At 36.9% G+C, this 144,179-nt stretch overlaps 1 protein-coding gene across 3 annotated transcripts; it reads right to left on the minus strand.

The window, feature by feature from the left end:
- Window positions 1-30,943: 30,943 nt before the first annotated feature.
- On the minus strand, window positions 30,944-108,559 carry GABRG2 (gamma-aminobutyric acid type A receptor subunit gamma2). 3 transcript variants are annotated; one of them, XM_054568085.1, is made up of 10 exons: window positions 108,039-108,557; window positions 86,376-86,527; window positions 85,015-85,082; window positions 82,538-82,758; window positions 79,330-79,412; window positions 76,450-76,587; window positions 39,902-40,054; window positions 37,548-37,753; window positions 35,089-35,112; window positions 30,944-33,561 (listed from the first exon to the last, which is right to left on the minus strand). In XM_054568085.1, exons 1-10 carry the CDS (start codon window positions 108,143-108,145, stop codon window positions 33,286-33,288), a joined length of 1,428 nt encoding a protein of 475 aa, XP_054424060.1. In that variant the 5' UTR covers window positions 108,146-108,557; the 3' UTR covers window positions 30,944-33,285. The 3 variants fall into 3 exon arrangements, with proteins under 3 accessions (XP_054424060.1, XP_054424061.1, XP_054424062.1); XM_054568086.1 differs by lacking the exons at window positions 30,944-33,561; window positions 35,089-35,112 and adding an exon at window positions 42,908-42,974 and having other exon boundaries at window positions 37,615-37,753; window positions 108,039-108,559; XM_054568087.1 differs by lacking the exons at window positions 30,944-33,561; window positions 35,089-35,112; window positions 37,548-37,753; window positions 39,902-40,054 and adding an exon at window positions 45,126-45,221 and having other exon boundaries at window positions 108,039-108,559.
- Window positions 108,560-144,179: the final 35,620 nt, after the last annotated feature.

Here is a 144,179-nt window from a genome sequence, read left to right on the forward strand (position 1 = left end):
CCATTTACTAGCTGTGAAATAAAGATAAGTTTATAACTACTTTAAGCATCAGATTTTTCATCTGTAAAATCAAGATAACAATATTAAATTCATGAAGTTTTATGAGGCTGAATTTAAGGCAAGAAAATGCTTAACATAGCGTTGACATATACTAAATGTATAATAAATACTAGCTATTTTTATTTGATGTATTAATTTAAAATTCAGATCTTAAAGTCTCTGATTAGGTATCTCCATTGATTTCCAATGCCTAATGCAATTCCTGTACAAAGTAGACAATCAATAGCATTTCTCAGTTGAATGAATGATTTACTCCCTTCCTGAATATAATAATACATTTTATTCCTGAGTATAAGAGGTCAAACAATGATGGTAAATGATACTGAAAGACGAGAGAAAATGAGACAAAGTACAGTAAGTCCTAAATGTTCTGACATTTTAAACAAAGTTATATATAATGAAGCCAATTTTACCATAGGCTAATTGATATAAATAAGAGTTAATTTCCTATGGTGTCTCATTAAGTGTATGGCAAAACAACTTGAATGAAACTTTATTCAAGGACTTGTGCAAATGTGAAAAGCAATCCAATAGGTTCCTACTGGGGCTGGGGGCTGAATTTCCCAAATTATCATCTCAGCATAATTGCATGCGTCAGAAAGAATCCCTCTAGAGAAAAGCTATAAATGTGAGTAAGAAGTGGGTGAAAGAGAGGAAGGAATGAAAATACAAAGCATTTCTACTTTTGACAGTGAAACACTAAAATAGACAGAAGATGACTAATTAGATAAATTATTATATACTATTATTGGAGCAAACTTCATGATTTATAAATAAATCCATTGGATAACTGAGTCCTACGAATTAGAACTGACAGAATTGACAACTACCTGAAAATCTTTCTCCTGCTTTTTTGATTTGTTCAGTGATGGTCTTGGTCTCATTTGTCATACTCATCAAAACACACAGGTAGGACTTTAAATAGAATGTTAACAAAGTAAAAAAGGAGGAAGTAAAGGACTTAGATGTAAAGGAATCAGAACTTTGTATCATGGAAAAAATTTGATAAAAGATATTTAACTTGAAAAACAAAAGACCCAGGATAAAATAAGTATATCTAAATACTTGAAGTTCTTAATGAGTAAAAATTGATTATGCATGTTCACTGAGATTCTTGAAAGGTAATTGAGAACCATGGCTGTGGTTGATGAGCTGATGACTTTCTGTGAATGAATGCTGTTCAGCTCTGTAATAAACCTACCTACTCAGGGCGTAATGGATTTCCCCCCATCAGAGAGATTCAAGCAGAAGCTGGACCATCATATCTTACATATATTACAGGGTTGGAACAGATAACTTTTGAAGGTCCTTTCAGCTCCAAGATTCTGTGCTTTGTGATTGCTTATTCCAGCTAAGGTTACCAAATTTTCAGACTCCAAGCTGGCTCTGCATACATTACTCCAGATTTTCTTCTACTCATTCAATAAAACAACAGAGTAGGTGGTCCCAACATACCTTTTTCTCATTTATTTCATGTTTCATGACTAAAACGGAGTTTGGAGAAAGTATTTGGCTGTTAACACTGTCTGAATCCTCCTTGAGAAATTCCCATCCCGCTGAGACCCTTCCTGACTTGGAAAAGCCTTACCCTACCGTGAAGAACCGAATCTCTTCTCTGTCCACCCAGATCACAACGATTTTATTCCTATAATTATTATTTGTTCTCCTAGAGAGACTCACTCAGCACATTCTCATGCAGCCCTTTCCTTTTTCCCCATGTGTGATACTACTGAATGTTTATGTTTAGACACCTTCCACACTACATTGTAGAAGTTTCTGAGCTCTTGTGACAGGAGGAGGTATAGGCATTCTCTGCTGATGAGAAATAAGGCAAATTGAGGGTAATTGATCAAATACGGACTGGTAGATGTCAGAGAGAGCCCTGAGCCTCGCTATTTGGAAAAACTTAGTATCAGACACTTCCATTTTTCTAAACTTCAGCTGCTTTCTCTGTAACATGAGATTATTAATTGTCTCTGCCCTGTTTTTCTTAATGAGTAGTTTTGATTATTAAATATTGGAAAACTTCCTGTAAAATATAAGTTATTGATAAAACATGAAGGATGACAAAGATAGTGATAATTCAGAATATTTAAAAAGTTCATGAATGCATTCTGTATAATATACATACAATATGCCTCAAAGTTATATATGCTTAATATTCTTGTTGCTTCTTTGAGTTGGGCCTTGTTAAGAGGTTTACATTAGACCTGCACTCAAATTCTATGTCTGATTCTCTATGATGTGGGGAAAATTTCGTACCTTTATCGGAGTCTTAGTTTTCTTAACTATAGTAAGAAGAGATTTGGTGTTATCTTGTACAATTTTTGTAACCATTAAGAAAGTCAGTAATGTAAAAGCATTTTGCACAGTGCCTGGCATATAATGAGCACTCAGAAAACAATTGTTAAACTTGAACTTGGAATTTTAACAGCAGTAGATATAATTTGTAGTAATAATTGGCTTAAGTCCTTTAAAAACACATTTTTTTTTTCACTCTGGTAGGGGTGAGATAAAACTATTCTTCCCTGAGATCACTAATATCCTAATGTTTTTTCCTGCTGGTATTTTGTTCAGCTGATAAATGATAAGATGACTTCCCTAGAAGCACAATTAGCTTGGTAGCTTGTGTTAGCAGTTTCCAGAAGACAGGGAAGCTTTCTTTTTCACCTGGCCCTGGAAGACACAATACTGTAATTTGTAATGTAGATAAGTCTCCTTTAACTTGTCCTCATTTGTACCTTTCTTTTCAAAGATTATTTATTTATTTTCAGGAAGAGGGGAAGGGAGGGAGAGACACAGGGAGAGAAACATCAGTGTGAGAAAGAAGCGTCAATGGGTTGCCTCTTTGAGGCACCCTGACTGGTGAGCGAACCTGCAACCCAGGCCTGTGCCTGGACCAGGTAAAGAACTGGCGACCTTTCACTTTGCAGGGAAACACCCAACCAACCGAACCATACCGGCCAGGGCCCTAAATTGTACCTTTTAATATGCTTTGATTTCAGGGAAGATCCTGGCAAGAATCAGGCTCTAGGCTACCATAGCAATAAAAATATTGGCAGAAGTAGAACTACACGCCCCTCTGTGGATGCAAAGGGTGCTGACTCTCCTCTCCTCCACTTTGCCCTTTAAAGACTATCATAGCCAGCATGGCAGAAAAAGAACTTTCAGTGCTATTAGTGGTGGCATTATCACTTCCTAGGGATGCATCGGTACTTTGGATTTCTTCTCTCGCTAGTGCGCGCTCTCTCTCTCTCTCTCTCTCTCTCTCTCTCTCTCTCATGGGGCAGATAGCCAAACAAAACAGCCTACTTGGTTCTCTATTATATTTCCATTGCCCATGCCTGGGCCCTAGTAGAAATGCAATTTTTATTGAATGAATGAATTGAATGAATAAAATGGCAGTGCTTTGTCTCAAAGCAGATGCTGCAACAAGCAGAAAACCTGTTCCCAATGGGCTTCAATAGCTACTGTTTGCTCACAACAACCGCAATGTGTCCTGAGTGGAACTTCCTGTCAGATTCTTACTACAGAAGAAAAGCACAGGCCTAGGAGAAAATTTATCACAGCCCACAAAAAGAGAAAAATCCTGAAGAAGCAGAGAAAACCTTTTTTTGAAAATGAGCTTTGTTAAAAAACAAAAAGGGATTATAAGTGACACCTAAACTTTAAAATTAAAGCAAGCAGATGTGAAGTAGGGGTGAATCTAATATCAGAAAAATACATTTGATGAACAGCATAAATACTAAATTACAAATAAAGATAAAGTCAAGCAAGTATAGAAGACAAAATTGAGATATTTACTGATCCACCAGGTTAAAAAAATAGTATAATAGTTGAAAGACCTTAGTAAATACAGGAAACCCAGTTTCTACATATGAGAATTACTTTATTTGGGGTGGGAAACAGTGTTGGAAAGTATGCACAGAGGAGATATACTTAGTAAAATAATAATTAGTAATATTAATAATAATTAAATTTATTCCCAAAAGATTTGAATACAGATTTAAAAAGTCCACAAAGTTAAAAAATTCAGACCTAAATATTAAGTTCAAGAATAAAAAGAGTGACCTTTATATATCAACGAAAAGGAAAATAAACTACATATAGGAAAAAATAGTTCTCTTAGAGTTTTCCTCTATCGTATGAAATATCAGAAGGCAACGCAATAATGTTGACAGTTTTGAAGAAAAAAACAACTGTAACTCAAGAAGTCTATATTGATTTAAGTTGTCATCTATATGAAAATATATGTATGTGTACATATGTATGTAATATGTAAAGCATGTGTATGTGTCTTTTGGGAGAAATCTTAAAAATAAACAAAAAATACAACTAAAACCCTCTATCTGCTATAAATCCTTTATAATGGAAATACACACACATGCATATGCAGCTGTCTGAAAAATGAATTAAAAAATTCTGGGTTAGGTAGATGACCCTAGTATAAAATAATTGATCATTTTTATTGAAGTCAGTCATTCAAAGTATAATGCGGTAAACCTGAATTTTCTGTGGCTACAACTGTTTTAAATTCAAGAGAGGAATGGAGGAGGAAGCCTCATTTCAACTTCAAGCTTAAGCTGTCTCCTCCAGCATTCAGAACCCCTTTGTTTAGTGAGTCAGAAAGCACTGTTCTAAATTAATAAGCTAAAATTCCATTTCCAATTTGAACATTCATTCTTGATTGTGTTCCCTCCTAACTGAACAATTCCAGAGAACAGAAGGACTGAGTCTTGACCCGCTTAACCACGAGCATAAAATTGATACGGGACTGTTCTCGTGGAAATATAAGTACACTGTCACTATTGAATCAAACCTCTCTCCACTTCACTTTCAATGTTGAGAGTAAACCAACTTCTGTTTTTTGAATAGATTTTTTATTTAAGTGGGGAAGGATTGAGGGAGGGAGGTGGGGGAGGAAGGCAGGGGAAAGTGGTGGCGGGAAGGTGGAGACAAATGTATTTGAACAAAAAATAAAAATTAAAAGAAAAAATGATGTATTTTGGTAAACTTATCATTTTAATTGAGCTTCAGGGTTTTTTTATTTTTTTATTTTTTGCACATGTCCTGTTTGTTTTATTTGGACACGAGGTTCTTTTTTTTTTTGCCCTTAATTGTAGAGTCCCTTGTGATTTCCATCACATTTTGTTATTCTTGGCAACAGTACAATGTGTTTATTCTCTTTAAAAGAAATCTACATTTATAAAGCATATTTATATAGCATTTTTTCAAAGGAGCCTTCTTGGTTTCCCTGTAATTCTAGGGGTCTTGCGGTGACAAAGGACTCCTGTGCTGGGCAGGAGACATTGAAAATACTGCAGTTGCCCCTGCTCTTTTCTGGGAAAAGAGAAATGGCCACAGGAGTGCTGCATAGAAAGGGCTTTATGCATTGACTTAAAGTAAGAGATGGCTACGGAAGAGCTTGTGTACTCTCTACTTCTGAACAGGGACATTGGGTACAAAACTTAACCCAACAGCTTTCTAAATGTTTTGCATCATGGCGACACCATACTAGGTTACCAAATGTGAGATTTCAGTCGTCTTTGGCTGAACAGGGGTTTTCTGGTTCTTTTCAAAGAGCTAAGTAAATAAAGAGAGGTACACTAATTTCTGAATCCCAAGAAGGCAATTACTGCAAGACTTTTGGCTTTTAAGAGAATTGCTTTTTGAAAATGATGCTGAGAGAAAGGGGGAGAAAACAGGAAAAGGAGGAGAAAGGTGTTGGGAAGATAATGTTGAGTCCTGTTGATAAAGGTATATATAGCTTTAATATATTACCAGACTGCACTTGGTTAAAGTCCAAAGGAGATACTTGAAACCTGGGTTTTATTGAACACTATGAAAATCAAAATTTACTATAACAGAATATGCTAAAAAATATGAAGGGAGGATAATTACACTTCATTTCATTTAATTAATCTTGTTAGTTTTAAAGGCAATTCTGAGAATCTTATTCATAAGTCTTCTCATAAACAAGAAGGTATCTTTCCAATGTTTCTTAGCATCTGCTAGATTTAATTATAGTTGGACAACACTAAACTCATTGGCTAATGTTCTTGGCATATCACATGATGTATCGAATGATGATGTTGACCTTCAAGCTTTGAGAAGTTTTTCAGGTATGTTCATGAGGTGACTTTTGCAAAACACTTAAAGATGGGAGCTGATGTCCAGGAGAACCAACAATGTCATTAGAGGGTTGAAACTTTCAGTCCCTACCCCACCCCCAACTCTGGGGAGGGGAGAAGATCTAGAGATTGAGTTCAATTGCCAATGGCCAATGATTTAATCAGTTGTGCCTGTGCAATGAAGCTCCATAAAAACCCCAAGAGGACAGGGTTCAAAGTGCTTCTGGGTTGGTGACCGTGAGGAAATTTGGGGAGAGTGGTGCACCTGGAAAGGTAACAGGAGCTCACCCCTCTTCCACCATATGTTTCCCTGGGTGTCTCTCCTGCCCGGCTATTCCTGAGTTATATCCTTTTATAATAAATTGGAAATCTAGCAAGTAAACTATTTCTCTGAGTTCTGTGAGCCACTCAAGCAAATGAATCAAATCCAAGAAGAGAGTAGTAAGGACCTCTGGTTTATAGCTGATTGGTCAAAATCACAAGTAACAGCTGGGCTTGCAGCAGGCGTCTGAACTGGGAACATGAGAAGGGGTACAGTTTTGTAGGACTGAACACTTAACCTGTGGAATCTAATGCTGTATCTGGGTAGATGGTGTCCAAGAATTGCTTGGTGGTTTGGGGGAAAACCCCTTCCCACATCGGAATTTAGAGATAAACAAACTGAAAGACTCTCCAACAAGATAAAGAGAACACTTTGCCCCTAGGTTATGCTTTACTTATTTTATCATGGTGGAAAGAAGACGAAATATGGTGAAGATATAAGAATAGAAGATGAGCACGATATGTATAAGGAGGGCAAGTTTAAAACCTGCTGCACAATAACAATGAATAATGCTTATTTTATATTTATTGTATGTCAGGGATAATACACTGAACTCAGCGTGTGGTCTGGACAGGAAATAACCCCCCAGTGTGGACAATGGGAAATGCTGGCCACCTTCTATTACAATAATCAGAATGCCCCTTCAAAGTCAGTTCCTGTGGTTAGTATTTCCTGAAACCAAAGGGAGAGCAGCTGACCTGTTTGTTGAAAACTATCAATGGCTCTCTGTTGTGGGACTGGCACTATGTACCTTGAAATTGAACTAGGAATCAATAGATGACAATCAGATTTAGAACCTCAGAGTTATCCAACAAAAAATTGTTGCTGGCTCTAGTACTAGTATTTTTCTTGGCATTTATTATTCTTCAACCATGGGATGTCTCCATTTAAAACTACCTGGCTTTAGGCCATAGATTGTGAATATGTAATACCTAGCAATAATACTAGCTGTGCTAGATCAGTTTTATAGAGCTATAAAACATTTCCTGGTGGTTAATTTTATTGTTTGGTGGGGTTTACAGCATTTTTGCTAAACCATGATAATCCTACAGAAGAGGAGGTTAAAATGGACTCAGCTCACCCAGTGATGTCCCTGGTGGTAATGAACAGATCGGCTAAGAGGCCCTTAATATGGACTCAGAAATAGAAAGGCATAAACAAACCCCTTGCCACTCACAGAATTCTTTAATAATTGCAGTTCCTTCATAACACTTTTTTTGTAAAGAATTTCATAAACAGTGCAGTGGGAAAGGTTCAAAGATAATTAAGTGGATGCAACTAAATTGGCCCCCTTTCTGATTCATGAATTACACTGTGCCGTGTAGCTTTCCTATGCCCTTCAGAGCATCTGTCCCCACTGCCCTGCTCTCTGCCTCTCAAAGGCTGCCCTTTAAGGACCCCTTGCTCTTTTCCATTGGGTGGGCAGCTGGAAAGAGAGAGCGGTCACTCAGGGTGTTTGTTCTCCCAGCTCTATGGTTTCTCCTTGGCCAGGCTTCATGCTTTGACCACAGCTCGAATCTCCTCTCCAGGCGGTCATAGCCACATGACTCTCTTTTAAGAGTATCTATAAAGGCTCTGCATACCCCTGTGGGGGTACAAGTGGCCCTGGTGTGGACCAGACCATATCTTCATAAACAGTCCCTTTAGTAAACTCCCTTGAGTTATCCTCATTTGAATGTGCCATCTGTTCCTTGCTGGCACCCTGACTGAAATGCACAGCCTCAGACAGCAACTACACTGTGGTGATTTCCAGAAGGAAAGGGGGTTGCAGGGAGGAAGAAGAGGGTAAAGAAGCAATAAATTGGGATAGAAGAAGACTTGACTTTGGGTAACACACAACACCATATAGAGATGATGCATTATAGAATTGAATACCTGAAACCTATTTAGTTTTATTAACCAACGTCACCCCAATACATTCAATAAAAATTTTTAGAAAGAAAATTCTATAATAAAAAGTTAAAATATAAAGCTGTATTTAATGAAATTATGTGTTGAGGGATGAAAAGTAAAGTCTAAGTTAATATGCATTTTTTTTCTGAGTGAGAAAAGTACCTTGGAAGCCAATATCTGTGTTCATCTCAAAAAAAAAAAAAAAGATTAAATAGCTTTTTTGGAATACTTCATAAACTACCTGCAAAAGGTTCCTTCTATTCCATAGGTCACAGCTAGTACAGCAAGGATCTGCTAGAACTACTGAATTGCTTTTCTAGTTACATCCTAACATCATGGTCCCTTTTACAAGCTTTCTAAAAGTACTCCTTTTGAAATGAAAAAGAATTAAATAGACTATTTCATGCCTTCTTGTACCGTCCAAAGGCCGCAAACACCAACCTTCAAAATTTAACTTCTTTCTCTTCTAATTTAAAATTGGTTTCAATGTCTCCACCCTTGAAAAATCATGTCAGATAGCACAATATTGGGATCGGTGCAACTTTTCTGTGTTCCTTTAATACTTTATATTTACTTTAATACAGAATGTATTTAAAAATATTGAAATTACCAAATTAATTGCTACTTATTTCCATATATTTACATGAGATCCTTGAAGAAAAGAACCTTATTTATTTGTGTATTGTGTAACCTTTATATTTAACCTCGTGCCTGCACATAGCAGACACGCAATACTGTGGGATGCAACCATGAATATAATAAATTTGGATTGGGTTCCCCTAGCCTGATACATAGAATCCAAACTACTTCCCTCAGTTTGAGAAGGTACAGTAGGGATTGTAGAACACCCCAGCTCTTATTAAGTGCTCTCTCAGACTTCTCGTGCCCCGTATTATCGTGAAATGTTAAACAGTGTGATACCTATGTGTTCAGGGTTCAAGGCAAATATCATGAACAGAGTTCATTGAGGTATTGTTGAAGTAACAGGGAAAGTATTATGTAAAGATTGAATGACTTCTTTTTATAAGATGATAATTCTGCTACTGTTCCAAAATGTGAGTCAGGCTCCTATATTTTTCATACACCAGTATTTCATAGGGGGTGTATTTTATTTCCAACCTCTACATAAATATTAGAATAGAGGGGTAGGCAAAAGTAGGTTTACAGTTGTACCTATGGAAATAATACAGTAGTTAATACATAATAATACAAGAATAAACTTTGTGTTTTGCATACTTACAACTGTAAACCTACTTTTGTGCCAACTCAGGTCTATTTAATCCTTAATGGAAGCTCTTCCTTCAGTATCTTGACAGTTCATTCTGGCAAGCACTTGTAAAATCTCCTTTATTTGATTCACTTCAGGAGAAAGCAAAAAAGCGTGTATTCTAAGATCAATACATTTTGCATTTAGTTAATCCATTCTAAGAAATAGCTTATAATTTTGACCTTGAATTTATCTCACAAGTAAGTCCTTATGTACCTAAGGAATGCTTTAAAAATACATAAACACATGAATGTAATGAAAGAAAACATATAAATGTAATAAATGAATGTATAAATTAAGTTTACAGATGAAAAATTTGAAGCCACAGAATCACAGCAAGTTGGCATCATGTAATTTGCCAGATCATATAGAAAATGAGTGAGACAATGAAATTTTCTTTCATGAATGTTTAGATACCTCTTCTACCAGCAACACTATAAATTTTGATAATCCCATACCTCATGTATATTGCCAGCTAAAAAAAAAACCTAGAAAAAGCTTGCAATTTATAGTGTTTTGTAAGACAATAGAAATTATAATAGTGCTATGCTCACATTTACAAACATTTAGTAAAGACAAAGGAGGTAGCAGGTATTGTGTGATACAAAGATAAAAAGACCCTCCTACTCTTAAGTGGAATAATTATACATGACAAATAACAGCATTTTAATAAATAATTTTTGAGTGAATGAATAAAAATGCAAAGAATTATCATTAATAACTAAAATATATGAATCACTCCTATGGGTCTAGAGTGTATTTGCTGCATTTTTATTCTTAGAACTGTAAGTAGGTATTATTATTTTAGTTTCACCAATTAGGAAGATAGAATTAAGGAGTTCAGTAATTCTACTCAAGGCCTAAAGATTGGGAGCCGTAGTACCATGGTCTGAACATGGAGCATTTGAGCTCAAATCCTGTGTATTTTCCATGATCTGAACTGCCTCTAGAGTGCTAGAAAGAGACATCTGAGAGGTCCTAATACCTAACTGAACAATAGATGCACGTAATTGTTAACCTAAGGACGGATTTCCTGCTATTTAACAGTTTAGTGTAGTGAGAGGTCAAGACTTAGAGATTTAAAAACAAGAATAATGATGAGAACCAGCTAATTGCCTCCCACTCTCTTACTATCTCCAGGATATTAGGTTCGCTGAGGAGAATGCAGCTTGATCACAGTTATAAAAATAGAACTAATGACAAAGATCAATGCTACCCATACCCTTCCAGCAGAGTACAGCATAGGAGATTGATTTTCAAGGAATAAAGTTAACATTAATATTAATGTCTTCACTTGTCTTAGCAGAAACGTATCTTCCTTTCATAATAAAGAGTAATGCATGAAGCCACTGAGGTGGGTAACGCCCCAGTGCTGTCAGGGTGCAATAGGGTAGGATTTCACTGGTGTATTTGAATGTTACTAGGTCATGGTCAAGGGAGGGCAGGAAGAGAACTTATGACAAGGGTCAACTTTATCACACTGGTGCATCTGACCACCGGAGTAGAGTGCTTATGCCTGCTTATGAGTATGTGGAGGCAGTATGAAACAAAATAAAATAATAATTTAAAAAATTTACAACATAAAATTTATAATTCTACCACTTTGTTTTACTAACCCCTCTCATATATTTTTCCCAGTTCTTGCCACTATTTCTGAGAAGAAACAAGAATCCATATAAAATTATATCTGCCTCTAAAATAGCAGATAGAACATCCAAACAGAAGATGCATAAGGAAATAGAGGACTTAACACAACAGACAAAATGAACCTAATAGACATGATCAGAACACTCTACCCAACACTAGCAGAATAAACCCTTTTTTTAAGTGAACATAGTACATTCTGTAGGATATACCACATGTTAGGCCATAAAACAAATCTTAACAAATTTTAAAAGGTTGAAATTATATTAACTATTTTTCTGATTTTAATAGAATGAAGATTAAAATCAATTGCAAAAGAAAAACTGGAAAATACACAAAATGTGAAAATTAATGTATTGTTAGACAACCATTGGGTCAATCAAAGAATAAATTACAAGGTAAATTTAAAAATATCTTGAGACAAATGAAAATGAAAACAGCACATACTGAAATTTATGGGGTGCAGCAAAAGCAGTGGCAAGGGGGAGATTTGTAGCCCTAAATACCTGCATTAAAAGAGATCTCTTAGCAACAGCCCAACTTTACACCTTAAAAGGAATTCGAAAAGAATAACGAACTCAAACCGAGCAGAAAGAAGAAAATAAAGATTAGAGCAGAGGTGAACAAAATAGAGAATAGAAAAACAATAAAGAAAATCAACAAACCCAGAGTTAGCTTTTTGAAAATATCAACAAAATTGGCAAACTTTCAGCTAAAGTAACTAAGGGGGGAAAAACGGATAAAATTAACATAACTGAAATCAGAAATAAAAAAGAGGAGATTACTGTTGGTTTTACAGATATAAAAAAATGATTATAAGAAGGTACCATCATTGGAACACAGCCTCCCCATGTGGGCAGGCTTTAATTATACTTCAAGAAAAAGCATTTATCACTATCAAGTGTACAGATAGTATATAAACTCTGTGAAGTCTAGTTACTTAGTTATAGAATTATAGTAGTAACTTCAATCGTTGTCATAGATCGATTAGTAGTATGATATGTAACAATTAGGAGCCACTGTCATAGACAAATAATTGGAAAAAATAGGACTTGTGGTGGTTTTGATGAGAATGATGGTGGTAGTAGTAACAAGCGTAACTTATACTCATTCAATGCGCATTATGTGTGCTACATTTTGGGTTCTAGGAAGCCACTCTAAGACAGAGATCAACATGCCAAACATCAACTGGTCTCATTACTCATGGAAGGGAAGACAGCAGTTGTGGGTCGGTGAAGAGGATGAGATATGACAGAGTCTCAGCACATACCTCAGCCAGCGCTGGATGCCTCCCTACAGCTGGGATGGCTCTCTGGAGTCACCCTTATATTGGGACAAGGGATTCAGCCTATGTGCCCTGTGTGGGTCGGTCACTGGTACAGACTGCCCTGGAGTAAGACATGACTTCGGGTGAGGCGTCCACGGAGGCAATCAATCTCCTAAGAGGCCTGAAAGCACTGTTAGCTGTCTTCAGTTGGCACGTAATGGAGTAAATTCTTTCCTCTCAAAAATGCTCTTCAGAGAATCACTGCAACATACCAGGTTCTGGGGCTTCTCACCTAATGAGCATTTTCTTGTTTAAATTTTCACAGTAGAGCAAGAGGTAGGTGTTATTTTCCCAACTCTACAAATGATGTAATTAAGGCCTAGAGAGGTTTCATAAATTGCCCAAGAAAAACTTAACATGATCCATTTTTATACACAAATACATATATTAAAAATAAATATACATATGTTAAATATATATAGCAGCAATATTAGGGCTGGAAACATATACCACTGCTTTGGCTCAGTTCTCTACATAATTTTCTGCTTGTTTACCCGATAACTACTACTAGTTATTACTAGTGCCAACTTCACTCTGAAAAGTGTCCCAGTTTACAGGATAAAATAAGAGGTCACCCCAGGTAGGGCCACCATGGAAGGCATCAGAAGGCAAGGCATAGAGACTGGATAGGTTCTCAAATCAGATCCCCAGATCAGCAACCTGAGCATCTCCTGAGAACTTGTTAAAAGTTCAAATTACTGGCTCTTCCCCACACCTCTCCAATCATACAGCCTGGTGCTGGGGTACCTCCCCACCACCATTTTGTGTTTTAAAAAACCCTATGCATGATTCTGATGCTTTCTGTTTGAAGTGTGAGAATTACTAGGATAACTTCATAGACTGCTTTGGTCAAAGTGTTTCTAACTAATTTGTTTTTGTTTTGTAATGCTGTGACTATAGTCAAAAAGGACTAGTTTCCCAGAAAATAGAGAAGTTTCAGGAAGAAATGCAAGTTTTAAGGCTCAAAATTTTCCACAGTGCTGGGACTCACCAAGCCTAAAAAACTTCAGTTTCTTCCTCATTTCAAGTAGGAGCTTTGTGTTCACTTTGAGGGTCAGTTGTGTGGCTTCAGGAGCCTGTACCTCCCTACGGGCTCCATCAGCTCATCAGCTACCTGCTGTGACAGGATAGTTGTTTTTAATCGTGTTTTCTCTCTTTCTCTGTCTCTCTCTCTCTCTCCTTCCCCTGCCCTGCCCCCACCGCCGAACTTCCTTCCTCCCTCCCTTCTTTGCTCCTCTGTATCTCTCTCTCAACGCTAATCTATTCCAAAATATCTTTCAGTTGTCAGTTAAATAACCTGAGTTCTCATGAAATAATCGCTCGTCCCCATTTATATATACAGTGGAAGGATTAATGCCATCTTGCCTCTCCCATGGTGTTTCATGAAGCTGAAATAAAATCACATATACAAAGGTATTTACAAACTGAAGTATTATGCAATGGTAAGATAGGGAGAGTTGTAGTGTGATTCTTAGCTAGACTTTTCTTTAGCTCCTTGAAAGCACAATTTTGCTGGACTAATCCATGTGTCGCATTTGTAAGGAGACCTCATTGAAATAATATTTTCTCCTTTGGATGTCTTCACATATTAAGAGAAAAAGAGAGAGGATAAGATATGGCAAAAAAAGAGGAGGCATTCTTTTCTTATTTAATAAATTTAGATTCCTCTCTCGCTGTGAAAATGGAAGCTAAAGCTACAATGAGGATTTAATTGGGAAAAAAACATCTATGGTGTCTATTTCTTTCTTGGCACAATATCAATTTCCTTTGGGGTCTTCAACAACATCAGTTGAGAAAGGCCAGGATGAACAAACAAAGAACTAGAAAACAATCTAATCATATCTTTATATTGCATGATTGTCAGTGAAACCATCCAAGAAAATGAAAACTGGTCTCTGTGGACTCTTAAATCTATCTCCATACTCACAGGACATTCAAAGAGGCTTGCTTACCTGTTGGGTATTGGGACCTATACTTCAACAACATGAACTGAGTCACAATGTAAGCTACCCTGGCCCTAGCAAGGAGGGATGTGAGCCAGGACTATGGCCCTGAAGCCCACCCTCCCAGAATTTGGCCCATCTGTAGTAGTTCATGTGACCTAAATCATCTAGCTAGCCCGTGCAATTCTGGAAACCACAGATGCGTTTTACCAACACCTGATCCAAGACCAGGTCTTGCTGAAAGTGACAAAGGGAGAAAGACCACACCATTGGAATCAGTGAAATGTGTGGCTCCCGAGAAAATAGGCTATTTCATTTCCAAAGTGTTGTTTGCAGATGGTTCAGAGCAGAAACACTTTGGCTTTTTAATGTTTCTTTGACAAGCTATTTCAGAAATCATCTCAATGCTGCTTCCTCAATCATTCACACCAGGCAGGAATTCTGTCAGAACATGTCACTTTTATTTAAACAAGACCCTGACATAGAGCAAGTTTATTCTAATCATGTTCACATTCAATTTGACAGTTTCAGAATATCTTGAATGTCCATTGTACACACTCAGATAATTTACCACCAAACATTCTTCTTTTGGCAACTCCGATAGATTCTCACCTTCTTTTAGCTCAGTTTCGGGGGAGCAAAAAAGCCTATATTAAAAATATCACTGTTTTTCATGTCTCTGTGGGTAGTGTGAGAAGACATATTATAGAGACAAGCACAATTTATTTCTCAGAAGTGGGAAAAAGCCAACGGGATGTAGCATAAAAAGATGTACTGCTCACAGGGAATTGAGTCCCGAACTTTTTGATTTTCAGTTTGAATCTGATTTATTCAAAGGAACAGAGTACATTCAATTACATTCACCGGGTTGGTTATTCGGCGTATACAAAACACCTTAAAATACAATTTTAAATGTTATATTAATATTGAATAATTACATGTAAACTGAATCTTCTAACCATATCTAGCACACTAAAGACTAGAGGTCAGCGAAGGACATTGCTGAATAATTTGCTTAATTAATGTTCCATTATTTCAATAATGCTATTAGCACTTCTCATTTCTTGAATGTGTATTACAGCTCAAGCATTCAATCTGTTTTAGATACATTATTTAATATGTACCTTACATCCACCCTACGAGGCATAATCTCTCTTTGCAGAAGAGGAGAATGTGCCTCAGAAAAGTCAAGCATCTCAATGGGATAGCATTTAAAGATGAAACACTGGGCTGATGACTAGGCCGTGAGGATGGGGCCCTCATGAATGGGATTAATGCCCTTACAATGGAGGCGCCAGAGAACTCCCTTGCCCATTCTGCCTTATGAGGGCACAGTGAAAAGATGGCCAGCTGTGACTCAGTAGAGGGCTCTCACCAGACAACAAATCTGTGGGCACCATTTCCCAGCCTCTAACACTGTGAGAAATAAATTTCTTTTGTTTATAAACCACCTAGTCTGTGGTATTTTGTTATAGCAGCCCAAACAGTCTAAGACACTAATAGGTAATTTTGACAGTCTTGATATTGATTTCGGTTGGTAACTGAAAGGCATTTACAACATCAAGCATATCAGGTGTCATTCCCCCATCTCCAATCACCTTTTTCATGGACATGAATTCTTACTCAACAGTTTTTTCAAGGAATCATTTTTAACCTGCTGGAAATGGCACAGGAAGTGTGTAGTGCATTGAACGGACTCCCATGAACCTCCAATATAAGTCTATAGTCTGGAATCTGTGAATGTGATCATTTTTGAAGTAATATGTATGCAAAATTTTTTAAAAATCAAAGACCTCAAGATTATTTTCAAGTATCTAGGAGGGACCAGAATCTGATGTGAAGTGTCCCTATAAGAGACAAGTAAAGGAGACACACATGGGAAAAGAGAAAGCTATGTGAAGGCAGAATCAGAGACTGGAGTCATGCAGCCCAAAGTCAAGGATTCCTCAGAACCACCAAAAGCTGTGAGAGAATTCTCCCCTGGATCTGTGGAGGGAACATGGACTTGTTGACAGCTTGATTTTTGGACACGTTCCCTTGTGAACTGTGAGATAATTAACTACTGTTGTTTTAAGACATCAAATTGGTGGCAATTTGCAGTGACAGCCCTAGGAAACACTAACACAAGGTGGAAACAGCTCCACTTCCTGTGGCCAGGATCTCCTCTGCTTAGCGTAAGTGTCTGGACAGAAAGACTGTGCCTTAGATGAAGCAAAGTTCCATAGTAACTTCATTACTATGCTTCATTCCATAGTAACCAATCCCACGCATCTGCAGGCAACTAACCCCAACAAACTTGACTGCAGTGCAAGTTATCATGTACAGCCAGAGAAGATTCTAGAAACTCCATATAAATCAGTGAGGTATTTGGGCAAGCACACGTGAAAGTTGTATTTTAAGCATAATTTATCAATGACTAACTTTGCAACTTAAATCAGGTTACTTAAATCTGTGGGTCTCTATTTCTTCATCTCTAACATATAGAGGTGATACAAGGAAGAACAAATGACAGCAGAAAGCAAGTGAACTAGAACTGTTATGTAGAAAAACCTCTTTGTTTCTGTGGTTCTGTTTATTCTCCTGTACCAACAAATTTGCTTAGTGAAGTCAGAATTACCTTAAACCTCAAAATCATTCTAGCCAATTACTCCTTGCTAAACTACATAAAAACAGAAAATAAAAACATTCATTTGAAAAGCATGGCTTTGAATTGTGTCACTACTGGCCTCTTCTCACTGGTGACATTTACAGATCTTATTGCTCCCTGTCGCTTACTGGTGAATTAAACATCTGACTTATGTCTTGCTCTGCACCTGAAGTCCTAAAGAGAATTCTGTTTCTTCAACATATGTATAGATCACACAAAGCCTCAGTCCTTGAACATAGTAATTCTAATGAGCTTTGACTTTCACTCAATGCCAATAATCTGCACCTAGTGATCATCTGGATCTATCTCCTCTAATCTTTCAAGTCTATGATTTCATTTCTTTCTCAGCCCTATTCTTTACTGCCAACGAGCTGACTGCCTTTCAAATGCTTCTTCATGAATTGGATCTAGTACTTTTATTTCATAAAAATTACTTGGAAGTTTGTTTCAAGGTCAATCTTGGGTCCAGTATTCAGAGGATCTGATTCTGTAGATCTGGATTGGTGTCTGAGAATCTGTATAATTTAGATTTATTCTGTGACTTCTCACCATAACCATCTCCATCAGTGGTTACTGCCTTCACTCCCCCTCCTCGATCCGTCAGTTATGCTATTGTCTTCTTAACAAACTAACTTCACATCTCACTACATCTGCGCCAGTTTTTTTCCTCCTTCCTGTGTTATGATATTAAAGGTGTTTTTCCTTCACCTCGCACAGGAACCTATTGCTGTCAGCGCCCTTAACAGTCTGGATCATTAGTGATACAACTTATTTTCTTTATCTTCAACCTTTTTCTCCTCTGACTCCTTCCCAGAAGCACTTAAACCTTTGAAATTCTTTCCTATCTTTGAAGGTATTTTGCATCACCTCCTTTACAACCCCCTGAGCTATTTTCTTATCTCTCATCTTCTTCTTCAATGCCAAGTGTCTTAAAGGAGTTGCCTACAATTGTTGTCTCCACTTTTTCACCTTCCATTTGTGCTTCAGACAAATGCAGTCTTATTTATGCCACCTCCACTCAACTGAAATTGTCCTAGATAAAATCACCATTGACTTCCTTGCTACTAGATTCCATGGAAACTTCTCGGTCCTAGTTTTAGTGAACCTTTGTGCAGAACTTGACCTGTTTCTGGACCTCTCCTTTCGTCGCACTCTATTTTAGGGAAGGTGGGGGTGCTGTGCCCCACACCCTCTGCCTTCTTTGTCTTTCTGAACCTCTGTGTTGAAATATCCTCATAGTTAAATTCTTTCTCTCTTTCATTCTCAACACTTTCTTTCTCTCAGTAATCCTGTCCATTTTCTGATGTTCGGGTACACTTTATATCCTAATCATTGTGGGTGAAAAATAGGTTCTACAGAAAGTAACCTCACAGAGGGATCTGATCATAAATGTCCACCTGGACAAGTCGTGGTGGGCAGGTCCTGGTGGGTGGTCTTGCCCCAGGGATGTAATTTCTTTAGTAAAAGGTTTATCTTTGCCTTAAGCAAGTCCTGTCCATTGTTTTTGTGCATCTGGGCTAACACATCTTTGAAATAAGATAACCATCCTCAAAAGAACACATAATCTTGTTAACTATACTGTAATCCAGTCCTCACCTTACTTCCTCCCACCTTCCTGTAATCTTTCTTAATTTCAAATGCATAAAAGAAACTACAAAACTGTTATTCTCGGGGCTTTTGAAATCTAGCTTCCTGGCAGCTATTGCCAGTTTTAGCTCAAATAAAATCTTACAAAAATTCTTTGCAGGTTTGGATGTTTTTTTAATCAACATAATTTAGATGTTATTTTCAGTCTATATTTCTGTCTTTGGCCCCAATCTAAGTAGCCAAGGACAGTATCTACTGAATCTCACAACCCGGATAGTAGTACTGTTGTTAAATATAGGATCATGATAATTGAGAGATACCTGTGGACCAGCCTCTCTGCTAAACACATTTTATGAATTATCTCAACCTTAAAAAAATAGGTTCAAATAATGTCCTCATTTTAAGATGAATACTCTGAGGCTTAGAGATCTTTAATGAATTACTTGACGAATCTAGGTGTACTTGATTTCTAATCCCATGCTGTTAACCACTTTTTATACTTCTTCTAACAATATCTATGTAAGGGGTTCTCCATGAAAACTCAAACCCAACAGGCCCTAAACCGAAATCTTTCATTTGACTTACTATCGCAATGATTTTCAAATTCTAAATCAATTTACACAACTAAAAAACTGGACTTTTAGAAAAAGTCAGGACAACTGTAATAGCATAATCATAAAGTATAATTTTAAAAAAGACTGGACTTTTTTCTTATAGATCATATGTTAATAAATCACAAATTTGTGTACTATATTATAAAGTAACTACTACTTCCTTAATAACTTAAAAAATTCACCGCGTTCTGCCTATCCCGCCTGTTCAAAACACCATGAAGCCTCCCTGCACCAATGCGGCGCCTGCCTAACCTGTGCCCCGGCAACCTGTGCTCCACAATGCGGTCCGGAAGTCAGACCTGATCGTGTCCTTTCCTGGCTTACTCAATGCCATTCTGCTGCCCTCAGGATAAAGCCCAAACTCCTTACCAAGGCAGCAACCTCACCGGTGACTGAGCCTCTCCAAATCTCTGGCTTCTTCTGTCCAAGCTACTCACATCATTCTGAGCTGTAGCTATTGGACAGACATTTGTAGATCTCCAAGCAGCCTGCTTTTATTTTAGTTCTAAGATTTTTAAAAATATTTTTTGTCCTGCTGAAAAATTGTATCTTCCTGTCCCATTTAATGAGTTAACCGCACCTCCTCTTTCATGCTTCTGCTTAGATGGAACTTCCTCTTGTCAGCCTTTGCGCTCCCACCGAAACCCCCCCGGGGTCTCCCAGGGCTCAGCGGCACAGTCACTTCCGATCAGGAACTTCCTCAAGTTGCATCATGATTACCCGTTTGCTTGTCTGACTCTTGTCACTACCCATTTGCTTGCCTGACTCTGTCACTGCACTTTCTGTCCCTTCAAGGGCAGGCATCATGACATTGTTTTAGCTTTGTTTTCTCCAGAAGTGGAGCCTGAGGGAAGGATTCAAGTGCAAATACTTTTGGAGGTCATCTAAGCTCCGTAAACTTTGGAGGCAGAATAAAGATATAAGACACGGAAGGGGAGGTAATGAATGAAGAACTCAAGTGCATTGCCACTCTAGGGTAGCTAAACCTAATATGATGAGATGTGCTGGGTCCCAGCATTAATAAAATCTGTGCCTCAGAGTTACCCCACATAGGAGAGAGTTGCATAGTCACACACTACCCTGGTCCCCTCTAAAGTTACAGTTTTAGCCCTGGGTAGCCCCTCCGTCCCAGACAAACCAGGGTAGTTAATCACCCTACCACCAGGTTATCAGTTAATGGTTGAAGGCCGCAAAGGGGAGAGTGGGGAAATGGAAGGGAGGCATTATTCTCTGACACTTCTCGCCTGCCGTGTAGACAGCACAATTAACTCCAATGACACAAAAGCCCCCAAGTAAAGAAATTTAAGAGCTGGCAGCTGGAGGCTGGGCTAGGGTGCACTGGACATGAAGTAGAGGTCGATCTCAGCATTTGCTACAACCTAGTTTACTGTTCTCTACTTATTGCCTCCCAGTGTCTGATCCATAGTAGGTATTCAAAAATATTGACTAAATAAGTGAATTTTTTTTCTAATGGAGAAGGAAGCAAGTTTCTGTAACTTATTTATGGTTTAATCCTCAGTGTGTAGCATCATTTGTTGCACTTAGTAAGCTTAATAAATATGTTGAATAAATGAGTAATTGAATAAAGTTCTCACTTGAATGAAGTAAATGATCTTTAAGGTTCTTGTAAGTGGTGAGATTTTCTAATATTAAAAAAAGTCAACATGCACCTTGCATGGTATCCTATTGTGTCACTTTATAACCTTGGTGTAGGCACAGTGGAGAGTGAAGCACACTATTTAATCATCCTTAACTAGTCCACCTCAGGGAAGAAGAACGCTGCAAAGTTCTGTCATCAGGCTCACGGCAGAGCGGCTGTGACTAAATTGGAGAAGGGCCACCCTGACCCAGTTTAAGGGCCCTGTCTCTTGAGAAACATTTAAAAGCTCACTGTGGGATGGTAAAATATAGATTGACTATTGCCACCTGAGCTCCACTAATGACAGAAATGTAAAGAGAACTTCAGCCTCCACATCTATTATTCTGACACTACCCATGAACATCTTCTGTATTAAAAAAGTGGAGTTGAAAGTGGAGATGTGGGTGTGGGAGAGGCTGAGCCCTCAAAGAGCTTCGTGAGGCGCCACCTGAGACAGGAAGCGCTCATAGCAGACAGTGGGATGGCCCTTAATCAACCGCAGAAAGTCAATACACTCAATTTATGGTTTTTAGAACATTTAACAATAAAACAATTTTTTTTGGTGAATTGTGTGTGTGTGTGTGTGTGCGCTGCTGAGGTCTGCTTTGCTGGTAGTAATTTTTCAGGTAGAATTTCTTATTCTCTAAGCCCTTTCACATGCTGAGCACATATGATGGACTTAAAAATCCAAATTTTTATCATAGCAATTTTCTAATTTAATACCACTTCCCTTTTCTGTTTACTAAATTAATTCACGTACACAGCGAAGGATTTTAGAAAATAATAGAGGATTGTTGAAGGAGAAGCACCAATAATCTCTAATACCCCAAACAGTATAAATATTATTAGTATTTTTCTCATATTTATCTGTCACCTATCTATCTTTTCATCTAATTTATCTATTATCTATGCACAAATTTTGGAAGTCATATTTATGGTTCTCTGATTTAAAATACACTAGCTGGTATAATGAAAATTAACTTTGGAAAGTCCAGGGTAAGGAACCCAGACAGGTTGCAGGCCATGATTTGTTTCGAACATGAGTGACTTTTGTAGCTTGTTCTCAAAGGCAAAAGACTTCATGATTCTCGCTGGAGGTTTCTCTTTGAGAACTGGCTTTCGAAGTGGCTGAGATCCTGGCGCAGCTAGAGGGACACAGGACTCAGGCCAGGGGAGACAAGCCCAGAGGAACCGAGACTGCAAATAAAGGAAACAGTGATTTCAGGTTATACCTCGCACAGGCAATTGATTCTTACATGCCCAGTTCTCATTTGGCAAATGTATATAACACTGGTTAGGATAGACAGTATTAGGAATTTGCTCATTTGATGAGTGTTCATGATTCTCTCAAACTAAGAAATGAAGCCCATTGTATGGGTATGAATACATATATGAATGAATATATACACACACATACATATATTTTTCACAATTGGATTATTTATACTCCTTACAGAATACCTTCCAACTACTAAAATATTATTTTAATTTCTTTTACTTGCAATTGCATCATTAAAACTTGTGATCAACCTACAAAATGCACTTTGTAAAGTGAATTAGTATAAACCTAAATAAACATAACAATGGGTCTACTGATACTCAACAAACTATATACATTCTCTTTACTTTTTTTCAAAGGCTTGGATGTTCATGTGAAATTTTATACAGAGCTTATATAAGATAATAAAAAAGATAAATCTGTAGTTAAAGGGGTCCAAATCCCTCTTGAAAAAATTCTGAACCTGCTATTTTTTTCCCCTGAGTTCACAACGCTGGTTAGTTGCAAAAACAGAACTAGACTAAAATGGATTTGATTTTCTATCAACATCCTTTTTATTGTGCCCATGGCTTCACAGCCAAAGGGTGTATTTTGTTTTCATGGCAGATTGATAGTGTTTGCAGACAGACATAAATGAATATAGAAAATGTGTGCGTGAGTATATGTATATATCCCTTAAAGTTATTTTGAAAAATAAAATATGTGTGTGTGTGTGTGTGTGTGCATGTGCGTGTGTATACTGAAGAGCTCACTCACAAAATAATTTTTACACAGTGACCTACCCATGTTCCCAGCATCCTGACCATGAGACCACATCGTCAGTGTCCCAGAAGCCTCTCAGGGCCCAGGAATCCTCTCCTCCCACCCCCCCCAACCCCCGCCCCAACACACACTCAGAAGGACTCTCCCTGCTTCTGTACCATAGATTAGTTTTGATTCTTTTTGAATTTTATATAAATTGAATCTCACTGATACTCTCTTTTGGGTTTGTCATTTTGCTCTATATCATGGATTATTGCTTGTAGTTTATCTGATTGCTGTGAATTCTACAGGGTAGAATATGCTATTGTGAGAATATACTACAATTTTTTTTTATCCATTCTGTAGCTGATAGATACTTGAGTGGTTTTCAGATACAAGTTATTAAAAACTGGTTCTCTGATGAATATTCTTGTAACCATTTTGTTTTGGTGAACATGTTAATGATTTTAAGAGCAGAATTGCTGGGTCACTTGGTTATGTACAGTCTATCTTTAGTAGATTCTTTAAACAGTTTTACAAAGTATTTTGCAATTTACACGTCCACAAACAGAGTGTGGGAGTTTGCGTTGATCCATACTGGGCAACACTTGAATCTTTTTTTTTTTTTGTCTTTTTTTTTAACCTGTTTCAGCAGATGTATAGTTATGTGGTATTATAGTTTTCATTTACAATCCAGTAAGAACTGTATAATATTATTTGGATATCCTCATTTGTGAAGAGCCTGTTCACTTTTTGCCCATTTTTTACTGGGTTGTGTTCTCTTATTGATTTTTTTGACCTCTGTTTAGAATTCAAACAAGTCCTTGGTCATACATATATATTGTAAATAACTACTAGCTTCTCTGTAGATTGCTTCCTTAATTGTGTCTTTTGAAAAAAAAGTTTTTGATATAATCCAGTTTATCACTTGCTTACTTTATAGTTAGCACCTTTTTTATCTTGACTAAGATATCTTTTCTTCTTTGGAGAACTTCTTAAATTTTTTATAAATTATATAACACAAAGCTTCACAAGGGATAATTTGTTAGGGGAAAAATGAAATAGTCTGGGAATGTGCAAAGATCTAAACTATCAAAGTCTATGAAGTAAACTGTATAACAACAATGTATATCAAAATATATAAGGACACTTTTGTCTTGGTATGTAAAGTTTTGTCATTATTATTGTCACTAAAGCAGGCATTCATTGAGTACCATCTATGAGCAGCATACTGTGATTAAGCTTCATGTCATAAACAACAGAACATTTTGAAAAACTGTGGGGTATTTTCTATAAATATACAAATACAAGTGGTGATACAAAGGCTCATGTAAATTTTAATTTAAAAAAATCAAATCACAATATGACAGAATTATTACATTTAGAATTCTAGTTAGATTATTCCTCACATTAATATATCTATAGTCAGGAAATTATTAATTATCTGCATCCTTTTCCCCACGTGCTATTTACTTTAACTTGCTATTCATCTTGTTCTTCCTGTCATTCATTCAGAAGACATAAAGATGAGCTATTTCTTATATTTTATATAAAGTGTGTGATGTAGTCAAAATAACCCCTTGAATGATATGGAAGTTACACAAAATAACCACAACAATAGTCATCTCTTTATTTTCCTACTTCTGATTAGATATTAGAATATTATGTATGAAAAACAAGAGGCACACAAAATTGGTTAGATGATCACTTAATAAAGTTAATTGAGACAATTATAAGGAATAGTTAACTTATCAGAAAGGAAAGCATTTCCAGTCATACCCTTTGTTGGACAGATTCTTCCTGGAAAAATTTAATTTAAGGACATTTTTTAAAAAACTATCCCCCAAACTTATTTAGTCTACTGGTTGTCATTGATACATAACCAATAAATAACAAACCTCATTATGTTTCCTGAAATTTTATTGTGTCTGTTGGTAGATGGTGACTTTGATTTTGGTCTGAGATTAAAATCTGAAGATTGCTTTTGATTTCATTCAAGTTAGTGTACTCTTCTGAGAAAAGGGTTATAGGAGGTGTGTCTTGGAAGATTGTGGAGATATGTAAATAAAAAATATATATTTATATATATACTTATATACCTATCTCCACTATATATATACTCATATAAATATGAGTATATATATATTCATTCTGAATGACCTGTTTCAAAAATCAAAAATATCACGAGTACTTTAAGTGATCATTTCACAAAGAATAGTAAGTAGCATTTGTTTCACAGATTTTATTTTGAAAACTCTTCACCTCTCAAGTGCCTATTATGGAAAAGTACTTTGCTAGGCAACAAATATTCAGAGGTGAAAATCATAGCGCCCACTTTTAAGAATCTTATGGCTTTACATGAAAACCATAAGGAGCTTTATAAGAAAGCTTAGAATGGAGAAACTTTATAGGAAATTATGTGTATATGTGATACATATCATGTATCCATTTTGCAAATTTGGGGAAGGGTAAGGATTTTGTGATCAAATCTTTGCTTCTTAATTTAATAATTCTAACTCCCTACTGAATTTTAGATAGCATAGTTTTTTGCCATTATATAATGTGGGGTTCATTTGTATGCGTTAGTTTGTAATGTAAAATGATTTCCTGCCCTAAGTCAACCCAAACCTGAAAGCCCCAGCTGTCGGGGGAGCTGCGGGACTTCATTTACCCGAGTCATGGTGACCAGTTCCCCAGGGCCCAGCCAGGGAGGTCAACAACTTGATATAAAACACTTTCCAGAGCACTTCAGGGCTCTCTATGGCTTATTTCCTAAGTGAAAGTCACCATGCCTGAAAACCAAAAGACATGCCCATTGGCTGTATAACTTCATATATACTCCAGAGAAGACATTTTTGAAAGAAAAAGGAGTTCAATACTGTATTAGATATTGACAAAATTCTCTTCTTGACCAAACTTTCATCAGACCCTTCCGGGCCTTTCGCTCAGCTGGGACCAACCTGTAGACATCTGTGCTCATCTCTGCCTTTTCCAGTCTCAGCAACAATCCTGTTGAGTCAGTCTGGCAAAAATCCCGCTGGCCTTGACGTTTCCCCTTGTACTTTTGCATCCACTGACCCCCACCAGGCTCTTTGCTGTAAATCCCCATTTGTCCTCTATTTGTAATTGAGCCTAATCTCCCTTCCCTACTCAAAACCCCATTGTAGGAATCCCTCTTGAGTAACATACTTCTTCATGTCTTTAAGAAATGTCATAAATCATTATATTAGAGTGATTTTTAAAAATAAAACAATGTATCATTCTAGGGAAACCCAATAACCTACTACTTTCTAAGCTCCTTTTTCATTTATAAGATACAAATATATTAAAACTAATGAAGGAATACCAGTTTAAGGCAACTTCCCCATATACTTAGGATTGGGGGGTTAACTATTTTGTGATCACATCTTTACTTACGCAGCAATGATTCTCACCACCTACTGAATTTCCAACCTGGTGCTTTTCAGCATTATGTTGTAAACTCTCTAAGGACAAGGCCTGTACCAATAGTTTTTACCATAATATTTCTAAGGCTTAGTGCAGTGCTTAGCATATGGGAGGTATTCAATATACCTAATTGGGTGGAATCACATAGTCATTACCTTATAAAAGCATAAGATTTTTTGGGGAGTGGGGAAAAGAAAGTGAACAGGGAGAGATAGAGTCACTAGAGTCTGAGAAGAGGAAAGGAACTAAATTTAAGTACCAAGTAGAATTGCCCTACTCGTCTGTTCAACAGAGTTTAAATCTTAATGAGGACTAGTTCCTCCTTGGAATTGTAAGCAACAGGGGCTATTCAATAAAGAAGTCATGGTCTTGTATCCTATTGGACACTGTATTCAGAGTGTCTACTGAGCTGCTCTGTTCTCCAAATGGTCCAGCCATAGTCATTTCAAGTTAAGTTGTAGCAGTTAAGTTTTAATTGTCCCCATATTCATTTTGCTTACAAAAACAGCACTCTTGACTTTGCTATTTTTAGTCTTAAACCCAGTACAGAATTGTACCCTTGGGCTTTGACTGACTCAGAAGCCTTGTTTCTTTTTAAACCTAACCGATGAGAAATATTGGCTCAGAAAGTCCACCCTTTGTTAAAACTGCTCCAGGCTGCCTTTGACGGCAGATCATTGACTGACTTGGCACCTTGCATGGGGCTCACCAGAAGGTCATGGCTATTAACCCGCATTAACTTTCAGAAAGAAGTTTTCAGGAGGCATTTGCCGGACTGTTATAAAGGCCACCTGGAAAGTTATTCATGTTGAACAGACTGCATGGTATAAAATATATAGATCTCTAGTATTCCGAATAGATTTCTATCTATACCTATACCTCTATCTATGTATCTATATATTGTAAATATATAGAGAAAAAAAGAAAAAAGGAGAAAAAGATAATGATGCTTTTATTTGTTCAGTCCCACTAGTGGATAAAGGATGATATCTTTTCTTCATGCTTTTTTATGTTTCTAAATTTTTCTGCGAAGTTTTCATTAACAATCAGAAAGAAAATCTTAAAGCAAGAATGATAATTCTTCTTATGTGGCAGAATGCTTTGTATGCCAGAAAAAAATACTTTTTGGTTGCAGCCACAGTGAGAAGAATGATTTCTTCCACCTACAATTATTTTTATGCAGCTCTATTGTAGTTACTTGTATTCTTAGCTGACTCCTCCATTGGAGCAGAAAATGCCCTAAAATGCGTTTTGTCCTGCACTTATAATGACCAATGTGAGGGTTGCAATATGTGTTTACAGAAAGCTTCATACTGAATTGAATTTATAGATGCTTAACCAAAACTTCTTTGATTAGGGGCTTATCTCCAGGCCCATAAAAAAATATACGTAGCAGAAAGAGTTATGAGGCAAATTTATAAAGTCAGGAGATACACAGAAGATTCTTATGATGCAAATAGATAGTGAATTATTTATATCATATTCTTGTCATGGAATTGTTCATTTAAAATATGTTTACTAAGATGATTGGATGAATGTAAGTATTTGGCTGAGGTAAACATTAGGATTAGGCTATTCAAAAATCACATCAAGTAGTAGAAGAGGTAAAGAAAATAGCCTGTTGGACTCCAGTGAAACTGGGAAGTCTTCATGGACCAGGTAGAATCTTTAATGAGTGAGTGACTCTTTAGCATGTTGAGCAGAGAAAGGCATCCTAGGAATATGGCGCTCTTTTGGAGAGGATTCAAGGAGAAAATAGGAGAACTGAGTGAAGATGGCTGTGTGAGGATATGAAAGAGTAAGGCGGGTCTGAATGTTAGATAGTGATCAATAATAAAACACAATAATACCATACTAAATTAACAGAGGAGTGATAGAATTAAGATATGTCAGAAGGAGAAGTGACCAAATACCTTCATTTGCATATGAGAGTCTACAGCCATACCACCCTGAACGCGCCCGATCTCCTCTGCTTGTGAGAGACTGAGTCTCCCAAGACAGGGATATTTAGGAAAATCCCCAGAAGTGACTTGAATTATCTATCTCTAGTCTAGTGACATTATTTCTTTTTTTTATGGGAAGAGGCTTCAATAATAATTAAGCATCCTAGTGTTCATTTCATTAATGATTTTGTAAACTTAGCTACAAAATAATTTATTGGCTTAGTTACATTACAAAAATGCTATATTAAAATAGAACTCCACATTTATTCATAATGTTATTTACATTTATTTAGTTAGTAATTCAATGAGACATTTCTATATTTTTAAGGGAAATCATAGTTTTTACTTTTTAAAAATATCAACCTTTGTATCTTCATATATATCACATACAGTGATTTAAATGGTACACTGTTCCACTTGGAAATAGATACTTAGCTCTATAATTTTCTTTATGTACATGAATTTCCCAAGTAGAAAATGTTGTCAATAAAGATGTTTATTGAAATGCATTCATACAAAGTGGAAAAATGTAACAATTAACTTCATGAATAATTATTATTAAACAAGGTATACTATGATTTCTGTGCCCTTTCCTTTCTGGCACTTCATATCTTTATGAAAAAAAATGATTGCCATCCAATTCTCCCTTAGTATTAACACAATTATTCCTTTCAGTAAAACTATGAGTTATGAACCATCATTATCCCCATTTTTCAGATGAAGAAACTGAGGGAGAATAAAGTTGGGTACTAAGTCTTAACAGCGTTGGGATTTGAACGTTGACAATAGAGGGCAAAAGCCCTCTTCTCTTTCATTTTGTTACACAAACAATAACAGGGGAAAACTTTTCTTCACTCTCCCAAATATGGCAAACGGAAATTACAACTGAGCCTACAGACTGGCCAAAGGAAACTGTGTGATTGCCTAATGCCCCAGTCCCTGGAGGACAAAGGCTAACTCGGGTTCTGCAGGTTTGCAGATAATTAGAGATTCCTTCTTTCAAATAGAGTTTTGAAAGCAGTAGATACTATTAAATGTTGATGGGTTATTATATTAGAGAGTAAACAAAATGCAAAATCTATTAATTTATCTATATCGCTAGATATCCTAAAATTCCCTCATTTAAATTAAAATAATTAAAATGAGATCCAGATCAAAGAAAGAAGCCATCCTCAAGTTCGGCAAATCCTAAAACATTATCAGGAAGATAAAGTGTTTCAGAATTTTACTTCCAAGTCCTGAAACACTGAGGTTCACTAGAAAGAACGATGTTCAGGTGGCTTTTCTAGGTTTGCCATTAACTGGCTGTGTGACCTTTGGAAACTCAATGAGCATTAAAATAATATAGCAGAGCTGTTGGTCTACACATCTGACAAAAATCCATAGTGACAAAGCACAGAGATAGCAATTTTTGACATAATCCCCAAAGACCGCTTCATTTGGTTTATTTAATTTGACCTTCAGCGCAGACAAAATAATGTTTCTGCTTGTCAGAATAATACTGTGACTTAGCAAAAAGAGGGAGAAGGTGAAGGCCATACAATGAGAACCCACCCAGCTAAAGATAAGGGCATTAGTCAGAGTGCGGTCCCCAACCTTTCTGGCACCAGGGACCAGCTTTGTGGAAGGCAGTTGTTCCACAGACCAGGATGGTGGGGGTGGTTTCAAGATGAGTCAAGCGCACTGTGTTCAAGCGCACCTCCTGCTGTGCCGCGCGGTTCCTGCCAGCCTCAGCCCAGCAGTCTGCGGCCCAGAGGTTGGGGAACCCTGAGTTAGAGAACCAAAAAAACCTAGTTGAAAACTGTTTTTATACACGTCTGGAAGGTGAGAAATAGATGTTTAAATTGGATGCAGGAAGCCGTGAGGGGCCACAAGAATGACACGCAGAGGAAGGTTAGGGCGGCCGTGCTTGTACAGGACTAAGCTACATTTTTCTTTTGAAAATTTCAAAGGACTTCGAGAAAACATGACACGGATTCTGGAGCACGGCTCCCTATGTTTTTAAGTTTCAAGGGTAACTAATCTAATGTGTGAGAATTTTTTCAACAGTGGACTTGGATTTTCAACCTAGATTTTAAAGGTTTGCTGTGCAAATAGTCTTTAAAAATGAAACATTGTGACACAGTCACATTAAGGCTGGATTCCTTCAAGAAAGCTGATTGATGGAAACTCGTGGTCAGCAGGGCACTGTCGGCACTGGAAGTGAAGGAGGGGGCCTTCGTCCCTTTGCTGAGTGTCACTACATGAGGTGGCATTGTCATACCTAATTTATAGCTGGTAAAATGGAGGCTAATTAAGGCTGAAGTGACAATTGTCAAACAACTGGTAAATGCAGTGTAGAGACCCCGATTATGTCTGACATTTCATCCATAGTCTTAACCACACCACAAGTTTTGAGGTACAGAAGGCATGAGCTTTATTACTTCATGACATTTCTACCTGCCATCGCCGCCCCACATCCCAAATGCCCCTCTTCATTCTTTTGAAGTGAGGAGCATCGTGATGCACAATATGATCACAAATGCTCACACATAAAATTCGCACAGAGGGAAGGCCGTGTGAGGGAATGGGTCAGGAAAGAGAGGTCACAATCTTTAAGACAAGTCCAACCAGACCAACCAGACCACTGGGATGTCACCTTGGATTAGGATGCAGCATTTTTATTGTAAAAGTCCACATAGTAGGCAATTCCCTTTGTGAAAAGGTTTTCAAATACATAGACAGGGAACAGCTGAAAATTGAGAATTAGATCATATATAATAGATATTCATATCACCCATACTATGCACACATTGGAAAGCTAGCTTGTTTGAATATCCCCATTATGGAATACATTTCAAGTCAACAATAATAGCATGTTTCTCACCGTTGAAAATTTGCCAACACCTCTCCCAAAGAGTCAACATTTAATAAGTTAACAATTCAAAACAAGAAAATAATTGATTCTATTTACATGTGTTTGAGGTTGTACACTAGAGCACTGATATATTAAAAGTTTGTAAAATTGGCAGCTAAATGTGTTTCAAGATTCACCCAGATGATTTGATGATGACTTAACATGGATTTTTATTAAGTCCCCATCTCTTCTTTTCTACTCTGTCCAGGTTACCTACAAAGGTTGCTAGCTGTGATTGAATTCTGACTCATAGCACTGAGTGCCATAAAGAAGAACTGACAAAAGGTTCTAATTTGGAAAAATAAGGGTTGAGGATGAGCACGCAGAGATGAAGCTCCACTCATGATGGTTTGAAGGCAGGGACAACTGCCTCGTGTGATTACAACCTTGTTGAATGAAACCACAGGCATAGACTCAACCTCCTTGTAAGTCACTCATTTGTTATTTCATTGTTTAAATTCAATCTTCAGTACATTTTTTAAAAAATTTCACAGAGTTTAGAATACTATATTCTGAACACTAGTCAGGTATGAAACTTGCTTATGGCTGTAATGGATCCTCAAGCCTATGGATCATGGCTGACTCACCCCTGAACATGGAAAAATAATACACAAACTTTATTCCCTAGTAGACTCATTTTTTGTATACAAATATAGGACATATTTATATAGGACATGAATATTTACTAAAATAAATTTTTGAGAATGAATATGAATAGTCAGATTTCTCTGGATCCTTCCATTTATCTCTACAAGATCAAATATCACTTGACAATGCCGATGTGAAAAGATGAGTCACTGGTTCCATGGCCAGCACAGAGCTATCAACTGGAAGCACATGGGACCGGTTCACTTCAAATGATACTTGTTAAGCACCAACTGTGTGCCAGGCACTATGCAAGATGCTGAGGACCCAACAAGGAAATGACAAGGATACTGGCCACAAGGCACTCACAATCACTAGAAGCAGGTCTTGAGATGGAAACTAAGTTCTGTTAATGTCTATAGTCCTAAAAGGAAGAAAAAAACAGCGGCAAGCACATAAAATCACTTCATACTCTATGAAATTGGGTGTATTTAGAAGCAGCAGATGTTGAATATTCAGTCTATATTTTACTTAGAGTGTTTTAATATGTTATACAAGGGAAAAAAATAAGCTGTTTCAATCTTCATGCATGAGGGAAAAAATGGTGAAAAATTTCCCAGTTCCAATCCCAAATCCTTATAATTACACTCATGATTCTTTTATTGCCCAAAGACACAAAAAAATAAGACAGTACTTTATGATGATAAGTTTAATCCATTTATTTTGGCTCTAAAGAGATGCATGCATTAAACTTGAAGCATTCTATGTTATTGAAATATTTACATCATTGTACATGTGATGTGGAGGAAATTTTCTATCTTGAGATAGAGGTAAATTGATTTCTTGCCTAGGTTCTTATGTTTAAAATGAGTTGTGATTTGTCTCAAATGAGGGAGCTATTCTATTAGGATCAAATTTACCACAACTTGACCCCAAGTGAACTTACAGTACAGTTTGGGATGTTTTTTATCTAATTATATTTTGAATTGAATAAGGACACCACCACCATAAATAGTCATTGCTTTTACTATTTCAGTTCTGTAGCTGGAAATATGTTGCTTGGTTTCAATGTTCTTTCTCTAACTTCACTTTGCCCTGCAGGTTTGCAACACAGAACATTATAGTTTAAGTGACACTTACCGAAAGAGAGTTGGGCACAAACAACATGACATTAATACAGTTTACCAGGTTAGAACATAGAAACAAATTCAGATCCTTATAAACCACACAAAGGATTATTGAAGTGGACTTAGAAAGGACAACTTCTTTCCATGACATTTAGTGAAGAATAAGACCCATATCAATAAAACCAATACTTCTTCACAGGTAAAGGTAGGAGACCCAATAAACCAGGTTGAACAAGCAGAAGGCGGTGGGGAAGAAGATCCGCGCATAGGAGTCCATTTTGGCGATGCGGATGTGTATCCTCCCGTGCCTCCAGGCTCCCGTTCGGCAGTCTTCGAAGCAGCAGAAAAAGCTGGCGCAGTCCTTGCCATCCAGACACTCATACCCATATTCTTCATCTCTCTCCTGAAGGTGAGTGGCATTGTTCATTTGAATGGTTGCTGATCTTGGGCGAATATCAATAGTAGGGGCCTGAGACAAGGGTGAGGACAAAGAGGGATCAGAGTCCATCACACTGGATAAATCCTAGACTATTTCTCCACAATGTTACCAATGTGAATGATGAATCTGAAAATGAGTACTCAGGAAATTGCTATGACAGTGTGATCTACAATGGTGAAATTGAAATTAGGAAGAGAGGACATTGGCAGATCTCAAATTTTGCGCTTAATAAGCAGTGCGGCTGAAAATAATACCACCAAGCTAATAGCTAGAGCAGGAAGATTAAACACCAAAAGAACTCAAAGTTTAAAGATTGAAATCAAACAGCTACATGGAATCTTATTCTAGTAAATATTAGATGGGAGGTTGGTTACATGAAGGCATTTAATGGTTTTGCATGTGAGTAGAACAGAGAAATAAAAATGCATCAATTTTGAAATCAAATTTTGTGTCATGCTTACCTATAGACAAATAGTCAACCCCATTATACTGAGCAAGGGTCTTAAGTGAGTTTAGTATAAAATGTTAAAATATATATAAATATAGAAGTTTCCTGAGTTTATACCACAATAGTATGGCTTATGTTTTAAAGGAATATGCTACTTTGGGTAACAGTCACCATCTAGAAGCTTCAGCATGTCAGCAATGTTTACCTGCCTGTGAGTGAAAATTCAGAAAAAAATGTTACTGCCTGTCCATCATTACTTAGTATTGAAGAAGAAACCAGTACCAATTAACTGAATGCTAATCAAAGTTTCTCTCTTGCTCTCTCTCTCTCTTTTTTTTTTTTTTGATACCTCATTGTGGTTTTAATTTGCATCTCTCTGATGGTTAGTGACATTGAGCCTTTTTCATGTGAGTTTTTCTTCAGGGAAAATTATATAAAATTCCTATAAGACTCAGTGGTCCTTTTCATGTTAATTTGGATAAGTTAGTTTTAGGATACTATAAATACAAATCCCAGTGTCTCTGACTCAGCTGTCAGAATTCAGCTGGGTATAGAAATCTTGTAACATTGCGCGACAGAGCCAAAGGCTCCTGGCTCATCCTGGAAAGAGGGGATGGGTGTTTTAACTAAAGCATTTTAAAGATAGTATTATTTTTACAGAACTGACAGGTGAAATTTGGACAGATAGAGATTATTAAATTTATTTATCGAAAAGCAATCTTGTTTTGCATTAGGACTTCCAGAGTTAAATTTTAAGGGCATATAGGTTATATGCGGTGTACGGTAAATGCAGGTAGTGAAATAGGATTTAATTTTCATTTGAGAAGAGAGGGTAAGATTTGGCTTTGATGTTTAAGGAAGCCTTTTGACTAATGACATCTCATAGTGCTTACAGCTTTTTAGCTTCATGAAAGGTCAAAACCTCTGTGAATTAATGTAGGGTTGCTGAATCAACTCTACAAATTTATAAAACTTTCTCATCTTAAATGTGTCATTTTTAGTAGAATGCTTAAATGTCTACTCATAAAAAAATAAAAACCACCATGTAAGCGTTAATACTTAAATTCAGCAGTTGCATGCAGTGAATTTCCATTCCAAAAACATTATACCTTGAAGGAAAACATCCGAAGAAGCTTTGGGTTTGTAGACAGAAAAGAGAATTGCATTTTTTTATTAAAAGAAGGAAAAAAAGAAAAAAGAGACAAAATAAGATAAATTAAAAATGCATTTTGAAAACATAGTAAGTAAAATGAACTGAAATTATAAACACAGAATGACCATTCTGAACATGGAACAAAGTATATGCCTAAAGTTGGAAAAGAGAATTTGGTGGTTGCTAGTAAAATCTTCAGTAAATTAGTCTATAGTTATCTAACTGCAAAGGCCAGTATTGTTCATTTGTGAGGAATCTTTCTATTATTTTATTTTCTAATTATCATTAAGAAGGCCTTAATAGGTGAATCCTGATATAATGAACCAAAAAACAAATTAAAAGGAAAAGTGAAAATTTAGTATCTCATTCACACCTCAGGCTCTTGCGTGTTCTGATAAATCACATAATTGACTGAAAAAAGGAAATGCATGAAATTCTCAAATAACTTTGGTTTCTCAGTTTCTTTAATTGCTTTTCTTTTCTGCTTTCTTTTCTTCTTCTGTCATCTTCATAACCTTGGAAGAAGGAACCATGTGTCTCTATTTCTGCAACAAAATGCACTCTGCAATGACCTAGCCATTAGAGAGGGCCAAGGTACTTTTTCCAAAGGAGAAAGATGGGGGTAGGAGAGAGAGAGAAAAGAAGAAAAATAAGAAGAAGAAGAAGAGAAAGAAGGAAAAGAAAAGAAAGAGGTAAAAAAGAACTCTTCAGACTTGTGTTTGTAAACACCTCGTCCTTGTTACTGTTAGCAGGTAACAATGCTGAGTACCAATAGAACCATCTTCTTGGGGGGAAATGAAACGGAAAGTGAAGGAGAGGAAGAAACAAAAACACCAACACAAAAAGGAAACTAAAAGAGAGAGAAAATATGAAGACAAAGAGAGGCTAAAACAGACAGGGAAGGAAAGGACTGCATAAAGCATAATGAACTTTTGGGAAGTTAAAGAGAAGCATTTATTTTTTTTAATCCATCATCAAGAATAATTGTGCTTCTTTCACCTGCTATTAATTCTTATATTCAAACAAGGATATGCCATTTAGAGAACTTCACTGCCATTCCCAGAGATGCATCAAGATACAACCTAGAATCAGCTAGATTTCCTCATTGGAAATTTCCTCAGCCCCCCAAAAGCCGACGGGTCAGATAGCTGGCCACTATCATTGTCCGTAGGGCCCTTAGAGCAGAAGACCAGGAAAGGTTATAAATTCAGTGAATTCCTTTGCCTCTGACTTGGGAGGAAATGGACCTTATATTTCACAGGGCCTCCTTCGAGCCAGACATTGTATTTAGGTGGGTAAATGGGTAGCTGCATGCTCTCTTCAAAATTAATAATAAAAGACAATGGCTTTAGGCATTCAAAAATTTGTGCTTCATCATCTCTATTTAAAGTTTGATAACAAGGAGAAGTTATTCTCCCTGTTTCCAAATCACTGAAATCAATCCAGGTTGATTTGATTTCATAAATCATCAGCATCAACCGTCATCGTCAACTTGTGATGATGAGAACGTTCATGTGCAAGGTGCTATGTAATGCTTTTTACCTCTATTAACACACCTATTTCTCACAGCAGCCCCACAAGATACGTGTTTTTTTATAATATCCGTTTTATATACTAGAAAACAATGACATAAGGAAGCTAAATAACTTGCCCGACAATGGATGAGATATTTCTTTTAAAACAAAAAAAGGTAAATTGAATATAAAACCAGTAGAAATCCCCTGGTGTGCAGTACACACACACACACATGTGCATACACACATTAAACTATTTGCAAAAGTGTGGTGATCCTTGAACTTTCAAGAATCTTGTGGCTTCTTAGTAGGAAGCTTTGGATAAAAATTTTAATTTAGCCCTGGCTGGTGTGACTCATTGGATTGGGCGCTGGTCTGTGAACCCAAAGGTCACTGGTTCAATTGTCAATCACAGCACATGCCTGGACTGCCAGCTAGGTCCCCAGTTGGGGGCGTGCAAGAGGCAACCAATCAATGTATCTCTCACACATTGATATTTCTCTCTCTCTGTTTCTCCCTCCCTTCCCTTCTCTCTACAAGTAAATAAATAAAACCTTTAAAAAATTAACTTAAAATATCAATAATTTAAAAATATTATAGCAAAGAGGTGAGAGATGAAAATCAATGAAACCTAGCATAACAGCAGCTAGCAAAGAGGTGCATTTCTTAGCAATGGTTATACTCCCTGTGAAATGAAGAGAGCAAGAGTCTGCCTTAGTGAATTTGGTCTTTTTCAATGAAACCTTATATCCTGGTCAAACTCACACATTCACTTTTCATTTTGGAGTCCAGAGTGTTAGGGCTTAACCTGCAGATAGGCTAAGCAAAACCAAACCAAAACAAAGTCAGTTGGTCTTTCTGCATGAAAATTTCAGTGGTCCCAGTGGGAAATGATACATACAGGGTTTTTCTTCTTTTTGTCTTTGTCCTTGCTTGGTTTCCGGTTACTGACAAAATAATGCAGGGTACCATACTCCACCAAAGCAGAGAAGACAAATATGAAGCAGACCGATACAAAGAGATCCATTGCTGTGACATAGGAGACCTTGGGGAGTGACTTCCGGGCAATGGTGCTGAGAGTCGTCATTGTCAGGACAGTTGTGATACCTGAAGGGGGACACAGTAAAACAATCATGTGACCACATCAACAGATTGAGTAACAGTCACTACTGAGGCTAAACTTGTTTTGTGACTTTTGGTAAGCAACATCAGTAATGGGAAAGGAAGTACAATTGAAATCCTTCACTATGGCCACCAATATTTATTGCCTCTTAAATGTCACTTAATCTTGCAGTACCTCTGCTTCTTTAACTCTAAAAAATGTGATAATTTTCTAAATCATCACAACTTCTGTATGCTATCGTTGCGGAGAGTAGAAAAGGCATGGGGTCCTATTCAACATGCCTGACTTAAAGTCACCTTCTCGTCCATGATCAACAAACAGGAGCACATACCTGCTATTTGCTCAGGGGTCTCTCCCTCATTCCTCACTCCTCAGCTCACTCACCTCGATCCCTTCTCCCACCATTGTCTCTGCCAGAGAGTACTCATTAATGAGTAGTTAAAATGAGCTATGAGAATGGCCGTAAGAGTGATTCTAACCAGCAGGAATCTGGACTTCAAGAGAAGAAATTGACATTAAACCTTTTCCTTGAAATATTTGTGGGATGGATAAATTGGAATGTATCAATCCATTTGTTCCATTTATTCATAAGTACACATACGTTACTCAAAAAATCATTGAGCTACCAGCTACGTGCTAAGCACTATACTGGGAATAAAAGTGATATTTACATGTTGATGTGAGAGACAGACATAGCATGTCATGCAACACACTCTACTCATGGTAACAATTAATTGTCCTAAAGTAATAAGCTCAACATATTTTGGGCTTGTTTCAGCATGTAGCATTAGACATTATAATTGTTGAATAGGACTTGTAACATAAAGTACCACATAGAACATAAAAAATAAAAATAACTTTATTTTGAAACAGATGGGAGACTAAATTAGGTTTGGAAGAGGATCAATATGCAAATAATATCTTTAAAATATTTTTATCCCAGTAATTGCTTTTGCCCTCAGTTTTAGTAGCTTGATACAGATCATTTTGTCAGAAAATGACTACAGTTGCTAACATTTCTGAGGTCTTACTATGGTTTGTGCACTTTGCACAGAGTACTTTATTTAACCTTATAAAACCCCATAAGCTAGGAAGGAAATGATCCATGTTTTACATGTGAGGATACTGTGATTTAGAGATTACAGGGTATTTCTGAGGCCATACTGTCATTTTGGGTTAGAATTCAAACTTGTTGGACTTCCCAGTGCCAGCTCGTAACTATGGCACAACACTGCCTCTCTAGAAAGGGCTGAGCAGGAGATGCAGCTCTAATTTGCACATAGCAGATAAAGAGGTTATGGTTTAATAATTCATTTTTCAGTAGCTTTATTCTTAGTTAAGCCTTTAGGGAATTTTATGTGGTATGAAAAGTATTCCTGGACCTAGACTCCAATGTCCCTGTGAGCGTGTGGTTTGTTATAACCTCTGTGTGCCTTTGTCCTCGTGTGAGAGAAAAGATGTGAAAATCTGAGACAAATATCACCCATGATACAATAGATTAAGCAAACTATAAATAATCTTAGAAGTGGGGAGAGGGTCCTCAAAATTTCACAGGTAATTGTGTTTTTCCAAAAATAATCTTTTTTAGTGGGTCTGGGGTAAGTAGTCAAGTAATATGTATGTATCTTCAAATGTCATGATTATATATGTTAGAATTAATCAACAGCTAGTGGTGTGCTAGCGGTAAAGGTATAACAAATGACTCTAGAAAATAGGAAGGCTGTGATTTTTAGTGTTTATCTATTTCTGTGGTGTTAATACTGTCCCCTTGCCTGATGTCAAGCTGCCGGTGTGACATCACTGGACACATCATTGGGAAAGGACAAATAAATGGTCAGCTCTCACAAGCTGGTGTGAGCTGCTCCAGCATATAAAACTGCCCAGAGACCAAAATAAAAAAATCTAATGGAATTAGGAGGGTTCCCACCACCCCTGGTTACCTTAAATTTATTAATAATGTCCTAGAAATAAATTTTATGAAGGTTATTAGAACAGAATTAGGAAACTTTAAATATCATTTTTCATTTTTAGTACGCTAATTTTCTTTCAAATAAAAAAATTGCATTTCTGTGTAATTTCTGACTGAATTAAAAGCAAATCAACTTAGAAAAAGGAATAAGGATGTGTCTCACCTAAAGAGGTCCTGGCTGGAACAGCATCCTTATTGATCCAGAAGGACACCCAGGATAGAACAACGATGAGTGTGCAGGGGATGTAGGTCTGGATGGTGAAGTACCCCATTCTCCTGCTCAGCTCGAAGTAGACGCACATGACCACGTAATCCCCTGGAACAGAACAAAGATGGCCCCATGCGGCCCCTTACCAAACACTGGAAAGCATGCAAAAAGAAGCATATAGCCGACTTGCACACATTTCAACAGAGTGTTCTGTACAGGGGTATGCAAAACAAAAAGCAGAAAGCAAAATCCAGATGAAACTGAAGTCTGGTCCTTTTAGAGCAAAGTGACTACTAGATAGAAGAAAACATTTCTGACCATATTGTCCCCTAAAACTCATTCTTTCAGGTGAGTTTTGATCGTGTCTTTTTCCCTGTTTAGTACACGCAATATACGTTTTTGTTGTTGTTTTCTGGGGCAGGAAGGAACAGTGTTTTTACACTATGCCTCTCTTGCCTAAAATGAATCCTAAGATTTGTTAGCAATTTCCTCTTGTTCTCAGAACCTGTCTCCATACAAACCAGAGAGTAATATGCTGGTGCTGGTGCTTAACACTAGTAAATAACTTGTTTACTCACTTTATAATGAAATTCCTATAGTGAGACATTTTTTCTCAAGGTTTCATTGAATCATATGATTTTCCTTTGTAATAGTTTTTTAAATTCATAATTTCTCATTTATATGTGTGGTTATGTCTGTAATGCCTGTCTCCCCGACTTAGACTTTTATCTGCATGAGTCCACAAACTGCCTATTTTAGCTCATCATTGCACTACTACTAATTAGCATCCTACTTGATTCTAAGTAGACGTTTCATAACATTTGTTGAATAAATGATCAAATGAATGAATACACATAAATTTAAACATAAAGAAAAAGAAACAATAAATCAAGAGGCTGTATTTTGGAACATTTGGGTTAAAAAAAAGAGCTTATGTAATAAAGGAATCAAGACATAACCATGAGAATAATTTAATGTGACACAATTTGAGGTCTCTGATTTTTTACAATCAGATTCATGCATTGTTTTTAAAATTCCATGTCCTTCATTTTGTATGGTTCCAAGTGAAATTTTAGGGAATTTTAATTTTTGAATTTAGAAAATATACTTTGGAGATATATCCCAGTTATTATATATTTATGTTTTCTTTCTACTCTTACAGAACATCAATTTCAAAAACTCTGTTCTTGCAATGGGAGGTGAACAAATGAGAGAATATGGTTTTCAAATACTGCTTCTTTTCCTTTACTAAATGATAATGTGTCCTAAAATGCACGGAGAATGATATCCAATTCATGTGTTCCATTTTAATTACTTGGCTTCAAGCCCATGTTTCTCTACTTACTTGGCTGATTTAGATCTGATTTGAAAATAAGGTGCTTTAGAAGCCTTGTGCAGAGAAGGTTAACTTAGCGAGATGCGATATTACTACTCAGCCCAGTTCTTCCTTCCACTCTGAAGCTTTACTCCAAACCCTTCCAAGCTGCGGAGACCGAACGCCCTCCCCAGCTCCTCTTCCCAAAGTCAGGGCTCTCCCTGGCAGTGTTTCCTAAGCGGGGCTCTGAGCAGCTCCTCACATTGCTCTTCAATGAATTAATGTACTGTTGCTTCTTCGAGTGATGCCTGGTGAGCGCAGCGACAATGACATGGGCACTGGGGGATCTGGCCCCCATTGGAACATCTATTCCTTCTCAGAGATCAATAAGTAGCAGTTATTTAGTGACTCTCTCAAAACGTGAAGGTACACATTTCTTATTGATGTTAACTGGATTTTGATTAGTTCCCTCAGGTTGCCCGTCTCTGTGTTGATTAATCTGGACTGAAACTATTTAATGTCAAAACATCTTATAAATTAGTTTGGTGCTTGCTTTTGTTTTAATTTAGAATATAGCATACACAGGCTATGAGTAAGGAGTAAAGTAATTTGAGATGATCCCTATTAATGGCTGCCTTTTTCTTTTTTTCTTTTTCTCCTCTTTCTCTGATCTTAATACCAGAGGCATATGCAAGCTAAGGAAAACAAGGACAGAGGTTTTGTTTTAAGATCATATTCAGGAGGTACTTTTTCTCCCTATTTTCCAAGTCCTTGAGAGTTTTCTGCAAATTTTAAACGTGTTAAATGACACGACAAATTATAATATTTTCATTAAATCTGGACAATTTTAGTAACTTTTTATTACTTATCATATAAATGAATGAGAATCTACACTTTGGCATTAATGATCTTACTCTCTTAAAGGTGAACTTTAATTTTGCCTCAAGTTAACAAGATAATTATCTCAATTCAATTCTCCTCTTCCCTTTAGGTCAGATTCTAAACTTCCAAAGCCTTTAAATCTATCAACTTCTATTTTAAGATAATAGCTTCATAGCATCTTTCATCTTTACCAGCAAACCCAAAGCTTTTCTACCACCGGAATGGAGATTCAAATTTGGGGATGGACCATGGAAAAGCAAAGCAGCTTCTCAGTGACAGCCTGATGTCTGTGTTGTCTCTAAGGCCTTATCGCTTTTTTGTATTTAAAAAAGCTCTTGGAATGAGGCACCTATGAAACCACATTCCCTAAAGGTGCCACATCAGTGATTCCCCAAGCACGTAGAGTTCAATGTCAACCCAGTGAAAAGTGGTTGTTTCAGCCACTTCAAATTCATTTTTCTACTGACTAATTCTAAAATAAATATTTAAAGTCATAGCATTTTATAAATAGTTTGTTCCTTGCTTCCCCCGACCCCTGCCAGTTTAGATGGAAGGCTATGATTGAAAAGAGAAGACATAGAATTTTAATAACACCCATTAATGTTTATTTTTTGTATTTAGTATGCATCTCATGCCTAATTTCAGGAGGAGACTATCAACAACAGTGAACAATGAACTCCAATTATTATTTCTTTAGTGTGATGTAAACCATATGAAAGCTTTAAAATTCAAATTTATTAGAACATTTAAGCTCTATTTCATACATGAAATGATTTCCTCTTAAAAACTTGAAGGTTCCATGACAACGAAGTCTGTCCCTCCAATCAACATCTAAAATCAGAAAAAATAATTACATTCTAGTTACCAGTAATGTGCCCCTACTATGTGCAGACACTGGACTAAATGGTTTGCATATATTATCTCTAAACTTCCTAATCATCTTGTCAGAATGGTTAAAAAAAAAAAAAAGGGCCTACTTCATTTTGTTCCTGTCTCATGATTCTTCCTCCATTTAAATGTAGTGAAAAGGCAGATCAGTTTAAGAAGCAGAAGCAAAAAAGACGTCTCACAAATAATGGGAAGAAAAGGAAACACCCCTAATCAAAAGGAAAGGAGGAATCCCCACAGAGAGAACTAAGTGAAATAGAGGCAAGTAAACTATCAGATATTGAATTCAAAACAATGGTTCCAAGGAAGCTCAATGAGCACAGTGAGCTCAAAGAGAATTATGAAAAACTACAGGGAAACTATGAGGAACTTACTGCAAACTATATCAGCATGAAAAAGGACATAGAAACTATCAATAAGAGACAAGAGGAAATGAAGAATACAATTTCTGAATTGAAGAACACAGTAGAAGGAATCAAAAGCAGGCTAGATGAAGCAGAGGATCGAATCAGTGAGCTGAAGGACAAAGTAGAAAAAAGCTCCCAGAAAGAGCAAGAAATGGAAAAAAGACTCAAAAAGAATGAAGAGGAATTTAGAGAAATGCAGGAAAACCTGAAACGTAATAATATCCATCTAATAGGGATACCAGAAGGAGAAGAAGAGGAACAAGGGAAAGAAAACCTTTGAAAAAGTAATGATGGAAAACTTCCCTAATTGGAGGAGAGGAAAAGTCTCACAAGTCCAGAAAGCACAGAGGGCTGCATTCAAGAGGAACCCAAGGAGGCCCGCTCCAAGACACATCATAATTAAAATGGCAAATAGCAAAGACAAAGAGAGAATCCTAAAGGCAGCAAGGGAGAAAGAGGTAGTAACATACAAGGGAGCCCTGATACGGCTAGCAGCTGACTTCTGAACAGAAACACTGCAAGCCAGAAGGGAGTGGCAAGAAATATTCCAAGTCATGAAAAGTAAAGCCCTGCAACCAAGACTGCTCTACCCAGCAAGGCTCTCAATTAAAATGGAAGGTGAAATAAGGAGTTTCCCAGACAAAAGAAGGCTAAAAGAATACATCTCCACAAAACTAGCACTGCAAGATATGCAAAAGGGGCTGGTTTAAGAAGATAAAGAAAAAGAGTGAGAAAGAGAAGAACACAGGTACAAAAGGAAAAAAATGAATAAGTACCCATCAATAATAACTTTAAACATAAATGGACCAAATGCCCCAATCAAATGACACAAGATAGCTGAATGGATAAGAAAACATGACCCACACATATGCTGCCTACAAGAGACCCATCTCGGAACAAAGGACCTACACAGACTGAAAGTAAAGGGATAGAAAAAAAACATTCCAAACAAATGGACAGGAAAAAAAAAATCAAGGGTAGCAATACTTATATCAGACAAACTAGATTTTAAAACAAAGGCCATAAAAAGAGACTCAAAAGGAGACTTTATAATACCCAAAGGAAGAATCCATCAAGAAGACATAAACATTGTAAAGATATATGCATCCACATAGGATCACCCAAATATATAAGGAATATCTTGGATGACTTCAAGATAGATATAGACAGCAACACACTGATAGTAGGGATTTTAACACCCCGCTGTCAAAAATGGATAGATTTTCCAAACAAAACATCAACAAGAATATTGTGGAACTGAATGATGCATTAGATCAAATGGACTTAACTGACATATAGAACCTTTCATCCCAAAGAAGCAAAATACACATCTTTTAAAAAAATAAATATAAATAAATAAATAAATAATTATAGTGAATAGAGTATATATTATTCTACCAGGTTAACTTTGAAGACATTATTATTGTTATACTCTTTACATTCCTTTCCTGAGTCTCATCTTTAAGTCAACAAATATTTTTAATCTCTGCTATGCACAAAGCAGTATATGAGGCAATGTGGAGATTAAAACGTAGGGAATCTCACAACTAATTCTAAATTAAATGGATTAAATGGGAACAAAATTATATCCTCTCTGACTACAACTCAGACAGGGAGATATGCTAAGATAAAGTATTATATCTACCTTTAGGATTTCTTCCTAAACTCTTGAATCCAAGGCATGAATCCTTGAGGTTCATTTTTTCCACAGGCAAACAGGATAGTTGATAGATTGTATTTTTATTTGGAGAAATTGTTTTCTGAAATTAGTTCTGTACCTCACCTAATGCCCAAAATTATGGACCAAAGACCCAAATTTAAGTATTACTACAAATACTACAAATGGGGAAAATATAGGACAATATTTGTATAATCTCAGTATGGAAAAGGCTTTGTCAAGCATACAAAATATAAAAGGGACAAAAGAAAAAAATTATAGGTTTACCATGTAAAACTTAGAACTTATTTATTATAAATAATTTGCTTTAAGAAAGTATTTCCAAAATAAATAAGAAATCAAAGGCTATATCACTAATACATAAGGAGTTCTCATTAATTATTGAGAAAAGAAACCCACATTTTCAAGTAGGCTAAACTCTCTGGACAATTCATGGGTGCTAAATATATGAAAATAGTCTGAACTTCAGTAGTGATCAGTAAAGTAAAATATCAATATTTCATGTGTAGCCTGTCAGCCTGGGGAAAAAATAAACTGTATTTTTCAGCACTCACCAGATGCGGACCAAGAGCAGAACTACACTGCCTTGATAGTGGTATGCACTGATGTAAACTTTTCAGACAGTCCTCTGCAAGTATATTTTTTTAAAAAAACAAGCAATAAAAAAACCCATTTTACTCCTAGATATCTGGAATAAGCACTACAGAAAAAAAGACATTTTCTAAAATACTGCCTTTCAGTTGACACCAACTGTTTTTCAAGGTTCGCTGTGCACCCAAAAAAAGGCATAGAACACCAAGTCCCTGGGCAGAATCCAGGTTCCTGAGCGAAGGAGTCTAGAGCATTGTTGAGGGGGGAAGACTTTCATCTTCAATCAGCTTCTACCTTCTGGGCATGCCACCCCACATGTTTCATTGCCTGCCCACCGTTCCTAGTGGTGGCTCAGGCTCTTAAAAACTATCTGGGAATTACATTCAACATCCTTCCAACAACTAGACCCTGTGAGACCAAGAGAGGGAGAAACATATATGTGAACTGTATCTTTGCTGTCAGGGAACCCTCAGGCTAGGAAAGACAGATAAATATAGTATCGCTACTCAGCAATACAAAGCCTCTAACAAAACATGTACAGGCTACGTTATCTTACAAGTTAGGATGAGACGAAGTTTCTGGCAAGCACATTTCTGACAGCTCTCATTAAATAATGGCAGTGTTCACAAAACTTAGAGAGCCCCATGCTCCTCTGTAAAGAAAGTCCAAACTCCTTAGCCTGGCAGGAGTTTGGGCTTCCTATAATTTGGATTTAACCTAGACCTTTTGTTCTTTTTACTCCATGTCCTTGAATCCCTAGACAAAGTAGATTAAATATTTTTATTTCATGCTTCAGTAATTGTTTGCATCTATCCATTTTGGCATCCGGTCTCTCCCAGATCCCAAACGCATCTTCCGGCCCCATTCCTCATTCCAGCCACCTCCCCCTGATCACCAGACATACAGACTCTTTACTGTGACTAGACTTGTGTTCTAAATTGTGCTTTAAATTGCATTTAAGTAAAATTAAATACAATTTAAAAATTTATTTTCTCAGTTGGTCAAGCTGCATTGCATAGGAACTACTGTATTTTGATAGTGCAGATTATAGAGGAGTTACTTCATTGTGGACACCTCCGTTGGATAACGCTGGTCTAAATTAACCTTTCTGCAATGCCTTTCCGTGCATTCCTTTCGGGTTCCTCGGGATAAAATTCATACTGCGTAAGATGTGACTCTAATCCATTTTGCCCTGATCCATTCAGAACCATCCAGCTGTGGCTCACATCATTTATAATCGCCATTTTATGACGACCCAGCTGGATTTACTTTCTCCTCCCCCAAGCGGTCTTGCTCATTCTTTTGTCTTTATTTGCTTGTTACCTTGAAGTTTGGACTACTCCCTGCCCCTTTGTTCATGTCACACACATAGGCACGCCTCTAAACCCTTCCGGAATTGTCCACCAATGTCAGGACACATTAAAACCCTTTAACGTGCCCTGTAACAATCTGTGTGGTCTTTTCCCTGACTTCATTTCCAGCCTCATCTTAAATATTTCATCACACTCCACCTGGGGTTCCTGTAGTTCCTTCAGTGCCCCCTCTGGCCTTAGTTTCTTTTCACATGACGATTCCCTTGGCTCAAAATCTAATGCCACCATTTTTATTCTTTCTCAGATGTCACTTAATTTAGCTCAACATTAGAGAATCCCTTATTAGATGAGATGTCCTCAGTAAGATCTTACAGCACCATACAACCTTCATAGGACTGACCATAAGTGACAGTATATGACTGGTGTGAATATTGAATTCACTCTAGTTTGTAATTAGTCCATGGGCTCCATGGGCAAAGTAGCTGTACCTACTTTGCTCACTGATTTTATTCTCAGCATTTGGTACAGTGCCTGATACATAGAAGGAATTCAACAATTACTTGATAAATGAGTAAATTTAGCTATGGAGGCCATGAAGAAAATTCTAGGTGAACTAATACACTAAAACCATTTATGACCAAGGCAGAGATCAACATGGGCTTTTAAAATAGTACGCTTTTACTTTAGAAATTATTGCTTCTGGAAATAATTTTACTGGATTCTTGCTGAACCCTGGAGATGTGGATGTAAGGTCACAGAGAGCTGTTAGCAATCTTAACTGCTTGCCAAGAAAGGGAAAGGAATAAAGCTACATCAGAGTGGCTGCATTATGCTTATTAAAGAATCGATTGGTGATTTCAGCTTCTCAGCCAGATCCAATTAGTGCGAGACAGAACAAAGGGCGTCACTGCTGAAACAGAACCATCACCGGCTGCCACATCAAGTCTAATAGGTGCGCTTTCATCTCAGAACTGCACCGTTTTTGTTTCATCTGTTGATTGTTTAAGCCCATCGGTAGAAAAAGAACAAAATTGCAATTGGGAAAAGTATAATAAAAAACAAAAAGTATAATTTATAATTTCTAGACTAAATCTATCCTCAGTGAGGAAAAATAGCCTAGAATTATGGTGAAATACAGGAGCTGTTTCAGGTTCGATTACCTAGAAACAGAGCTTCTAGGTGTCCAGAAGTCTTGCAAGAGTGACTTATAGGGTTGATCTGTCAGAGAAAGAGGATGATGGAGGGAGGAAATGTGTGTGTGGCGGGGGGGTGGGAGGGAAGCTAAGCATGATTTACGTCAGCCTAGGGAGGAGGGCTTCCAGGAGGTTCTGGAGCAAACTGCCCCACTGAGGTAGTCCCACCTGGGGGGGCAGGAGAAGCAGCCGATTGTTCTCTGTAGGCTGAGGTTCAGGGAGGGGGTTGTGGATCTTAATTTCCCCATGGAGATGGTTCTCTGGTGGCCAAAGACAATTCTCCAGAAAAGGGGTCCGTGGCAGGCTGTTAGCAGCCAACCCTTGAAGCGCCTGGGGAAAAGGTGCACTGGCTCAGAGAGGATCATGGGAAGGAGGGGGCATTAATAATATCTGCTTCTAGGACTGTGGTGTCAAACTGACTGGGTTCAAAAATCCTAGTCCTTCACTAACTAGCGGTGTGATGTAAGGCAAGTTGCTTAACTCTCTGAGTCCCAACTCCCTTACCAGAACTCACCTCACAGGGTTATTGTGAACATAAAAAGAGTTAATATTCAACACATATGATGTGCTTGGTGTAATTCCTGACTCAGAGTAAAAGGTCCATTAATGTCAGGTTTTACAACCTAGTGTAGTCTATGTAATACAATTAACACCATTCTGGTGCATATAAGCATAGAAGAAATGTCACCAAACATTCAAAAGAAAATTAAAGTTAAAAAGGGTTCTAGAATTTACCAAAATCAACCAATTCTATCCTCTGAAGAGTAAGCCATTGAGATTCATAACAAAGATGGGCATTTTATCTTAGGGGGCAAAGCTGTCCAGAGGCGGACCCAAGAGTCCCGCCTCCCAAACCAGTCCTCCTTGGGGAGTAAACAGCCTGTTCATTTTGATCCAGTGGTTGGGATCATGGGTATAAAGCAAAAACAGTGAAAGAAGAGGAATTATTGAATGTGGCTAACACAGAACTCTGGCTTGGACAACTGGGAATTCCAACCACAAAGAGAAAAATTCCTTTCATTTCTCATTGGAACTTCTGCAATATGACAGACATTTTAGGAGGGTGAAAACTCATTTGTCTGGAATACCAGCTGTCTGACTCAACAAACCATACTGGAGTTTTTCTCTAGGAGAATAGCTTTAGACAAAAGGTAGCTCAGTATTAACAGCCTCCAGAGAATAGTGGTTTTCTCTAGGTTCACACAGTGAACATACACATTGGCTAATATCTCAGTTCTCTACATTTTTACTAGAAAAGTATATTAGGGTAATAGCTTCTCTTCCGTGCCCTCTGAAAAAAGCCATCATAGATTCTTAGCTCAACATGGTCTTCTGTAATACAATTCATTACTTTATGACCATCATCAAATTCCAACAATGCGGTGAATAAACTCACTTTGGGATTTATATAAATAAAACAACTTCAGCTCAGACATCTAAAGTTGAAGATACAAATAAATAAATGCATTTGCCACTTGGATCCATCCAAAGGGAATGTAGTTTCCCAGCATAATTAAATCTAACTCTTACAAACATCTAAGTAGATAATAAAGCCTGTTTTTATATAAAGTGCAGAGTGGTTCTTGGTTGCAGAAGATAAACAAGATTCAGACCTAGGATTCAAGTACTAGTGACATTAACAAAGTGCAAAGACTTGTGTAAGTTATTTAAATTCTTCCAGTAAACAGGGATATCCTACCTATTGCTAAGGCTGTTATGGAAACCACATTTGCTGATGGTAGGGAAAGTGTCTTGTAATCTTTCAGAGACAATGTACAGATGAGGTGGTATTTGCAGATTCCTAAGGACAGTTGTTCGCAAAAGAGTTTCCATGACATTGGTAGGTACATTTCCTGTGAAGTGATCTTTTTTTAGCTTTTGTTAAAAGGCTACCTGCAGCTGTCAAGAATATCTTCCAGACCAATACTACTAGGAATGAAGATGGTATTTAAACTCTATCTGTTGAATTTATGAATGTATCTCACAAACAGTTTCAAAATCAGAAGGCAAAGGGGAGAAATGTTGATAATGATTATAATTCCAAATCCAGAAACTGTTATGGAGAAATAAGCATATTAGTAGAAAAACTTTATTTTCTTCTTTTTTTTTTCACTATTTTGATGGGTTTAGCATAACTTTGTGTTTGAAAGGAGACGTGGTTAATCTAACCCAGGCATTGACATTTTCTTCAAGAAAAGACTCCACAGAGCTTGAGAAACCTAATGTTATCAGAATACCACGCTTTCTAAAATGGCTTTGAAAGCAGCTGGAAAAAGAACGTTTAAGTTCAGTCAACTGCAGGCAATGGCTGCAAAAGGTCAAATTACAAAATGTTCCCCTAGATGTGAAATCACTCCTGGGGATACTGTGCAAAATTATAGGCTTAAAAACTTGACCTCACTTGCTCTTTGCTCTATGGCCAAGCACTCAATTTTAAAGCTTTTTTGTTGTTGTTGTTGTCGTCGTCATATTTCCCTGCTGGAATTCTCTTACCCATAAATTTTTGCATTTTGTGATATTTAAGGTAATTTTTAAGATGTTGTAAAAAATATTTGTAAATTACATCAGGCTACGTAGAGCTGGTTCTCAAAAAGCTCAACTTTTCCGAATAGAGAAACTCTCCCTGTTGATGAGGAAAGCACTAGGCGCAAGTCAGCGGACCTGGGCCCTGGCTCCTGCCTGGCTATGACCTTGACTGGTCTTGGTTACGTCCCTTCTCCCTCTGGTTCACTTCATTTCTTTTTTAATAAAATGTAAGTAATTCAATTGGATAATGGATCTTCAGGAAAAGCAGGTGAGCGCATCCATTGTTCTGGTTACACTGGGGATTCCAACCTCCAGGCCCTGTTGCTTCTTCATTTTTACGTCACAGAATGAATCCTGGCATCAGCCTGTTTGCCTCCTGGAGTCTTGTGTTTCTCTCACTGTATAATGGGCAGTCTAGATCAGGGAGCTGATGCCCAGCACTCTCTGTCCACAGAGAAGATGAAGATAGTATTCTTTGAGTAAAATGGGCCTCTGGGAGCAACTACTTCGAGAGAAGAATCGTGTGAACCAGTGCATGTGGCGTCTGCCTCGTATCTGGTTTCCACTCCTCAGAATCAATATAGGGGATTAGCAGAGGCCCTTCAGACCCTTTTCTTTTCTTTCTTTCTTTTTTTTTTTTTGAGTTGGCTTTATTTTTGCGGATGGTATTGCCTGTCCAATCAGCATCGAGAGCAGTGGTGCAACGCTCAGATCGCCTTTGGACTCCTTAGACAGGGAGTTTCCAGAGCTTTCGGCGCTGCATTAGAATAGGGATTTTTGAGTCTAGGTGTCGGGCCTGAAAGGGAATTTAGAGATCAGGACAGGTTCTTTGTTTTACGGATGAGAAATTGGAGCTCTGAGGAGCACAGGCGCTGGCCAGAGGTCACCATTCACAGCGTAGATCCTGCGCCAGAAGCTAAGCCTCTCCGTTTACCATGGAGCGCTTTATTATCTTCATGAACACTGTCACTTAAATAACTACACTCTGACTCATAAAGCTGAACTATGGTTTTATGCGTTAAAGATTTAGTTAGATTTTTTTCTCTCCTTTCTCATGTCAGAGTTCCTGAATAAACTTCAAAGTTAACCAAGCCTTACTAGGGCATAAACTAGTCTTACGACTTGCATAGAATAAAATGGAAAAAAAAAATGATAATCCTTGATTGTAAAGAGGGATATTATTAGTGGAAGTATGAGGGTACTTTTGTTCCCTCAGCACTGGGAAAACCTCTCGGTCCGCCGATGAGGAGAGATTTCTCAAGGAGGACTTGACGTGCGCAATACTAAAACTGCAGCCTACTTGGAGTCTGTGGTGTTTAAACAGTGAAAAAATCGAAGTCTTTTTCTTCCCCTCTATAGCCTTCCTTGAAGGGAAAAAGAAAACCTCACTCTCTTTTCAAGCTGTTTTTGTAGGATGTGCACGTTGTAGAATTTATTAACACTAATATATAGCTCCTTTACCCCAACCAATTTCTTGACAACCTATTAGATTTGGAGGCATGGAAGAGCTGATGGGAAATATTTGGAAAAACTGGCTTGCAAGCGATAGGACATTATAGAACTGAATAATGCTATCTTAAGTTAAATATTAGTATCTTTGATTTTTTTCAACGAAAAGGAAGATACTCTTGGTGATGTTTTCAGATTTGTATTCTGAAAAAGGAGAAGATCCTTCTTCTCTTGTCTGCCATGTGTCTGCTTTGGTGGAAAATCTGTAATATAACTGACAACAAATTCACCAGGCTTGTGTGCAGCTCATCTTTTGTAAAGCACCAAAGAAAATTCTTGTGGTGTAAACATTTCCTACAAACTCTCATTGCTCTCCTATGTAGTATGGCTCTACTTTCTCAGTAAAAAAAAAAAAAAGAGAGAGACTGGTAAATAGAGAATAAACTATAAACAGACTCCTTTTGTTTTTCATTCTAAAATCGTTCCTTTAACCACTATCGCTTTAGAGTAAATAAAATATATTAATAGGAAAAGAGAAACCATATAGTTTAAAATATTTAGAACCAGAAGGGATCTCAAGAGTCACCTAACCTAGCTGTAACTGAAACTCAGTTAAAATTATATAACCAGGGCCACACCATTAGTTAATATTAGATGTAAAATTACCATAGCTTGATTCTTTTAAAATTTGAAATGGAAATTTTCTTATAGTGACTTTCCATTAAAAGCACAGACAGGTTTGTTTGGTTCACACCACTGAAATAATAACACAATAACATAGTCATAGAGATACGCAGTTTTAGTTATTAACTTGCCCAATTCTTTCATCTTAGAACTGAGGAAACTGAGCCCTAAGGGGGCCTTTTCCCTCCCAACCTTCCTCCTCGAGAAGTGGAAGCTGTCTATGTCCTTGTCATAGGTTGCCATGTGTAATGTGGCAGAAGAGGGAGAGCAGAAAAGAGAGAAGAGCTTGGCTTTGGAGAAAATTGATTATCTGCCTGCTGAGAACTGAGCTTGGAGCGACAGCATTTCCACAGCGCTGATGTGTCCTTCCTACGTGGCAGGAGAAAGGAAGCCAGGGCAGTTTCCAGCGTTGTTCCTTGAAGACCTGTGCCACGCTGTTATGTAAAACAAAGCGAGACGAGGAGAGGGATGCCAACAGTCTCGCCACGCTTAGTCAACTGGCCTCCAGGGAGAGACTGACAGTGTCTCTGCCTCGCGCAGTGAAAGGACGCCACTTGCTGAATGGGGGTTGAATGACCCAGACGAAAATCTGAGCTGAAATCAATATACCTCCCCACTGTATCTCAGCCAAGGAAGAGAACTTGGGATAGCAGAGCAGAAAAGCATCTTTGCTTGGCATGTAGCCACGTTCTTTAATCACCAGGAAAGGAAGGGCATTCAGGAACCTGGACCAGCAGTTATAAGACGATGATGTTTCCCCCGTTGTTTTTGGTTTTGGTTTGTTTTTTTGTTTGTTTGTTTGTTTTTTTGTTTTTGGTTAATTCTGAGTATCTAAGCAAAAACATGCTAAAAGCTGGATTTATATCTCATGTTTCCCATTTCTCTGCTCTCTTGCTTCTTGATGCTCTCAGTCCTATGGGACCAAGTTATCTCCTTTCCACCCCCTGCCTAACTTCACACTGGGCCTCTGCCCAACTTGGTTGCTCCCCAAACGGTGCTCTGTGCTTGACCCCTGTTTACACAATGAAGACAGTGTAGGCTTCGCGATCAAATCTGCATGGGCACCTCCACTCTAGTCTTACTAGGTATTTAGGTAAGATACTTAGCCCCTAAGCACATCAGTTTTTCCATACCTACACTCACCTCTCCTGTGTGTCATGTTCTCGCCCTCCGGTTTGGCCTCCTTGCTTAATCCCAGACTTCCAGGCCAAGCAGACCTTCTTGCTATTCCTTAGTCCCAGCATCCTCTCACCTTTAGGTAACTGTAGGTAATCAGCAGGTAGTATCTAGAAATCTGGGAATCCTAACTCCCCAGAATGGTGTCTAGGTTCCCAACAGACCTTATATGTCAGGACTTAAAGTGCGGCCGCTGAGAATGTGTACACTGAGGCACATTCAGTGCCTGTGTCCCCCCACAATCTTGGTGGGAAGTGGCTTGGTCACTAGAGTCCAGGCGCCCACTGATTATCTTATGCCTTTGTAAGAAAATCTAAAATGACTTGTAAAAACCGGCACTAATGACAGAAAAAATACATGAGGAGACAGCAAGATAACGCTGAATATCCAACGGGTTAAGTAGGACTCCAGCGCCAAATATAGCGGCCCAAAGACTCAGCTGGAAGCAAATAGATGTAAATTCTAGGAATAGAAAGAAAAAAAATATACAGGTGATAGATGCCTCTAGTTTCTCTACCAAAAAAATGGCACGTCTCTGGCATCTCAGGTTACAGCATGTAAATGCCAAGGTCTCATCTTGTCAGATGTATTTATTCAAACTTTTGAACACAGATGAGTTGATCCAAGCTGAGAATCCTCGTCTTGCATGCTGTTTTAATATTTTTTGGTTAAAATACATACTCACACCCCCGCTTTGCAAAAGAAACAGAGGAGTGTACCTTATCTATTTCAAGACTGCTCTTTTGTTTAAGAAATGCCCTTTCTAGGTGACTTAGGAGCTGTGTTGAGCCAGTTGGCAAAGGGGTATTATTTCAGCTCCATATCAATGCTATTGGGAATTTTTAAGAGGAGGTAGGACTGGATCTCAAGTGGCAAGTGAAGATTAGGACTTGAGTGACAGCAATGCCCAGTACAGGCACAGGGATGTGTGATAAACCAGAGGAGGACACACCGAGCTAATTCAAGCAATTGTGAGTATCGAGCCCAACGGAGTTTACAAATAACCAGTTGGATAAACAGGTCTATACTGCTAAGTTCAGACCCATTTCCACTTTATCATTCACATCCTCACTGAAGCCCACAGAGATTATTCATGAATAGTTCAACGGTTTTGTTATCTTGAGGCTAGTAACTTCCACTTGTGTTGTGTCTGAGGATGCTCATAAGTGCATTTGGATTTTCGTATCTGATGCTTGCCTGGGAAAATAATCCAATTATAGAATGGGTTGAAGATACAAAATGTCAAGCACTGTAATTTGCCCTCTACTTACTTAATCCAAGTAAACTTCAAGGTGCATATTTTCTCAATTGTATAGATGAAGACATTCCCATTAAAAACAGATAATGCGAATGACTCACTAAACTGGTCCACTGTGGGTTTGTGGTTTAAACCTCAATTTTTCCAACTACTGAGCCATGTTTTTACCATGTGTGTTTGAAGAACCACAGCCTGCTGGAAGTTAATGACTCTAAAGTAACAAATTAATGTTGATTTAGATGCTTCCCTTTAAAACACTTGAAGCTTTATTGTATTATTAGACTTCAGATGCCTCTACATCACCACTTGCCTCTTAATAACTTTAGCCAGATGTTGTAGTAAGAAAGCATGCACACCTTTTGTTACCTTCCTGCCATTTCTAAAAAGAGAACAAGAGTTTCCTTAGTATCCCTTGGTCTCTCTGGATCAATTTTCTGAAGAAGGTTAATGCCCTCCCCTTTTCTGAGGTGCTATTTGAAGACCTCTACTTAGAAACTAAGCCCTGGTAGCAGCGATTGGCAATAACAAAGGTTCAGCTAAGTATCCAGGGAACTAAAAAGCATATCAAATTCAATAGACTTCAAATGATACCCCTGGATATAGGAATGCAGAGTGCATTACACATACGGGCAGAAATCTGTTGTGGAGAGACTGAATCACTTATGCAAGAAGAAATAAAAAGGCCAGCTTGTCTCTAACATCTGATCAGCACTTCTCAGACTTTATTACGCCTAAAAATCACTTGGGATCCTGTTTCAAATCCGGATGCTAAGACAACACTTCTAAAACCACAGAAAGGGGTGGGGTCTGGAAATCGGCCCTGTGAATAAGGAACAGGAATGATGCTGGAGCGCTCATGACATCCTGTGAGAAATCCTGCTCTAGAAAAATCAGAGGGGTAAAGGGCCGGTTAGCAAAGGTTTGGCATGAAGCAGCGGCTGAGGGATTCCAGTGCTACCTCTTTTCTATTTCAAAGCCCCATCATTGCTGTAAAAGGGAAGAGAATCAATTGTCCCTATAAGTCATTTTAATGACTAAAGTGAGTGGATAACAGAGTCATCTGGGTCAATTGCAGAGGTTTAAGTAAAAACATAAAATCCCTTATTCCCCACCTCCTGGGGATAGATGATTTTGAAGCCATTTTTAAAAGTGACTTTAAAATAGTAACACTATGCATATGACACAGGTTATGGAACAATTTGGAAGAGTCTGGGACAGTAGCCATAATCAAACATGTTAATGTTGCTTCAGGAAAATGTATGAATATTCATACTCAGTGGGATCAAGTCTATAACAAGCCTCATGTCTTTTCAGGTCAGTTCTTTCTGCCAAATGAGATGACATCAAGTCATATTATTTTTATCACAATGAAATAAAATCTTTGCTTTTCAAATTAATACTGTGACTTGAGATTAGATATTGTGGACAAGACACTATGGACTTTTAATAGCTACAGTTTATTGAATACTTAATACTTGGCTGGCAATGCATTGTGTTTCATATATGATTTTGTTGTCTTTACAATATTCCTATCGGGGGGAGAATGTCTTACTGCTCTTAATTTAAAGGTGAGGAAACTGAGACCCAGAGGGTTAAAATGATTTGCTCACTGACAGGCTGGTGAATAGCAGAGCCAGGACCCTGGGGGTGATACCCTTTATACCACGCTGTACTGCCTTGATCAAGCATCCTCTTGTTCACAACTAAATTAAGAAAGAAAAATGTGCTTCCTTAGCAATATAAATACAAAGTAAACATCCCTTTTTATTAATCCCTAAGATGTTTTACTAATTTTTATGCACTAATATAGTTCTTAGTGCAGTTCACAAATAGTCACTTTCTCCTTTCTTTCTGCACTGTGGTAGAGAACCACTCGTCCAGCCCTCTTGGGGTGAGGCATGGCCAAGAGATTGCTACTGCAGCGTAATCCTGACTGTTGTAGCCCTCGCTAATCTGCTGTTACCTGGGTTCACTGCTTTGCGCCTATTTTATTAGCTTCAGTTTCCATTTCTCATCTGTAAAATGACCAAAGTAAACATCAGTCGATAATGTTGTGTAATAATTTTGCTGTTGACATTACCACTGGTTCCTACACTGGGCCATTTCCACCAACAATATATTGCTAAAGGAATACAAAAAAATATACCTGGGTATATTTTTGGTTTGACACCAAAGATTGCTGTGAAACCAAAGATTGCTCTGAACCTCTAGGCTTAGCATTACATGTTAAGAAAAAGTAAGTTTGATGGTAACCTATTTTTAAATGGGTTCTTCTCATTTACTTTTCCTCTTATTAGTGAGATTTCATTCCAATCTTTTCTAGGTTTAGGAGAAAGAGCACCATTGTAAAAAATGTTTACTGGCCATTTACTCCTTTTCTTGCCCCTCCCTTCTTCTATGACCAAAATACCCTCATTTCCCCTTGAGAAATTACTTTTCTCCTTTATAAGCCATTGAGTTTGGATAATCATCTCACTCCAGATCCTAGATTCAGGGTTCATCTGCAAATCATACCCCAGCGCTAGAGTGATGGATTCAAGGGTGTGAACCAGACCAAATTTAGAGCCAGTAGAGACGCGCCAGGCACACCAAGGGGGGCTGTTTTTTAGGGTGGGGGAGATGTGAGGCCAGCCTCACTGCGCCATTTCACTTTTACAAAGGAGGAGTCGGACCTCTGTGGCGGCTCTGAGCAGAGCCTGAGCGTGAAGCCAGGAGCGTGGCGAGAAGAGGAAAGACGTAGACAGAAGCCAGATCTTCGGTAAACATTTTTTTTAAATTACTGAATCTGATACTTGCGACTTAAATAATCCTGTCTGACACATATCTTCACGTTAAAAGTAAATTTTACTTAGACTACATTGAGACACAGGGTACCAAGCACCTTTACATAACTTGGAAAATGCGGACCATTTTTTGTCGAGTAGAGCCAGTGACCAACTAGGCTTTAGAACTTCCCCAAGTATGCCCTGAGCTTCCCCCAGATGTCCATTCAAAATAGTGCCATCCGGGGAGTCATTTAATATATCTGTTTTCAGCGAACTTACTGTCTATTTGGGGAGGCAAGAACATATGTGCAATGATTAAAGATACACGAAGTGCTCAGGGGCATGGTAGTGGCTGTAAGTAAGTGTAATAAAAATGTTGCAGATAGCAGTATATGAAAGAAGAGTCAGGGAAAGTGTCATGCACACTGTGTCACTAGATCTTGGGTTTGAAAGGTTGTATGTGAATTGGCCATAGAGAGCAGGGCTGAGTATTTTAAGGAGGGGGAATAGAACGGTAGTAGCATGGTAGTGGAGAAGCTGGCAGTACCGCATCATTCATTTGTGATCAGCTGGGGGGCAAGGCCCTTTTCCTACAGTGTATTTCTTGGCACCTCATGATAATCCTGTGATACTGACAATATTAACTCCGTTTTGTAGAAGAGTTGTCCAGTTGGTTTAGTTTTGATTGGGTTTGATCTGGTTCATATAGGCACAACATTGCAGTAGAGATCTGACTCAGAGTTATTAGGATAGGATCTATGAATTGCGCTGGAATATTTAACTTCCTGCTTAATCATAATCAATGCAACTTTCTTTTAACTTGGTAGAAATCAAAGTTACTTTAAAATATATAAGTACATTTTTGTCAGGCTTTAAAATAAATATTTGTGTGCATATGTACCTTTTAAAGTCAGCAAAATATTTCAAGCTCTAGGCTACGGAATAAGGAAATGTAGATATTAAACTTATCTCACTGAATCCCACAAATTCTCTTATGCTTCTTTCTATACTTTGAAGTTAAGAGCTTTTTAAAACTGGACTTTCCCCCTCAGTAACACTAAGATGCTGCAAATCCAGCGAAAGCATTAATTTATTTGTGCATGCATGCATATGCACAGTTCTATGTGACCCTTTTGACTTCAGCTCTTCCACAGTTTACAGGAATAAACACTTAAACGAGGAACTTTCGGCTAAAAACAGGAATTAATTTTCCCAATGTCATACTCTCAGCCTCTGTTGAAGGCAAATAATTATGAGAAGTACAAACCCAGAATTTTGAATCATTCTCCAAGATATGTCTACAAACCTTAAATTACATTAAACAATAATCCCTTGCTCTCAAATGGACAATGTTCCTTCTGTTCTGCCCACGTCTTTATCAAAACTAATTGCTCCCTATTTTCAACATTCAGTCAAATGCTTCTGTGTCCACGATTCTTTCTGTTAGCTCTCTTCCCTCAATTCTACAGTGGTAGTTATGGAACATCTACATGTGCAGGTCCTGTGCGAGCGGCCAGGAGATAACACTGAAATCAGACTTTCATAGCATTTTATCTGTATTCAGTCTTATAAAGGAGAATCCCTGCCATCAAATACAAAGAGTCCGTGGTAGGTCAGTCAATTAGAAGTGATCTTTTGTCAGGTATTAATAAGTATGATTTGTACAATGTGTTCAAATGCTTTTTGTCCTAAAAACCTACAAAATAATATACACTTTATCCACCATTAAAAAAAAAAACAACAAACCAGATCCAAGGCTTTTTTCCTTTGAATAAGAGTCTACCAATTTGTTATCAAAGTGTCACTTTTTATACATAAATCACATCTAAATGTATCCCCTTTAACAACATCCTGTGTAAATTTTTTTTTAAATATTTGTGATTTTATAATAATTTATAATTAGCCGACAACTAAATATATGACTTTGGGGGGGTATTTAATATACCATTAAAATAGTTCAACATTTATCAACAGATCTGGGCAGAAATTCAATGGACTCTGGTTAAACATTAAATTCAACAGAGTTATAAGGACATATACCATAGTAGCCCATGAGCCTCAAGGGTTCAGCTCGCCTTGGATATCAGTCAGAACTTTCACAGAGGTCATGGAAAGGGTAGGGGTAGCTACGTAGACTAGTTTGAATGAATTCAATAATGAGAGTAAAGACTGCTTCTACAGTTTTATAATTATATGAATAACTAAAATAACTAGGCCTTAGGCTTCTTGAAAGTAAGATGCATGCGTCATATTACTTTCAACCTGTTGCCTCTTGGCACACTGTTTTATTCATCCTGTGTGCTAATGAATGGTGACAATTGTTCATTTAGTATTTGATGATGAACTAACTGAAGAATACCTTGGTTAATGAAAGCAATGTTAGATTTCCTATCCTTTCCAATAGGAATTCTTATGAGAAACTGGCAAGATCCTATAGAGTTATATATATATAATGATCCTATAGAGTTATATATATGTAATGCTTTGCAATTACAAAGCATTATAGAGTTATATAGAGAGAGTTATATATCTATATAATGCTTTGCAATTACAAAGCCATTTTCACATACTTTAATCTGATTTAATTATTAAAAGAGTCTATATGGTTGACTAAATAGAATATTTCAGTCTTCATTGATAAGCATGGAAACTACTCAGAAACTTGCCCGAGTCCGTGCAGATTGCAGAGATGGCGCCAGAGCTCTGGTAATCTGGCTCCTCATCCAGCATTCCCCCAAGTCTACTCCTTTGGCTAGAAAGATGCACTCTTCACGTAAAAGCTACGGCGCTGGAGGGCTGACCTCAACTTCCTCTTATCACCATTGTACAGTGAATCTCTGCGGCTCTACTTCCATGCCAGACGTGACTTTTCAATCCTAGAGTGATGGGTGATGGGTGTCGAGGAGAGCTCAGTATTCTCCTTCACTGTGCTGATACTCTCCCAGGCCACAGAGAGGGCTCCTGAGGGACTGAGGATGAGTAGAAAGGTTGACCCTCATGTTACAGGCCTATCCTATCTAGAGGCGCAGACAGATCAGCTTTGCCTGGATGCAAACCTCATGCCTGGTACTTCCATGGGCCAGAAACTGAATGTAACAGGCAGGGGAAGGCCAGCAGAAACCATAGAGCATCTCGCTCAGCGTTATACTGGCACAGCTACAGAAACATCACCTTGTCCGAGTTTTTAGTGTTGGTCCCCCTCAAGCAAACTCCAGTTCTCGGGGGGCGGGGCTGGCAGGCAGTCTCTGCAGACACCTCTCTCCTACCAGCTTCCGGCTGGGAGGCACGAGGCATTGCAGGCATGGGGGCGAGCATTCCTACTGCCAGACAAGGGGTGGGTGAAGGGAAGCAACTTGCAAAAATAAGCCCCTGGAACAGTCACAATTAAGAACTGCAATAGCTCTTAAACTGGATGATGACTGTACCGATACTCTTTCAAATTACATTCCAAACATATACTGAGGTATTTTAAAAATTTGAGATATTTTTAGGGTAGTAATTTCTTCATTCAGGAAAGAAAAGAGTGAGGATGACATACTATTGAAGCATGTATGCATTAATGTGCTCTGCGGCAGTAAAAAGTATGGATTTTTCTGTGTGATGCTTCATTAGGCTTGTCACACAGAGATTCATGTAAAAATTATTTAAAATTCAGTTAGACACAGCTCATTGTCATTCCATTAGACTGTGGGCTGCTCAAGGGCAAGAACCATGTCTAATTGATCGTCTTGAATCCTGTTAATGGTGCTTGAAACATAGGAGGCCCTGAATGAATCACCAATGAAGTGAACTTAGCCGACATCAAGGAGAAAGACTAACCAGAGCCTGTGACCACTCTTGGTAAAACCAAGCAGGGTTGCACAGATATACACAGGCAGGCTTTGCAGCCTGAACTGAGTGTGAACCCTGGCTGTTCCAGGCATTGGCTGTGTGACCTTGGGCAAGTTACTCACCCTTTCTGAGCCTCTATTTCTTTCACTTGTAAAATGGCTGTATTAATACCCACTGCATGGGGTAATTGAGAAAATTAATTAACATCGGTACTATTATTTCAGTAGTTAAAAAAAAAAAAAGTTTTGTATTTTTTTTAAACAAAATGAGCTACAGTTTATTTAAAACAATAAAAATCCTGAGTCAGTTGAAAGAAAACAATGAAGAAACACTTTTCCTGTCCTGTATGTTTTAAGTGGGTTTACCCACTAATCAGTATGCACCGCTAATCTATGTTGAGTTTCTAACTATTCCAAGTCAGTGAAATTCAACATTAAATAAGCCTCCAGGGAAAAAGGAAGCTTACACACTCAGGTGCCTGTGAAGTGACCTTTAAAATTTCCTTTTTCATTACTTAACGTGGAGGGGGAACATGACAGAGAAGCAGAAGCCGCACTGTTAAACCTGCCTTTGGCAAAATCTAGTAGCATTTTGGCTGTGCTGGCTAGACTTGCTGGTCTCAGGTTTCAGGGGTTCCTAAAGTAAATCTTAAGTGCAGAATAATTTTCCTCTGCCTTTTCACCCCCTGTCCCTCATCAAAGGCATCCTCACAGGGAACCCTACAGAGCAGAATGTGTGAGAACCTGGTTCATTCTCATTTCAAATCCTTTATTTCTCTTACCGAATGCCAGGGCTTGGGCTACTTACCTAATTTCCTTGAGCTGCAGTGTTCTTATCTCTAAAAGAAGGGTAGTAATCATGTCTACTTGGAGGTTTTTATGGGGATTAAAAGATACACTTCAGAGAAATTGCCATGGGCAGTTGTTCTACAATATGATTTCAATAAATAAATCAAGTTATTCATTACTACAACATTGGGTAACTGTGATATCTTTAAAATAAACTGCATTTACCCTGAGAGAAACGTTCAATGAGGCCATCACTTCTAAAGAAGGGCTAAGCATTTGTCTCCCTCAGCTCCGCCCAGGATGGAGACTAGCGCTAAAGCAGAGTTTTGTCATTTTTCTTGCATCCTCACTTAAAGGCAAGAGACTTCACTGAATGAGTGAAAATAAAACATAATTCTCTTAAAATTTGTCTTAAACTCTACATGGATTCTAATTTCAAATTATTTCCCACCCTATATTCCTCATCTAAGAGTTTAACTTTTCAGCCCCAGAAAAGGGAAAGGACAGAGTTTAGCCCACTTGGCAGTCTCATAGACTCTTAGGGACTTCAAAACTGCCTGGTGCTACAGGTCCCCTGTTGGCTTTAGATAAAAATATATTAATCCTAGGGACCAGCCAAATTCCAATCCTCTGTCTTCCTCTCAGTGTGACTTCCTCCATCCTGTCGCTTCCAAATGTAGCCTTGATTTTTTTAATAACAATTCCCCCTCCCAAGAGTTGCAAAAAAAGGTCAGAATTTTGCCTTTTGTATTGCTTTAATAATAAATACCCTTCATGGTTATCAGACTGTTATTCTCATTACGTACTGATGACAAAAATCTGATCACAGGAACCCAAGAGTGAGAAATGGAAATGAGTCACACTCCCAGGCTTGCTCCTTCTGGAGCTGGGATACGCGATTGGTTTTTTTCATGTCCTCTTTTTCTTACTGGCACAACGATATCTAATCTCTGTCTCTGTCTCTGTCTCTGTCTCTCTGTCTCTGTCTCTCTGTCTCTCTCTCTCTCTCTGTCTCTGTCTCTCTCTCTCTCTCTCTCTCTCTCTCTCTCTATCTCCTAGGTCTTAATCCAAGGCATGACTTGAAACTTCAGATCTCCAGGGGCCCTTATGGATAATTATCAGAGCGGTGACGATGAGGCTTTTTTATAAAGCTCTTTCATATCTATTGTCTCATTGGGCTTGCTCTGCACCTTTCTGAGAAAGAATGCCTGGTAACGTCACATGTACCTTACTGAAGAGAAACTGAAGCACAAAGGGGTAAAATAATTCAATCAAGAAAATACCAACAGCTTAGAGGGAGGCCTGGGTCTGGTAGCTGGGTTTTAAGATGTACTCAATGTTTTCTTTTTTCACCGCTCCATAGTATTCTAACTAATACCTTAAATTGACAAGCACTATTAAAAATGCTAAGGCACATGTAATTTATTCTTCAGAAATCATGGAATGCCAAGATCATCCAGCAAACATAGAAGTATGTGTATGCCATCTTTTTAATTCAGTCATTTTCCCCCTCTTGTCTTTATTGTGTTTTTTCCTCGATTCCTGATGGGAGAGAGAGGACCTGCCAAAGGAAACTTTTGAGTTTCAGAACTTAACAGGAGAGGCTTGGGAAAGGTCTGTTGGTGTGAGGTCTGAAAACCAAAACCAATCATGAGATGCTTCATTTCCTGTGAAAATAACAGGGAGGCCCTAGGCAAGCCATTTCGCTTTTCTGGACTTCAGTTTTTTCAATGTAGGAAATAAGGAAACTTGACTGGGCAAGTCCAGAGTCTCTTTGATTTGCATGTTTTTGTCTTTATTATATAACCATGGCATATAGTATCATTAGTGGTGTGGAACGATAAATTATGCACTCTTCTGAAGCATCTACTAAAAGAGAGAGAGAGAGAATGTGTGTGTGTGTGTTAGATACACCAAGGTAGTCATGATCACAACAACGCAACTTAATATTTCTTTCCCAAATCCTCAAGACTTTTCTCCCAAAGCCACTATGTGGGACAGCTATTAAAAGAGCACTCTCATGCACAGCTCTGCTTTTTTTGGACACAATTCAGCTTTCTTCCCCTCCGTTGGTCTAAGTGGAAGGGTGCAAAGCAAGCAGGAGTGGACCACTGCATCAGTCACTACCACCTACAAACCTGCGATAAATTACACATCACTTTTTCTTTTCTCAAAGGCATTAAATATGCCTGGAATTTTCACGCAGAAATCCTGTCTTAATCTCAAGGCTTAGAGAAAGGAGTGAGAAAGAGGTGAAAAAACAATTATATTATCATCCCGTTTATCTATTTCCAAAGCTATGTATAATTTCCTAAACATTTTCAGATACTTACCTCAGTTAAGCCCCATAGAAATTCTGGCAGGGCAATTACAATTCTTTCACCTTCCCGATAAACAAGGTGAGGTCTGGGAGGTTAAATGACTTGCCTAGATGTAAACACCTATTAAGTTCAGCTAAGAGTTAAGGAGAGATCTTCTCACTGCGAGCCCGATATTCTTTTCTAATTTTACTAAAAGTGATGTTTTACTAATATAGTGCCCATGTACTTTTATCCAGAGTTTTCCTTTGAGTCATAGATAATTCTTCTAGTAATAGAAAGCATTTTAACTAGTTTTGTTCAAGACACTCTTAATACTTCCTCATTCTTTTCTTTGTAAAAAGAAAACTGGGCATATCAGGTTAGAGTCAGTTATCAATGCTCAGATATTGCCACCAACTTGAATAACAAAACATATCCAGTTGTTACAGTGTGCAAGTGGCATGAGGTACCTCGAAAACATGTATTCTTTATCTTTATTATGTATTATGCACACACATACACCTGCTCATGTGATTACCCGTTTTCCTTAATAAAAAAGAAATCACTGCTTCTTACAAATGAGACCCAATAAAAATGTTACGGTCCACTCTCAGAGCGTGGGTTCAAATCTTGGTTCTGTTACTTACCAGCTATCTAATCATGGAAATAAAACTGAGATCTGTATTCTAAAGTGGTTGCACATCTACATGAACCTTGTAAAGTACCTAGCACAGTGTGTCACCGATGTGAAATGCCCAGGAGCAGCTGGCTTTAACACCCACCTCATCATCAACCTCACATCATTATCAGCATGACTTCATCTGTGTAGAAATTAATAGTGGCAGATTTTTAGGAGCAATATGTCTCCTACTACTTACTTATTCATCGTCAGCCTATGAAATGGAAACTTCTTTTTCTATGAAATTAGCATTAGGTAATGGCAAGGAGACAGTGGCTTGGGGACATAGAGGCTTGTTGATCTGGACACAGGAAAATATTTTAAATTATTGGGAGATGGAGTACTTTGTGTACTTGATCCATAAAATAGAGAAATAATTATTATGAGGAATGTTCCACAGAGGAAAGTGTTAAAATTTTAGCTCATTGTTATGATTAAATAAAATACTTAAGCTTTACTTGCAACTACTCTCTTTGTACTTTTTCTTTAAACAGGACCGTTAGAGACATTAAGGATTTTTTTTTTCCATGCAACAAGAGCAATCAAGAGAGCCTGACCTTTTCATTATTTTATGGCCATTCTTTATTAAAGCACATTCAATTACTTTCTCCTACTGACAAGGGAATGATTCTGGTTCATTGTTTCTTAGAAGTCACCACTGCCTAATTCCTGTAAAATTGAATTTAGTATGGGACCAGTATTTATGGGCTTGTTTTTTGTTGTAATGAATAAAGCTGTCCCAGCGGCACAGCAGAGGAAAGCTTGCCCATGTTTATAAAACCTGACAGTTCGGGCCACCCCACGGTCATTTTCATGTTAATACTGGGCCTCCTCACCTGCTCCTTTGGAAGCCAGTTTTACATAAGTAGGAAGTCATGACATCAGGTCATTGTCAGAAGCAGGCTTAACCCCAAAATAGTCTTTCTTCTTAAAGAGGATAATTCTCAGAATGAGACATTTTATACCTGGGCTCTGTTTTCTCAGAGTAAGTCATTCCTTTCCCCTGCTAGGGATGACATTGCCACGTACGACCTTGAGCTACACTTAGGTGGCCAGGAAGGTGGGCCATGTATGGCACAAAGGGTTATGCTAATGGTAAATTTTGGTTTTGATTTTGTGGTTCAAATTTGTCATCTCCTTCTACCAAGTCCATACTTAGAATGGCCTTCCCTGCTGCTCTTTGCTTGCCCACGTGACTCGCTTTGGCAGATAGAATGTGAGCAAAGTGACTCGTGCCTATTAAAGTATAAACTTCAAGAAACATTTTGTTTATTATTTTTACTACTTCCCCATTTGGCAATGAGAATGGCAAGCTGCAGAATGAAAAATCACAGAGGGGGGAGCAATGTATTATATGTTAGCTTTAAACCACTGAGATTTGAGGGCTATCTGCTTAAACTGGTCAATACAGTCTAATTCTGCCACACTTGTATACAACCAGCTGTAGATAAACAGATGACAGATAGATGATAGATAGATAGATAGATAGATAGATGGATGTCATGACAATAAAGAGAAAACAAATTACACGCTATATACAGAAAAACAACCAAGGGCAAGCCTTTCTCCAAACCCAAGTTCAGAAACAGCCCTAGCGTTCAAATCATCACTGGATTGGAAAACAACCCTGTCAGTCAGGAAAAACATGGGTGTCTGTTTAGTAACTTACTCTATGGTCTTGAACAAGGTCCTTGCCATCTCTGGATTCTTTTCTACAAGATTGATTGTATGTGATAATCTCACCTGGAAAACGAACGTCACGCTATAGAATTACAGTGAGAGGTGAATGAGACACCCACGTAAAGGGCTTAGAAATGCTAGCACGTTGTAGTCTCATCGGAGAGGTGTTCGCATCAGTACTATTTTAATGGCCTGCCAATTCATAGCACTAGATACTTCGGCCAAATTTATCTAATTAAGCAATTAAAAATAAAGTAATAAAGTTATACTATACACTCCTGATTGCAAATATTCTTTCTATTTAAGCTCACTGTTCTCCTCTCGAGAGCTGTGTCATGACCGTTGCCCTAGCCTCACCCTCTCCCAATTTCTCATTCGCAGTAAACGCAGTTGACACTCACCCTCGTGCCTCACCCCCACAATGGGCCTATTTTCCTGTTCCAAATTCATTTTTCAGACTTTATCTAACCTATCAACCATCTCTGTGGTAAAGCCCTGGGCCTCTTGCCCCCGTGGTCTACCAAAGTTCTCTTTACATGACAGATAAAAATAGATCCGTTAATTTCTGAGTTTCACAGAATAAGAAACCCCAAGGAAATTTCTGTTAGGAAGTCATGGACCATAGAAAACCTAAATACCCACCACAAGTTCGATCTATGACAGAGCTGCTAAATATCAGGAAATACAACACAGCCCTTCAGGGATGAAAAGGACTCTTAATTTCAACCGAGTCTGATTTTTTTATTTTGAGAAGAAGTTGAGGAGCAAAAGAGAAAATCCCTGGCTCAAGGTCATTCACTTAGCTCAAGGTCATTCACCTACGTGGTAGCACAACCACAAAGGCAACTCTTAAATAGCAGGCATAGTTTTTTGCTACATATCCAGCTGTCTCATTTCATCAAAGAAAATGAACAGGGCTTTATTACAGAACAATAACTGTATTCATCTTCAGCAAAGCACAACAGGAAAACCTGTTAATTGGCTATGCAAGACTGCTAATCAATAATGTGTTGGAGAATTGCAACAAGGCGTTTAGCTGCTTGGATGTTAGCTTAAAAAAAAATACAGAGAAGACTAGATCCACAGATGTTTGTATACAAAACTTCAGAACTTTGTTTACTTAAAACCCATCTTCCATGAAAGTGGATCATAGAGATAAACTGAATGATCTTAAAATCAATTCAAATTGTATATGCTAGATAGTTATGATAAATAAACCCAATTTCAGAATGTGTAAAACAAGTGAGACCTAGGTTGGTCAGGGACTGGCACTTCTCTGACTGACCATACAGCTTCAAACCAACCTTGGCTGAGTACCAGGTTTCACATTCATCTCTTTGAGTATGGTTGTGTGACAGAAACTCCCATTGCCTGGTAAAGGCAAAAGAATATTTAGTTCCACAGACATGTATGTGCCCTCATTTGGTGTTATTATCTTTCATTTTCCCTATTTTTAGGTAGAGATACAGAGATCCATAATATTCCAAACTAAGGAAACTGTATTTTAGAAGAAAGGCATACAGCCTTGAAAATACAACAGGGAGTGGTAGGGACTCCGGTAAACTGGAGATTGTGCCTTCCCTATTGGGACAGGGGACCATTCAGATTTACCCAATCATTTTCAAGTGAAAATGAAGAAGGACCCAGATATTGAAGATGGATTTTCATACAAAATTTCTCAGTTGTTCAATGTTGACTAAAATAAATGAAATTTAACTCTTTCGTTGTATAATGATCCATGACCTAGGCTCGAATTAGACAATTCGTTACAACTGACTTTTCTTCTTTAGAGTAATTTCTGGAGAGTAAAATTAAAATTGGGTTTGGTCTTTAAGATTTAGCCCTAAATTTTTGTTTTTATTTTTTCAAATTTTTTATCGTTATTCTATTACAGTTGTCCTCATTTTCCCCTTTGTCCTCCTCCACCTTCCTGCCCTCTGCTTCCATAGTGCCCACACTGTTGTCCGTGCCCATGAATTTTTATTTTTCTATCAATTTTATTTTACCATCTGTCACTGGTACTGGTAACAAGAAATCACCAACTAAGAAAATGTAATTATTAGATGGTTATAATTGGTGTCTATGATTGCATTATCTCTTATCTCTAGCAAGCAGCTATTACACAGCTCATGAATTACACATTGTCTTTTATATTACATAGTTCTTCATCACTTAGCAGTGAACAGTAGATAAAATGAGGAAAATCCAGGTGTGTGGTGGTGTAAGTAATATGAATATAGTCAATATATAATGAGTATTATATGTATAATATGTAATATATATTATAAAGATCATGTTTAGAAATTATTCCAATCAACTCAGTTTTATAAATTGAAGCTTTCATATTATCAGGAGTATCACTTATTGTACTTCAGTATTAATAAATAAAGATATATTGCTGACAGAGAAGCACTTATGGGGAAAACAACTAGATTTGTTATGGGGATGGGAGAACTGTAATTTTTAAAAAACACTATTTTTAGTATTTATTTTTGACATAATTGTCAAAGAAGATTTATAGCAAAGAGTAGTTAATTTGAGGGTGGATAAATTGGAAGATAAGTATGAAAAATTAGAATTTATGATGTAGTTTATATGTTAAATGTGAAGTGTCAGTTTCTTGAAAAGCGGGGACACCTATCTATCAAAGTAAACAAAAAATAGTACACTAAGGCATGTTTAACATATTTGTCAATTCTCTTTTCCTTGAGCTCTCTGCCCATATTGAATGTGCTAATTGATTTTCTACAGGAAATAGCTTACAGGAGTGGCAGGAGAGAGTGGTTAACAAGTTCTGGTCAGTCTAGTTTGTATGCCCAGAAAATTCTTTTCTGGGTTGTCTGGCACTCCTATGTGCTGCGGTCCACATAATATCCTTCTTTTGAAGAAAGAAAGTTAAATTAAAACAAAACAAAACGTTATTTCCCTCATTGCTATTTGCTGTCCATTGCAGTCTCTGACATTCTTAAATTTGCACGTTTGCAATGTTGAATGGCATTATTTTCTGACAGTGCAAAAATAAGATGAAGGAATTATTCAACTGCATCAAATAGAGTGAAAGGAAACTTCAGTGAGTTTCAGTTACAGCATTATTGTCTGTAAATTCAATCTCCATCATCTCACATTTCTGTATTTTAAAAAATTATTTATCGTTTTACATTTATTTTTGGTCAGCAGCTGGACAAGCATGGCCTATTAGTTGTATCAATCACACTGATAAATGTGTCCTTGAAGGATTTTCAGTTGAGTTAGGAAACACTAAAAACTTGGATAAAAATTAATGTTTTTTTGATCTAATGTCAGAGCAATCTTCGAATTTAAAATTCCAATGTCAGATTCTTAAATGTGATAAATGAATATTCCAGTATTGCAACTGAAAGAAGAAAGAGAGAATGTCGTTCCCCTTGAATCAAAAACCTAAAGGAGTTTTTAGCATTTTTCTTGCTTTAAAATCATGTTGAAAAGTGAATGAAAGACATTCTAGGAGAACATGAATCCATAAGGAAAGTCGCTCTCACATCAGGCATGTATTGTGTGGTCCTGGCTGCCTCAGAGGGCGTGGATAGCTCTAAGGACAAGGACTTTAATGGAACTTCTAGTCAAAGGCATTTATTTTAAAAATAAGAAACTTTCATCCCAAGTGTCTTCCCCATGGCCGTTCTCGGCCAACTCTCTTTACATAATTTATACATTTTCCTCTCCTGAAACCAAAGTTAATTTTTTAAAATTGAAGCTTAAAGAAAGTAAGAATGTATTAGCCTTCCACTAATTTATTTTAAGATACTATGTTTATTCAAGTAGTTTGAAAAGTTTACTGTTGGCTAAACCGGGTTCACAACTTAACAGTGACTCACACGTGCTGAGAGACTGTAGGATTGATGCTGTATTATTTCTCTGCTATCAGTTAAGTTTCTAATTAGTACTTTTCTTTCAAGCCCATCAGTGAAAAAATTACTGTTAACTTGTATCTTTTTTTTAAACTTCCTTTTTATTTTTTCCACACTAGTTCTCAATGATGAGTAAAAGTCAAAAGTCATCTTAATTAAAACACAGCCTGCAGCTTTTCCCTCTATCTGGAAAGTTATTTGAATTATATGACCACGACACATACATTCATATAAGCAGAGAAATTTGGACTTGGGCTTGGTATTAAATAAGGGAAATTGGGCACAGAGACCTGAAGTACAACCCACTCACAAAACCTCAGGGAAGATAAAAGATGTGGTGGGAGAAGAGTGGGAAAGATTTGAAGGTGGGGTGGATTATACAGATTTTAGAAATCAAGCAGTGAACAGGGTTTTCATAACAGTAAACAGGGATCCACAGAGCTGACTTTTCTAAAATTGTGGTCTGCACATCACTGTTGGAAAGTAAGATGAATTTAGTGGTATGTGAAATTTTATTTTAATATTTATGCATTTCTTATAATGAAAACATCAGGAAGATATAATTAAGACAAGGAATCGAAGGCAAAAATATGTTAAAGACAGAAAGAAAGTTAGTAATAGTTCATGTGCATGGGTTTGTTAAAAAAATCGATGACGATATTTCATGCAACTTTGATGTTTGCATTGCTGAAGACAATATGGGAGCTTTAATCGTACTCTAATTTAGGGAGAATAGGATATATTATTTTTGAATCAAAATGATGGCATTTGGATCCCAAGCAACTAATTTTCTCACTTTTCTAGCCCACATTTCACATTGAAAATATGAAGGAACGAAGTTCTGCTTCATGCTAAAAATTGGGTAGATAATTCAGTGAAAAGGAAATGGGAATGAATATACCAGAAAGAACAACGTCTTGTACTGCAGAATGAATGATGAGTAATGGAAAAATACATATTAGGGTTCTGCATTGCTTATTAAGTTGAGAAAAAAAATGTAGAGTTTTAGCAATATAATTGTCATAAACAATTCTACAGTTACCTACTAATTACAACTCTAAAGCATCATAGATACAAAGATGATTATTGAAAGGCTTCTGTTGTGAAGTTTGTGATTTACTGGTGTGAGGAGGCAGAAAAGGAGGAAAATAAATATCCAAGCAACACAAGGCAGAAATTGTTTTCATAAGGTGGGTGAAAATGCTGTGAGGGTAATTCATGGAATAATGATTATGATAATAATTAATAACGCCTTTCACCTACTGAGTCCTTTCTATGTACCAGGCAATATTTTAAGCATTTTAATGGAGCACCTTACTTAATCCTCAGAGCAACCCAGCAATATTAGTGATATTGAACTTAGATATGTTAAATAATTTGTACAAGCCAGTAATCAAATGTGAGCTGCCTGACTCCAGTAGTACACATTCTTAAAAACTGTTTGAATTTGTTTTGGCAATAAGGTAAGTGAAAGCTTCATTGAGGAAGTGCTGCTAATTTAAACCTTAAAGTCATAAAGAAGGTGGGGATGAGTTGACAAACCAGTCAAAAGAAGGAGACCTAGGTTCAATGTGTGAGTGGAATTATGTTCAGGACAACATAACAGATCATCACATGCTGGGAAATTACAGAAAACAAAGCTGGAAAGCTCCTGAGATCGGTGCTCACTTATTAGGAACAAATAGCTTGTGCCTAACGCAATGTACTGAATCCTTGAGCCTTGATGAGAGCTGTGCTTCGGAGAGACGCCCGGGGCCGCACTGGCAGTCACACAGGGCAGTCGTTCGGAGCCCGGGTCTGAGAGCAGGCCTCCTGAATGCACGTCCCAGCCCTAACAACGGTCCCTGCTAGTGAAAGGGCCCCTGGGAGTCTCAGTGTCCTCATCCACAGTGTTGATGATAGTAAATAAATGTGACTGTGATTATGTGAATTAAAGTAGGTCATTTATATAAAATGCTGGCTATGGGACATGTAGTTAGTACTCAGAAAGTGCTACCTCTTACGGCTGCTGTGTAAATGATAGACTAGAGAAGAGAGAGACTGAGCAGGAACGTGACTTAATAGGCTACCAACACAGTCCACATGAAAACACAAAATCATGAAGTAGGGCAGTGGCGATGGCAACTGAAAAGAGGACAGTTACACAAGATATTTCAGAGATGTAGTGCCTTCGTGATTCATTAGATGTGGGAGGCAGAGATGTGACTCTTTGAGTGCTCATGCCTGGCTCACTATTACCAGATATAGAACAATCAGGAAAACAAGATGATTTGGAGAAGAAATTATGGATCCAAAATCTCATTGACTATGAATTAAAGGTATTCTTCAAGTTTTATCAGTCTGCCACCAACGTAATATTTTCCTCACGCGTGAAATAGATACAAATGGTGGTAAGCAGATGATCTGCTTGGTGGATACAAGGGTTATCGGTAGCATTAATTTCCATGAGTGAGAAAATTCTTTTCTGTGAAACGCTCCCTCTGTTCTGTTACTCGAATTTCTTTTTACTTCGGTGCTAGCCGTACTTCCCCACTTTTCTAATACCTTTCTTTCTATCTTTTTCAACATACTCAGAGTCTGGGGAACACAAATATATATGCATTTACAATTTAAGAACATTAAAAAAATTTGGAGATGTGTTTTTTATGAAATTTTTATACCAATTTCTATATATGTCAAATGGTTCTGGTTTATGATTATGGTCCTAATATGAACTTTCCTTTAAAAAATGTTTAAACTAATAACAATGAATTGATTTAAAGAAAAAAATAACTAAGGAACCAGCAATAGAGTCACTTGGATATAACAAAGTCATGAAAGGTAGGCTTGCAGGACTGAAGGTTAGAAATCCCCTACAGGCAACCAGGCAACATTTTAAGCAAATATTTCTCACCCAGTTTCCAAGGAGGCTTCTTAAAGGAATACATTCACTGTAAGTGTAGGAGAAAGCCACATTGGTATAATGGCTGAAATTTAAAAAGGGCTAGAAACTTGATATTCTTACAATTTCCCGAGAAAATTGTTAACGTAACTTCTTTGTAGGTATTAACTAATTATGGAGCTATGCTTGAAGATAGGAATGGCATCAGAAATCAAACAAAAGACCCTGCAGAAACGTCCAGTCATTACAAAATCAACTGTCACAAGAATCAGGCTGCCTCTTGACATTGGCGTTAAGTTTCAGTTCAGCCCTCTCCTTCACAGAGGCAAATGAAATAGCACACAAAGCAGAAACCAACAAGAGAGCAGGGAGTGCACCAGAAGACCAATGTGAAGGCTAACTACCAAATTAAAATTCACAAGGAGCTGATGCAGTCAATTAGATGATGCTACTCAACATCGAGTCTGATACCAATGCAGCTTTGCTTGATTTCCCTAGGAAGATGAATAGCTTTGTGACACCTCGGTGATTTTTCTTGCTGTGCTTTAAGTGAGTGGATCATTTTCTTCTGGAAGTATCTCTTAATAGATAGTAACTACTCTAGATCATTCTTAATATGAGACAGTGGAAAGGGGATGATGTTGGGCCCTGTGATATGAAGCCAACCCTTCCCTCATCACCTTTTGATTTTCACGCTACTGTGGGCCCAAATGACTGAACAAAAGATTGACTAGTCATGAATTTGTAGGTTCTGCTTTAGGGTGCTGGAATAATTATAGAAATATAAATATACAACAGAACTTGATGCTCAATTTCTCAATCTGGAAGCATGCAGACTTGAAGATTATTTTTACACATGTCCTTTCTCTCACAGATGGAAGACTTTACTCCCAAAGCAATCCTGAATCTTTTTCTTTGGCACCGAATGAAACACTATTCTAATACTTGATGGTCAGGATTTCCAGTGAATCAGGGAGCAGAAGGCAACTTGTCAAAAAATATGCTCAAACATTTCTTTGACCTTCTTTTAGGTCCTTTTTTCAAAATGAAAGGGTATTTAGGAGAAATCTGCAAGTGCCAAAAAACAAGATTAGGGCCAGATAGTTCTTTGAATTAGAATGATTTTTATGAAGGTACAATCTTAAATTTCCATCTTTGTGTAGGTCTTAAACTTGCTTCTCTCTGGAAGGCAAACCAAGGCTTTGCTGTAAATCAGTCAACACAAAACTGCATCTTACAAATTCTAGGGGAAGAAAATCAGGTATGTGTGAGTAAATTAACAGAAAACAGCTCAACTAATGGAAAGAGATGTCTTAATAGATGGTAAGCTTTATATTTGAAATTGGGATATATTTAAATTGTCACATTAATTTAAAAAGGAATAGCTGGAGTAATCTGTATGCAGTATATGCTCAGCATTGCAGAAGGTTCATGTTTTCCACCAGGAGACAGATCTAGTCTGCAAATACTTTAAATTGCCCCATGTGAATTTTTTACATCAAGTCAATTAATACCATTAAAATCATCACTTTTTAATACAAAAACATAGATTTTTACCTTCTATTGAAAAATCTGAAGTCCATTAAGTCATGCATACTTGATAATTATAATTAATATCAATTAGTAAGAGCTACTGTTTATTGAATACTCAGTAAGTGCCAGATAGCATTCTAAGCATTTTATTTTTTTGTCCTACACACACAGGACAAAATGTGTGATGCAGATCATTTTTGTCCCATTGGTTATCTGTGAGAGCTGATGCCCTGAGAAATTCAGTGATTTTCTCCATAACAGCAGCTGGTAATTGATGGGGTTGGGATTTGAACCCAGGCCAAAGCCTAGTCCCTCATCCAGTGATGGAGTCAGTTCAATATATTAAATTATTGAATGGAGAATTAGTCCATATTCATTAGAGTCCTTTTTCTATGTTTGTGGAAAGTTCATTTTTTGTGTTATTACTTTAAGTGTTTCTATTTCAATATGATATAAATATAAATATAGATATAAATATAAAACAGATTTCTTAAAAGAAACATTACACCTATATATAATAAAAATTTTCTTCTTTTAAAATAGTTACTTATTTTTGCTCAAAGAAATTAAGCAAATAATTTACTAATTCAATTTGAATGCAGTTTGCTTCGAATTGATAGAATCCATTTATATTTATCTATTATACTAGAATACCCATTATAATTTTCTCTAGCATATGAAAACACTTTAATTTTCTGAATATCACTTGTAGACAGGTATTGGAAAACCTTCTGGATCATATACATCAGAATTTTAGCTCTTAAAGGGTCACTCAGAATTCTGTTGAAGTGTATCTTACCAGAAGTTGTCTTCACTACTTCAGTGGTGTTACGCAGTCCAACAAATGAAAATTGATACAGCCTCCAAGATCTTGTATCACCTACTTCAACAGAACTGCGCTTCCATTGATAGACAATTTCTTCCCGTGGATAGCCATCTGCCACGTGATAGGAAAGCACATGTTTAAAATGATTATAAGTGAACATACGTAGCAACCACGTCCAGTAACAAGACACTGAGGAAGGTATGGAGAGAAATAAAATTATGACTTAAGGAGGATCCTAGACTAAAGAGCTTCATCCTGGAGAAAATAAATACAATGACATCATATCCTAACAGGAAGTTAGATTGAAAAATCATGAGGTCAAAATCATCCTTGAAAGTCACTTAAATTGTATAGAAGATATACTATACATGGTTTAATATGTAGTATATGCACATTTTACGTTGTCTGAGATAAAATATAAAAAGTGGCCACTATATAAGAAATAGTGCATATGGAAGACATTGTTTCACGGTGAGGGGGTGTCACCCAGGGCAAGATTTGGCGGCACATGCAGAAACAGAAAATACCGAGAGAAGGGCAGACTCCAATTCTCCTCCAGTGCATACACTTGGAGTGGAAGGTGGTTGGGAAGAATAACCTCAGCTATTCACATTATGTTCTCTCTCTCAATTTGTTGGGACTTTATTCTGATATAAACAGAAGTCTGCAATGAAAGCAGTCAGTAAAATGTCAAGGGGAAGATACCAGTGAGCGCTGCATAGATTCTAAAGAATCAGCCTTGTTCAGCCAAGAGAAGGGAAAGCCTTCATGAAAGAGATGGTACACTGATAGTGCAGTAACCGCCAGCACCGTGTCCGAGCCCCATACCCTAGACAAGCTTCTTAATTTTTTTCTAAATTATTTGATTCCTTATGGGAATGATGCTAATACTTACTTCATGAAAGTAATGATCAGTGTATATTTCATGGATAAACATTACTATTAAATAAACTGTACAATAAACTTTTTCAAGAAAAAATTGGTTAAGTAGGGAGAGAGATTTGGAAAAATTGGAAATCATCTCAATTGTTGAACTACTAATGATGTTAGGAAAAGACATCTTGACTGTGGAGGCTGATTTACTTCTTAGAATAAAATCCCCTATGTTTCTTCCTTTTCTTCCTTTTCTTTTCTTTTGGTCCAACTCCTTGGCTGTTATGTGTTTATTAACTAAGAAGAAGGAAAGGAGAAAGCAGGGACCCCCATTCACTATGAAGGTGGGGAGGCAGGAGGATGTTTTGAAAACCAAGGAGAAGAATGATATTAGGAACCTTCCTATGGAGAATGTAACTGTGGTTTAATTTTTTTGATAGCAAAAAGTAATATTAAGTTGTGTTTGGACACAGAAGACAGTTGTCAACAGGTCACCCAATGACACTGGAATCACTGGTTCTTAAGCTTTAGCTGACTCAGAGGAGGCATAATCCCAGTTGGAAAATTAAAAGAAAGTAAGTCTCATCTCCTGAAACCTGGGGAAGCTTGCACTTACAAATATTCCATTCTTGGAGGAGGTAAAACATATGACATTAGTTTTATAATGGAAACCTTTCTAAATACAGGATGGGGCAAAATAGGTTTACAGTTGTGAAGGCATGAAACAGATTATTCTTGTATTATTATTTATTAATTATTACATTATTTTTCCATATGAACAGTTGTAAACCTACTTTTGCCCCACCTTGTATATATAATATTTTTCTTCTAGTTCCCTCTGGAATGGATGCAATGATAAACAAATGATTATTTTTCTCATTGATGTTTTTAAAATATGGTTATTATGATTTAATTGGCTCCCTCACTCCCTAGCTGGGAAATTATATCTATGAAAATAAAAACTTAAAATTCATAATCAGTTTGCATGTTTTGATATGCACGGGTGGTAGACCAGAAATAACGAGGCGGTGAGCAACCTAATGGATGTTGAACAAGTGGTGAGGCAAACACTTGGGGGAAACTGAGGCTTATTTTTGATTCAGGCAGGAAATGTCTGTGAAGGTTACGAAAGCTCAGCGTAATCTGTGTTTCAATTGTTATGATGTTCTTACTACATCAGCCTATTATCTGATGACAATGATAATAATAAAAATAACGGAGCTTTTTATTGAATCTTGTGTGTTGAGGTAGCGTACCAAGCATTTTACGTATATCATATTGACAAAACAACACTGTGATGGGGTAGGTCTTAGAATCTCTGGTGGGTGCCTGGGAATGTGGCCTTACTTAGAGATTGAGTGATTTGCTCAAGTCTATAGAGATAGAGTCAGAATTTGAACTAGACTCAAATGCCACCAAAAGTCAGTCTTTTACTCAGTGGCGAATAACTAGTTCTAGGTATTACTAGAACACCAGGAGGAAGAGGTAAGTATCAATTTTGTTATCTTTAACAGGTATACAGAATCGGAGTATGCAAAGAACACGGTTGGATCTCTGTGTGTCCTGACAGGTAAAGGAGAAAATAAGTAGCAAATGTGCTGTTACTCTTTTCTACTGGGTCCCCTGGGGGAAGTGGGGGAGGGGAGGGAGTGTATAATTCAGCATTACCCCTTCCTGTTCAATCCAAGTCTGGGTTTTTCATTCTTCTCAACAAAGGGCTCCTGGCAACAACTGCCAGTTTATTAAAAGCCTATACCACAGTGGAACTTTTTTGTAATTCCTGATAAATTAGATCTCTTTTTGCAAGAATCACTCTAATAGCGACACGCTGGTGGTACACTGAAAGAAACTGTCAAAATCTTCAATGTCAACAACATTGCTTAATGCAATTGTGCATCCTCTGCGAATCTCTCAACTAACTCACATTGTAACTAGACTACGGTGAGAGGGGATACGGAATACAGAATGAGTATTACTTACAACTGGAGAACTCCAAGGGGCAGGAGTGTTCATCCATTGGAAAGTTGTGCAGCTGTAATTGGCACTCAGCATCGATTGTCAATCTCAATAGAAATATGAAACATAAGTAGAAGGATTTGAGGCGCAGTTTTAAAAATGTACCATAGCACAATTTCTAATGACCATTTTTCATCTTTATTCCTGAAGAGTATATCTCACATTGTTATAACAAAAGGTGATTCTCACTGAAGAAATCCACCAAATCCCAGAGCAAAGTATTTAAGACTTAATGTGGTCCATTCATTTTCACAGTCCAAACAATAGGTTCTCATTGAACTCAACTGCATTTTTTTAAAAACTTAGGATCATGCAATTTTTTTTGCAAATTAATTGCACACATGAGATTGCTCAGTGAATATATTTAACTTAACAGAACAAACTGTTATAAGAACTTAAGCTCATTTACCGTTTGCATGTAAATGAATGCTGATGATTCTCAGATCTTATCTGCTAATTAAAGCAGAACTTTCTGTTTGTAAGTGCTTATTAGCTGTTAGCTTTAAATTACTATATGTGGATTTAAAAATACCTATGTTTCATAATGGAGTATTATGCATTCTTACAATGGAACACTATGAAGCCATTAGCCAGGAAGTTATAGAGTACAAAAATATCTAGTGGCAAACAGAAAATGTTAAATAAACATACACGTACTAGAAATATGTTTTCCAATGAGTCTCAAATAGTTTAAAACTGAAATAGTTTAAATGTGTGATGCTTATGAATCATACAAGTTTTCTGGATCTCAGTAGGCTGGGGTACTAGGAGGGAGGAAGTTTAAGAGCGTTCAGATATTTTAATCACCTTTGGAGAAATATGAACATATTCTGAAATTGTACTTGGGATGGACTGATGATACCTTAAATTTCATATCTGTTAGTTGTATTTCTTACAATGATATCAATCATGAAGTAATGGAGTGTTATTTTATGAATATTTGTTTTAAATGATTTTTCAATTTAACACACTGTTTAACTGGGGAGATTTTATTTTCCTATAATAAAATAGAGCAACTACTGACCTTAAAACATAACTAATAAAAGCTGAGGTATTACTTGTTTATGCGGCGCTAGGTAAAGGTGAATTGTTCTCTCATTTTTAAGTGTTATAGCTTTATTGTACTTGAACTTGTGCCAAAGTCACAAAGCTAGTTGTGACAAAAGCACAGTTGAGATCTGAACCCAAGATTATGTGTCTCCAAAACTGGAGATTTTAATCATTGTCATTAAATAATTATATGCTCTTCCAAAGAAAAGATTAGTTTCATTCATAAGTAAAATTATAATTAAATTAGATATTTTAGTATAATTTTTCAAAATTAAACTGGAATTATTAAAATTGAAAATAATAGTTTGCAGAAACAGAGATAAATACACACACATGTATATGTGTGTATATATATCTCTATGCACATACACGTTCATAACTCATAGATAAGAGCAAGAATAAAATCATCTCTCAGCTTAGATTGGCAGCTCATCAAACTTTGATTGAATTTTGTGAGTGACATTTTTGAGGTGGTTTCCATAACTAAATATTGTGTAGTGATTCTATAAATCAATGGAAGTGAAGAAATGACTGTAATATTATGAGAACATAAACAGACGAGGTAGTGTGATTGACAATACTTCAAAAGTGAGACTGAGCTCTGATTTATGAGACAAACTTTTATTTTTACTAGTTCTAATTCCAGTCATTACCTTATCTCAAATTTAATAAAACCCATGATGGGTTCAGAATATATGCAGTGACTTCTAAAATTGTAGCCATTTTTCCTAGTAACTGATAGAATTCTGTGTAACTAATATAAAGGTTTGAAACCATTTTAAAGTATTTTATTTTGTATGTTGAATATTGTATAAAGTTTATGTTACAAGGGCATTTAACATGAATCATTTTGAAGCTAAAAGCTCCAGGATACTAAGATCTAGAAAAATCATATTTATACCTTTTACTAAAAATATATATGAATAAATTTATTATCTGTGCTTACTATACATCAGGGTCTAAGCACTTTACATGTCATTCTGTTTAGTCCTTATAGCTCTGTAAGATAAGAATCGTTGTCTCTCTATTATAAAATTAAAGAAAGGAAAGGTACGAGTTAGCTCGGTTGGGTGGGTAGTGTGTTGTGGGGTGGTTCTGCCTTCTTTTCCAATAGTCCCCATCAATTCCCATCTAATTCCTCTAAATAAAAATGTGACCAAGTAAAAGCATCAAACTTACTATACAAATCAGGTGTGGAGATCCGTCTTTCCGCACTAACACCCGTACTATCAAATAGCTGCCCCCTTGCCGTTCCAGAGAAATTCTAGAGATCTGCCCTCATATACATAGACAGTATGCTATGGAGCTAAGAACTAAATCTGGGTTCTTCCAAATCTGAAGTGTATATACTTATCTATTATGTTGTTTAATAATATATGCTCATCAGTGAAAAACTTCAGCATAAAAATATTTTAAATGCATGTAAGTATAAAGTGCTAAGACAGTGCCATAAAATAAGTAGAAAACCTCCCCAAATGTTACTTTATATTTAAGTTCAGAAAATAAAAAATAGCTGCAAGTTTCCCCAAAAGGTGTCTTTCCAAAATAACCAATAAATTAATTCAAATAACCTATCAGTGTATCGGGGATGGGTGCTGGGAGACAGAATTCATTGTGTAGTTTCTTGCCATTGTATAGCTACAAAGAGAAAGATACACAGCAGACTTCCACATCAAAAAATCTCCCCTTGCAACAGTTTCCTTGGAAACAGAGACATTTCTAAGCATAACAATTTGTGGTCCCTAAGATGACTGTGTTTTAGTTTCCATGTTTTAAAGCAGCAAAACACCCACACACAAAAGCCAAGATCAATGGAGAGATGGGGGATTTTACAAAGACAAGGAAAATTTCACGCACTTGTGAGAAAAAAGAGTTCTCACATCAGTCATAGAAAGTAAGTTTTACCTATTCCTAGTCCTTTGAAAAAGCTCATTGACAACAAAGAAAAACTTATTTTGTAGTGTCGCATACTATTTTGATCACACTTGCCAACCCTGATGTTTCCTTGAAATTTTCTTTCTTGTTTTTGTTTTTGTTTTTGTTTTTGTTTTGGTCTTAAGAGAGTGTGGTTGATCTTAGTTTCATTCCCAGCAACTATTCATTTCTTCTTCCCAAAGAATACCTTAAGGTGTAGAGCACTCGACCATCATTCCAAATTCTTAGCATCCTATTGGGGGTGGTTATCCAGTGTGCATCAGCCTTTTTTGAATTTCTGAAGAAGGTGTCTGGAATCCAGATTTTCCCCACCATGTTGCTATTCAATCGGAGGACTTTAATGGTGCTGTTAAATTTCAAACGTCTGTCATACCATGTTTGGGCAAAAAATATATCAATTGTATATTCCTATTATAAAGAAAAAAGTGAAAAACAACATTTTTTAATACAGTAAGGTTATATTGTAGAACTTTTTTGTATTTGGCATTTTTTTTGTTCTCATTGATATTATGAGCTACGTTGGCTTTAAATAGTCCAAAATACGGCAGACTTTACTAAGGAGGCTCACTCATCTCTTGTAGATGAGTTGATATTTTTGTGGGGACAAAAAAAAAAAAAGGACTGGTCTAAGTGAATTCTGACAAAAGATCATAGCCCTGATACAATTGTTTGCATTTGGTACCTACAGAGCAGAGTTTCTCATGTTATTTTGGGCTAGCAAATTGTTGTGAGGGCAGTCTTGTGCATTTTAAGATACTTGGTAGCATTCCTAGTCTCTACTCACTACATGTCAGTAGCGCCAATACTAGCCTTACCTCCCAAGTTGTGACAACTCAAAAATTCCTCTAGACATTGCTAAGTGTCTCAGGGAAAGCACCCACCTGCGTTGAGAAGCACTGCTGTGGAGTGAAAGTCCAGAATAATTAAGCACTCCTAACCTGGAGCTGTGGAGCCTCAGTCAGCTCACAATAAAATGGGGGCTCTAAAGAACCTCCCTTGTTAGGTAGTGTGAGGATAGAAAAAGAGAATACACGGAAAATGCTTTGCATTGTATCTGACAGATAGCAAACACCAGTACAACGCGTAAGATGACCCTTTTTAAACTGTTACAGTTGTCTTTTCCTGCAAACAAGGGGAGGTGAACCAATTAAAAATAATTTTTAGTACTGTACTAATCTCTGTCGCAAAGCATATTCTCAAAGCGCCAGAGTGCTACGATGATAAATTACTCTGTAGTGAATTCCCTCAAGAATCTACCACGAAAGTGGCCAGGGACCGGCCTTAGCCGAAGAGAAGCATGATGTGAATTCAGACCATTAGGCCTGGCATCAGAGCACCTGAGTTCCAGTTTCGGTATCATATTTAATTATTATATAATGTTCCTTTATAATTTGAGTTCAATCATGCCTTATAAATGAGAAAATTTAAAAAAGGAAACTTCAGCATTCCTAGAATGTGAGAGCTAAGGGATGGGAGGCTCCACGTTTCCTACTCCCACCTCCTTAATCCACCCATTTATGAAGAGGAACACAGACAAACAGGGGGATTGTTTATTTGCCCAAGAGAACACAGCCTGCCAGTATGAGACTAGAATCGCCTTCGTACCGTCCCGTGTTATATCCTCGCACTTCCTGCTGCCACACCTCGTTGCGACTCACTACACTTCCCCTGGGCTTAGCCCCGCAGCTTGGGTCGCCCCTTAGTTCCCCATTTGCAGTCTACACTAATGAGAAGGGATCCTATCTTGTGAAATCCTCTGTCAAGCAATTAGTGGTGTGCCAGTAAATAGAGCGATAATTTCTGATGTACATTTTGGCAGAACACAAATAAATAAGGAAAAATAAAAACAAAAGCTTTAAGATGAGTTAAACCAGTGATCGTAGACTATGATCTTGGGACAGTAGTTCTGGGGACTCATATTCCAGAAATTAAAAGTTCTATGCTTAAATAAGGCACATATATAGCTGCTGCTTCTTTTTAGATATTTACAATTTGCATTAGAATGCTAAATATTCAGAGAATTTTCATTGTAAAGAAGAAATATGTTGGCATTTGCATAATGGTTAAACAAGCATACTTATTTTCATGAACTATGTAGGTGGTGGTATACTTTTTATTTACCCCAATTGAGAGCAGTTGAAGTTCCTCATACAGATTCAACAGAGTGCCCATATTGCTGGCTTGGTAAACACTATATCAAAGTTGTAGTTATGTTGCATTACATTATGTTATGTTAATGTTCTGTTCTATTCTAGATTCCAATCTAGTTTCTTATTTCAGATTTGGATAGAAAGTGTTATACAATAAAATCTACATTTATTGTTACATCTAATCAATTATTTCCTCTGAGAAACAATTCCAATATGAAGCAAACTATGCCTTCTCTAAACCATTAACATTCTAAAAACTAGTATATTTTCTTTTGTAGAAAGCAATACTTACCAAGTAAGCAATTATTGTTGAATTTTGAGGATACCGTTTTACCCAAATTAATTTTATACATGTGATCACATTTCATTCTCATTTAAAAAATCATTAAAAATTATCTTCTTATTGTGAGAGAGAAAACGATCTGAAAGATTCTCCCTCCTGAATTTCTTTATTGGCATATTCCTTGCTATTTTTATCATACCACATGTTAATAACAAACTGTTAGAATCTTACCATATTGATGGCATTCACTGGACCAATGCTATTCACATACATGTCTGTGTGAATTAATGTTGGTTTCACTGTAAAGATAACCATAGAGATAGATACATATAGAGAAGCACAATATTTTAATCTGTGTTTTTCTAGAAATACATTTATTTTTCCATTTTAGAAATGATTTATTTACAACTTATTTGATGCCAGTGACTAATTTGCTTCTTTTAAATAACTGTTTTCAAAGAAGTATCTCCATTTAGCATGTAAATGCTATAAGTAAACACCCTTTCAAGACCATGTAAAGATGAACAGAAAAAACTCCTCAGATTTCTTTAATCCTTTCCTCAGATAACCTGAATTTTACCATTTTCCTTCAAGCTCTGAAATTTATTTGGGCATTGCAATCTGACCTGCCCCACATAGGAAAAAAATACATTTGTGACTCAGAACACTATGCATAAGAAACATGGAGTAGATAAAAAGAGCAACAAGTATTGTGAATTTTGGAGGAATAATTGCACCTGTTGATTCCCTTTATGACCACTTTATCTGCATATGCCTCTAGCCAGCACTAAATCAGTCTTCCTCAATGATTTCATGGGTTCTGTGACTCATCAGATAATAAGAGGAAACCATATGGAAACCCAACACACACCTATTTGTCAAAGAGGACCGATGTTAACAATAATGTAGTGTTACATTCGTGACCAAATGCATGTGCTCCATTTTCATTTCATGTTTAATGAACAGTGATTCATAATATCATTCTTGGCTTAAATTCAACATTTGTCTCATCTTTATCCACTTTCCTTGAAAGAGCCATGCCCTAATTCTCTGTGGTCGAGTGAAGGCCTCACTATTCCAAGAATCTACAACCTTCTTGTCACCTCAATGAGGTACTTCTATCCTCTGAACTTTGGGCTTGGGACAGTAGTTCTGGGGACTCACATTCTATTGGTCCTTCAGGAGGCTGAAGGCTATTGGCTATTGGACTTGCCACTAAGAATTTGTAGGTTCTTGTTACACAGAAGGGGTAATAATGAGTATATGTCCTTCTCATCTGCTTGCTTGTTTTTGATATCACTTCACAAAGAACTTGCCACTTTTCTTCTATAGACTTTGTCAGGGGTATCTAGCAAAAAATGAATTTCTAGCTCTCAAGTCTCCCTGGAAAATTATCTTTCTTCATATGAACTTATCAGTTCCCCTCCTGCCTTCAAACCTGAATGCTGTTTGTTATTCTTTATCTACTTTTATAACATATAATGAAAATATCATTAAAATGGCTCTGGTTATTGAAATGGCTGATTTTTTTCTAATGTCATAGGCATGTTTGAGTTTCTATCTACATCACACTGCAAAAGACTTCCACATACCTCCTATATCAGGTCGAAGTTTATTGTCATATCCTTCCAGGAGGTTGTTTAAGATAACAGTGACGTCACCCTCAGGAACTTTGGGTGTCAAGACCCATGTTTTGTTAGAAGCATAATCTTCATAGTCATCGTCAGATTTTTGGCTAGTGAGACTAAGGAAACAAAAATATTGGTTAAGAAACACATAGATTATATCCAAGTTAACTTTTATCCCTAGACCACTGATGGAAAAGGATAAATGAAACCAGGTTACAGGAATAAAAATTAAAATGGATTAAAGTGAAAATTCCTACCTGAGGATTAGTCTAGATAATTAAACTGCACAGATGTAGGCTGCAATTTATAAAAGTGTACTCTCCAGTTTTACAGAATGTTTTGCCCTTCCATTTATAAGTAGACTATTTCTTACTAGTTATTTTTGCCTTTTCTGTAGTTGATGCCCTTTTTGCCCACTTGCCCAGCCTCCTGAAGGACCTATTGATAAAACTATTTTTGTGAAAGGGATGCTTAAATGATCATAGTGTAGTCTATGAATTCAGGCATTGTGTCTACTTCTTTTTCCTTTGAGACGTTAACTTGCTCCCACCTATTAATGAAAGTAAGAGGCTGATAATTAGATTCACTCCCACAAACCACCAGACAAGCCTCTCCCTCCCTCCTCAATTGAACTAAGGAGAGCTCGGTCTTGCTGCCTTTTCTTCCTCCAGGGTGTGTGTATGTGTGTTTTTCCCCTCACTTGCACTGAAGGCAAGGGCGGTTCATTTATCTTTGATTGTTAAGAACCTGGTACCATGAGGGAAAATGAGGTTGCAGACTTTAAACCACTCTTTACTACAGAAAAGTTCCTTAACTGGAAACTCATACTGTTGCTTACTGTACTACAGCCATAGAAATGAAATTACATATTTTGAGTGATCAGAAAGCCACGTAATATCCTGTGATTCAGTTTTCTATACCCAAATATGTCAGAAATGCCCATGATTGGGCCAGAAGCTAAGGATGACTTTGGAAGGATATTAGAATTTCCATAGCTTGTCTTTTCCCTGCCCCAAGTTCCATTCTCCCTCTCCCCTCCCGCACACAAGACAATTGTATTTTCCAAATCTAGAGGTAGGGCAAAACCTTGCAAAAGCTGCCATTTTCATTTTTATCAGCACTCAGTGCATATTGGCTACTTCTGTGGTTTGTGGTGAAAAAAAATAACAAATGTGAACTATAAAATTTCCCACCTCGTCTTCCCTTTATTTTCCTAAATATATGGCATAGACTAGATCTTGTCAGAATCAAATCACTGCCACACTACTCTAAATGAATATATATATATATATATATATATATATATATATAAAATGCTCATTATAAAACATGTGTTTCTCAAACTATACTTGTCACCTTTCTTCAATTATCCTCAGTCATGTATATGGCTGTGTTTTATATATGTAGCTTGGAGATAGATGAATAGATAGATAGGTAGGTGATCAAATATGATAGAAGAAAGCTAATAAGTGATTAATCTGGCTTGAGAATGAGTGAGGGAGAGGAAGTTTTAAGAGAAATCACCGGCATGAATCAACTTAGTAAGCAAGTAATCTCCTTTTACATTCCTTTATAAAAAGAAGCCATATAAATTGAGCTGCTCAAGTGCATAACACCTCACATAGGTAGCGAGTTACATCCTGCACTTCAGGGGCAGAGGCGATCTCCACAAAATGTGAGTGTCACGGCGTGCCTGGGGAGGGAGCGGGGTGCTGGGCGGCCTTCATCAGCAGGGGCCAGCTCTCTGCGAGGATAATCCCTCTTGCGGCTCAGTTCGTCCTTTCTTTAGCATGCTGTGAACTCTGCCTAATGGGACGCTAATCCTGTGCCCCAAATCTTACTAGGTTAAGAAGAAAAAAGTCTCTCTAAGACATTTTTAAATCCTTCCAATAAATCATTGAGGGGGGAAAAAAGTGTGTCTGCCCCATTAGATGTCATTGTAATGAAATTTTACTACTGTTTAATTTGGTCATATGAAAGGGCCTGTTCAAAAAGAAATTATCTGTCTTCTTCCCCTTTCTCCCTCTGTGCCTGTCTCTCTCGTTTCTGTCTCTCACTGTCAGACAAATACACCCTGTTACAGTTTCTTCAAGGGAAGGTGCTATGTATTATTAAGTTGTTTGGTTTACTTGTTCAAGGCACTTCCTCATACTAAGAAATAAATGATCCAAGCTTCATGACACTGTATTACTGACATTGCTGTTACCTGGTGAACTAGATGGAAAAAAAAAATACTCAAATGAAATGATGAGAGATACTTGCTTAGAAGAAATGTTACTTTCCAGAATTGCTCCAACATTTCTCTTAATATCATCACCTATTGGATGTCAGAACAATAATCAAATTGATTTCACTTGAAAGTGTCAGTGATGTATTGTTTTTCATACTTCAAGATGCCTATTTAGCCATAGAGAGGTTAAACAGAGTGGAGAAATTAAAGGCATGTATTTGGGAGTTAGAAATGACCACGTCTGTGTGCTGGATTCTTGTCTCTGTCATTATTTTATGACCTTGGACAAATTGTTTAACCTGGCTAAACATCAACATTCTCATTTTAAATTAAACTTAATACCAGTATTCATATCACACCTTTGTGTAAGGTTAATATTCACTAAATGCTTAGCATAGTGCCTGACACATAGTTTTGAAAATAGGTTTATTATAATTATTATCATAAAGAGACCACTGCTAGGTTTATAAAAACAGCTCCAACCTTGTCACTAAACCTGATTCTACAGACATTCCTTCCAGGGTTTTCTCTAACATGGGCTAAGAAGGACTCAAAACAGATGTTTTCCAGGAAGAAAAATAATGAGCCCCTACAAATGAAGTTTTTATTCTCTAGAGCTTTCCCAGCTGAAGTCTAAATTAATAGTCCTGATGTATATCTGGGATTGTGCCCAGATTTGTCTTTAAAAAAGGAAAAAAGAACTTCTCTCATTCAATATCGGCTGGTTTTTTTCCCCATCTGTCATTCTTTGGAGTCAAGAATGTCCACATTTATAGGTGAACAGTCAAAGGGTAAAGAACTCTGACCATTCTATAGAATTGTGAACCTCATAAGAATGCCAGGATAGAAATAAATTGATAAAGACTCAAGAAAATTGATTTAACAGTTGAGCGGGCTAAGAGCAAACACAAATTTAAACTTTTAGCTAAAGGCACCTATTTAAATAAATAGACTTCAAAAGTGATTGCTCCTTCTTGGGTCCTTAGGTTTAAAAAATAATCTTATAAGAGAAAAGAACTACAATTAATATTACTCTTAAATTAACTTATAATGGACTATTTTTTTACAGCTTGAGTCATAATATCTGCAAGATAATGCCAGAAATTGTTCTAAAGCTTGCAAAAAATTGTTAGAAAGTCATCCGAAAGCTTTGGACAGCAAAATGAGCGTCTCTGGGAAATTGCTAGAAATGAAAAATGCAGAACCTTGGGCCTCACTTGGGCTCCTAAATCAGAATCTTTAATAAAATCTTCAAGTGATTCATACACATATTAAAATTTGAGACTCTCAGTCATAGAATGTTTAAATCAGTGGTTCTTACTCTGGGCCATGTGCTTGTGTGCACAGGGGTGGGCACTTTTAAAAATACAGGTTCCTAGGGTGCTAGTTTAGATGTGACTGAATTACCATGTTGTGAGTTAGGTTATAAATTTTAATTTTGGTCTTTGCAGTTTCATTTCATGATTTAAATTTACACATGAATACCAACATGTAGTGAATTCACATTTTCAATCAGACACCAAACTAACATTTAGGAGAAATACTCAAAAGTGGCTTAGAGAAACAAAACGAATAAGGATAGACATAGTTTAATGAGAGACTGCTCTCATTTATAGAGAAGATTCTAAATATTTGAATTTGGCCCATATTCTGGATATTTGCCATTGTGAAGATTAATTATGCAGTTATGGAATTTTACATTTTGAACCAGGCATTTAAAATTCCCACAGATGCAATAAAGCCCAGGGTGTACAACAGCAAACACTTGGATGAGAGAGAAAACCATTTCATTCATGTATCTTTCAACCCACTGTTTGGCTTCATAAAGAAAGAATATATAAATAAAATATATAATTTATATTCTATATTCTCTGACATAGGTAGGTAAATAGTTAAATAAACAAAAACTCATTTATTTTTTAAAATTTTTCTTGTATTTTTTCCACAACCATTTAGTCCCCTTAACTCTCTCCCTCCTCTGCAAACACCACACTGTTGCCCATGTCCATGAGCCCTTTTTCCTGTTTGCTCAATATGGCTGGAACTGGAAAATTAATTTACTTTTATCCTCAAAATACTTTTAAACGATTAGTATTTGATTCCTTTGAGCCATTAATTTCACTAGTACTTCCTTACTAGGACGAGTGTTGGCTTACTTTTATGTCACAAGTGCAATGAGCCGAGTGCAGAGTGTTTCAGATGTCAAAATAAACCTCCCAAGACATACATGTCAGCACAATAAAACCTTTTGAAACTTTTCTATTACAAATTCCTGTGCGTTGACTTTCTGCTCTGCTGATTTTACCTGTATTGCTGTCTCCCCTGTAGAGCATGACACCTACTCCTTCCTTTTACTCCACTCCCCGGGACGCCCTGCTACCCTCAACTCTGATCAGGCTATGAGGTCCGGCTGGGACTCTCACAGTCCCACAGCGTCAGCAGCGGAAGGATGTGCTGTTCCTTACATCGCGGTGTTAACGGAGAGTTTGTTGAGTTTCAGAAAGCTGGCCAAATTCCAGTACCTTTTCATGTACTGTTATTTCTGCTGACAGTCTTTTCTTCCCTCCAGCTTCCAAAGCAGTATTGAGCGTGGCTTATTCCTTCTTGTCTTTCAGTTTTCAATGTAAACATCATCTTCTCATGAAGGTCGCCCCTTACTATGTGTCAACCTTTGTCCCCCACCTCACCTTTATATGTTCCATTCAGTCCCTTACTTGCTTCTTAGCATCTGTCATAACATGTATTTATTGGTTGGCTTATTGTCTGTCTCCATTACTGGACTATATACTCCATGAGTGCATGCTTAATGAATATTTGTGGAAAGAATTTTTTTTTTTTTGGGCTAACTAGTATTTTTAAGGTAAATAAACCAACACTGGCTACTGTTAAATATTCACTGCATTCTAAGAATTACTTTAGGGACTTCATTCACACACTTTCTCCCACTTAATTCTTAAAACACTGATAGTCCTATAATTATCCCCTGTTTACTTAACTGTGTCAGAGAAATATATATTCTGTCTTTATGATACCAAGCACCAATGTATTTGAAGGAAAACAATGATATTTACCAAGTCACTTTGGGTTGCCAAACCAAAATGTTAAACCATTATGCTGCAAGCCTTTGAAACAGGAATTGGGACCTGAGAATCTGCCACTGTACATTCATCAAAAAATAGGATCAACCAAAATAAATGGTTGCTCAAACTCATTTTTCCCTTAGGACAATAAATTAGTTTATGCCCGAGCTCAATAAAAGTATGGCACCTTCAGCACAAAGTTAATAACATTCAAATTTCATCAGCTTGCCATTGCAGATACCAATGATTTGATTTCCCCGCGCTGAAGAATAAAGCAAAGCTCACAATTTAACTTAATGGATGTGATAAGCCGCCTCACTTAAACAGTTCTGGGCTTGGAAAACATTGCACCCTGCCAAGGCAAGGCGTGCACAGAAGCTGGGTCGTTTCAGTGGGTTCCTCTGGGCACTGGGAAAGGTGGACTTTGGTAGAAAGTATAGGAGCAGGTACGTAAGGTGAGTGCGTATCATCAGAGGTTATAGGGGAGTCAGAATCTGATCGTGGAGGAGGAGACTCTGTTGTCTGGAGGGCTGGGAGCCCTCGGAGACATTGTGCTGTTCAGTGACTAGGAGCATCCGAGCACAGAACCTTTCGGGAAGGGCGCTCTGCGCACAGGTGTGTACAGGTGATTGTGTTTATGCAAATACAATAGAGTTAGGGCAGGGAAGTAAATTCCTAAGTATGGATTCTGTTAGTGAACTGTCCTACTTGAAATGACTTCCTTACCTCATACTTAGTTCATATTTTTTTCTATTAAGATAATAGCTTAAGATAACAGTTGGCAAATGTGTTTATTTGAGTCAGTCCATCATTATTAGAACTCTATAGTCCCTTGTATAAAATGCAAACTGTTTATTTTATTAGCAGTCACCAATGACCCATATTAACTAAATGTGTGGGGTTTTATTTGCAAAGAGGGATGTTATTGCAAGCATCAGAATATTCAAACTAGATTGGGAGGCACTGGCATATCTAGTAATAAGGCCTAGTTCTTGGTTGTGTTCATTAGTCCAAATACTTTCAAATTGATTTCTGTAGCCACTTCACATACTGAATATTATATGACAATACAAATTAGTGAACTACTACTAATTGCAGCAAAATGGATCTGAAAACTAAAAATTTGAGCAAAACATGCTACATGTTACATTACACACATAAACACACACTGTATGTGTCTGTTTTTGTAAAATTTAGTATCAGGCAAAATTCAACCCTAGAGCTCAAAGTCAGAACAACGAGTGCTTTGAGAGAAGAGAAAGAGGCAAGGAATTGAGGTGGACATGAGGGTGTTTGCTGGAGTGTTGACAATATTTTATTTCCAGACATGGCTGGTGGTTATGTGGGTTTTTATTTCAACTTGTGTTAATTCCTGAGCCATATTTATGTATTCTGCACTTTCTATACATTTTACCTCACAATAACAACAGCAAAAGCATTTTAAAAATTAGGTTTAGGTGTGAATGTTAAAAGTAGGTTATTGGGTCCCTAAGAGCAGGAAGTATTTCTGTTTTCAGCAGTGTTGGTTTCCAAACCTTTGCAAGTGCCTGGCACTTGATAAGACATCAAATGAATGCTTTTCAAAGGATTGAGTGAATCAATGAGAATATGAGTTACTTCTAAAGGTTCAGTGTTTGTGAAAATTAACTTGGCAAAACTCACTCTTTATAAATATGCATGTAAGAGTTGTAGCTAATATTAAAATGAGCTGCCTATATACAATGCCATTGTGTGGTTATCATCAATATTTATGTCATATTAAGATCACCCCACAGTAGTGCTCCCCAAAGCTGAGGATACTTACCCCTGGTTCTCAAGACAATTTTAAGTGCCACATAGGCACAACATTAAGAGACATGAAAACACATTATTACACAATTTTTTCCTTTTTAATTCTTTTCAGCACATCCAGTTATATTAAGGACACAGTCTCATTTTATTTGTAATTTGTCCTTAACCTCACTTTCCAAATGCTAACCCAATTTCTAAGGAGAGCAACATCATGCTCAGAACCTCTGGAAGAAAACAATATGTAATCACAACATGATAACATTATTCTGGTCTCATTGTATTTACTTTGCAGCTGTCTTCTGTGATGAAAAGTAAAACTGATTTTACAGGTTTTATTATTTTTATTAAGCATATTAAATCAAAAAATTATGTTTTTAAAAATACTGTTTTATTAATAACAATTAAGAAAAAAAATAGCCAGATGCCAGTCAGATGTGCCAGAAACTGTGAAAGTGGCCAAATTTTGGAAACAATTCCTTATAGGTTTAGATTTCTGGATACTTCAGACAACCAGCATGTATTATAGACTCTTTTTGTGCAGGACATAGTTGCAGACGGAAAGAAGTGCAAACTGCGATGTTGATGTTAAAGCACCTTTCGTCTGTTTGAGAAGACAAACACCTGAACAGGTAGAAAAACACAACACTTAAATAACAAAACAAGGCAATACTAAAAAACATTGTCATGTGGTAGGACATGAGTAATCTCTGTCTACCAGCATCCCCACCTTGATAGTAAGGTTATTTCTATCAGTGTGCCTCGGTATTCACTTCCAAATTCGAATTTCTGAGGTAAGAATATTTTTCTCTAGAATATAAAACATTCTGGGGAACTGATAAAACTTCTGATACATATAATAAACATGCAAAATAGTTCACTGATTGTTAAGGCGGCGACAGAAAGATGTACTTTCTCGTGGCTCATGAACAAAAGGTGAAAGTTCCAGATTTAAAATAGTTTCAAGGTCACTAAGAGCCAGGGAATGAAAATGAAAGCTGATTCTATTGCAGGAAGTATCTATGTATGTTCAGATATACATATTCAAGCCTATCAAATTGGAATATATTCAACATTTATTGAAAATGAGTAATATGTCAGGTATAGGCTTAACCTTAAACAAAATTGCAAAGTTTTTCTCTATTTTTTATTCCCATTTACAATGTATGAAAGTTCTAGTTGCTCCACATCCTTACCACCTCTTGGTCTTGCCAGTTTTATTTTCACTTTGCTCATTCTGCTAGCTATATAGTGGTATCATATTATGGTTTAAATTTGCACTTACCTAATGGTTAATAATGTTGAACATCTTTTAATGTACTTATTAACACCTCAGTAACTTAGATAAATCTAAAGGCACTGTGCTGAGTCAATTATATGATTCTACTTATATGACATTCTTGGAAAAAACTACAGTGAGCGGTAACACACCAGTTGTTGCCAGAGTCGAGGGGAGGAGAGGGTGTGACTACAAATGAGTGGCAGGAAGGAACTATTTTGGGGAGAGATAGGACTGCTCAGTATCTTGACTTGGGATAGTGAATTACAAGAATTTACATGTATATTAGAATTCACACAACTGTACAGCCATAAAGGTCATCTTTGCTCTATGCAAACTTAAAAATTTAAAACAACAACAAAGCTATTGTGTTGTAAAGTAAACCACTGAATTTGAAAATCCTCTTTGACATGAGATTTTTGTGATATTTTCTGACACTAAAGTATGAGGTAATTGAGTCTAAAAATTTTTAAATCTCCTGGTAAGAAAGAAAATGGTACTGTGGTTTCTTTTCAATTTGGTATGTAGATTTTTGTATCTTTTTCAGGCTTTAGATGGAATATTACCCTCCCTGTTTCTACTATACACAAATTAAGTTCAATAGCGATTTATGAATAAGAAATAAGTGTACTTTTGTTAATTCTATGAGAATCTGTTAAGATTTTAAAATTGGTCTTCCAAATAATTACTCCCAAATCATATTGATTAATTTGGAATTTAGAAACCTCCTTTGTCATTTCTTAGATGCAAAGTATTAATCTTTGTAAAAATATATCTATTAAAATATTAGTTAAATATAGTGCAATAATTTCATAACAATGCCATAAAATAATTAGTATGCTTCAAATAGTTGACATAATAGCAGAATCAATAATTAATTAATGATCCTGATAAGATTTTGTAACATACACACACACACAAACTGTTGTGTATATATAAAAAACGATATATAATTATATAAAACCATATGTATGTAGTGCTACATTTAACTCTAAAGAAGCTAAAAGTCAACCATTAAGTCAATTGCCAAGCAATTGAGTACAGGCAGGTAAATTCCAACTCTCGCCACTTCCCAAATCACAGAGGCACCCTTCTTCCTTAAAAAGAAAACAGATGGTACATCATATGAAGGATGTCTCATGATCCAAACTTCTCACTGGAACACGGTCCAGTCCTTCCTATGGCAGCCAGGTCACGAACTGGGAAGCAGTGTTCCGCCTCCCAACTCCTTTGTGCTGATTTCTTCCCTCTCAATCACTGTCTTCCAGCCATCTGGGCCCTTTTTTAGTGCCCTAATCAAACCAGGCCCTTACTCCTTTCAGGGTCCTTGCACCTTTGTTACCAATGCTGAGAAAGCTCTTCCCCTCAGTCTCCTGATGGCGGAATTTTTCCATCCCTTATAGTTTTAAATTGTTCTTCATTACTCAGGAGTCTCTCTTGATCATCTATCTAAAGTAAAAGTTGTCTTTATTTTCTCCATGACTCCATACTTTTTTAGTTATTGCTTCAACATGTATCATTTTTAGAAGTTTCTTTATTTGTTTGCTGTCTGCCTCCCTCCACACTGCAAGGTCTAAAGGGATTAAGAAGATGTCTGTTGTTCTCGCTGTTTTATCTCCAGTACAGTGCAAAACAAGTATTAGGAATTCAATAAATATTTATCGCAGGAAGGCCAGAGGCATGAAGAAACAAATTTGTCCACTTTGCATTTATTTTATTCACATTTAACAAAGCCATTTAGAACTCAGCAAGACTCAAATGATATCCCCTGTTAGCCTATTTCAAGGGGAAAAGAACAAAATCATGTAAATTTGTGGGTTTAAAAAAAAGTTGGAATGTAAAATGTGTACCTGGTTATACAGCTTGCTTAAATCAGAGGTAATAAGTGAACCAAATCAATACAAAGGTAGAATACTGTTGATAAGTAAAAGTATGATTACAATATATATTACTCTAATACAGTGTTATGTTTTTTAAAAGACATGTCTTTATTCTACAATATAAATTCCGCAAGAACAAGGACTATGTTTGCCTTGTTCAGTGCTGTGTCTTCAGTGTCAGGTATAGTGCCAGGAACACAGGGGATAGGGATTAAACAAACTTGTGATCCACAAAATGAATAGGAATGCAGCAGGCCACTATTCAGGGCACCTAAATCAGCGTGTGTCACTCCTATCGCCAATCTTCAGCTTTATGTGCAGATGCATTTTCATGATCAATTTCATTGACACTTAAGCATCTATCAAGAATCTCCTTGGGAGAATACTTAAGAGTCTGAAGTCAAGGAGAATAAAATTGAATGAGGAAATCTCTCCCTCCCCATGGGGTTCTCTGCGGAATTTGTGCTTGTTCATCAGAGAAATTGATCTGCAAAGTGCATATGGCAGCAGGTTTACAAAAAGGAGCTCCCTTCCTGGCCCTTGGAAACTGTTAATGGCCTGTTGACCACAAGGGTACCTGGAAAATCATAGTCACTGTGATGGATGTTTCAAGCAGTATTTTGAGTGCCACCGTATTCTTGGTGTTATGACATTGAGTCGATTTTATTTGCTGCTTATTTATTATGTAAAAGAGTTTGGGTGAAGTGACATGTGATATCACTGGAAAAAAATTTAACCTCTTCAGAGTCATTTTTCTTATTGAATATTTTCATGCTCTCAAAAAGGTAGTTTAGTTAAACTTGTTCACTGTGATCTCTCCTTTTTAACCGAAAATAGGAATGATTTGTAATAAAAATATTTACAGACATTAAAACACCTCTCAGATGAAAATTCTGTATTCAAGACTAAAAATGGAAGAAGAGTAAGAAGCCCTGAAAAGGGTACCTAAAAGGAGGTAGGAAAATGAGACTGATGTTCATAGGAATCTAATGAATTATGACGTGCTTGTCCACGTGTGTCTGGGGGAGGGCAGAGCTGATGCTGGGGAGGCTGTCAGGGACCAGGTCAGGAAGGACCATGTTGAGTGATCATATGCCCAGTTTGCCTGGGAAAGTTCCAGTTGGCAGCTGTGGTTCTGACATAATTATTCATAATTATGCCCTCTTTCACTATAAAAAGGTGTCCATTTTGCACAGGAAGCACATGGTCATAGATATTGTCCAGATAAGACAATTGTATCTTATGGGAGAAAGGGAAGTTATTGCAAAGCTTTAAGCATATTTATATTTTAGGAAGTCATTCTGAAGTGAAATTGTCTTTATTTGCATTTGACAATACTCTATATAAAATCATGAAGAATCTACAAAAATTATTAGAATTAATTGCTGGAACTATATTACAGGATATGCATTAATATACAAAAGAAATGCTTTACTATATTATGATAAACATTTGGAAATTAATATTAAAATGGAATAGAAGATACAAAGTACTTAAGAATAAACTTAAGGAAAATGTGCAAGATGTTGGCATTGAAATAAACAGGAAGTTGATGAGAAGAATTAAAGGAAACAAATGGAGATATAAACCATGTTTTTAAATGGAAAGACTTAAGATTGTCAAAAATGTTAGTACTTTCTAAATTGATCTGTATATTCAACACCATTTCAGTAAAGATACAACAGGACATTTTTATTTTGCTTTGGTATAAATTGGGAAATTTTCTAACACATATGAAAGATTTAAAATTCACAAATCTATTTTACAAAAGAAGAACACAGATGAATGTGTTTCGTATTTATGAACTGATTTTAAGATTTACTCTAAAACTGCAAAGATCAAAGTCATATAGTGCTGACACAGGCATAGACAAGTAAATCAATGGAATGGCATAAAAATTTCAGAAATAGACCTAAACATATATATGCTAATTACATTTTGGCAAAGTTATTGGGGAATGTCAGTGGGAAAAGAAAAATCATTTCAAAAAATGGGGCTAAAACAATTGGATAAATGCATGAGGAGGATGGATATCAACTTCTAACATATATTGAATAAAATAATAATAATTAAAAATGGATCGTGGAGCTACACAAAAAAAGCTATAACTACAAAGCTTCTAAAAATATACAAAAATATCTTTACAAATTTAGGGGAGTTAAAAATTTGTTAGGGAATGTAGAAAATATACTAATCGTAATAAAAAGTGACAAGTTTTGCTTTATAATAAGTAAATAAATAATCAACCCAAAATGGGAAAAAACATTTTCATACATATATCTGACATGGGTTTTCACTTAAAATTCATAAAGTACTTCTTCAAGTCAATACTAAAATAAAATATAACAAAACCATAAACCTGACAGATACAGTGTCAGTCCTACTATAATGGCTAAAATGCAGAAGACTCTAGAGCTTTTCATTAAATATCTAGAAGTTACAGACTTGTGTGCACATGCGTGAGGATAGAACATCTTACTTTTTGAATGGTAATTATTTGAGAGGAACTAAACATGCTCACTTGCTTTTTCTAAGAGAATAAGATGTAGGGGCACACTGGAAGAAAATAGTTAAATAGATTTTAAAAAGCAGTTGGTAATTAATTAGTATATTATATCTTACCAAAGATTACAGCGTATCCATATTGAAAAATTACTGAGGCACTAAAATCTTGTTCTGTATCTATATTTATAGGCCATATACATGTATTTTTCACTTAATTTTAAAAAGCTTCAAAATATTCACTGTGTTTTTTGATCCAATTGCATCTAAGTTTTCAAATCCTAACATTTTTGAAAATAATTGAAGCTCACAACTGGTTTGTGTATTCCAGGTGGTTATGTTTTGTGCCCACCCCCCTAACTGTTTGACTGTGTTTGACTACCTATATTGGATTGACAATGGCTCAGAGAAGGTGAATCAATTGCAGGGAATTGTGAGAAAATAGACCATTATCATGCATGGAACTTGAAAACCTACAGAATAGGAATAAGTGGAACAAAAGCCCATCAACTGGCCATTGATTTGTAAATTTTGTCTATTTTAAAATAATGTCATCTATGACCAGGTTGCTTTATTTAATTTTCTTTAATATGATCTATGTTTGTTACATAGATTTTTTAAAAATACTAAACATAGTTTTCAGAACATTTTTTACAAAATTTATACCACTTTTCTTCTTCTTAAAAAACCCCATTTTTAAGTAAAAACCTCTCCAATTGAGGGCAACAAATTTAGCAAAACTATTGCGACCAAGAGAAGTGTTGGAATATTAATATCAACAAGTTGGATGATTATAGATCAGTTTCAACTGGATTGTTGATCTCAGTTTCTCTGTCCTTTGCTTTCACTGTGCTAGAGAGTTGTACTCTCTCATAGCACCGTGTGACTTATTTGGGTGACATTTACATGGGTTAAAATTTAATAATTATCCAGACACCTCTTTGGTCACTGCTATCCCAGGGGATTCAAACTCCATGGTGGCAGATGCTGCCTCATAATTATATATCCAGTTCCTAGCGCAGACCTAACTGAGGCAAGATACCTAAACATGTTTTGGGTCTAGAATAGTTTTCCTCAATTGTGTATTTTGAAGGTGTTTTCAAAAGCAAGTTATAAAAAAGGACTGATAGCCTTCAAAAAATAACGTAAATTAGGAAATTGTTTATTTGTCTCTACCAATCTTACACTGACAAGTTACATTCAGTTTGTTTTGGGCATTTTATTTAAATATGTCCAAATAAAGTATAGAACTCAGTTTATATTTGTCTCAGTCCAGAACAAGTTTGTGGCAGGGTTTCAATGATTACAAACAATCTTTGCTTAAAACGAATTCCTTATTTTCCCTACTATTATGTTATTTGGTATTATTCATTATAGTTTTCTTTATGAATGGGTGGCAAGTGTACTATCAGTACTACTTATTTAGTATTTACATGGCACTTTATCCATGGAGTTATACAATGAGTTTTATAATGATATAGAATTACTACCATATTTTGGGCTCATATCATAATATTATAGAGATTAATATGACTTGAAGTTAAGTTTTATTTTCACCCTCATGTGTAACTTGAAAGAACTTTTTATTTCCTTTCAAAATATATTTATTCTCTGGAATAGAAAGAAATGAATAGCAAATAACACTCCCACTTAAGCAAACTGAAGAGGCCTTTTATATCTTGGAACAATCCAATTATTTTCTTACTTTTAGAAAGAAGAAGGGTGACTATACTTTTGTGCTGTAGTATATAGACTAAAATGAGACTAGGGGAAGCGAAATCCTGCTTTACAGACGATATTCAAGGAGCCATGGGTGAGTCCTTAGGCTCTTTATATCTCATTCCTTATAGCTTTTCGAAGGATAACAGATCTTCATTTAACTCACAAGGCTCTAGAGAGAATAAGAATGTGTACACAAGCATTCTCAGAAAAAATTAAAGCCCCAGTTTCTAGAAATTATATCTTCTTATTCCTCTAGAAATTAAACTTGATATTAAGTTATCACATGCCAAAACTATCAAAGAAGTTGCATATATAATTGAGGTGATTTCAAATGTCAACCTATATATCTACATATTGAAGATATAAACAACAGATATTAAAGTAGTAATATTACTTCTATTTTAATATTCAGTATAGTTGCCTTGATTTTGTCTTTCACTTTTCTAAAACTTTTTGTAGGAAAACTGGAGCAGATTATTCTGTACATTTGCTCAGTGGAAGGGCAAGATCTCTTCTTTGAAAATGGAATGACATGCTGAAGCTAAATTCTGGTGTAACATCTGAATTGCAGATTAAGCTATATTTATATACAGAGACATAACTGTTAAGAAAGTGTATTTTCTAAGCACAGTTTTGGTCCAGGGTCTAAATAATGCCATTTAACATGTTTTTAAACTCACAAAACAACCAAATAGTGGATTATTTTTAAGAATTTCTTCTTAGAGCTTTCAATAAAAGTAAGAATTTAAGAATGGTGCAATTGATGGAGACTGAGACTCTCAAAACATGCTACTATATAGATGATTTTAATGTGTTCATTGAGCTCACTGGAAGTAAGGTACTGTTCTAGATCCTATTGTCTGAAGATAGAATCAAATAATTATAAAAATTAATGCTGACAAATAGAGATAATCTAGGCTAGTTAACTACTCTAGTGAGAAAACTATTGATGGAGTGAAACTGGTCAAAACTTTCAGAAAATAATTGACAGATCTAAAATATAACTAGTTCTTATGATCATTTGTGTGTATATATATATATGTTAAATACTTTTTGAGACGACTCTAAATCATCTTCTATTTATACAAAAAAGACAAGGGAAATATTTAGAAAAGGACGTACGGAGAAAAGAGTGGCTGTTGCCCAAGAGGTGAAGCAAGCAGGTGACGCGCCTGCCGGGGGAGAGGGCGGGGCGCCGGAAGTGGTGAGAAGTGCTGGCTGAGGCCGTGGGGGCCACAGAAAGGAGGAACTTGCATTGGATCAGCTCTGGTGACAGGTCAGGGGTGGGGCTCAGAGTGCCCTTGCTGGTAACTGTTTTGGGGGACGCAGTTAGTGCTGCTGATTGGAACGAGAGCTGACTCCTGATTCCTGGAGGGCACCCACGAAGGGGCACAGGACAAGAAGTGCAGGGTGGTATAGACACACAGACACACAGGCACACGCACATACTCTGTTATATATGTATCTAGGCTCATCTGCCATTACACATGGTCATTTACTCTCTATAATCTTGATTTCCCAATCTGTCAAATGTGGTTGACAATAACAACTTCACAAATTTTAGTAAAAATTAAGTGTATATAATATATTAACTACATATTCATTAGTACATATTTGTACATTTGAAATATATGATTTATATATTAATGAAAATAAACATTACATATTAATATTTACATTAAAATTTTGGTGCAGCGTATGTGTGTGCGTGACACGGGTAGAGCTGAAAGTCTGAAATTGGTATTATGTTGTGACTATTTAGTTTCTGATGCAGGGGTTTAGAACAAGTCATCCTAAATGTGCTTCTGTAGTATGTGGGTTATTTTGAGATAAAGGAAGCTGAGCAGGCTTAACAGAAATTTCTGTATCCCTGCTTTGATCTCCAACTACCTGGAATAAGTTGAATTATAAGCCTTGCCCATAATAAGAAATTATCAGTGGTAACCTTTTGTGATCTATCTACACAGCGGGGCAAACTATTGAGCATCTGCTCTTCTCATCCTCCTACAGTAACACTCTGAAGCCCCAGGGGGCATCAGCGCATCGTGGTTCAGAATATTATAGATACCACATTTTCCCTTCCTGTCTCTGAAGCCCTCAAGTACGTGGGTTGCCAGAAGTGCATATGTAAATAAATTTGGCTATTTTCTTAATCTGTCTCATGGAGATTTAATTATTAGACGGACGAAGAGAACGAAGGAGGGTAGAGGAAAACTTCACTACCCACACTAACTTGCAAGACGTCACATAGATCTCTTATGACCCAGGAGTGGAGGGATGAATTTTTCTCTTCACATTGATCCGAATAGGTTCGCGTATCTGGAGGGCCCACCCCAATTGAAATCCTGAATTGTTAAGCACTTAAATTGTGCTGACACCCACGGTAGTCAAACAATTCCTGAACTGTGCTAATTATAACTTTGAACCAATCTTCTGTGATCTGTGAATTTGGGAGAAGTACTTCGGGGAACCGTGTTGGGGAGGAAAAATAATTTTCTCTCTAACTTTCCAGGTTCTTGGCTAACTTTCTAGGTAATAAAGACAAATTAACAGGAGGAAAACAAACAGAAGTTTGATAACATGTATAACCTCTTCTATACGGAGAATAACCAGAAAACTGAGTAACTCCCTTGAATGCCCAAACCACCACCTTAAATACCATCTCCAGCTGAAGACAAAAGATGATGCTGGAGGGAAGGCAGATCTGGGAGGCTGTCAGGCAAAGCACAGTGAACTTGAAGGTTTGGTTACTATAAGGAATTAAGGCCCTGCCCTCTCCACTGATAAGAGTATCCATAGATTTAGTCAGCTTCTCTACCGCTCCGGGGAGGAGACACCCTTGCAAATGGAGATTTCCCTTGTAAATGTAAATATCCCTTCCAAAAGGGTAACTGCTGCTGGCACTGAGTTGCTCCTGTGCCTGCAGTTTCTTAAAAATAATCAGCCTAAAATATTCCTTACACCAGAGAGAGAAATTCTTCTGCCTTTCAACTACAATTGTGTGAAATTCCAGTTGTACTTGAACTGTGGAAAGTCTGTCTTGGAATGGCTAGGAAATTGTTAAGAGTGAGAAATAACCACAATCTTAGTAATGTAATATTTACTACAAAGTTAGAGTCTCTAAAGTTAGTCTTAACTTCATTTCAGTTGGAGCGGAAATGCTTACATGAAGAACATTTTAAAACAGAGGCCTCAATCATTAAATATCCTGCAATCCAATTATTTTGAGGAAGTTAGCTCTTAGCTCTTCTAAACTGTGTCGAAGATATCAAGCATTTATATAACTAATTACTTAAATTAAAAGCCAATTTTTAATTCCTGCCTATGATCTAGGTGTTTTGTCTAGAGGATGGCAGGCAGCTGGATTCTGGAAAATATTAAGTAATAAGGTTTTCTTTTTCCTTTCCTTTCTTTCCTCCTTTTTTTTTTTTTTTAGGTAGATGTTTGCCTTAGTGTAGACTGTTTGCAATATTATGTCTACAACTAAGCAATCAAATATGCTGAGAAGACAATTTTTTTCTAAGTAAAACCAGGTGGAACATTAGGAAAGAAAAGCCTTGTCCGCAGAGATTAATTCTGTAAACAAACAGCATTATAATAAAGAGTCACAATATTCCCCTGCATGTGTGGTCATAGCCTGCAAAACTTAAAAACTCTGAAAAAAACTACTCATGGGATAAAAACTTCAGCACCTCATAAGAAAAGTTACCTGAAGTATTTCTGTTTAAGCTACAGATAAGAACAGAAAATATCTACAAATTTATGACTCAATGTATATTTTAAATAAGTGTTAGCGCTTCAAAATAAGGGTTATGTTGTCACAAATTTCATCAAATTCACCTCTGCTCAAGCTATCCTTGAAAATTAATTTGTTATCACTCAAAGTATACTATAAAATCTTACTTTAAGAAAAAAAGTAAAATATCTTTACTTCCAGCACATATTCCTATTTAAATAATTTTTCTGTTGTATCTCTCTTTGTTTCTTCTTTTTAAGGTATTTTTATTCTGAGATGGAATGTAGTTACATCAAAAGAGTTTATAAAATTAGGAAATTTGTTTTAAAACCTATATATATGAATATTCTCCATGGATTGTATATAATTTAAAAATACAATTACATACACATGCATACAGACCTTTAATGAGGGAGGTCTCTGTTTTTTTTCAACCAATGTTTTCTCATATATGAGGTGGGTTTATTAAAATTCTTTATAGCTATTCTTCATTATGGTTTCTAGAATACACTCAATGATTTATATACAAATAAAAAAATCTGAGGTAAAAATACCTCATTATGCTCAGCAGTTTAATAAAGTAGCAATAAGAAAAACACCTGTACACATTAAATATGGTGATGAATAAACTTCGGATGTTAGCAAGGCATATACCACTTTCCTTCAATGTGCAGTCTAGGGCATTTGCAGAAAATGACTATTTCTGGGCTCCACCCCAGACATAATGATTGACGGTCTTCCAGTGTATGGTCCAGGAGACCTCCTTTTAGCAAGTTCTCCAGGTGATGCAATAAGAGCACTGTATACAAGACACGTGACAGGTCAGGTAGTTTGGAGTTTTAGCAATTAACTCTTTCACACATAAGAGGAGATACTAGCTTTTAATATCATCACTTCAATGCTTTGTACTCCTCCTTGCTTTACTGTTTTTGTAAACACAACCTAATGCGTTTAGTCAATTTAATGAGGGGGAAAACTTATTCTTTGGAGTTATAGAAGTGAAAAAGTCAATTAAATGTCTTTCTATAATTTCTCTAAACTTTCTACTGGCACTGTTTACCCCTAAGACCTCTTTCAGATTATCTCCTAGGATCCCACATTTTTTTCCTGTAACTTAAAGTCCTTTAGGATCAACTTCAGATCAAAGCTCCTTTTTCCATCCAGCCTGATTCAGGCATGCGAATAGCTTTTTTAGGGGATTGCAGTAAACTGAAACTCTGATCAATTCTCTGTAATATATGACTTGTTTCTGTCATTCCTGAGAAGATGTGAAAATCTTTCTGTTGGAGAGTTTACATGACACACAACTCCTATTATTTAGAGCTATTTCAAGTGCTCATCTAGGCTACTATGCTCAGAACTGAAAAGTAAAATGTATTTCTAAGTTGTACATTTTATATGATATGGGAAAGAAAAAAGTAGGGCTCCTACAAAAAGTAAGACACCTTAGATATACTATTATGAATAACAATAAAGTTAAACATTTTTTGCTTAAAGTAGGGCCATGAGGATAAAATACATAAGAACGTCTTTATCTATTTAGTTATAAAATTGTTTATAACTAAACTTATTACTAAATTGTTTACTAAGATGGATGGAAGGGGAGTAGGAATGAAAGACATATTTCCCTGTCTTATCTAGATTTTAATCCACAGGTTTCATAAATGGTAGGAATATGAGAATGTTATTTTCTATCCATAAAAACTATCAGCTCTCTAATATCTGAAAACAGTTAAGAACTACACACAACATTAGGGAGAAAAACATGTCTGCAAATTTTGAGTAGAAAAATGTTTGTCCAGGATTCCACTAAAATGTGTTTGTATGTAAACCATTTCCAGTAGAAGGATCTCACCTCTTCTAAGAAAGCTACTTAATCTTATATTCTTAATGAAAATGCAGTCTATTTTTATAGTGAAGGGGGAAAGACTGAAAAATCCTGGAAGAATTAAGCAGACCCCCTCTCTGCTTAGAAACTCCAAGAGAGCCTTTCACTCCTTATTTTGTGCAGGTCTCTTGATCAGAAATATGCTTCTCCCATTATCTCCCTTAAAGAATGAATGATCAGAGTAGTTAACTAGTAATTTTTAATAAAATAAAATAACAGTTTAACCCCCATCCCTTTTATCTCCCTTTGCTACAACTACTTCATAAGAGTGTCAACTCCCACAAAAGCCTTAGGGCAAGGGCTTGATATATCCTATAGCTAATGTTTCTTTTATGGGAGGGGGGAGTGTAGAACCACCCCAAATATGGAGCTTTATTTCAAAATGACAGTGTAGGAGAGTTTAAGTCATGTAGATAGGGGACTGACCTGCCTTTGGTCCTTGCTGAAAATCCTGAGGTGTGTGTTGGGGGTGGGGAGTGTTTAGGTGGATGGATGAATGGTGAACTATAATTGGAGAAATATTCATTCCTCTGATTCTTTTGGTCCAAGAAAGTTCAAAGCACTTCAGGTCACACACCTGCTCAGGGGCTTGGCAGTCCATCCCCCCTTCCCATCTTTTCTGTTTAGTGAAGCAAGGCTCTCTAGGGCTTTAAAGCACACTTCACAAATTTTGCATCACATTCCCCTGGTTCAGCATGTTTTTCAACACTGCATCAAGGCCAACGCTTTTCCAGACATATGTTAGTCCACACATTCATCAACCAGGTTCTCTAGCCCCTGCCCAAAGGTCTCCCTCCTCTCTCAAGGAGAGGGTAGGACTAACAGAATAGGGTCCCTGGATGTCATTAGTGCTCCTTGGCTCTATCGGCCTTCTGCCTGCACTCTATGGCTGTCCTGCGTAAATTTAGGGGTGCACTGTGGGGTTCGACAAGCCCCTTTCCGTTTGGCCCCGAGCAGAACTGCTGTCCCTGGTGCTGAACCACGTTTGCCCATCAGGGAGCCTGCTGCCAGGTCGGTGGGGCTGGAGAGAAAACCTGGCTGACTGATCGTAAGAATGCCAAAGTGCAGGCGCAAGCAATACTCCGAGGCACAAGAACAGAACCCCTCCCCCCAAACACAGCTCTCCCGGGGGTGCGCCGGAACCTCATTTGCAGGCTTCTCCTCCAGACCCCCACCCCAAACGCCTCCAACATGGCCTCAGATGCCCGCGCGTCAGCACAGCCCACCTGGACATAATTTTGCAGTAATACGAAAACGCTACTCTTCAAACACAAAGTCTTTATTATGTTAGCTTTTTCACTCTAACACCAAACAAATCAGTGGAGCAAATTAATAAATAAACGAAAGTGACCTTCCTCTTTCCTCCCTCCTTTTCCCTCCCCGCACATTCACATTCCCTTAAATTACAAAGCCCCAGAACCTAGAAGAGTGTTCTACATCTCGGTGGTCTCCGTAGTGCCACGTCCCCAACCCTTCCCCCACGTCTCTGGAACAAAACGAAGCCAAAACCAGCACATCTTACCTTGGACAGAGCGTTAGCAGGAGCAGGATCCACGCCGTCATTTTCTGTGAAAATACAGGAGTCCTGTAGACTGAGCTTCCTGTGCTCCATGTATTTGGCAAACTCATAGCTTTTTTCCCCCCTCTGCTTCTTGTCTGTGGGTTGCAGAAGAATCCCTCCCCTTTGTATTATTATTATGCTTATGATCTGATGGTGGCTCCCCCCACCTGCCTCTAGTAGGTCCCGTCACTGGGGAGATGTATCTCTACCAGCTTCAGGAATTAGTATTCAGGGAGCAGAAATAAGATCGGCACACAGGCTTGCAGATACCATCAAAGCGTCAGCTCAGGGAGCGGCTTCCAAGTCTGGGGGAATAATGTAATTGAGGCAGGGGGAGGGTTTAGGAAAAGACGCACAGAGACAAATAAGGGGGAGAGAAAGGCACACACACTGGTACACACGCTCGAGCCCCTCACATTCACACACTCACACTGCCCTAGGTCTATCGTTGTAGGTTTGTTTGTTTGCTTTGTTTTGGTTTTTCTTTTAGAGGGGGCTGGGCTGTGTGTGCGCGTGCACGCGCGCGCGCGCGCGCGTGTGTATGTGTGTGTGTGTGTGTGTGTTTAAAAGAAATAGAAAAATCACGAGAATCTCTGCGTGATAACTGTGAGGTCAAAGTGGAAGTGATGCATGCTGCAGCAGCACGAATTAACACATGCGTGGTGTCTTTCCAGTGTTGCTTAACCCTTCACTGCACACACAAGCACGCAAGGACTGGCTTCCATCCCCACGGAAAGCCAGGGATGCTTGAGCTAGCTCCTACACTATACACCAATGACTGAGGTCTGTCTCCTCAGATCTGCCAAGAATCCTTATTTAAAATCGTGCAGTCTTAGAAATCATGGTCAAATAGTGGGGGGAGGGAGAGCAGAGTGCAGGGGAGAAACGGCTCTTTCCCTGTAAAACCATCCCATATGAAAACAGATTTGATGGATTTTCAATTTGATTGAAGGGAGACAACACTGATAGATCTAAAAGACACGGAGAATTTCCATGCTCTCCAGGAGGCACCCCTCCCTTTTCTGCTCTCAGAATGTAAAGACACAAACTACCTGAAGGTTGAAGAATGTAATTGCATGGAGAGAGCTGCCTGAGTAAAGAATACAAACCACAAACCCAAAGGGGGCTTTTAGAAGGGAAGTTGGACAAAGGGAGAGAGTCAAGAGGACATTTAACAATATAAAGGGATTTTTGTTTGCTGTTCAGGATTGATGCTTTTTTACTTCTGCTTCATGACATTCCTGAAAATTTCTGAGGTGAATGAGTGGTGTTAGAGTGCTTACTTCTGGCATAGAATGTTGCCATGGATACTGATACATGAGAGACATCCCTCTATTTCAACCTAGTGCATCCACCACAGAGGGAACTCCAATCACTGCGCATGGAGAAGAAAGTGGAGGGGTGTTTCAAGGTTTCTATAGAGTCAAGACCATAGCAAAGATGTTCGCATGGAAATGCAGGTGAAGAAAACCAATTGGACACCTTTCTGGAACATAGGAGGTTATACCAAAACCACTGCCTTTTCTACAGCATCTGAGTCTTCCAGGGAGGCAACAGGAAGAAGGAGTCCAGGTAGTATAGAAATAGAGCCTGAGATAAGTAGGTCCGCTCTCCATGTCTAACCCTAAAATATAGCCCAGAAAAGCTGTGAGAACTACCGGTGGCTTCTGCTCATGATAGAGGCTGAGGAGACACATTATGACCAGGCAGCAAAGCAGGCCTAAGGGACATACTTACCTGGACACCTGAATGAGTTTAGAATTCTACCTCAGGCAGTTATTTTATGGGATTAGGGAAAATCCCATTAAAGCAACAACAACAACATTCACTTCTGTAGTCAGTTGACTTCTTTCTGTTATAATTGAATTGGAGGCAAAGTATATGTAAACCCCTTGCTTTGTAATTACCTTGTTCCTTGCTGCACTGTGAGAAACTTTAGCCCTCTTTATATATATATATATATTTTTTAACAAAAACACCTAGGTGGCTTATAGCTGTATATTTGCATGTAGTAAAGATATTTGATCATATTTTTGTAGGCCAATGTTTATATATTCACATACCTACAAAGACCATGCAAGTGAGATAAATAATAGAAATGCGGTTATGAATCAGTAAAGTGATTTGTTTATTTTCTAAGATTCCCTACTGTGCACTCACTGATCATATAAACATCATGACCATTTTTCCTTTAAGTCCTTAAACTATTTAAAATAGCTAAGTGAATGTCTTTATTTACTAACTTCATTTCAGGTTTGATTGGTTTGTATTGACTGCTATGTTTTAATGTGTCTTATTATGCTATACTTTGTATATGTCATTATTATTGTTTTACCATGTGTCAAATACGTTATGTATTATCGACATTCTGATTTTCAATACTCTGAAGAATGTCAATACTTGTTCTAATAGGAGTTAAATCATTGACAAATCGCCTTAAACTTGTGCAGGATTAATTTTATGCTGCTTTCAGATTAAGTTTCTGTTTTGCCCTTAGGCTTCCAGCAAATCCTTAGTTCTAAAGCAGAGAAGGGTAACGGTCCTTCTAGAGTTTCAAAAGAAAGTCTGAATTGCTTATGAAAACCATCTGGTGGAATTCAAACCCCAGCCTCATCACCTCTGTGATGCTTGGCGGCTGGAATGCTGGGGAGGCTCTTTGAGTAATTCAGTGTTTGCTTCCTCCTGGGGTTTCTTGGTGTCTTCCCTCTTTCCACCCCACAACAAATACTTAAGGGAAGTTTGCATATGAATTTGGAGCTTTAACTCTTTGTCACTTTGTTGCTGTGATTCCCCTTTCAATTTGAGCTTCTTTGGCAGCCCCACGCCCTATGAAAACTCAAACAAGTGAGATGGCTGCCTGCCGTCTGCAGATTCTAGACAACCAGCACGGCTGGTATCAAGGGACCCGTAAAGTTTCAGGCAAAGAGAGAAAAAAATTGGCCGTCCTTTACACGTCCTCTTGGGAAAGCTATGAAAACTCAGATCTCATCCAATTCAATTTTCTCCTTCTATGGACAAATCTTCATCCGTTTCTACATGCTTTTGGTAACTCTCTAGTACTTTAATATTCTGTCCATTAGTTATAATTGTTATCTGCAGAATAATGAGCTTATTCGTAACTACCAAACCAGAACCTAAGTAGTGTATTTTAATTTCCTAAATGATAAAAAATCTGGTATCAATAACCAAACTGGTCAAACTTTTGACCTCATAATTCACTTCTGGGCATATACATGATGATGATGATGATGATGATGATGATGATGATACAAATTAAAATTTTAACTAAAACTTTTTTTCTGAGAAAAATAACCCATTAAACAATTCAACATATTGACAATGACTAGTTGGATGAGAGGGTGTGTTAGTTTTCTTCTTTCTAATTTTCATATTTTTAAAAACAATGTAAATAAATATTTAGAATGAAAATGCAAGCATCGTATTTATCAAATCATGGTAGTTTAAACGTTTTATAAACATCTTATGAAAAGTGGGCAAGAATAAATATAGCTATGAGTATATGAAAAACAAACTTTATTCTTGCATTATTTTCACACACATATAAACATATTCATATACATACATACATTCAACAACATAGTCAAATTTTTTTAATATTATGTTAAGGAAAAAAAGCCAAGCAAAAACTAGTACCTAGTATATGGTGCTGCCATTTATGTTATCTTCAAGGGCAGCAGAAGAATTCTATGAGATTAAAATCAGCACAGATTTTGCCTATAATTTTTGAGGCACAAGAGAAATTTCCAGGGTAAATTAAGTATCCTGTATCTGAATTAGGAAAGTTACTACATACTCTTACACACTGATCAAACTTATGAAATTAAACACTTAAGGTCTGAGCATTTTACTGGATGTTAATATCACCTTAACAATTCTATTGTTAAAATAAATATTATCCTCTTCAATAAGCATAAGCTGTGTCAGGCATAGTGCTGTGTGACAGGCCTTATTGGATCTTCATTAAAATACTACAAAGTGGACACTGTTAATATCAACATTTCACACCTGGAAAGATTCAAATTTAGAAAGACTACATTTATTGTCCAATATAATCTATAGAGTTGATTATATAGTTCATGGCAGAGCAGATTTTAAACCCAGGCAGCCTGACATAAGAAACTGAACTCTTAAGCATGGTTGTAAACCATCTCCCAATAACATGATTCAGGTAATAAATAACATAGTTATTAATTCACTTCTTTAATCTCAGCTATAATAAAACTTTAGAGTCAACATGATGTAATACAAAGAGCATACAGTTCAGAGTCAGAAATCTTGGCTTTGTCATTAACTCTGTGACTTTGGGGAAATTATTTCATTTCTCTATGTCTTATTTTCTCATCAATAATATAATGGATGATACAGGTGATATACATGGAACCTTTCATTTTTAACACTCAGGGACTATAATTTGAATAGCATTTCCTTGTGAGTGACGTGGGAAGAGAGAACTATGGCTCTTTCAAATAGGTCAGCTTCTTAAACTGTAGCACAGCATCACAGGAGTCAGCGCTCATATTACTGCACACTAAAATAAACTGGAAAAAATGTTTGGCTTGGTTATCTCAGTCTTGATCTTCTTAAGTCTCACGGGAGAGTGCAAGTACTTCATTGTTCACGATACTAGATGAACAAGATGTCGAGGTGGGGTCTGTTTTCCCAAGCTTGAATTGGGGCTGGCCTTACAATTTGCTTTGTCCAATAGAACACATGTATGTGTGAGTTCTGAAGTATGAGCCTTGAAAGGCATCTCCACTCCCTTCTTCGTCCTCTTGCAGTGCCCCCGCCACCATATGGCAGCATCGGTTCTTCACGACAATGGGCATTACTTGCCTTATCTAATGCACTTGCCCCAGCATCTAGAAGAGGGCCTGGCACATAGTACATGCTCATTAAAAACTTGTTGAAATCTAGAAGTCGAATCTTAGAAAGTATCTTTCAGAAGCATGTCAGTGTACTTTTGCAATAACAGTATATGGATCGCAAGTTGGCCAATCATTTGAAATCACTGGGTATAGCTTTGTTTTTGTTTTTTTAATGTCAAATTATGGTCTGAAAATCACAAGCATTCTCAGTATTTACATATGATATAAGAACTTGATCAAGGCTATGAATTATCTCGTAATGATTTTCAGATGTGCTCTGCAATCATGAAATGGTGAAGCAGAGTTTCCCCTGACAAATGTCTCTCATTGCTAATGACATGCCTCCCAGAGACTTTCTTTTAGGCTTTGGAGTCATAGGAGTATCCTTTAGTGTGATACTGTTAGTGGATGGGACTGGCGGGGCAGACAAGCCTGAAACTCAAGTATGAATGCCCCCCACCCGCCACCCCCACTGACTTCACCATCCTGTCCAGTACTCCAGAAAAGAGCTTAAACTTCAGAGTAAAATAAAAGACACTTGAAAATGACAGCAAATTATTGTAGTGATAATGTTCCAGGAATACATTGAAAATAATTTCTTTCTTTTTTCTTTTTTCTTTTTTTTTTTGGTGGTTGGGTTGATAGGCGAATCAGTTCTTAAATGATTAACCTCATTTTTTAAAAAATTTAATTGTGGTACGAAAACACAACTAAAGATAAAATCATTATTGAAACCATTATAATTTATTTGATATAGTTTGCATCAGCAAAAAACAAATGTGAAAATAGAAATACATTATGGATCTACCAAACTGTAGGAAGACTTTCAGTTTAAAATCATCAGACCATTTTTATTGAGGAAAGTAATATCAGCACCTCAAATTAGTACTTTAAAGAAAGTAGATCTTCTTTAAATTTACAGAAATATGTTTAAAAAAATTCTACCGCCTTTGTCAAAAAGTGAGAGGTTTCAGGAAGAAAACTGATTCAATTTTTAAGTCTTATCAGAAATTTTACTATCATGCCTTAGTCACAACTGATAAAGTTTTTAAAAAATATTTTTCTCATCTGCATATAGCCTAATAATAATCCTGAACTCATATAGCTCCATGGATTAAATGAATTAGTATTTGTAAACAATTTATAAAAATTTCTGGCCCATATTAAATACTTAAAAATATTACCTGTTATTCTTATTTATTGTTCTAGTATTTCACAACATTCAGCAAACTTTATTAGTACCTAATTGTTACCAGGCCTCTATCTAGGTGTCATTTAAAGTTCCATTAAACATATTTCTTCAAAGAGATAGTAGTTTGGTGAGTTAATTTTCTACCATTCTTGTGTTCACTGGCACACAAAGTAAGCCCCTTTCCAACACTCTTCTATGTCTCACAAACAGATGCCCCACTGCCCAGCAGACCCCTTCACTTTGAAGTCTCCCAGAACAACTAGCTCAGCGAGACTAAGATTTCTGTTCTTACAAGATCTTTCTCACAAACTTCAAGTCTCTCTGTGTACTCGTTCTTCTTTCTCCTGCATGAAATCCCAGGCATGTCTCACAGCTCTTCCCTGGCACTGTCAGCTAATAAGTGAATAGCTTGTTTACCAAGTATTAACATGTGCAATTTCAACTTAGCATTAAGCTCTACTTAGCACTTCGCCATTTAAAACATTTCTGTGGCAATGAAAAGACATACATCAGGATAATAAACCTGGTAGGGGAAGGGAAAATAATTGATACTTCTTTTTCTTCGTATACGTTCCCTCATTCTGTCCCTAACCCAGAAACACCCCTCCACCGCCAGACACACACACACACACACACACACACACACACACACACCCCCACCCCCCCCCCCCCCCATAACTGCTTTTTAACGAGGGTGAGAGAAGAAAAGATACCACTTGATGATACCATATAATCTGGTGTCAGGGCCTTAGATACACAATTACCTTCTCTCCCTTGCGAGGCCCCTTTGAGAGTCCCAGTGAGATACCCACTAAAGGCCGCCAAAATCAGTTTTTGGGTGCCAACAACACATCTGATTGGTGGTGATAGCCTCCGCCGCTTCTGCATCGCTAGGAAGATCTCAACATCTTTGTACTGATCAGAAGTCCTTTATGTGGAATCTATCAAGATGGCCCATAGCCAACCCCCTTTCCTGGGAGCTGCATCTGACTCATGGTAAACACACAGTTTTGTTGCCAAGCTCTAAAAGTGCGGAATGTTTCCAGTGCACCCAGGCTCTTCCTCTGTAATCAGAAAGCTCTAGTCACAGCCCCTTGTGATGTCTGACTGTTACAGTTCTTAGTCACGTGTGGATCCCTATGTCCTCCATATTAGCCAAGGAACACATTCTTCTCTCTGAGTGGTTCTCTTGATCTCCAAACTTGTGGCTTAAAATGAGGAAAAGAATTCACAATAGCTAAACAATGGCAGCGACCCAAGTGTTCATTAAAGGATAAATGGATAAGCAACACACACACTCTCTCTCTCTAAAATATTATTCAGCCTTAAAAAGAATGAAATTCCGACATATGCAACAACATGGATGAAACCTCAAGGACGTTACGCTAAGTGAAATTTAGCCAGTCACCAAAAGACAAACACAGCATGATTCCAGTTACATGAGATACTTAGAGCACTCAGAATAGAGACAGGGTGTGACATGGTGGCCAGGGACAGTAGTGGGGATAGAATGAAGAGTTATCATTTAATGGGTAGAGACTTCCAATTTAACGTGATGAAATCAGTTTGAGAGGTAGATGGTAGTGGTGGTTGCACAACATTGTCACAATAAATAGGAGAGAGAATTCCATTGTCATTCTTTCAATTCACATCAGCAAGGCGGCTATTCACTTTTATGTAAAGTTTATTTCTACTTGCTTGAATGCTATTTCTACTCGAAACCCATTTGAACTTAATCTCCAGAAACCTAGGCAAACCAGATCAAGTCAGTTTGTCCATCCATTCACTCACTCATTTAACAAATACTATTAATTGTCGATGAAGGTATCAGACACTGTGCCAGGTGCTGAGGATGTAAAAGTGAGTAAGGCATGGTTTTTGTCCTCAAGCCCCACACAGGTTCATGAGGAAGGCAGCCTGGTGTTCACGTTCAAGGCACTATAGGCACATGTTAAAAAAACAATTACGATGGCGAAATATTTGTTGGCATTTTATGAGATTATACGTGGCTGATTGTGGGATTTGAGATTGAATAGAATATGTCAACTAAAACTTTTTAAAATTATAGTTCATTGATGTTATACTTGTGACATTAGATACTTACATACTTTTGTTACTCTCCCCATGTTTCCATTAATCAATATCGAATTAGTTACTCAGTGAAAAAGTTATGTCACACCTGATAATTGACTTTAGAAAATATTCGACCAAAAATGAAATTAGGCCCAGAGATGTTCAATGACTGACACCAAGATACTCAGCCGATTAACAACAGGGCCAGGATGGGAAATGCAGATTTTCTGTCAGCGAGGCTCCGCCTCCCCACCCGCCTCTACTCTCTCACCCCCATGAAAACTATCTCTCTTTGTAGTTTAAGACAAAGGTAAAGATTATCCCTGCAAAATATTTATGTTTCAATTCTTCTTATTGAATCCTCCGTAATATATGAGATTGTTTTTGTATGTAATCCAATCTTCAAAGAATAATTTCCTTTACTTAAATCCTGACATTTAACTCCTTGATATAGCAGTATGGTGGTTATCAGTTACGGTACTGGGATGCAGAAGAAGGGGGTGCTTATTATCAGGCATGGCGGGGGAGGGTGGGATTCACTTAGGCAGTGTTGGTGGTTTACAGTTTAGTTTAATGACAGAACTTCTGTTGAGCCATTGAGTTGGCGACATTCTCAGCCTCCTACCCTTCCCTCCAGGCAGTCTTCTTTTCTCTCCATCCTCAAATCTTGATTCTACCCAGATAATTAGAGAACTGACAGCCAACCCTTTTATTTTGGATAGTTTGTTTTTTTTTTTAAAGTCCTTTGTATACCTTACATCTACTGAAATGTAAGCAGTGATTTGAAGTTCTATTTCTACTTGAGAAGAATTTGTTCATTTCAACTCTGGCATAAAGCTTTTAGGATAAGCAAAGAAAAATGAAAAACAAAATGTTCTTTTGTGACATAAAAATTCATGCTTTCAAACGTTTTTCATTTTCCTTTAGATCATATTAACCTTGTCATCTCCATCTGCCTGAGGAGGGCCCATTTAGTCGTTTATCATTTTATTTTACACTTGGAGCTTCAGTTTTAGAGAAATGAAAAATTCATGGAAAATTCAGCTACATAAAGGGGTTGTTTTTTAATGAATCATGTATACATAAATTTACACTTAATGTATGAATACAGAATTAAATTCAGGGCCACATTTGATTTGTTCTATAAGTAATTCTTGAATGAAATGTCATATTGTCCTGGGTTTTTTAAGAAGCTCAAATATTAATTTGCGTTGAGACAGATTAAGTAAAAAGAAAATAAAAATACACAATCCACTGTTGATGAAAGAGGTCAGATAATCTTAAAAACAAGGAAATATATGTGTTTCCCCAAGACTAATTAATAATGTTAAGAGACATGGAAAATGTTGGTGATATTTTACTAAATAAGTAAACAAGATTAGGGAGGTATGTATTATATGATTTTATATAGATATACAACTAAATAAACTTGGTGCAACATGGAATACTATGGGGTTCTATGGACTACAATACAAAGTTTTAAATGAATAATGTAGATCCATAATATTTAGGTTGAAAAGTCTTAATGTCAATACATGTTATTTATTTATTTACTTATTTATAGTATGATCCTGTTTTCCATAAGAATCCAAAAGAATCATGCATTAGAAGAGTTTTTAAATCTTAGGCTTAGAAGGAAAATTGTGAGGGGATTTTGAACAGCGTTTAATCTGAAGAGGATCTGAACGATCACCTGCTCCAACTGTCCTACTATATGAATGGGGAAATTTAGTTCTGAAACAGGTATGTGACTTGCCTCAGATCTCAGCATCCGGAATTTCACATGGACAGATGGCTAGATTTGTCCCTGAGGGTGAGATAAATGTGGGAGGGAGGCCAAGCTGGCTTTCCACAGAGGGGAGAGCACAACATTATCTCCGGGTTCCAGAAAACACCTCTCCTACACTAGGTGATGCTTCTAGTTTCTTTAGAGACAACATGCCTTATTGCTTAAGATTTTGGGTGCTGAAATCCGGGTTTTGAATCTCTGTTAGCTCACTTAGCCTGTCTAAGGTATTGTTTCCTGTTATACATAATAGGAACGACCATCAGAGTATTCTGTAAGAACTGCCTCAATGGCTTAAATAACATGTAAACGTAATAAAACATTACAATTTATCATCCTGCAGTTGTGTAATGCTGGTGTCCACTTAATTTTCTTACTTTAATTTTTTATTTTCCATTATCGTTTATTCCCCTTATACCGTCTTCCATCTTGTTACAACCAAAGATTTGCTTCAAGTTCCAGGTGGCAGAGCAGTCTCAGCACAAGATAAGGAATGGACATATTTTCTTTCCCTATATTTTCCTACACCTTGGCTGATACTTTAATCTCAACACCTGGTTACCCTTTGTTCCTGTGTCTGACAATCTACGTGGAAGTTGTAAGAGTCATTATCAAATATACTTGCCAGTTGTTTACCCAATAGCTGACATTACCACTAAGCTTCATTTCCTGGAGACTTCACAGCACAAACTTGGACTTACTGTGGATAAAACATAAAAGAACCATTGTGAGTGATGGTTTTCCAGTTCTGCCAACTAGAAACCTCACCCAATCAAGAGAGCATGAATTATGAAATCAAATGTTTCATTATTTGCCTTATTTCTAGATCTGTTTAATACATTTAATCCATCCAGCATCTGAATGTCTTATTTTGTTTTTTGCACTTGCAGCAGGAAAGATTCCACCTATTTTAGACCAAGGGGTTATAATATCCATCTATCCCTCCGAGGCAAGTAAGACACAAATAAACCCCAGGTCAGTCAGCACATGCTATCACATTTGACCCAAAGATTAATGGCTGATTGAGAAATTAATCAAGGTGATACATGGGAAGGGGAAAGGACTAGTCAAAGAACATGTATGAATGACCCATGGGCATGGACAATGGTGTAGGGATTGACTGCGGGAGGCGGGGGTGGGCTAGGTGGAGAAGGGCAAAGGTGGGAAAATTTTGGGCAACTATAATAGAATAACAATAAAAATATATTTTAAAAAAATATCAAGACTATTCTTGAGATATAACCTTGGTTTTATTCACCATTGCCATATCTCCTTGATATTAGTGGAATATAGCATGACCAGGAAGAACATTATCGCAGTAAAGAATCCAATAGTGTTAAATCTAAAATCATCTTTTAAAGTTCATTTACTCCAACCCTCTCATTTTATGAATGTCATATTCTCTATCCCCTGTGACTCTACACAGGTTATCTAAACCTGTAGCCTTGCACATTTCTAGTCATTACCGGGAAACAAAAATAAAGATCTTACTTATGCATGACCTTAACAAAGTTGTGGAGGACTTTGTTGGATGTGAAATAACTTTAAAATTCTGAAAACCCATATGGTGACAATAAAAGCATGATAGGTTATTTTATCCCAATTTCACACTTAAATAAAGCCTAGTTCCATATGGAGTGTAAAATAATGTTTTATTCAATTCCATTCAGAACATTCACCTGACTTTTCTCACCTCTTAGTCTTATCCTTTTATGAAGACTAAGAATCTAAAAACAACCGAGTATGATGTGGGTCGCGTGATATTTGTACTGAAGCTTGAGTGAGACACACTTCTATATTTAAAGTGAAAATCCTTTGGCCTGATTAAAGTGAAGGTGAATCTATCCAAAGATTTCTGGCTTTCTTTTTTTAACTCGAGAGGCCTGACTAAATTTAATTAATTAATATAGGATCTAGATGGGGGCAAGTGGAATAGGATGAAAAGGTAATATTAAGAAAGGTAAAGGGAACCTTTAATAGCACCTTAAGTGATCAAAAGATATAAAGTATGCTTTTTAAAATCTTTTTTCCTAATAATTTTATAGAGTATATGTATAACCACTTTTATTTCTGTTTGCTTCTCTGCCCATTCTGCCGTCCAGTGATAAGTTTGAATAGTCTATTGACATGGCCTAAGTTCTCTAATTATGTCTTTTTAGGAAAAGCAGAGAACAGAATAGAATAAATTTTAGCAGCATTTCTCAAAGTTTATTATATCAATCACTAACCCCATAATATCATCCTCCAAGGAGGAAAAGTCATCATAATCAAACAAATTTGAGGGGCAATGTGTTTCTCACTTAGAGGAAAATCAAAATTCAGTTTAGTGTTTCACATCCTCTAAAGTGTACTGTGGCAAACTTACTATCTTTGTTTGACAGTGTATTTCCCAAACTTATTTGCCCATGAAAATGTGTTCTGCAGAACTGATGTTAGATAGAATCCACTCATGGTAGCTAAAGGTCTAGTCTTGGCTAGATGTGGTTGTTGAAGAGGTAGTGCGGTGGACCTTGGTCGTTTGACATGTAACATGGGAAGAAAAATCTCCATGAGTTGACTCTACTACTTTCTACTTCCCACAGCTTTTTTTGGGGGGGCCTGATAGCTTTGACTTCCCTTGTGAGGGACAAGTCACAATGTAATAATAGTGATATGTGAGTTTTCATATGAATCCATGTTGAGCTGGTTAATTTTTAGTGCCTTGCGTGCTTGTGACGTGTGTGCATGTGTGATAGGCAAAGTCTGAGTCTTCATCTCAACCATATCACAGGGGACAAAGAGGTGCTAATAGCAGCTAATGCTAGGAGTATCAAGAAATACTGTTTGTTTTGTTTTATCTCTTTTTTAGGTTTTGTTTGTGATTTGAATTTTTATTTAATAAAAATAAATGCCTGTTTTAAATACCACTATTACACCATTTTCTATCATTCTTTATTAAATGTTTTTTAAATTAAACATTGAGTAGGTACAAAGGAATATTTATTAAATATATATATATAGTAGGAATATTTATTAAATATATGTAAAGGATAAAGAATAAAGATATGGTAATTCCTAAAGGCACATAATTCAGTTTAATTAAAAAATTATTACCATTAGCCTGAAGTTCTTTATGTACCCAATTCCTTTCCCGCCTTCTTGTCTACATCCTCAGAGTAGCCACTATATAGAATTTCTTTGCTTTTCTTTAGTTGTATATGTTTATAGCCCTAAACATTTTCTGTTTCACTTGAAATGAATGTTAATGGGATTATACTGTATATTCTTTACTTTTCATTCAATTTACATCTTATGATTCATCCATGTTGTTGCATGTAGCTGTAACACAATTGTCTGCTGCAGAATAGTCCATCAAATTAATATAGCACAGATTACTGACCTCTTTTAATATTGGTGGTTATTTGGATACATAAATCACTGTTTTCTTCAGTTACAAATTATTATTTTATAAACATTGTTATGGATTTCTTTTGGTGCATGTATACAATGATCGAGAATGTCTAGGGCATATGCTTAGGAATGGAGGTGCTGGGCCTCAAGGTTTGTGCAAACTCAACTTTATCAGGTATTTACTAAATTATTTTTTGAAGATATTATATGAGTTCACTCTCCCAGGAGCAATATATTCTAGTCCTTCAGCACTGTTGCTGACATTTGATGTTATCTACTTATGATTTTTTAAAGAGGTATTAAGATTACCCACTTATATTCCCTAAGCCATGATTAAGTACATAATCGTTATAGTTTCTAATCAGTGATAAGTACATAATCCTTATCCCCTCATTTAGAAAACATTTACATTCATCAACACGTATTCCTCACAAAATATTCCTACAGAAATTGTTGTGAGTGCAGGGTAGCTAACTCCCCATGTTACATGTAGAACCTTTGTTCATTTGATTAATGAATGTGTCATTTCTAATGATTGAGATATATTTAATCATTGACCACTAAATATGCCCTAAAAATCCAAAGACACAAAAGGAGAAATGAAAATGCAAAGTTAACAAGCATGTATCCTTAAAATGAGAAAAATTACTGTTTGTATTCCTTTGTATTTGTTTTAAAAACCTCTGTATTCAAACGCATTTAAAATGATGTTTAACTGAAGTCTTTTTAGCCATAAGCATGTTCTTAAATGAACTGATGATTCAGTCATGACTAATATACCTTATAACCCATGTGTGTTAAGAATATTCCCTTCTTTCTTTCCTTCCTTTCTTTCATATATTAACTTACTAAGTGATAGATATTATGCTAGGTCCTAATCTAAGTAAGTGCTTACTTAAAATATTTTCATATTATAGATCTCCTTAATGTTTTAAATCTATATATATTTGATATATATTTTTTAAAATTTTCTGTATAAACAGGTAGTAATAGAGGGCAGGAGTCTAAAATATGCTGGCCTTCAATCATAATTTTTAGGTGTATAACCAAAGTCTCATGTGCATCATTTTTCTGCATAGAATCTCTATTTTTCTCGTCTACAGAAAGAGAGGATTTACTCACTGATCTTCATTAAACATAGGATAATACGGCATAATCTTTCCTTGTTGAAGGAAGTAAAAGTTCATCTGTTCTTATAAAACATATAATGTTTAAATGCAATGTACTCTGCCTTATGGCAGTTGGTACACCTGAAAGATCTTGACAGGTGGGCAAATGGTGTTTATCCAACCACCCTCATGAGCCATTCATTCACATGCAATAAAATACCACTGCAACTTAAAAGTAAAGTTATAATGAACATTTAGAAATGTAAATCGACCTATGTATTATTTATGTATGCTTATGTGTATGTATATGATTTTATACTTTATTTCCATACAACAGATTTCTGGTATTAGTAGTTAGGTCAAAGAAACTGTACATTTTAAAATATTTAAAGTCACTTTCTGACAAGTATACAAAAAATGTTGCAGTGATTTACATTACCATTTATAGTGTTTGAGATATAGCAGCAATTTTCAGCTTATTTGTTTCATTGCACATATAAACTAATTACTAAAATTCAGCAGCACACCAAAAAATATGTTACATTTTTTGCCAATATGACAAAAAGGTATAATTTTGATTGATTTACAAGATACATGGTAGTAATTATCTACCTTTTTGCTTCAAAGTTACTTTTTAAAAGATCAGGTATCTTTTATACTTATACTTGTGTATAAGAATTTCTGGTACCAAGAATTTACCAAATCAGGTACAACTTTATTATGTGATGTGACCAATAAGATGCAACTTATTATATGACCTATATATTTATGGATCAAGATACGCCTCTTTATTTATGGCATTCCTACCAGACGGCGACTGTTGTGTTGGCTGTTGTCATTTTTTATTTGAAAATCTAAAGGTAAAAAAGGTCAGTGTCCCTGACTAAGTACCCAGGTATTGCATATTTTACAAATTCTTGCAGCACACCAGGTGAAAATTACTAAGATATAATATCAGGCTATTTTGGGCTGCAAGCTAACAGAATATTGATTGTAGTTTATTTAAATAGTAATGAAATTAATAATTTCCCATAATGGAGTCACAGAAAAATAAAAGTTGTTTCCCACAGTAATAAAAATATTTAAATGAACACCTTATTTTCTTACTCTATTTACTGGATTGAAATTCATAGTGTCTTTACTTCAACATCTTTTGCAAATGAGTGTGTAATTCTCTTTATGAGGTTGAGGGACACAAGTCCAGGACGATATACAGATGGTTCTGAGTAAATTGTCAGAGTACGTGCATCAGGCTGGCAGCTTTGCCATGACTCTCTGCAAACACTCCCGAGTTTATGTGTGTTTTGTGGCAGGAGAGGGGCGAAAGGTGGCAAAGTGACTTTTCCTATCAAGGCTGCTGAAACATGGAAGTATTCTGGAGCTCTCAGGTGACTGAATAAATTAACTGAAGTTACTTACTGAGCAAATTAAATCACACCTGATTCTTAGATGATTCTTGGAGAAGAAAGTATCCCTATCTAATACCAGTACTAAGAGACAGCAAGTCTAGGGAAACAGGAAAGAAACATTTACTCTTTAAATAACCATCCCTAAGGGGCTTTACAAATAAAGTGCTAGAGAAACAGAGGACTGAACACCTGAAGAACAAAAATTCAGGAAGATATAATGATTATTCAGACAAGATATAAAGGAGTTAACAAAAAAGCAGTTTTGGTTACCAAATCTTGCCTTCAGCAATCATACATTGTATATGGCACCTGTCATATCCTGTCTCTTTTATAGATTTTGAGGTTTATTGTGGAAATATAGCTATTTCAAAGTGATATACTGAAGCTACAGAGGTTTGGCCATGCTTACACAGTAAGGCCTAAGTGCCAGTGAAGTGAAATCCTTTGCAATAAATCTCCAATAACACATTGTCTAAGCTAACACAAAATAATTATAGGAAGCAAAGAGAACAGGCAACTCTATTCTCGGCTTTAGAGGTTATATCACTTCAATTAATAAAAAGCAAAAGAAAAAGTGTGCTGTACCTTTTTGGTAATAAGAGTATAAATATTATTTTAATCAGAGTTTGCCATAGCAAAATAATATGTAATTACAATTTACAATGCTATTTCAGCATTTTCATAGGCAATGGATATCTTGTCTTCCAAATCATCTTTTTAAAGCCTTTCTCGTGAGTGGTCCATTTTCCTCATTGATAGCCAAGTTCCTAACTGCCCTCTACACACAGGGGTCTTATTGGATGCTATCAAGAAACGCTGCACATAAAAATTTAACTCAAAGTTTGCCTTAATAGAGTGAGCAGACAATTAATATAGCAGTGTATTATTATGGTGATAGGAATTTTGTGGTGTTTTTACATTTTGGAACTTTAGCTTGTATTATTTTTCATTATACTATATAGGTAAACGCGAGGGAGTGTTTGGTTCAAAGAAGCTGTGAACAGTTATTCAATTCAGGCAAACCAACGAAACGGTAGTGCCCAAATGACTATTGTGTGTAGTCTGGCAAAATTCCTCCCATTCTCCTCGCTGACTAATGGGCTTCCTAACCTATGAGGTGAGAAAGAAACTCACCACCACGTCATGAATTGACACACCCCTTCCACTAAGCAGACCACTCTGCCCTCACTATTAGAACCATGTCCAACAAGGCTAACAACGGCAGGAGAGGCCCTTTGAAATGGTAAGGAACAAGCAATGGAAAAAAAGATCATTTTCTTTGAAGTTACACTATCACAGGAGCCAATTTTTCTTTTCAAAAAAATGTTCTTACTAAAAAGCGATACCTGTGATTAAAAAGAATATTAGCAATAGAAGGATGCACCTCTATCTGAGGAGTTCAATAATTCTCCCTCTGAAGCAATCTTAAAGAAATGGAGAGCACACTTGAATTTGAATTAACCAAACTCAAGGCTTGACAGGTATGGAATTCAGGATTCAAAATATTGAGGGACAGTTTTGCGTTTTATCAACTTCGATGTTAATTCTGCCAAGAAAAAAAGGGGGCTATCCCTTGACCACCGTAGTTAAATGTAATTGCATTTCTATTATAGATAATTTCCACAGAATTTATCACTATTGGAAATGACCTTATTTGTTTACTTTTCTTCTTTATTATGCTTACTGTCAGTCAGCCTCACTAGAAAGTGATTTCTGTAAGGCAGGAACTTTAACTGCCTTGTTTTAAATTTCAAATGTCCAAGGAATCTGCACTCAATAGATATTTGTTAAATGAGTTCAGAAATGATTGGATAAAATAATGAAAAGAAACACCACTGTGAGGTAGATTAGAAGTTGCCTCACTCTCTCTGAGCGTACGATTTAATTGCTGTTCAGAAAACGTATTCAACTAAGGTGGCCGAACTCATATTAACTTGGAGGCAAAATGGTAGAAGCACTGAAATCCTTAGCCATCTCAGGGATCAGTTTAATTGACTATGAAATGGAGACAATACTTTCCAAGGCGTTGGGAAAGTTCAAACAGTAACCTATGTAACAAAGTGTTTGATGACCGTATTACATACTCCGTGAGCAGTAACTGTTAGGACTGTAATAGGAATCTGTGGGGCTCCTGCTGTCCATAGGTCATCAATAGCAACAAATGTCAAATAGGATTTTCCTTCATGTCCTTTAATCATTAATTCCACATGTCAGAGTTTATATTTAGAATGAAGTCATGAGTTATATGACAAGTAAGAAGTTGACACTATAATTAGAGAAATTCTAAATACTTACTTTTCAGAGGCAATTTATCCACCTGTATTTGGGAAGTATTTCAAAGCTTTCTTCTGCGTGAATGCACCTCAGGCAGTTCCAGCGGGGAATGTCTGTGTGTGCCAGTTTAGTATTCTTGATTTCATATTGGATTGAGCTCACTGGAAGTTAATGATAAGTCAAGGACATTTCCTTGCAAAATGTTTGCGATTTTACAGGCATAATTCTAGTAAATACAAATGAATTGGCTTTATTTTAACATCCACAAACATCACTTCGGAGTGGAGAAAAAAGGATGTGAGCTGAATTAAGTCAGAATCTGAAAGCCTGCATGACCTTGAGACATGATTATTGTCTCTAAGTTTCATGCCATTATTTTCCCAATACTTTCTAGCTACTTAGGGAAAACCAGCACTTATTTTCTTTTCTTTAGCTTTAGAAAATACCCTTTTGAAATAAAATAAATTCTATCCTAAAGTACCTGAGCTTTAACTGCATTAAGTAACTCTTCCTCTCAAATGTTTTTAGTCAAGCTCTAGAACAGAACACTCTCAGAAGGCATCCTTTCAATGCATTCTTACATGCAGATAGCCTTTTGCAGAAAAAAGATCAAGCAATAATATTGTAATAACTATATATGTTGTCAGGTAGGTACTAGACTTATTGGGGGAATCATCTGATAAATTATATAACTGTCTAACCACTATGATGTATACCTGAAATTAATATAATATTGAATGTCAACTCTAATTGGAAAAAATGTTTAATTATTAAAAAAATTATTATGAAGAATAGAGAAGATTTTCAAACATGGTAGGTAGTAATCTAACTATAGCAATAACCATTTGGATGTGAAAGTTCTAAAAACAGAGTGTCAAAGTGCGTTAAACAATAAAAAAGCAAGATACTGTTATAGCTGGTCTAATAAAAACCTATTTTTAATATGAATATTTAGCTGGGTTAAAAGTAAAAAGATGGAGGTAGGTATATCATGCTGATATAATCACAGGGAGCTAAAGTAGCTAGACTAATTTAAAACAAAGCAGGCTTTAGAACAAGCAAAATTATGAGGGACCAGGAGGGGCAATACAGATGATAAAGAAGTAAATTCTCTAAGACTAGCTAACAATCTTAAATGTGTATGTACGTAGCAACAGATGTCAAACTGCATGAGGTAAAACTGACAGAAATAAAAAGAGAAAACTACAAATCCACTGTTATAGTAGGAAACTTCAACCTCCGCTCTTCTAGGTCACATATACATGATCACATACAACGGAATCCTGTTTACTCACTATGACACAGTGTTTTTAGAATTTTTACATCCAAATGATTATTGCAATAGTTAGATTACTACCTACCATGTTTGAAAATGTTCTCTAATTCTTCATAATAGTTTTTTAAATAATTAAACTTTTTTTTCAGTTATAGTTGACATTCAATTACTTCTCCAGCTCACATGCAATATTCACCAAGATATCAGATGTTAGGTCATACAACACACATTAACAAATTTAAAAAGTAGCAATCATACAAAGTATATTCTCAGACCAAATTGGAATTAAACCAGAAATTAATAAAAAGATAACTGAAAAATCCCCAAATATTTGGAAATTACACAATACTCTTCTAAATAACCCATGGGACAAAGGATTTCCAAGAAAAATTAAAAGAATGTTTTGAACTAAATTAAAATAAAAACATAAATAGTTCAAATTTGTAGAATGCAGTCAAAACAGTTCTTAGAGTGAAATTTATAGTTTTAAATGCATCTATTAGAAAAGAGAAAAGATCTGAAGTAAATCTTTACCTTAGAAAACTAGAAAAAAAGGTCTATTTAACCCTAAAGCCAATAGACGAAAGGGGATATTAAAAATCAGTGCTGAAATCAATGAAACCCCTCCAAAAAATAGAGAAAATAAATAAAACCAAAAGCTGGTACTTTGAAATGATTACTGAAATGGAGAAATCTTTAGCCAGGCTAACAAAAACAAAAGGGGACAAGATACATTTCCCATGAACTGTAAAAGTATGATAAAGGAACATTACAAACAAATTCATGACCATAAATTTATTAAAGAAATTGAATTAGTAATTAAAATGTTTCAATAAAGCATCAAGCTCAGATAGTTTTACTGGTGAATTTTATTAAAATTTAAGTAGATATCTATTATCTACAACCTCTTTCAGAAAATAGAAGCAGAGGAAAGCTAGGCTGAACATGTTTAGTAGTAAGTAACAGAATGGCTGCATTTACCTTAATCAGGAACAATGCAATGAAGTCCTTTCACTACTCAAATTTAACGTTGTTTTGAAAGTCCTATCTAATGCAATAAGATATCTAAATATAAGAGGTATACATATTTTAAAGGAAAAAGCAAAACTTTATTCATCCATGACATGAATGTTTATGTAAATAATCTTAAAGGGTCTAGAAAAAACCCAAACAAAACAAAACCTCCTGCAAGCAATACCCATGCATAATAAGACTATAGGATACAAGGCTACTGTACAAAAGCCAGTTGCTTTTCTGTATGCTACAATGAACAATGGAATTTTAATATTAACAAGTCAATATCATTAACAATATCAACAACAGAAAATGCAATGCTAAGGTATAAAACAAATAATATATGTAGTCTATATGTAGAAAACTATAAAACATAGATAAAAGAAATCAAAGACCTAATTAAATAAATGGAGTTATTTCAATTTATGGATTGGAGTCAGAATTAAGATGTCAATTTGTGTTAATTTAATCTGTAGATTAAATACAATTCCAATCAAAATTCCAATAAACTAATTCTATATCTTAAATTGGTATTGAAATGATACTGAACAAACAGGAAAATATTGAGTCACACTATCTTATTTCAAGACTTAACTACCAAGGTTTTATAATCAAGACAGCCAGCATTAGTAAAACAGTAGACAATAGATTAATGGAACAGAATACAGAAATGTGTACAACAGACCTAGAAACATGGCCAACTGATTTTTGATAAAGACCAAAGGCAATTCAATGGAGAAAGCAGAGTCTTTTCAACAGATGGTGCCAAAACAATTGTATATCCATATGTAAAAAAGAACCCAGACAAGACCTTATATCTTTAATAAAATTAACTCAAAATGGACTATATAAGTAAACTTAAAATATGAAACTATAAAACTTCTGAAAGAAAACAGATAAGGAAATCTAATGAACTTTGGGTGTGGTAATGAGTTTTGGACATAAAACTAATAGAACAATTCTTGAAAAAAATAAGTTAGATCTTTTAAAAATGAAACTTTCTGCTCTACTAAGAGATTATGAATAAAATGAAAAGTCGCTGTGTCAAAATATTTGCAAAATATATCTGATAAAGAATTTGTATATGTAACATACTAAGAAATCTTAAAACACAAAAATAAGTAAGAGCTGGATTTTTAAAATGGGAAGAAAAACATCTGAACAGACTTTTTATCAAAGAGGATATAAAGATGACAAATCAACATATGAAAGGATGATCGAAATCATTTGTCATTAGGGAAATGCAAGTTCAGTCACCACAATGCACATGATAATGGCTAAGAACCAGAAAACTGACAATACCGATTGTTGACAAAAGTGCAGAGTTCTAGAATCTCATTTATTGGCGGTGTAAGTGCAAAAAGTATGGCAAACTTACATTTCAGTTTGTTTGTGTCCCACGATGCTAAACATAGCCTCATCATCATGTTACAACAATCACATTCATAGATACCTATGTGATTTGAAAACATGTCCACACAAAACCTACATGCAAATATTTACACATTATATTGATAATTTTCAGAAACTGAAAGCCAACAAGTTTTTTTTCAATAGGTGAATGGATAGTCAAACTGGTGCATCCATTCAATGAAACACTACTCATCTGTACAAGTAACAGAGCATTAAAAATAATTTTAAAAAAATACTAAGACAGCAAAATGGCAAACCATTCATAGACTAGGTAGACCAAAAAAAAAAAGACAAAATTTACTAAATAATTTTTTAAAAAGTTTTTAACTGGCCAAGGCCTAAAATAAGCACTTTTCAAGGTTATCAATTGATGGACCAACAGAACGTGAGCAATGTCATTAATCATCAGAGAAATGCAAATCATTAAAGAGTAACTAAATAAAAAAACAGCCCACAGAATGGGAGAACATAGTCACCAGGTTTATAACAAATATTATGTTTTGAAAGCGACCAGAGGACAAACACAATGCAATGAAAATGGGGATGCAGTGAGGACCAGTCCCATTTCAGAGAGAGGAACATCTTTCTGAGATGAGGAGCCGGGAGGCTGGGGAGCTAGGACTAAAGCACAGAGAGAAATCCCTGGCATCTTCACTAGGATCGGGGCACAGAGAGCACATGGAGGCCTGCTCCAACTCCCAACGTTTCTCCCTCTTAAGATATTTGCAGAATGTTGAAGGTATGTAGCTTAAGAGGCTAAAGAGCTAAATTCAACCCCCCCTCATCCCTGCCCACCCCCCCCAATCCCCCGCAAAGGGCTAAATGGAATCTCTGGATTATTTTAGTGACAAAAAGATATATTCACCAAACTCCCAGTAAGAAGCCAGTGGGGATGGGGGCTATGGGCACATGCTCAGGATAGGAATGATTATCACGGAATTCCGCACAGTTCAGCGTGCTGATTACCTCTAGGGAAAGAAGGATGATCTGATCGAGGAAGGGAGATAGGGACCTTCTAAGAAAATTTTAATATACATCTTGATAGCAGTTCGATGCATGTTACTTTTTAATTAAACAGAAATTATGTAATTACACCTTCATGTTTGATGCATTCTTATGTGGCCAAAATATGTCACAATAAAAAGTAAAATAAAGTCAATAACTTAGGTTTCAGTAAAAATCAGAAATATAATCAATCTCAGGTCACAGAACAATTTTAGATCACTGATAGGTAACGTCAAATGATGTTAGAAATGCATGAGAATTCTTTCAATTTTGCAGATAAACTCTAGGGTGTCGTTTTGTAGTATTCTGGTTTGCATTTCTTCCCCCCAAAAATCACTTTAGAAGGAAAAGACATTGAGAATAATATTCTAATACTACTTAATCTAACAAAATAAATATAAAATAGTCACTCAAAAGAATAGTTTTTCCTCATTATCAGCCTGACCCTGCCTTTTGGAAGTAGCCTCAGGTTATTTGGTGTTGGTGAGTGTCTGATTGTGCTGCCATAACAAAATACAACATACTGGATGACTTAAATGTCAGAACTGTGTTTTCTCATTGTTCTGGAGTCTGGAGGTCCCAGGACAAAGTCTGGTGGAATCACCTTCTGGTGAGAGTGCTTTGTCCTCATATGGCCTACCCTCTAAGCAAGCTGCGAGAGAGAGAGGGAAAGTGAGCTGTCCAGTGTCTCTTCTAAGGACTCTAACACTAAAAGTCCAGGGCCCAAACCTTAGCACCTCATTTCACCCCAGTTGCTTCCATAAAGCCTCTATCTTAAAGCCACACTGTGTTAGGTTTTCAGCACGTATGGGGCTGGGGGTACACAAACATTCAGTCCATAAGAGCAAGGTTTTTTTGTTTGTTTGTTTTTACAAAAAAAACAAGTGTCCTAATAAATAAGGAATAAAATCCTTAAACCAGAGGACCGGTGTACATTTTACGCCTGATTAGTTGCGTGTGTGTCTTCGGGGAGGGTGAGTGATTCTCACACTTCTCTTGGTTGAAGTTCGCTTTTGGATAGGAGTTCCTCACTTGCTTTTTTGGTAAATGTATCTCTATAAATATATTAGAGAGAAACTTGAGTTCATAGTCTTTAAAACACTTGAAAGAAGTTGTAAATGATACTTGTTATGGGCCCACAGTTTAAAGGACAGGCTGCAGTGTAGTAGTGCCTGCCAGGGGCTTGGATGTGGGAATTGGGCCATTATTATTCCCTTCCCTCAAGCGCATCCCAGTGCTCGCTGTGAGGCCTTAAACTTTTAGAAAATTAAAGATGTCCACCTGTGAGTGGGATTGTAAAGCTATCAAAGTCGTATGGGGAAAGACAGTGGGCAATTGTAATGGATAAGAAAGAGGGAATATGTGAAAATTGTTGCCCACTCTGTCCTACGCAGCCCTGAAATTCGTCGCGCTGCAGTTACAGGGCGTCGCGGCATGGTCCACTTCAGACCAGGGAGGCCTCTTCTCATCCAGACGCCCAACGTAAGGTGGCTTCTGAATGATATTTTTTGGGAGTTTTAGTGTTAATATTTTTCTTTAAATTTCCATGCTTTTGTTGTTGTTCATTCAGATACATGGCAAGGAAGATTATAAATGTCATGTTCTAGCAGTGTGTTTTTATTTCGTATTTGTGGTTTTGCTTAGAGTGTAGAAAAGAAAGAGGGAAAGGAGATTGTGACTTCATGAGATGAGTGAAAAATCAATCCAATTAAAAAAAAATGTTTTGCCTTTACACTTTCAACTATTTTGGAATTTCCAATTCATTCTTTAAACTATGAAAAATGCCTTCAGTAATTTGGATAGTTAGCCAAAACATGGCCATTTTCAAATAATATTGAGAAGGCTCTATAACTTGAAACTTAAAAATGAACCATCAATTTGAGTCTCACTGTTGTTTTAAGATTGCAATTAAACATGCCATATGGAAGCTAATCTGCAAATAATACGTCTGTGATCATTTGTGGAGTTTCCCTCCTCCAGACTTCTATTTCAAGCTCCATTTAAATAAAGAAGCATCTTGCAAGTTACAGTTCCCACACTTTCTTTCTATGGGCTGGAGATTTCAACTGTTTCCGTGTAGCCATGCATAAGCATCATCTGAATTTAGCATAAAAGAATTAGGCTCATGGGGGAAAGAGAAAGAGAGGGACGATTGCATTTTTATCACCGTTCCATCAATAGTGAAAAAACAGCCTTGCTAAGTATCTGTAACTCAATAATTATCTTGGGTAGGAATAATAAGTCCGTGTAATACATAGTTTTACCTTCAACGAATATATCATGACTGAAGAGACAATGTACAAGCACCACACACAACCACAAGTTGTATGAAGTAAAAGGTGCATGGGAGAAAAGTATGCATTAGAATAGTTAAGAGAAGGGAAAAATCACACTTTTGAAGCTCATCTTTTCTTCTGGAAAAGTGTTCATTTTTCAAGAACCCACTTAATGTCACTCTTCCGACCCTCCAGCCCACAGACAGATGGAAATCTCTGTGTTCCCTCACCACGTAGCACACACTACTAGGACTTCTGTAGTCTGAGCCTTTCCCTTCAGCTTGCAGCTAAAGAAGATTACAATGTCACAAAAGCTATTTGTTTTTCTCTTTCACAAAGGGAAAGTGTTGCCCCTTATTTTGGGTTTTGGTCTTGAAGAATCTAGAGAAAAGAAGGATGGGAGAAGGACAAAGGTGTTGGGACCACGTTCAGGAGGGGATGTGCATCACCATGCTGAGACATTAAAAGGGTTCAAGGGGGAATCCAAAAAAAAAAAAACCACACACACACACACACACACAACAACAACAACAACTGGAAATCACCTTCTGGAGGGCGGGCCCTTGTATTACAGGCTTCCCCTATGAGGTGAGTGTTCTAGGAACCCATCTGTATCAGTGTGCTAGCTGGCGTTGTTATGAGAGGTTGTATCTGGCTTTAGTGAATTTTATCTTTGAAGATTTTGCCCATTTCATGATGGGTAATTTTACGAGTACATGTGCCCACACCACACTGAGTGTTCAGCAGTTTTTGACCAAAAATAGCACGACCCCCATGCCCCTCCTTCCCTAGTCATCTATCTTGCCCCTAGTGACTCTTTTTCTTGTTTCCCTGGGTAAATAAAGTCCTCAAAGGGAAACGTTTTGCTGATGTGAAAGAGGTGAAACAAACAAAAGAAAAGGGCAGAAGCACTAAAAGGGATCAAAATTAATGAGCTCAAAAATTGCTTTGAGCAGTGGAAAAAAGTCTCAGTAGGTGTATTGCATCCAATGGAGAGCACTTTGAATGTGACTGAAATTTAAACGTAAGAATAAATACACAATTTTTCATAAATAAATTCCGGTTTTGTTTGGGTCCCTCCTCTATTGAACAATTGTCTAGGCGCTTATGAATCAGACCATCTGTAGTGACCTTCAGTGCATGTGGAGAAAACAGAGAACCCCCCCCATCAATTAATATTTGGTTGTAAATCATGATTCATAATAGCAACAGTCCTTAGATACTAAATTGTAGGAGTCATGGTTTCATAGCCATGCAGACATGGCTTCATAGACACATAACAATTATACTTTTCAAAATGCATTGAAATAATCTATTTAACTTTTTAGTGGGGCAATATTTTGATATAATAACTGCTGGAGATATCATTCCCTATCAACTGTCCTCAACATGTCTGAAAAAGAACTAGTGTCTTCATGAAGACCACTTGGAACGTGACTGCAAGCTTTTGAGCAACGAGATACCTAGAGTAAGATGGGTAGGAACCCAGTATAGGAACATGAGGAGAACACTAAGTTAGCAAGTACAGTATTTGATTTACATGGAATTTTGGCCTCGTCTTTTGAAATATTCTTTAAGCCCCTAGCATTTCCCAAGAGTTAAGTGCGTGAATTCTTCCCTTGCCAAATGCCAGATGGCTGTCGTGTTATTTGTGGAATTAAAAATAATCGAGCAAATCACACTCTAATTATTTTGCCCCATCTTCCGCCCTGCAAGGCTTTCGATGTCTTTCTTCCAGACAATGAACAAATAAACAAATGCCGAAGCTGTGCATGTCCTTGTTTAAACTCCAGACCTCAATTCATCTTGTAGCCAGAAGTTGGGGCTAAGTTTGCTCAAAGGTTATGAAGCAAGGTTTATCATAGACCTGGCTTTCGCCCTCACTGCTGGGGAAGTGATGGACTGAAAACACAATTATTTCACTATTAGAAATGTCTTCTTTTGATTTGTATGTTCTAGAAATAAAAAAAATTGAGTTTGAGTCTAAATTATGCAAAATGTAAAAATTATATTGGTTTCATAGAGATTTGGATGCATTAAGTGAAAAACATGGGAGGTAGGTAGCATAAATCGCCAGACTGGCATTGTCTAGGTGATTTAGGTTGTCTCGGCCTTACCAGTCATACCTGGTAGCTATTATGGGCCAAATTAGCCCTCTTATATTTATTATATGTGAATCACATTTTTCATAGTCCTGAAAGATGCAATCTCCACTCTATAAATTAGAAACAAATGCATAGTATGATAAAGTAAGATTTCCATGGGAACATAACAGAGGGGAGATTTGAGACTTAAGTTCAGATCTGTCCAACTTCAAAGTAATATTGAATTGCATTTCAATATGAAACTTTATTTCCTATTAGCTCTGACTTCTAAACTTTTCTATTTATTACCATTAACTCCTAATTTGTATAATTGTAAGTTCTTAACTTTAACCAATTGCTTAATATGAAAATAAAAATAATAATTACATAATATTTTATTATTTTTATGTCAGTGATAAGTAAAACAACAGATTTGCCCAAATACATATTTATTAAGTACCTAATATGTGCTGAGTTCTGCACTAGTTTAGAAATAAAATGAAAATTAACACAAAATTTACATATTTTCTACATTTCTCAAATTAAAAAAATGTGATGAATTCAAATATTGATAAAGTTATAGCAACAAGGGAGTATACATTGGCAAAATAACTTTGATACTTAGGTATTACCTACTATAGGGAAAAATATTGAATATCTGACTCTACTTCAAGTCCATAATACAGATATCCATTTGTGAATGTAGGAGACATATAGAAGCATATTGATTGCAGTATTATTTACAGCAGCATTAAAAAGAAAAAAGAAAAAAAGAAAGGTAATGCCCCAAAGCTGAATAATAAGGTGAATGATAATTATGGTCTATCTATGCTCTGGAAAATGGTAGGAAGTAGTTACAGAGATGAGGGAGATTACATCTATTTTTCCATAAAGCCCGGTGAGACATTGTAGAGAATGTTTCAGAAAAAAGTGTGCTAATATGTAAAAACAAAGACAACATCTATTTTTATTTCTCCCATTTTGCACAAGGGGAAACTATCATCCTGTAGAGATTAAATAACTTTTCCAGGCTCACACAGATCTCTGAAGATAAACTGAGTTCTCACTCCTCGGCTAGAAAGAATCTGAGGTACAAGCTGCGGAGAGCCTGAGAGATGGGCTCGCTCGCGGCTTCCTTCCCACACCTACGGGACCGAGAGGGTCCGGGGGTTATAGGAGGAACGTCCTGGCTTCGCTCTTCTGCACCCCGGCTGCGACTGTTTCAACCAGAGCATCTGGAAATTTGGGGGTTGAGGGCGGGCAGGCGTCCTTTAAGAGTCAGATGGGAAAACTTTTTAAAAAGTGTTCTATGCTAACACCCAAGTGACTCCAGACACTAAAAATTAAAAATTTAGGTAACTGAAGCCCAGAGACGGAAGTTAGGTTGCCCAGCAAAGAGCTAGAAATCAGAGTTTGTCCTCTGAGTCCACGGTGTCCTCTAGTGCTGCGGTCCCCAACCTTTTTGGCAGGAGGGAGCGGTTGTGTGGAACATCAAGCAGGGGGACCAGCTCAGAGGAGCTTCGCTCTCTGGCCTGCTGTGGTTGGGGGCGGGGCGCAGGGCAGGAGGCGGAGCTCAGGTGAGTTCACCCGCCCCCCACCACTGCCACCTACCAGGCCCCACCCAGGTTCCTAACAGGCCTGCAGCCTGGTCCCAGGGTACCTACCGCGCCGCCTCTATGCTTTCTCAGGTCTTAACCTTGTTGTCTCTGAACTGCAACAAAATGTCACTCGGGAAAGGTGACAGGCAGGAAATCATTTTAGGGAGACACCGAAGACCAAACAAATGGAAGTAGGACCCAAAGAGGGAAGCTCCAGATGGGCAAGAAAGGGTGACGATGTTTTCTCCAGTTTGCTTTCGCCCTGTATTTTCCGAGGTTCTGTTTTTCCCCCGGAGCTGGAAGAAACTTTCAAAGGGTACTAATTGCATGCTTTGAGGGGAAAAAAAGTAATTGCTTCACAATTTAATTGAATGTGGATAGATTAGTTTCCGGCGATGGTTGGTTTGTCTTCTTTTAGTAATGGAGACTCTGACAGAGCACAGACGAGCAGAGGAAACCAGCTCTGGGGGTCCAGGCTGATGGGTGTGGTGGGTGCAGTGGGTGTCTGGAATGTAAACACTGGTCTCATTCTCAGTGTTGAAATTTTCGGGCATAGTTATCTTTTTCTTTAAAAAAAAATATTTATGTATTTGTAGAGAGAGGGGGAGGGAGGGAGGAAGAGAGAGAGGGAGACACCAATGAGTTGGTTGCCTCCTGTATGTCCCCAACTGTGGACATGGCTGGCAACCCGCCTGCCCTGACTGGGAATCTGGCTGGTGACCCTTTAGTTCACAGGCCAGCACTCGACCACTGAGCCACACCAGCCAGGGCTATTTATCTTCTTTTGTTTACCCTTCATCATCAGTTCCTGTGACCTTCACAAATCGCCAAGAAGCTTCAAAGTTGGAAGTACTTTTTTACAATGTTGTAGGAAAATACTGGACTAAAACACAGAACACCTGCTTTAAATAAACTTGGAGAAATCTCTCTTAACCCCACATCATTGACTTTTTGCTGTCTGTAATTAGAGCTAAAGAAAATGGATTCATTCCAAGAATATTTATTGATTGATATTGAGGGAGAAAACCCCTCTCCAGCTGTTTCCTTCCATGTGAAAGGAAATGAGTTCATCTTACTGGTTTGTCTCTGTCTCTTTACATACTGGTTCTTTGGGGGCTGCAGTGACCTTATCTGATTAGAATAATTGAGAAGAATAAATTGACCAGGCCCAGCTTAGCTCTTAGTTTTTTCACCGTAAGCCAGGAATCTCATCTGATCCGCCAGGGGTATACTCTTTTGCAACAGGCCAGACCCAGCCTGGTATTGCCTGAGTCAGGGAAGAAGAGCCAGCTAGTTCCCGTTGGTCCTCACACGACCCTACAGCCAGGGGAGCAGATGGAGCTTTGACCTTTCTCTACACTTGTTCCCCTCCCACCTCCTCTCTCTTTCTCTCTCTCTTCTTGGAACGCTTGTAGAAAGGAGACCTTGGTACCTTGAATGTGTCAGCCACTCTTCTAGATCCGAGAATGCAGGGGGGACATTGACCGATAAGGGCTCTTTTCAAGTAGAATTGCATTCTAGGGAAAGGGACAAATAATAAAAAGCAACAAATATGTAAGATAATTGTTTTACCATGATGTTATGAGACAAAGCAATTAACTGAGGGGGTTACTTCGGTCTGAGTAGTAATAGATATTTGAACTGGGTCTGAATCTAGAGAGATTGGCAGGCATGTGAAAATTTGGGGGAAGAACATTTCAGGCAGTAGGAAGAGCATGGGTAAAAATCTTGGCATGTTTAAGGAACAGGAAAAAATGCTAATATGACTGAAGCAAGTGATAGGTGGGAGAAAAATAGGGAAATTAGAATAAAGTGATAGGCAGAAATTTACCTGTACAAATGAAAGATATTTGATAAAATATCACAAACATGCTATTATTTTAGGTGATCATAGGAAGATAGGTAGATATTCAGATCTTTCTTTAAAGTGAATTTTGAAAGTTTATAACAAAAATATTAAGTACTAAAAGATTTAAATGGATATTGTATTTGTTTTGTTATTTTACTAATTTTTTTCATGTTCAACAACACCCATTATCCATTCTTCATTTTCAGTTTTAGATATTCCTATGATCACGCACCAAAATGAGTTTGTAGTATTTTGTTACCTCACTGTGTGTGTCACACACTCACACACACACACACACACACACACACACACACACACAGAGCATGAGTGTCAGAGAGAAAGAACCCATTGGAAGTTTAAAAAGATAAGAAACTGACAACTGGGAATCAAAATACCTGGGTTGTTCTCAGGTCTATCTCTGCTATCAAGGGGGATTTAAGTAAACCCCCTTGATCTCAGTGTCTTCATTTAGAAGAAATCAGGACAATCTCATTTCTTCCTTTCCCTCAGCTACCTTATGGAATTAAACTCTTTCAGTTCTGCCTCTGAAACATGGCTTAAATTATCTCATTTCATTCCCACATTAACTGAACAGAATCTTTCTGATTATCCTTCTACTTTTTTCTCTACCATTTGCCTCTTCTTCTACTTTCTTTCACAATTGATAGAGGTTTAATAATAGCGCAATGAAGAAAGAGAGCAATGAGAAATGGAGAGCTAGATTACGGTACGCAGCTCGTTTATCTAATAAATGGTACAATGCTCTTGTTAAAATATTCATTCTAGTAACAGCAGGTTAGGAAAGGTGGAGTAAACACACTTAATTCTGCAGTGTTGCCACTGAGTGCGGGACTCTGAGCTACTTAAAACAGCAGACCATGCAGGAACAGCATAAGAAATATTTTGTTGGCCCTCCATTTTTCATCTTAATAAATTGAATGCCAAATTTAAATTAGAGGATTTTTCACCGAACATTCCAATACTGAGCCTCTCTTTAACATTTGGAAGATCTGGCATTTATGGCCTACATATTTGCACAGCAACAATTATCTGACATTGAGGAGAGGCTGTGCCCTCCAGAGAAGACATGTGTGCCTGCCACTCTGCTCATCCCCACGCTGCTCTCTCCGTGGATTTGGGTTACCTGACTGACTCCCATAGGCAGTGAAATTTATGTCTCATAACTTAAGCAAGGAGAAGGCAGGCTGCTGTCCCTAAAACAGGAAGGTAATTAAATTAGGCAGACATGACTTTGTGTATTAGCTCATTATCTTACTTGCCCTCTGGCCATGCACAAATCTGAGGTTTGCTTAGGTTCCTCATCTGCGACAGGAGGTGGTAGTATTTACTGCACAATGCTGATATATAAAGGAAGTGTTTTAAATTGTCTGAAAGCACAGGAAACACAATTTAGAGCTCACTAAGTGAGTAGTTGTTGCTGGAGAAGATTTGAAGGGAATGGCAGCAGTGGTGCTGGGGTTTCTACAGTAAGAACTCGTGATCAGGAGTGGAACCTGCTGATAGCTGGGTAATGTGCATCTATTTTGGAATGTTCCAGTTATCCATACGATCTCCTTTCGCTAACTTTTTTTTGGGTTTTTTGTTTTTTGTTTTTTTTGCTCTGAAGGGGAAAAAAAAAAACTTTTCCATAATAACAAGCCATTTGATTTGGTTCTGGTAGTATTGAATTCATCTCAAGCTTTCAGAATAATTATGTGACTCAGACTTAGCCAGTTTGAAGAACTGCAACCCTTTCTCTCTGCCCTCGCTCATACTTAGAGAAGGACTCCTTCAGGGATGGGCACGTAACCAAGTCAGAACTGGTGATGAAGATGATCTAGTCATAAGATTTTGACGAGATGATTGAAAGACTCTTTCTCAGTCCTTGTCCTTGAGGTGGTGAGGATGTGACTTTGGACTGTCAGGGGCCACCTAGTGGACAGAACTTGAAAGCGTAGTGAACACAAGTCGGGCACAGCTGACTGAAAATGGACACATAAGAAGAAAGAAGAGAGAAAAGACCTCATGATACTGTTTGATCATGGGTTAAGCTGTTTCTGAACCTACCACTTCACCTGCACATTCTAGTATCAATTTTTCTCCCCCACTTTCTACTTGGTTTGATGAATACATTTGACATTTATTTATTTGATCATTATAAGCAACAGACTATGGATTAATCTTTATTGATATGTATTGATATCTATCTACCTACCTACCTACCTATCATCACCTCCAGAATTAGCCATTTCAACATTATTATCTATTAAACTGGGTCACTTTGAAAGAACCTGCATTTCATTTATGTCTGATGAAGTTTTGTTATAACTTTTTTCTAAGTAAGGATGTATGAATTTCATTTTAATATTCAATTTAATTTTAGTATTCATCTGGACTAATGGGGGAGTGGTAAAGAAATAGATATTAAACAATATAGGTCCTTCTAGGAACTTTCAGTGCCTTTGATTGCGACAATACCACTAAATGTCAAAAGAGGACACCTCAGCCTTTGCCACCTCAGCCCCAGTACGTTGCATCCCCAGCCAGCCAGCCCATTTTTGAAAATATGGGATAATTTCAATATCAGGTCTATATTTCATGAAATGGAGTTATTATTAAAATTGTCAGATACAGTAACAGTAGGGTGACTAAGGAGATAATCATTTTGATTCTTAGATGGTTCTTTCTAGAAATAGAGGTGAAATGTCATGACGTGTGCAAATTATTTTCAGTATGTCAGTACTGTTTTGAGAAACCACTCCTTCACCATGATCGATGTTTTCTAGCTCCAGGAGGGTTGGAACCAGGCCTAACTATGTACCATGATCCCCTTGTCCACAGTTTCAGGATGAGCATGATCAATGAGACACATTCTTTTCTTGCTGCAGTTTGAGTTTATGAGTCAGGAGATGCCCACAACCATTCCATCAGTTTACAGGGAGGGCCTCCAGGAAAATGAAGTCAATGCAGAAAACATATAATGGAGACATAGAGAGAAACTGACGACCGATGAAACTGTTCAGTCCCTGGATCCAGCCATGCCTGATATCTGCCCTGAGTCTTTCTTTTATAACGTCAGTAAACGCACATTTTTACTTCATCTAATTTGAGTGGGATTTTGTCACTTGCCTCTAGGGAACTTCTTACCAATACACTACGACCTCAATACTTTAGGCCTTGATATTTAGTGTTTAATTTTATAGTTAATTATATTATTCATGAATAACCGATGTGAATTTGTCCTCGCTAATTCAGTTCAAAATGCAAGTTCTTCAAGACCACAGACCATCCATGCCTTATATTCCTAAAATATCTCCCATTGGACCTTTATATATTATTACACAGTAGACACTAAATAGGTTTAGGCTGCTTATAAATGTGTTGATTGATGGGGAATAATTGTGTATGGTTGCCTCTTATTAAAGTATATTTGATAGATGAACTAGTGACACTAGGTAAAAAATTGACTGCCCATGGTGGGGGATTAAATACTTTCTATCTACACCAGTATTATTTAGGAGCTCAGTTTAGTTTATTTCATTTTTATTGTAGTTAAGAAGCACTAACCATTGCCTAAGAATAATGGCAATACTGATAAAAAACCAACTAACCTTAACTGAATACTGTCTATATGCCAAATATTCTGCTGGCTACTTCAACTGCATCATCTCATTTAATCTTTTAACAACACTGTGAGGTATATAACTTACTTATTGTTCTCATTTTACAGATGAGAAGCTTGGAGCTGATCAGGATTAAAGGCTTGTCCTAATGTCTTACAGTGGTGGATTTCAAACTCAGGTAGATTGCAAAGACTGTGCTTTAAAGAAAGTCTGAGCATATTTTTATAAAAGAACAGGAATTCAATTACCAATGACATATACTTTATCAGGTAAGGAAGATGTGCCTTTAACTCAAATCATTTCAAATATTTTTCCACGTTTGGTAAAAATCTATCCGGCACTTTTTGCATCATCTAGTAATAGAGACATATGTATGGGTGTGTGTGTAAGTGTATGTGTGTGTATATGTGTGTGTGTGTGTGTGTATTTTCCCCCTAGCAAAAAAAAGCCTGAATAAAATGGTATCTTTCTGGCTCTGTAATCTGTTTTTTGGCAAAAATTGGAAGGCATGATTTTTTGAAAAGCAGTGTCTTATATAAATTATTGAAAGAGTAACTTTTCTTCATTTCTTGAGAGCACCATGTTGGCCTTATGTCCTTAACAGGGCATGGGCTTACACAGAGTGGGAGTTCATTAGTTTTCTGATGAATTAGAAACATCTGTGAGGCTGATAGACTGCTCATCTAGAAAGGACAAAATAAAATACTATTAACTTTTTACTAAGGAAAAAGAAGTATCAACATTTCCAGTAAAACTTATATATTTATCCAGAGAACTGAAGGTCTATACTTACTAAGTATGTTGGATGTTATTTCTTATGTTGAAATTTAATTTATGCCTCTCTAATTGGTTTTTTTAGAAATAAATATTTTGTTTCATTTATTAACATATAAGTATATATTCTTTTAAAAGGGAACTTTAAAGGGAAAAGTGAATATGTGACAAAATTATTATACAGAAATCTAAATGATTTTGAAATAATTGGAAATAGAAGAGAAATGGAAATAAAACCAGGAAAGTTTATTCTGAGATATTTTAAGAGTTACAACTTATTTTCCCTCAACTTCTTTTCAAAACAGTTGGTTCTTGAATGAGAAATGTAGAAAAAAATGGCCTAAAACAGTTTTGAATCTTAAAAGGTCAAACTTGATTGTATGGAGTTATTTTTAGCTGTGCTTTGTAATATCTTTAGCAATCAAAAAGATAGGAGATTTGTGCTTCTACTTTTATCTCAGACGATACAAAGACTGGAACCCGGTATTAAATTTTTATTATTAATGACAGTATAATATGTATTTATAAAGTCACTTCTTTAACAAGTATTCATAATGAAAATAATTTTCAAAGCCCAAAGAGTCAAAAATGAAAACCATTTGAAGAAAATGATCTATAATCTGTTTAGCTTGTTATCATAAATTGACTTTCGTTTTGTAATACCAAAGCAAAGAATTTTTAAACAAAGCTTAGATAGATTATGGATTCTTTGGCTGTGTAATTAAACCTGTTTTGTAGTCTAAGAGCTGAGTGACAACGGTAGACTCTGGTACAATAGAAGAAAGTCAACATTTTCGTAAGGATAAAGCCTGTGGAAAATCTGATTAAAAGACATTTTTAAAAGTTTGTAGGGCATGAAGTAAACGCCAGAAGAAAACGAATCTTGTGTGTGTAAGCCTTGGATAAAGGATTATGATTTATTCCATCTTTATTTCTAATTTGTAGGTATTGATGCATATGAAGAAAAGCTATTTCTTTGTAAGGAATGTGCATTACCAAGAGATCTGTAATCTCTTTTCAGAAAGCCTGTGAATATTTTTATGAGATGACAAGGCTCCAGATTCAGTATCT

This window comes from Pteronotus mesoamericanus, unplaced genomic scaffold (genome assembly GCF_021234165.1).
Source record: "Pteronotus mesoamericanus isolate MK-2021 breed Mesoamerican mustached bat unplaced genomic scaffold, CSHL_Meso_final contig_2, whole genome shotgun sequence".
NCBI classification, from domain to species: domain Eukaryota; kingdom Metazoa; phylum Chordata; class Mammalia; order Chiroptera; family Mormoopidae; genus Pteronotus; species Pteronotus mesoamericanus.

Excerpts from the sequence above, each read along its gene's own strand:
- GABRG2 (XM_054568085.1), bottom strand. The coding sequence starts at position 108,145 with ATGAGTTTGCCAAATACATGGAGCACAGGAAGCTCAGTCTACAGGACT. Across the intron at positions 85,083-86,375 it reads ACTTCGACCTGATATAGGAG|TGAAACCAACATTAATTCAC; the intron begins GTATGTGGAAGT and ends TTATCTTTACAG. Across the intron at positions 40,055-76,449 it reads AGTAGTGAAGACAACTTCTG|GGGATTACGTGGTCATGTGC; the intron begins GTAAGATACACT and ends GTTCTGTTCCAG.